This window comes from Pecten maximus, chromosome 10 (genome assembly GCF_902652985.1).
Source record: "Pecten maximus chromosome 10, xPecMax1.1, whole genome shotgun sequence".
NCBI classification, from domain to species: Eukaryota; Metazoa; Mollusca; class Bivalvia; order Pectinida; family Pectinidae; genus Pecten; species Pecten maximus.
The window spans coordinates 11,334,696-11,449,695 of record NC_047024.1 but is presented as its reverse complement, the minus strand read 5'-3'; the positions used below and the strand labels follow the sequence as shown (position 1 = coordinate 11,449,695).

Below are 115,000 nucleotides of genomic sequence, written 5' to 3'. Positions count from 1 at the left end.
CATCATAATGATATACATGACATTTGTTTTTATCTTTGATCTTATATGTTATTATTTATCGATTAGAATACCGCGAGTACATCTGTTACTAAGATGAACTTAGGGTTGATTGTTTGGTTGTTTTATCACCACGTGTATATATTGCAATCAGGATCGTTTTGAGGCTGGGTCTCCTTATAGTAGTGGGTGACTACCTCACTGAACAACAACACACGAGAGACCCTAACGTATGCTTGCATAGATGCCAATTGATGTCTCATAATCAATTAATGTGTCATATTCCAGAAAACTGAAGAACTATGAAAATTATTACAGTGGTAGCCCTCAAACCTTCAATTTCCTCGCGCCACTATTAATATTCAAACGTATTTGAGAGTTTTAAATGTCGCGCGAATAAATTAAGTGCAAGTGAGAAAATTAAGTGAAAGTGAGGAAATTAAGAGCAAGTGAAGGTATTTATGCTAAAGGAAAGAAAATAAAGGTTTTTGGGGTTACCAGTGTTATAAGATAACCAATAATCTATTTAGTGCCCAACTTAAAAAAAAATTGACACAAATGTTCTTCAATGTCATGGGGTTTGCAACTGATCTTTTATTTTCCGATCGGTCAGCCAAGATGGGCCGCTACAGACTTATTTGCCTCTGACTGGTGAAAATTTAGATATTGTTTGATTTCGATTACCTTTGGTATATGGTATATATTGGTATTAGGGGACTGCGAATTCCATTGCATGGGTATCATTGCCGTATCAAGGCTTCTGATTTGTCGAAGTTTAGACAATGGATTTGGATGCAAAATGGTACATTTTTGTAAATAGTGGAATTCGAATTCAACCACATTGGATTCATTGCCATAGCAACCACATTGAGGAATTCAATCGGTCAAATTTTAGATGCAAATTGAACCTCACAGATTTTCTTGCCATATAACCACGCTGATGCTTCTTATTGGTCGAAATATTGACATTGAACGATTTTGATGTAAACCAGGACTCGTGAATGGAACCTCTGAACTCAAGACGGACATTTCTGTATCACCCTCAGCATTTATTTTTTTCTGTCTTTCGTGCTCATCCAGAGTTATCTTCCCTAACTACACTTCATTCTTTCTGTGACACTCCTTTAGGTGTCACCCCACTAGTAGGTAATTCAAATGTCACATATAGGTAATTCAAGTATCTGTTGATACAGTTGACTACAGCATACAGTATCTAAACAATGACCATAGTATGAAAAGGGATTAATTATGTTCTATGAGATGATGCAAGACAGTGGAGAAACATTTTCCACAAAACTGAAAGCTAAGAAATAATTTTGTTTATATTTTTTATAAAAGAAAAAATGCAAATTAATTTATTCATCAAACTAATACTAGTGTAACAGAAGTACAAAAGTATGTATCTTAACAATGACCAATGTATGCAAACGTGACACTCGTATTCTATTCTGCTTATATGTATGTTTGCAGTGGATACTTTACCTGGAAAACCTATATAAATAATAGTAGCATCAACATTTCAGAGTGTCAATATTCACTAGTGTCAATGTAACATTTACTTCTTGCTTGTACCATCATCTTCAGGTGGAGGTTGAGGAGTTCCCAGATGGGTCACAGTAGATGGTGGCCAGGTGGTTATCCCTGCAGTGGTCATGGCTGTGCTCACTAAGTCACTCAGGTTCAGGGAGTCTGTGGTCTTGTCAGTAGCAGCAGCAGTATAATGTTGGGAGCTGGTAGCTGTTAGTGAAGGTGATGACCTTGCTAGGAGTGTCATGACTCTAGTTGCCCCCCGTGTCCAGGTCCAGGATGTTGGTGGAGCTCATTGATGGTTGTGATGATGGTTGTGGGTACAGGGCCGGGTATTGGCTGCTCATGTAATGAGAGTCTTGGGAGCCCCAGACACTGGTGGGCTGTTGACCTGGCATCCGCAGGGTCGACCACTGTGATGGTGGAGGCTGCCATTGGTGACTCTGGGACACCATTCTTGGGGGGGCACTGCCTACTGGTGGAGCTTGGTATGTACGACTGAAGTTGTGGCTGGATTGGCTCGACCTGTTGCTGGTGCTGCTGTGGAAAGGTGGGCATCTGCTGGAACATCTCCTGACGCTCTTCAGCCTGCCTTTGTCCCTCGTGTAGCACTTCCATGAGCTTGATCTGTGTGGCCCGTTTGTGGCAAAGGTGGAGGGACCACCTTCTTACCAGACATAAAGTCCATCAGACTTCGCTTCAAGTCAACACTCTCTGTGGAGAGTCTCCGAGAGGGGGGCTCTGTAGACTGGAACTCTGACCCAGAGTCTGACTGGATGATGACTGCTGTTGGTGGGGGTACTGCTGGCCCAGTAGCTGTGGCTGTTGCTGGTGTTTCCATCCCTCTAATTCCACCACGGATGCTCACCACGTTTCTGCGTTCCACAGTTTCGATGTGGTCTTTGAGAAAGGAGAACTTCTCCCACACCCAGTTGTCCGTGGCAGACAGGTCCTCGACTGTCTCAGCACCCTCACCCGACTTCCCAAGAGTCCTCTTTAGGCGGCTCATCTGGGTACGGTTGGACTTGTAAAAAAGTTTTGAGGGCTGCCACCTCAACACCCATGTCAGCAGCTTTGTCCTCCCATAGCTTCTCTTTGTTCTGTGGGTCTTTATAATCTGTCATTCTCTTTGAGTAGATGGAGGGATTGTCTTTAAGCCAGTCAATGACCTCTTCTTTTTGCGCCTCTGTTAGTGTTGCATAGTAGTAGGGTTTGTTCGTACGTTTTTTGCGGGCGTCTGCTGCTGGCACTGGTGTGATGGTTGGGAGATCATCCCCTGCAGGGTGAGGCTGTGGCTGCTCTGGCTCTGAAACCAGCATGGCTTCATATTCTGCCGGCGGTGGTGTTGGAGACCTCGGCCTTTCAGCAACCTGGCCTCTGCCTGTCCCTCTCTTGCTCTTCTTTACTGCACTTCTACCTCTCTTGGGTCCCATCTTTGTGTTTTTAGTAGTTTTTCAGGTTCAGGATACTTCTTCTTCCTTTGGAAACAATGCAATGAGTGGTACTCAAGTCGCAGCGCTATTTAGAGGGATGGAGACAGAGCGGGGGTATCGTAGGAGAGCGTGAAAGAGCGTGAGGAAGCTTGCCAAGCGTAACAAAGCCTAACACAACGTGTCAATTCTTGGTCAAAGCGTCTCAATTCGTGGGAAAGCGTGAGAGTCCTTCATGAAAACGTAACAAAGCGTAACAAAGCGTGTCTGATCTTCATGCCAGATCGTAGCAAATCTTGAGAAATCTTAACGAAGCGTGTTAAGTGGTGACAGACCGTGAAGACTGGGGTCCCCGCTTTGAACCAAGCTCTGTTAAGCTTTCCTACGCTTTGAGTCAAGCTTTGCTGACCTTTGTTATGCTTTGTTAAGCTTTGATACGCTCTCGGCGCTTTAATCAATTCGTGACAGAGCGCGCAAAATTTTTAAACAGTTTAAATTTTTTTGGCGCTCTAGCCGAATGTCCAACTTTACTCCAAGCTTTCCCACGATCTATTACGACCCTGACGCTTTAATCAAGCTTTGTTACGCTTTGGTGCCGCTTTACACGCCGCTTTAAAGCGCCATCAAAGCGCCGTTGGTGTGAACTATGTATTACTGACAATTAGATTTGGTCATCAAGGTCGGCGTGTATTATAATAGGAAGAACATATGTTGTAGTATCAAATATGGTACAGTCCTAAGACAAGTTCTCTTCTTTGTTATGTGGTTATACTGTTTGTCAGCTTGGTCATTCTATAATAAAAAAGAGCTCTTTGTCCGTTTGATAAATAATGTAATAAAACGATAGTTATTTAATAAATACTATATTTAATATATGTTGTGCGATTAAAGGGCTTGGGTATTACGTCATTATATGAGGTCATTAACATCAATACCTCTACACATGTTCAAAGACGTCAACAATTCTAAATTCAATATGTATTAAATTTATTATTTCTTTTTCCATTTTCTTTTATATATTGATCCAATTTTATATTACTTAATATATCACATGTGGATAAGATGTAGTAAGATTATGTTTTGTATTGGTATCAAGTTAAAACCAATCGATCCCCCTTATAAATATATATGTCACGACATTCTATAGGAATTGATGGGTCAGATATCCAGTATATAGTATCTATGTATGTAATACATTGTGGGTTAGACGAAAGGTCGCGTAACAATATATAACCCTCTCCTCCAGACATAACGGCCACGACATCACATTATAGCTTTTCACACGTTTATCGTATAGGAACGTCTTATCAGCTGGTGCTATTTTTACCTAATTTAAATATTTGAATAAGTTTTAAATCCCTGTATAAATGTAATAGGCAGGTGAGTTAAGGTAGAGACGTGTGTTACCTGTGATAGTGTTACCTGTGATAGTGTTACCTGTATCAGGGTATATCTACGGTGTGGGCCGGTATGGAGAAAGCAGAGGAGGTAGTCACACATACTGCTCAAGTATACCGCTCTCATAGGGAAGTACCACAGACTTCAAACTCGTCTCTTGGGAATCACTTTAATTGAAGGAGATAACATTTTCATAGTACCTAGTTGGATATATAACCCTGATCAAGAACAGGTGAGTTCGGTTCCATTCTGTCATATATAATACATATATAATCGACTTGGTTGTCAAATACAAATACTTATTGATTTCGTAAAGACTGTTATGTCAATTGGCTTGTTGACTTTGGTTTAAACATTAAACGACATTCTCGTGTGGTTAAGACAATGTGATTTATATAATATATAGATATACATAAAACAAAAACAGATTTTAATAAACATTAGTTTTGAGTTACTATCTAATACTAAAGTTAAATCTGTGGGATGCCTTCCCGTTGTAATCATTTACCGCCCGTAATTCTCTGGTAACGTTCACTTGATTCACGTAAATTTATGGAACATTTTGCCATTTCAAAGATATTTGTTTTATAAAACTGACTGATAGATTTATAAAGCTAAGACAATTCAATAATTAGAAATTAGAATATCACAGATGTTATTTCTTGGATTCCGGTGGCTTGTCCGGTTATGACGAAATCCTCCGAGCTATATGCAGTAATGACGTATTGGAAATGTTATCTTACAAAAAGTACTCGTATGTATCGTTTCTTCTAACAAAAATGTCGGTTAAAGTAAAAGAGTATTATATACCGTAAATAATTCACTCAAATTCAAGCAAAACATTGACATACTTTCTTTTCAATTCGGAGTCGAACGTTTAAATTCCGCTCAATCTGAAATCGATTGAGTTATTATTTATTTACTTTGGTTTAGTGTATACGTATCACGGAGGAATTTCAATCGTGAATGCCGAGACAACTTAATTGAAGAAGTATTATAAATCATATGATATAGTGAGTACACCTCGTTACCCACGCCTGCTCCTCCCTCACTCCGGTAAACACGGTGTTAAGTCGAGCGGGAAACGGTTTTTTGGTAATTGGTGAGCTATGAAAACTTAGCTGTGAAAATTGATCTTAATAGTCGGCCAGATTTAGGCACAAGTGTCAATAACATCACTTCCTAAACAGTTAATACCCTTCTTGTATTGACTTTTAATGAGTAGTGTTATGATGTGTACACTAAAAAGTCTGTGTGACTTGTCCAACAATTTAAGTGATGGGAAAAGTGTCTACTGGTTCTATGTTGCTTGCTCTAGAGAAACTTATTTTTGCATGTTTAGGGAAGGAAATGCCTGTTTAATATAGCCCATGTCATGATCACACGAGGGGACTTAAGAGATGCTGCTTATAAGGTGACATAAAAGAAAAACCATAAATAGATTTCTTGTAATAATTGTAAGATCTTGATCAATTATCCACGTAATGTGTACTGATGATATATTAAAGCAAATGACGCCGGGCCTATCAAGATTAGAAGGAAACTAAAAGTTGTTCGTTTATGCTAAATGTTCAATGTTGGTTGACTACATCATGCAATAAGCAATCCTTGATATGTGCAAATCAACTTAAGATGGACAGAATTAATTTGATTACCTTACATATACGGTAGATTTACAACATGTAGTAAATAACTATAGAAAAGGTAACAGATGCCATGACAACAATTCTGAGCGGCAATATCGACTGAATCCTCAATAAGAATAAATTGATAAATGAGTGTTTATGTAGTGACAGCATTTTATTATAAAGGTCAGATATGAGATGGAAATATATATTGAATTCATTTCATTGTATACTTAATCAATTGCTTGAATTACGATAAGACCATTCTAAGGAATAACTTGGTTCGTATATCCATTGTTCCATGAAGTAACTAATTGGATAGAAGTCTCCGATTTCTCCATTTTCGTCAATCTAAACATTGAATAAGTGTATCCACCTACCAAATTGTATGACTTTGTTTTGTTGACGGGACGCTTAATGGCCATATCATCTATCATAAAAGTGAAGTGTATGTTACGTAATAGGTGTGTGCGACGATATCGATAGTCAGCGATATGTTAAGGATGCCTATAATATGACCAGGGTTCGGAATTCTTAGTCGTTACATCCCCACGATGCGCCATGCGGCGTCGAGGAAATACCGGGTTAAACGTCAAAGCGACCTTGATTAAAGAACGTAGAAGAGGTTAATATGCCAAGATCGGGAAGACGCTTTGAGACACGACTGATCAATGATATCGTTTATCGGAGTATGTATAACCCCTCCTTATGGTGCAAAATTAACATCGAAAAAAGGGGAAAAATCTTCACTTAGGTATCTAGTTACAACTAGTGTCTAAATCATTTTTGATGTTATTGATCTATCATAAGATAAATTTTACATGTTAAACTGGGGACTTGTCATTTTTGACATCAAGGGAATTGTCAGTTTTTTGGACAATTAATTCATGATAATTAACACTGTGTAGAGTGAATTATACAGTAATTGACACTGAGTTCGTGAATATGACTTAGTTCAACTCCTAGTCAGTGCCATATCTAGTATAGCCAAGTCTCTTTTTATTGTTTCGGCTCGGTCATCTCAAGAGTGCATAATGTTGAAATTACTTTACACAATTATTTAACTAGTAAATAAAGATATTTAACTAGTAAATAAAGACATTCGTAATATCATTTACCTATAACTCGGTCGATGTCGTCTGTTTTATCCGGGGTATTTAGTTATAAACATGTTATATAATTACACCAGGAATAGTACTGCTTGGTCATTGTGTAGAACGTCTTTCGAGTTGACGTAGTTGGCAGCAATATCTAGAACACTTACGTATCTTATATCACCAATGTTGACGTTGTGGCGACCAAAACTTCAAAATACACCTTGTTAATTAATTTGTCTAAATCTGTGGGTATGACGAATTTAGATTTAGTTACTGATTCAATTATACTTGTATGTGATTTACAGGGAAAACAAACCAATTACACAAGGACACTTTGAACATCATGTCACAACTGAATAGTCACGTCAATAAACTGTATACCTTTAAGGTAGTCTTGACTGCTCTTTGTCACGCCGAGCTGTCGAACACACCATCCTATGACACAGATTCGATGTATTTCCGATAACGTCAGGAACCTGGATTTTGGTTATGTCATATTTGATTGCCTTTTAGGATATATCAACGTAACGGGCATGTATTTTTATAATATGATGTCGGTGTTGGACATTGATTAGATAATTAACAACTGTTCTGTTATTATACGGGTATGACGTCATGGTATATATTTTCTGCTAATAACGCTGTTTACGATTGAACTTTATAAATAGCTAATTACCCAGATTGGATTTGATTACCTTTAGCAGTAAATGACGTGGATGTCTGATAAAGTGCATAAACTATGTTTGTTTATTATCGTAGATTTTCCACTTTATAATACCCGAGAAGTTTGCTGATCCCACCACGAAACGTTGATCGTTTTACAATTAGGTCGGATGTCGGTTCGTCAAGCGTATGGGCCCCGAGACTGATCGATCCCTAATAGGAAATCATTGAATTATTTCGCATGAAGCGAATGTGCTCAGTCAATTACGATAGGCAACGAGCTGTTTATTTTGATAGCTATTTGATAGAGACGTCATTCATCACGACCAGGCCAGAGGTATCGCCCTGTCCACGAAAACACGTAATTCGTACATAAATCACACTGACCAAAACGGAATGCCTACTGATGGGCGTGAGATGGTACTAATGGCTTTCGGTGGTCATTGTGAGACTAACAAGGTAATTGTTCCACGTACCAGGTGCGCGTTAGACCACCTTGACCGGGACGGCCCTACGATCCCTCCCTCTTGTCCCTCCCCCATCTTCGTATTGTCACTTGTATTCCGGTATGTCGTTTACAGTATCTAAATATCTTATTAACTTACGTTTGTGTATGTTCACCAGTCCGTGTCAAGTTTTGTAACATTTTTTTTATATTCGACCTTCTAAGGACATTACTGATCGTCCAATAACACAATAGATATAAGAGATGCGTCCTCAGTATAACAAACGATCGGCTGACGTACTGAACTCTTAGAACAGCCACACAAGGATTTAACACCTTTCAATACAAAATGAGAATAAGATGGAGTGGAACCAAAAATCAATTACACCGCATCCTACATCTGTTTCTTCCCCCAGAGATGCCTAGCTCCCAAAAGTGGTGGCTAAAAATGTGTCTGGCGCACACAAAATTTCTGTCTTGCTTTCAACGTCGTTATATGTAAGCAGATATACGATCAGCATTTATCCCTGTATGGCAGTTTCTGGACAGTCTTTCACCTAAGCAGAATAACAATCTGGGTCAGTATTATATTCCGAGTATAAAGCGATGTGGCATTCTCAGACATAAATAGAAGTGTCATTTTTACCCGGGAAAGTGAAGCCATCTTCGTTATGAAATAAGTAATTGATACATTCATGCCAAATAAAAAAAAAATCAACACACACCATCCAGGTGTTCCTAGAACTAATGATGTTTGGGACAAAAACGAAAGGAAAATCTAGAAGGCAAGGAACAACAAAATGGGTCTAAAGAACTCTCAAAAAGCAGAATGGAAGGTGAATTGTAAATTTGAAATATAGGAATTATTTTCAAACAACACGCATTTTCGTTATAAAAATTAAGAGGTTGAGTAAAGATGTCTGTTCTAAAGTTTGTTGAGGGAGAGCCTAAATGGACTACCAAATCAGTGCATTACTAATATTTTGACCTATATTCGTAAACATGAAGGTCAAATTGTGTTTACTACCGTAAATACACATCTATGAAACCAACATACCGACTTCAGATGGCTTTTTAATTAGAGCATTTCCTAAACTAACCTAAGGTTTGTTGGTGGTCTAGGTTAAATATAACACACGTAACGATATACGCAAGACTAAGACATCGAATGGAAATTATTATGTGTCAACAGACTGGGCATAATTCTATGTTCACTTGCCTCCCGCGTTTGTTTTCCAAGCAGCGCACTTCTAAAAGAATCAAAAGTGGTTATATCAATTTATTTAATAATGACATTACAATTTTACAGATAAGATATGGAATTAGACGCTATGCTATCTTATATTTCTGATTAGGAGATGTGTTTACCACTTACGATAATAAATACCGTCCTCTAAATTATTTCAAAACAAAAACATGTTATAGGTAGATCGACTTGGGATTTCCATTCCGGACGTGAAATATGATCGGCATGAATAAGGCATTAGCTGTGATATTTGAGTGGACACCTGAAGTTTTAATGTAAATACATGCACACCCACGGCCCAATTAACATAGACTATTAGATCGGCCCTTCATCATGTGTACACACACGATACCCCTCAAAAGGCTGTAACTTAACCTGCCGCTTATGTAATCTACACTTACTCCAGGAGCTCGCTACCTCGATTTTTAGTCAACATAGTTTGAATGTTATCCTTGAGCGCAGATATTTTGTTTCTGTAGAATTATATAAGTTAAGAGAAGATCAGGATTATTTGAAAATCAAGACAATTCAAAATAGTTTAAGTAACAGTTGTACGCGATGACTGAAGCAGAAAAGTATTAGTACTACATATTAGTTTTAGAAACATGTTCAATACATATCGTAGCAATAGACTGTATGTCTGTCTCTCTGTCCCTCTCTGTCTCTCTGTCCCTCTCTGTCTCTCTGGCCCTCTCTGTCTCTCTGTCCCTCTCTGTCTCCTGTCCCTCTCTGTCTCCTGTCCCTCTCTGTCTCTCTGTCCCTCTCTGTCTCTCTCCCTGTCTCCCTCGGTCTCTCTCTCCCTGTCTCCCTCTGTCTCTCTCTCTTTGTCTCTCTCCTTGTCTCCCTCTGTCTCTCTCTCCCTGTCTCCCTTTGTCTCTCTCTCCCTGTCTCCCTCTGTCTCTCTCTCTCTGTCTCTCTCCCTGTCTCCCTCTGGTTCTCTCTCCCTGTCTCCCTCTGTCTCTCTCTCTTTGTCTCTCTCCTTGTCTCCCTCTGTCTCTCTCTCCCTGTCTCCCTCTATCTCTCTCTCTCTCTCCGGTTCTCTCTCCCTGTCTCCCTCTGTCTCTCTCTCCCTGTCTCTGTATCTAAAGTCTCTCTCCGTAAGACTCATCTTACCGTTAAAAAGTTGAATGCTTGCTTTTTATTTGTAGCTCATTTCAAATGTCCAGTTTAACCACTTTTTTCCTTGGGATTCATATCACATTTCACGCCGATGAAAATAGAACATAAATTCAACAGATTTGGCAGTATTATTTAATCCGCACGATTAAAAAAAACCTCATGTTTTACGTTGCAAACCTGTTTTCTGTCTCCTGTCAGCGGAGTTTGATATTAAATGAGGACAGTGTCCAGTTACATGTTTTGACGTTTTGTCGACGATCAGCTAAGTCAAGATTTTAATAGTTTTGCTCTTGATAGAATATATCACATGACAGATGTAAGCAGACACAGTTCATTTAAAGGTTGATTATGTCGCAGAATTAAGCTACGCACATCACCTGACTGCAGAAGTTACCAATAATGATCACCATCCGAAACCAATTGGCCCTCATTTCAATGGCTATAAAGATTGAGATCATAGTGAAAATATAATGTGCATACAAGTATATTGCTTTGGCAATGATTGTTAGTATTTACAAAACCATACAATATCTACGTGTTTGGTCGTCAACAACCCTTTTCATCTGTATACAACAATACAATATATATGTGTTTGGTCGTCAACAGCCCATTTCATTTGTATACAACGATGCAAAAACCACGAAATATCTGGATATGTGTATGGCCATCATTCGTTAGGTAGATCTCTATGAAAATGTAGTGCAATCTTGACATGTTCCTGGAGCATCAGTATTTCACTGATATGTAGACATGTTTACATTCCTCATTCACTGGTATATAGACATGTTAACATCCTCATTCAATGTATATATACATGTTTATATCCTCATTCAATGTATATAGACATGGCAACATCCTCATTCACTGTATATAGACATGGCAACATCCACATTCACTGTATATAGACATGGTAACATCCTCATTTATTCGAATAGACATGTTTAAATACGTATAGTTTATATGTGTGCGCGCTTTTATTACATAAATATATATGCATTAATATCAAACCAATGGTACTTAATTGGTAAGGCGAATGTCATTGGTCCTATGATTTGTCACGGTATTTCTGTTCCCGAAAAGCTTGTTTCAGAAGTGAACTACGCTATGTATTATAACGGTCTGCATATTAAGTTATTGTCTTTGGTCTGCTTAAAGCATAATTATCAGTCCCCGATTCATTTCAGACCAGTGCTTTGTTCGCTTCGATGCTTTGACGTCAATTGATATCCCTACCGAATAGCAAGCCGATTTATTGCAGAAATGAGAATGCTGTATATTTTTAGTTTGCTGTGTATTAAAGCATTGTGATAACTGGGTCAAAATATGTATTCCTGCATTATTATAGTCTGTACAAAGTTACAAAATCCTGTTAGGCCGTGACAACCTTACACTGGATCGTTCGGTGTGTCTCTTTTCTTGGTCCAACGCTCGTTTGCACGAAGGTCGTGTAGTCTTTAAGACCTCTTTTTACTTTATGTCCAAACATGATGAATGGCGATATTACAGGTGCTACGTGTTCTCACGACACAGCCATAGTAAAGCACGTAAACGTGCTGGAAACGGCGTCTTTGTCCTCCCCCAGGAAGATTTATTCTTGTCTATACCTTTGCACATTCAAATTGTGTCTATTGTGAAGACTATGTGGCCACGTTTGTATCGCCGGGTATAGCCACAAAGCGTCACTGTAATAATAAATTAAATACGTAAAAGTATGTTTATGGAAATGTAACAGTTTTTAAAGATAGGAATGATTATATTGACGTGATGGTAGCTGGGGCAGTGTAGTGCTGGACGGCGATTATATCAAACATCATGAATCACCAGGGCCTTGTGAGCTGGCTATTTAACAAACAATTAGCCTTTTCTAGATAGCAAATCGTGTAACATCACACTAACTAGCCTAGGCTAATGACCGTTAATAATCTCTGATCTTATCTTAGCATTTATAAACCTCCAGAAAACAAAAATGATTGTCAGCCAATCAGTGTGCTTTACTTCAAATTTCAAATTTAACGGTTAACTATAAAATCGCTTAAAGTTTTGATGATGTTTATTATTGTTGCCGAGAGAATTGCTATTTAAACATTTTCGTGACAATCCATGTGGTGTGATTCTATAGTGTTTACAATTCACAGTCACCTTTGTTTCAGTCCTTTATGTAAATTTATTAACACTGCTGTAAGTCATGCCTATCCTCATGGAAGTAAAGTCAAACGACAGCTAGCTTCATCCGTCGACACAGTTACGTATTCACTTGTAAAGGTTTATGGTAATTTTGGGTTCGTACTTTGCATTGTTAGGACACCCGTATGCATATGTATGCAAATCTTTACTCATCTATGTCACTTCGCTACAGATATAACGTCAAAAGTAGAAACAGTCAATCACAGCAGACCACTCTAGCTCAAACTTATTAAGCTGTTGTACTTTTCATTTCATCTCACGTCGTATCGTTGGCAGATTTTACGTATATAATCACGTTACATCTCAATTATTATCATGATTTCTAATCTGTACGTCGGACGTCACAAAAGGACCACCGGGCTTATTGCCGAAGTCTATACAACACTTCTCATGATAGGATCTTGTGAAATAGAATTAGAGCGATATTCAGACCAACTGGGACGATAAATCATATACAGTTATAAAGGTGATTTGTGTAAATATTATCAGGCAGAAACTTGATTCAATTTACGACTCCAGACGGCTAATATAAATACGTAGTATTTTACAGCGGTTGTATCAGTTGTAGGCAAATCTAAAGCAGATGGATAGAGTTAAATAAAAATCTGAAACATGTGTCATTGATACTAATTAATCAGACCACATACATTTCTTGTCACAATTCTTAGGGTTGTTACTTCGTGGAATGAAATTCATCATTTCACGTTCATGGTGACAAGCGTTTGAATGAAAGTGTGTTTGTAGGTAATGTTCAAATATGCATTGCCTTGTGTTAATGTTAATATACACAGACGCAATTTGTTTTCTTTTTCTTTTTAAATGTTTTGAGAAATATTTTGCAAGGAAATATTACAGGAACAATGTCGTGGTTTCCATAGTTACTTCTTTCGTAATCAGAAAAATGTTAATCGGAATCCATTCGGGAAAGTCCGTAAAAATTGCATCGTATATTACCAGTACATGTACATGTATACTGAAAGTATTCACGTGTAAAAGTTAGAGGTACATTATCAAAGTGCTGTGCAGTGGAATATTACTTGATACATTTTCAACTTTGCTAGTACGTTTTTACTGTCAAAGTGACCAGGTGATCTTTTAAAAGATACAGTACGTAAATAAAACGCACACAGTCCCTTAAAATTTGGGACTAATATACTATAGTAGAAACATTTGCTCGAACCACTTTTTATATAATTGTCCTGGATCCTTTCAATATACTTCGTTAACTTGGTTTTTCTTTTTACATTGCAGTGTTGGACATCTACTAGGCACACTACTATTGGTTTAGTTTTCACACACGGCGTCTGACCTCTACGACCTTATCATGTCACAAGGAGTTTTGGTATGTATCCTGCTGGTTTGGGAAAGAAGTGGGGTTCTTCACTTACAGTTATACGATAGAAATGTGTGGGAGATATCACACAGGTAAAACCCCATACAGGGTTTACATTGGAACTGTGATTGTAGTTTAATGTCCCTCATAAATCGCCGTATGTATCTGGTAGGATTCGTAAAACAGCGTGATATCGACATGACAAAGCCAGAAAAATATGTCGGACTCTGTCCATTACGATAAGAAATCATACACGTTTTGTCAAAAAATTATCATTATAATTCCATGGTCTCATAGCGGCATTATCCAGGGTATAAAACTATCTGCATGCATGCCATTTTCACGACTTTTCGAACGATATTTAAGAATTACATGTTAGTTAATATTCTGATCTATTGTTCTGCCAACAATATGTTGACTTTGGTGATGGACGTCTGTGGTTACATTTTCCTGGTGTAATAACTATTGCACAGTAATCACAATACAGTGCCCGATATTAAGTTGTTTCTACTAGGGCATAAATCAAGAGAGGTACCGGTACTGGAGTCAGATGTAGGATTGACACAAGCGTTAGTTTCATTTTACTCATTTTCCCCATTTCCATATGGAAATTTCATTACTTAAACAAATTGCTTGATACACTGAAATTATGTCACGTTATTCCTGCTGTGTTTGTTATGACTACCTTTTCGTACCAAGGTTTTATTTCGAACCAAATTAAGCCGTATCCTTAGACTGGCCACCAGACCCGAAGTTATTTTAACTTAAGAATTGCCAAGCTAAATTATAATACTAGATTACCTGCCCCTAGTTTGAAACTCTAGAATCACACATATCCTAGGGATCAAAATCATAAAGCACAGTTTTATTTATAACTTTGATAAAAATCTAGACACAGGGGGCCAGTCTACCGTATCTTCTGTGTTTATAACTAGCTGTTCGTAGTAAGGGCTATGGGACCAGATTTAGCCGCATCCTCTGTGTTTGTAGTGACTAGTTGTACGTAATAAGGTTTTATACAGGACCAAATTTAGCCGTATCCTCTGTTTTTGTTATGATTTTCTGTTTGTACTAAGGGTTCTGGGACCAAATTTAGCCGTATCCTCTGCGTTGGTTATGACTAGTTGTACGTACTAAGGTTTTATACGGGACCAAATTTGTGTTTGTAATGACTAGCGGTTCGAACTAAGGTTTTATACGGGACCAAATTTGTGTTTGTAATGACTAGCGGTTCGAACTAAGGTTTTATACGGGACCAAATTTGTGTTTGTAATGACTAGCGGTTCGAACTAAGGTTTTATACGGGACCAAATTTGTGTTTGTAATGACTAGCGGTTCGAACTAAGGTTTTATAAGGGACCAAATTTGTGTTTGTAATGACTAGCGGTTCGAACTTAGGTTTTATACGGGACCAAATTTGTGTTTGTAATGACTAGCGGTTCGAACTAAGGTTTTATACGGGACCAAATTTGTGTTTGTAATGACTAGCGGTTCGAACTAAGGTTTTATACGGGACCAAATTTAGCCGTATCATCTGTGTGTGTTATGACTAGCTGTTCGGACCAATAACCTAGCCATGTCCTGCTGTGTTCGTTGTGATTTGACACTCGTACTACGGTACCGAATTAAGAATTCCAACATGGCTACCGATATACTTCTAACCATAACATTTGTTCAGCTTATATGTCAACGTCTTTCAAGTGGCCGAATGACCACACCTATTTAACACAAGATTTGGCCACCCTACGAATGGCCATTCATGAGCTAATGACTGCCATAAAGTGGAAGTTGAGAGGACATTAGTCAATATTGACCGGAGTTAAGTAGAGCTAAGCGTTATATTATTTTCAGCGAGTCACCTTTGGTGTTGGACAGCCCTCGGACTGGAGTTGGGAATAACGGCCAGATATGGGTCTATCATGACACGATTACGTGTTCTTATTTTCCTATTAAATATCACTGACCGTTTCTCTGTTTACATATTTCCAGATGTGTGTAATATTTAGTTGTTAATTCAACACTCCTGGTGAGATATGTACACAATGCGCTGCTCTTGAAACTCCAAACTTTACATAACTCAAAGTATTTATAACGGAAGTTATTTCTGAACTACTCACTTCAGAGGCTACCTATAGTCTGAATATGTGATAAACTAAGTGAAAATCGGTGTGGTGTACACACTCGACTTTTACGTTACATATAGCGGATATAGTGCTCTTCTTGTCTCCATTCCAGACACCTAGCCATTTCTATCAACTCACCATGATTAAATCAGGGTTGACAACTTGATTACTCTAGTAAAATGACCCTGTCTCACGAAAATTGCTATTGTGACAAAACCGTTCATGATAACTCGCTGGAAACGATTTGCGTCGACAGGTAAATATTTATATTTAATTTAAAATATTATTCTAATTCAATTAAATCAATTAACTATTGTTTCCCCTAAGTGCTATCATGTTTAGTTAAAACTGAGCGGCGTGATATATAGTTAAATCCTACACCAAATAAAAAAGAAAATACCTGTTGATCCAGTTCATTCTCAGCGAGATAACATTTACCGTTGTATACACAATGTATATCGAAAGTAATCGAGTTAGCGACTTTGATTAAATTATGGGTCTATTCGAGCATCTACACCTGACATTTTCTGCAGCATTAATTCAAACCACGTCACATTACCAGACATTGAACCCCAGCACCCTGGACTAGTCATTGTAGTCCGTGGTCCTTATAGAAGTATTCAACGAAGTTTCTGATGTATTGATTGATTTAGCATGATAAAAACATTGGATAAGCTCACTACCTCTTTTATAGGTCCACTTGGTATATTCGCGTTGATATAGAATGGTTTTATTAATGTCTTAATGAAGTAACGTGACCGTCCATTTTCTCTTTCTAAAGGTTTTTGATCTAAACATATGTTATTGCCTTTTCTTAGCAAGAGGATTGGGCAAAAGATATACAACTTATTCAAAGCCCTTTCCCTACAACATAACATTGGTATATACACAAAACGCAAGATGGCATAGAATACATTGTCTCACACTCTCATATAACCACACTTACAAATCACTAATAGTGTCACACGTCCCCAAAGTTTGTTAGTAAGGTAGAACATAACGATATTCTTGTGACATATATAAGTCGTTATCTAAATGAGACTAATGTTCCTTTGATAGGTTAGTTGGGACTGGAATTCCTGTAGACCACTCACACATCCATTTCCTTGACAAAATTGATAAAATGCCATTCAGTCAAGGAAAATGAAATCCATTTTTTTCCGTGTCACAGAACGGTTTCCTTAATTAAACTTTTCCCCCGTAATCCTCGTGAGATGCCCAGTTCATAGTGTCCCGGATTCGACTGTAGAGAGTATATTTATAAATCCAGCCATTTCTTTACTATTAAATGTTTCCTCCCGTCGAACTAGTCCATAAGACGATGTTCCTGTTCCTTTGTTTTATTGCTTTGATGGTGTATTATACAACGTCAGTTTGTGTCTTCGCTAGAAAATCAATAAACCTCAGTATTGATGTATTTATTGGTTCATAAGTACAGTGCAATGGCCTCATTTCCCGGCCGAGTTTGTGACGTAACCTAATGTAAACACGTGATCGGCTGTCGGTAATAATCTATTACATACATTTTATGTATCTTTTAGGACACATAAACTACAAATCAAGAGAGGGTCGTGTCACGTGATGGCATCAGGAGTCGTTAATGCCGATCACTTTCAATGGGCGGTAAGTGTTTGTTACAGCATTGTTCTATCACCATCTATTTATACTGGACTCAGTCGTGTGCCATTCAAATACATATTTTGCAAGTCCAAAAATGTTACTAAGTTTATCATATAATTAATTTACCAAGCTTATTAATTACTTTATTTAGAGACCATGCTACCTATATATATAATGGTCACGACTTTAGATCATCAATCATATTAACTGATTTACTTTACTAAGTTATTGGATTACTGTACTTTGGTTTATCAAGCTCATGGCATTACTTTACGGTGACCTATAGAGGTTTCTGTTTTAGTTCATCTAACTCGTTGAATTAACTTGGTCCGGTTTCTTTACCTTAATGTTCTATCCAATCATCACTCGATATTTATATTCCCCTTTACAAAGCATGACTTTACTGATCATACGACTGACATGTGCCGTTTTCATTGGTTAACAGATAAGTTTTGATTGTAACCTTAGATCTCTAGTCAGTCACAATAAATATAAGTTATTGTAGATACTATATATCTTGTTCGACATAGAGAACGTGTCTCTTACCTCTGTTTTCATTTCGTTATCGTTCACGGACGTCTCCTCAACAGTGAATCTGTTCGTACGTGCTTTAATCTATTGTGAAAGGTCAGTAATAGTAAAGTCCGATACCGGACCTATGAATCTGCTTGACAGAGGCTAATTATATTTTCTTGTGGGCTATTTTAGGAATGTGACAATAAATAGGCCATTTCCATCCATTTATTTACTGTTCGCAACTTAATCTTTAAAAAAAATCGAAATTGAAACCGACGGATCGTTATAGCTAAACCGTTTGATAAGAAAATATTGTTTAAGTGAATGTGCTTACACTAAAAGATAATTGTAACAAAAACAGCTTACTATATGGAATTTTCACTTTGTCATTGTTTTATAGACAACTGATAGTATCAGTCACGTCTTACACAGTTACCTCTCTTGTTTCGACCTTTTCCTCACTTCAGCATGATAAACAAAGGAAACTCCTAAATATAAATGGAAACAACAACTCGATCCTCATATTTTGACGGGAATTCCAAAATTACGACGATGGTGGATTATACAAGAGGCCACGAGGGTCTGTATTGCTCACCTGGTTGTATTTGACCAAATAAATTTTGTATCAAATTAATGTTCATGTTGGTGTCGAACAATGTTATATATGGTTATGGTGTGGGGATGGCAACTGCTTTAAAGACATCGCCGAGAAACGAAGTCCAGACTCCCTAGGGGTGTGAAAAGACCCAAGAGACTGCTTTTACAACATGATCATGTTTATCTCCTGATGCCCAACAATGCTATATATGGTTATGAGGTGGGGCTATCAGCAATTTCAAAAATGCAAGTAGCCATTCTATTTCCCCTATTTGGCCCCACCCCTCTCGCCCCTGGGTGTCAGAGTTACCATTTATGCAAATTCTGTTTCCCTTCCCGAAGGAGGCTTCTGACCAAATTTGGTTCAAATATACAAGTTGCGATATTAAGGATTTGCTTCTAATTCCACTACTCTGGTCACAGGGGAGTTAGGGTAATCATTTATGCAAAATCTGTATCCCTTCCTCTAAAGATGTTTCTGACCAAATTTAATTAAAATCGATTCAGGACTTCTTGACAAGTAGCGATTTAAAGCAAATGTTAACGGACTTACGGATGGACGACAGACGTTGCACCATGGCATAAGCTTTTTGGGAGTTAAATTACTTGTAATAAACAATATCTATTTTTTAATTGTTTGTTCAGTAAAGTGTGAGAACTGGAGAGTGATTGTTGTGGGCGATTTGTTATCATGTCGATTGTTTGTAATGTTGTTACCATTAACAGATGAAAACACAGTGATACTATCTATTTATGGTAAATAATGTCCATTTGTTTATATCAACACAATAACCGTTATAGCTACACCTGTAGTATGTAGGAGTACAACATCCACGTGACTTGCTTTGATGGAGCCGACGCGTGTTCACAGACATTATCAGAACTCTTAATGTTCGGAGTGGTGGCAATCATATCCACATAAACACAACAGAAGAGCACAACCTGCTCAGACCGACAATGTCCGATCTAGATATTGTAGGACAATGGATTTATACTACATAATCTCAGAGTATGGAAATTAATACTTTAGTATTATAACCAGAACGTTCCATCAATTCCCTTCAGTGTACTGAGTAAAGTGATCAAGCCTTGATAGAGACAAACGAATCAGAAGGTTTTGTATTACATGTACCAATGTCTCGGAATCTGAAGTTAATGACATGTGTAATTCAGGATTTGCCACCGCGAACATCAAAGATAATAAAAGTTTAGGTTTGATAGACCCAACGTCATGCATGACATTAACTAGGTTTGATAGAATCAAGGTCATGCATGACAGTAACTAGGTTTGATAGAACCAACGTCATGAACGACAGTAACTAGGTTTGATATAACCAACGTCATGTATGACAGTAACTAGGTTTGATATAACCAACGTCATGTATGACAGTAACCAGGTTTGATAGAACTAACGTCATGTATAACAGTAACTAGGTTTGATAGAACTAACGTCATGTATGACAGTAACTAGGTTTGATAGAACTAACGTCATGTATGACAGTAACTAGGTTTGATATAACCAACGTCATGTATGACAGTAACTAGGTTTGATAGAACCAACGTCATGTATGACAGTAACTAGGTTTGATAGAACCAACGTCATGTATGACAGTAACTAGGTTTGATAGAACCAACGTCATGTATGACAGTAACACGGTTTGATAGAACCAACGTCGTGTATCACAGTAACTAGGTTTGATATAACCAACGTCATGTATGACAGTAACTAGGTTTGATAGAACCAACGTCATGTATAACAGTAACTAGGTTTGATAGAACCAACGTCATGTATGACAGTAACTAGGTTTGATAGAACCAACGTCATGTATCACAGTAACTAGGTTTGATAGAACTAACGTCATGTATCACAGTAACTAGGTTTGATAGAACTAACGTTATGTATGACAATTACTAGGTTTGATAGAACCAACGTCATGTATGACAGTAGCTAGGTTTGATAGAACCAACGTCATGTATGACCGTAACTAGGTTTGATATAACCAACGTCATGTATGACAGTAACTAGGTTTGATAGAACCAACGTCATGTATCACAGTAACTAGGTTTGATAGAACTAACGTCATGTATGACAGTAACTAGGTTTGATAGAACTAACGTCATGTATGACAGTAACTAGGTTTGATATAACCAACGTCATGTATGACAGTAACTAGGTTTGATAGAACCAACGTCATGTATGACAGTAACTAGGTTTGATATAACCAACGTCATGTATGACAATTACTAGGTTTAATAGAACCAAAGCCATGAACGACAGTAACTAGGTTTGATAGAACCAACGTCATGCATGACAGTAACTAGGTTTGATAGAACCAACGTCATGCATGACAGTAACTTGGTTTGATAGAACCAACGTCATGTATGACAGTTACTAGGTTTGATAGAACCAACGTCATGTATGACAGTTACTAGGTTTGATAGAACCAACGTCATGTATGACAGTAACTAGGTTTGATAGAACCAACGTCATGTATGACAGTAACTTGGTTTGATAGAACCAACGTCATGTATGACAGTAACTAGGTTTGATAGAACCAACGCCATGTATGACAGTAACTAGGTTTGATAACCAACGTCATGTACGACAGTAACTAGGTTTGATAGAACCAACGTCATGTATGACAGTAACTAGGTTTGATATAACCAACGTCATGAATGACAGTAACAAGGTTTGATAGAAACAACGTCATGTATGACAGTAACTTGGTTTGATAACCAACGTCATGTATGACAGTAACAAGGTTTGATAGAACTAACGTCATGTATCACAGTAACTAGGTTTGATAGAACCAACGTCATGTATGACAGTAACTTGGTTTGATAGAACTAACGTCATGCATGACAGTAACTAGGTTTGAGAGAACCAACGTCATGTATGACAGTAACTAGGTTTGATAGAACCAACGTCATGTACGACAGTAACTAGGTTTGATAGAACCAACGTCATGTATGACAGTAACTAGGTTTGATAACCAACGTCATGAATGACAGTAACTAGGTTTGATAACCAACGTCATGAATGACAGTAACAAGGTTTGATAGAAACAATGTTATGTATAATAGAATCAATGTTATGTGTGATATACATGTATATATATGTATATATATAGTGACAAGATTTTATAGAAAATGGAGTGCAAACAACCATAGTTGTTCGGCGATGCGTGTTATGTAATACACTATGAACCCTAGCTATATCCTAGATAGTAAAGAAAGGAAAATATCTCGTTCCGATAGTACCAACTGGTGTTATGTAAAATATTACAAAAAAAGTCGAGTATTTGGGTGGTAACACCGACTTCGCTGTGACATGGTGTCAGACGAGGTTGTTTACGGCTAATAGTTTACCTGTTAAGTCAATCACCATCGGTCGGATAAGCAACAAGATAAGTATATGTCATTACCCTACAGACATTACCGATGTCCCCTATCAATTATAGCTACATCGAAAGCATGTCGGTAGCCTTGGGCAAAGAAAAGGTCCACTGCAAATCCTTGTCTCTGAAGAAGCAAGTAAAGGCATGGGATGATGCTATCAAACCCTCCCCGTACTGTAATGTATTCAACATTAAGAGGATATCGAATGTCTGACAGGTCTCGGGATTTAGAGGTGTTTATAACAATAGTAGACGGGACGAAATCAACAGAACAATAGAGGGTGTTACCTGGGGGTGTTACCTTTATCTGATAACAATGGCCAAACGGAGGACTGTGGTCAGAAAGTCACAAAACACAAAAGATAAGGACATGCCGACAAAGATATCGAAATAATTGCCTTGAGTGTTTTTCTTCTTAAGTACTATAAGCATTACTTATCAATTGTCGGATCAAAGACGATTCGCTCCATAACTTTTATTTAGGCCACGATAATGATAACTAACCCATGTCGAATTCCATTAGTACACAACTCATCTCATTCTAACACGAAACGCGTGATCGTGTATTCAGACAGAAGCTATATATAAAGTACCGATCAGTAAAACTACAATGTACATTGATGGAATTCATTCTGAACAAACCTGGCCAATATAATCATATGCTTTTAATTTCCAAATACCGTATGTTAATTTCAGAAAAGAAAAAAAGTATGTTTCGTTGCGTGTTAAATCAAGTCCCCGTACGTCAATGTACAGTTGGTCTCATAAGGCTTTGTCTAGTTCCCTTCCATTCCGTTATCTATAAACATGCGATACCCAGCCACCCGACTTTTATTGGTTTTTAAAATAAATTACTAACCATGCGAATCCAACGATAATATTTCTGATTGATAAAAATATGGAGTTGTGTACATACGTTAATATTATGTAAATATATCGTGACATTTAGCGTATAATCACATTGATTGATATTCGTACATGATAGGACTGCATACTAGATGGGGATCCATTTGTAAAGTGTGAGAGGAGTGAATGTGATATGGTTCTCTGTGTCTGTCTGTGTAATACTGACAGTGTAGGAGTGAATGTGATATGGTTCTCTGTGTCTGTGTAATACTGACAGTGTAGGAGTGAATGTGATATGGTTCTCTGTGTCTGTCTGTGTAATACTGACAGTATAGAACATCCATTTGTAAAGTGTGAGAGAAGTGAATGTGATATGGTTCTCTGTGTCTGTCTGTGTAATACTGACAGTATAGAACATCCATTTGTAAAGTGTGAGAGGAGTGAATGTGATATGGTTCTCTGTGTCTGTCTGTGTAGTACTGACAGTGTAGGAGTGAATGTGATATGGTTCTCTGTGTCTGCCTGTGTAATACTGACAGTGTAGAACACCCATTTCTGTCCTCCACGAGTGACATGTCTTGGCCTATCAAATCACCCTTTTAAACACTATTTTATAGAGATGATAATACAATACAGCAAACATACGTGGGATGACAGGGAATGGGGGGTCGAAAGCATCACATCGACATGTTTGATAAGAGCACTCAGGGAAACAGACATTATTCTCTCTCTCTCTCTTTATAAATGTACAAAACTTCTAGAAGAAATTACATTTTTTTTTAGATATTTATAGAAATGTACGCCGTGTCGTGTAGTAAACACACGAGGTAGTATAGATCTAAAGCCGAACATCTGTCTCTTCATATTCTTTGACAAATAACCTTTTTCCCTTGGTTTGTCCTCCATTTTGTTTTTATTTCAGCGAGTAAAACAATGCTCAATGTTCTAAATATACAGGGAATCGAAGCGTGATCTTAAACTTTGTAGATGATTTTAAGGTAATTTTTAAAAACGACTTCATCATTAAAATTTTGCTTGGACTGATAAGATGATAGTGTGACACTATGGGATACGTAAGTTTGGTTATCATTGTCATTACTGCCTACTTAGGACATAGCCACTGTTCTTCGCATGTTCATGTAGCCTGCTTCATATTCATTGAGTAAACCTAAATCCAACTCTGAAAGGAAATACCCGAATCTCTCTTCAGTCGTTAAATAATAATAGATAAAAATGCAAAAATGTTTTAGCATCGAACAACAGTGGAATGAATCTGTTCCCTTGACTAGCCTTGATATCAGTTTTTTTGTTATTTTTAATGACGCCTGTTTGTTTACGGATGTTTGTCTTAAGTTCCTTGGACTAATTAATTTAGGAGATGACCCTGACAGGTAAATTAATATGAAGTAGATAAAACCTTCCGGACGTTTGTACAGCCCTGTGCTGTCGCTGACCACCGTCCGCAATGAAATGACCACCAGTCTGTAACTTGTGACATAACGATGTCCAATAGATCATGTACCTGTCGTAAAATGGATTCGGACATTGTGATTAATTTTGTAACCTGACCTGCCAGAGGGCTGGCTAGTTTGGTCTCGGGTAATTAATTACGTGTGGTCGACTTTGAAGATTTGTCTGGAATCTAAAAGTTGATGATTTAAATCTATTAACGAGATTAGCGAAACAATAGGAGACATTAACGTGGTAATCCCACCTTGTCCCCCAGTTAAGTAACCGGTAAAATAGCGTATAAGGGAACCAATTATTTTTTTCTGGACAGAAGTGACCACTAATTGGAGCTACACACATTTGTATATCAATTCAATTTATTTCCAAATGCTACATAGCATATATATATATATATACATATCGTTTTGTCAAAATAGGTGATAATTACAACACAAATTTGGTCTGGTCAGAAAACTGATCTTACTGGAAATCAGGTTTAACTAGAGACAAAGTACTTATTGTTATAATAATGCAATTAGTTTACTTCGTACACGTTTATAAACCGGCTTTCATACCGGCGAGTTTTATTAGGACAAGAGAGTTTTTTCCTGACCGTAAAACATGAATTAAAGGATTTCTCAAGAACATATTTCTAATATACCTCCTAATTTTTTGTAATAGTAAAAAATGATGACTCCATCGAAAAAAAACCCATCTTTAATGAAGAAATCTAAATGACATAACTCGGGTAAATGGCATTGTGAATGAGGTCGTAAATAAACGTGTGCCAAATAAGGTGCAATCCGGAAGGCGACATTTCGTCGTCCTGGCGGTGGTGACATGGAGCGAGCCACCACACCCCAATAAATCTGCCTCAGTGACACGTTGATGGTTTTCTGTATGAGTACAGGTAACTGAAACACGTGTACCTGTCCACACCCTCGGATGTTCGGGGATGACGACTACATCAGCAAGCGTCCGGGGATGATGACGGCAACATCATCAGGCGTCCGGCGACGACCGTCCTTTGTAACGAACTGACCACCAGTCGCCCAAGTTTGACGGTTACACCATATATACAACTGTCAGAATCAGGCATTTGAGGGTTACGATCAACCCATCAGGCATTTTGGATGATACTTAGGGAGGGGGCGGTCGGTCATGCACGCTGCCCAGGTCATTCCCACTTCGCCAATAACTGAAATGTCCATAACACTTACACTACCAATACCTTTAGGTGGACGTGCTATAATCATTGTATTGTAATACTGTTTTAATTGAAGTGAACATTGATTTGGTTCTATACATTCCTGATCGAGTATTGTGATTACTAGCGTATTCACAGTTGTTTCCGTGTTGATCACTCTCTTTCCATTCGTATACCAAATGTATTACAACCAATTACTGTACCAGCTCATTACTACAGTATTACCATGGCCTTCTACTCTACTTAATCAAGATTTATCGATATCAAAACGAACGATTCTGTATATTTCTCTATAGATGTACGTTATTTATACCAAATGAACCCTTCTAATCTATTGACAAAGGATTCTGACGACTTCTGCTGGTAATTGGAGTTCTCGAGCCAACTTCTCGAGCCAACCATATGTATTTGTTACGAGGCTGGCAATTCTCAAATCTTATCACAAAATAATGTACCTCATCAGAATTTCCCTGCAACACGGAAATTCAAGTTAAGATAACAATTTTATATTCCAAATCCACAATAGCCCAGTACTTCGAAGGTCCGATAGCGTTGTTGTCTGGAACTCCGAAATTCTGTACTGTATGTAATATTGGAGACGAATCATTCTATTTAACTGTAGTAAGTGACAAAACTTATTGAACAGGGCGAATTATTATCCAAATACTATTGAAAGAGGTTTGGTACTCTTAATTGTGTAATCTCCTCAAATTCACCAAGCTTACAAGTATATGTAACAGACTCAACTGTGTCAATTAGTATAGCGTATACAAATGTATATTTTCTACCCTGTATGAGTTTACAAGAATAAGATCATTGTCATTTATATTGTCAGGGTTTCAGGGTCTATCACCCATTCAGTATTATAGCTGTTAGAGAATCAAGATAAAGTTACTAATTCCGCCACGAGCAAAAAACTGACGATGTAAGTTGTAACCGGTTTCATAAAAACATCTTCATTAATGATACTGAGTTTGCGGAGAAATATCGCCATCAATATCCTGTCTGCAGGGACTGCACCCGTTGATCTGGAACACAATAACACCGACACAGCGTGACGCCCATTACTAATTACATGTTTAATATCCACAAGAAACTTAAGATTTTTGTACTTTATACAATAAAACATCAATATTGGTAGTTTTCAAACAAACCCCAGTGTGAAATGAGACCGCCATTGTTTCTTACAGTGGTGAGTATTAAGAGATCTGATCACCATACAATGTTTACCAATACGCCTTCCGACATACAGTAGCAGTTTACAATGTCGGGTTCACGGACTACGAAACACTTGAATCCCATTCGTTGTATATAGTCTATCTTACAATCATATGTTGTTGGCGGCTTGTACATGGTGAGAGATGGTTCCTTGTACAATTGTTATGTCGCCAGATCGACCAGTAAAACGATAACTCCACTCGAGATTAAGACGGTATCGCATATTCTGGGGAGATATCCTGATCACATTTGTATATATTTTTTATCGATAAATGGGGACAGAAAAAAAAATGTTCAAAGGACAAACAACGATTGGCATTTTTTTTACACAGTTCAAAGTGTATCAAAATTGTTTGATGACAAATTATCGGTTTAAATTACCATCATATTATCAGTGTTTGTCAATACAATGTATCAAGGTGTACAGATATGTTTGCATGGACCCATTTCCATGATTATATATAGAACATATTGTATGTAAAGACAATACAGAAATGATTATTATTAATTTGAATGCATATAGACACTGGAGTTATTGTGTATTTCAAAGAAAATGCTTGTTCTATGTAGACAGAAAATTAGATAAATCATACAAGATTTTCGCATTTTCTAACTTTTCAACCTGAACATTTTCGTTGGCATTTTTGCTGTTTAGACCACGATTCAATCCAATTCAATATAAGCCATGTTCGTAAACGTGTCATAATTTATTGCTGGTATTGATACACTAGACAATGTATTAAATGTAAATATCTACAGAAGATGCTGACATCAGCTGTATAATGAAGTATAAAACGAGTCTCATTAATCACCGACACGTGATCAGCGTTTTATATAGGTACTCTTTAAACGACATATACATCAGTACCCCGTATCACTTTGTCCAGAATGCCAATTTATTTATGACCATTTGACGAGATCTTGTGTAAACTCACAGCTCCTTCAACAGGAAGTGAAAACGGTCTTGTTTAAGGATCAACGTTTTAAAGACCTATTCGAGATTTGTCGGCAGATACAAAGAGACTTGATGAATTCACGCGGTCTGAATCACAGGTACAGAAAGGTATATCACAGTAGTGTACAGGTACAATCACAGGTAAGTAAGTATTAATGGGTGTAGATAGAGATCGTACACCTGTCCAGCCCCCAACCTATCAGTAATGGATCAAGTTAGCCTGTCCCCCGGGGCCAGGGCGCTGGGCCCGGGACTATACTAGGCCGGCTCGTTATCAATCGTTATTAGACGTTGAGTGTGGTGTGTCGAACGGACGTGGATTTAAGGGTCCGATTGTATCACCTAAAACTCGGAAATCTATATAGTGTGTACGTACCGAACGCACCTACAAACTGCCAAGGTAAGAACAGAAGGTTATTTTGTTTTGTTTACAAATTTTGACGGTTATCTTTTCATTGATTGACTCATAAGTACATATTCGATTTCCAATTTCCCGTTATCGATCTGATTTTAAAGATTTAACGGTCTAATTAGACCAAACTAAACGCGTTTGTGAGAACCAGGTTTAACTACTACATACCTGGGTATACTTGGAATCATTCGATTTCCCATGGAGTATTATCGTTCACGCCCCGTTAATTTTACACAAGTCAGTAACTATAAGGCAGATAGGATATTTCTTAACATTTCTGTCGATAGAAGTTATAGGAACAGACGAAAGGACATGTCGTGTATACGTATATTGTATCAAACTTCCGATGATCTATTTGTCCATCCTTCAGCGGATTTTCCACTTCGTCAAACACAGAACTCAGATACTGGAAACTGATAAAGGTCATGTTTAATTTTTTGTCTGTGTGACTTTGCAACTCTTTATGACTTTTTCAAGCTTACCATCCAAGACTTTCCAGTTTCTCCGGGGGTATTTGTTTTATAACGATAACTTTAACTTTAGCATTTCCGGAGAAATTCAATTCATCAGAATCCCGCAACAAATAAATATCTGTAAAACTAGTTAGTTAAACATATCATCATTTCCCTCGGAGTTTGAACTTTCATTGTACAATAACATGTTTTCGTGCCCCGAGCCGTGTTTTGTATACTGCCTATAGAAAGAGTGTAAACCTGTTTTAACATTAACACCATGTGTAGTGATTTGGTGGAACTGGTATTAATCACTATCACCGCTAACCTTTATATTTACTCCAGTCATTGACTGGTATTAATCACTATCACCGCTAACCTTTATATTTACTCCAGTCATTGACTGGTATTAATCACTATCACCGCTAACCTTTATATTTACTCCAGTCATTGACTGGTATTAATCACTATCACCGCTAACCTTTATATTTACTCCAGTCATTGACTGGTATTAATCACTATCACCGCTAACCTTTATATTTACTCCAGTCATTGACTGGTATTAATCACTATCACCGCTAACCTTTATATTTACTCCAGTCATTGACTGGTATTAATCACTATCACCGCTAACCTTTATATTTACTCCAGTCATTGACTGGTATTAATCACTATCACCGCTAACCTTTATATTTACTCCAGTCATTGACTGGTATTAATCACTATCACCGCTAACCTTTATATTTACTCCAGTCATTGACTGGTATTAATCACTATCACCGCTAACCTTTATATTTACTCCAGTCATTGACTGGTATTAATCACTATCACCGCTAACCTTTATATTTACTCCAGTCATTGGCTGGTATTAATCACTATCACCGCTAACCTTTATATTTACTCCAGTCATTGGCTGGTATTAATCACTATCACCGCTAACCTTTATATTTATTCCAGTCATTGGCTGGTATTAATCACTATCACCGCTAACCTTTATATTTACTCCAGTCATTGACTGGTATTAATCACTATCACCGCTAACCTTTATATTTACTCCAGTCATTGACTGGTATTAATCACTATCACCGCTAACCTTTATATTTACTCCAGTCATTGACTGGTATTAATCACTATCACCGTTTACCTTTATATTTACTCCAGTCATTGACTGTTTTAATCACTATCACCACTAACCTTTATATTTACTCCAGTCATTGACTGGTATTAATCACTATCACCACTAACCTTTATATTTACTCCAGTCATTGGCTGGTATTAATCACTATCACCGCTAACCTTTATATTTACTCCAGTCATTGGCTGGTATTAATCACTATCACCACTAACCTTTATATTTATTCCAGTCATTGGCGTAATCATGCATAATCGTGTGAAATACAAGACAGATTTCGGAGTTTTATGTGTAAATACATTTGATTGTTTAATTATGTAAATTTCTTTTAAATGACGAGAAGTTCCTTGTACCTGGGACGTTCATGTGTTGGAGTTCTAGTTATATAAATACACCTGGTGAATATATCCTACGACTAATCTACAGCTAATTCACATCGGCTCGATAAGTGTGTAAACTCTTTAAATTGCTCTGGGAAAAGGACTTTACGACCTTGTTTGTGAATAAGTTAAGGTTATCAGCATAGTTTAAAATGGCCCCTATCTCGAAAAGGTTTGATTCATCGATAAACGTTATCCAAAAACATGTTAAACCACACAACGTTCTTTAAAGGGTTTCTTAATTGGTAATGCAATAAGCAATTAGCAATATTTAATGGACATCTGTTTCCTCGTCTTCAATGCAGATGCCATTTCATTCTCGCAATGTTGGAAACAGTTTGCAATATGTCGCACAGCTCTAGAAGACATCAAAGAGTCGTTCCTGATAATGTCCGTAAAAATCGATAGCCGGAACAATGCTTGTTACGGAGGGAGTCTGGCAGGATGAAAGGCCTGTGCTCACCTCGGCAAACTCCCGTGGATTCCTCTCCGGCGTCCAGATATTTCCAATCCTTCATTAGTGTAATCGCGGATCTCCGAGAGAGGCACCACTTGGTATGTCCGAATAGGTTGTTATCTGTACACACTCGGGGGACCTTAGCGACATTATACCATATCGATATTTGGGTAATTATGTCTCGGTACTAATAAGTCTCAAAGGTAGTTTTCCAGTGCGAAAGTATGATGAACAAATACAACCACTATGACTAATATAATAACCGAACAAGCCGATGACACTCTGGTTGCCATTTTCTAATTGAGATTTCATAGACATGTTCTATTGCATGGTTTTCTTGATTTTTACTAAAAACTTGACATATGCAGTCTTATTTTCATAACAAAATGTTCAATATTGGTATATTTGTTGTAAGACATTCACAATAAACAATTGAATTTTGTGTAACAGGTATACATAATATCTATATGAGAATATGCTATTACTATCGTAGTTAATGCAGACTTACTATGAGCTATGATGGCTGGAAAAGACACAAACATATTATTGCGTGCGAACGCAAAAGTATAACATGTACATGCAATAATAATTTGTTGTCGATGGAATTTCTCACCCAAGGTAACGAATCCCAAAATCACGCGACTTTCTTAAATTAGTTTATCTCCTTGTACTAGCTTATCTCCTTCCAAAATTACAAGTCTCATTTGATCTATAATGTGAATATTATAGAGACAAGGGTCAATCTATTTGAGGAGGCGTGGACGCCGTCATGGCTGTCTAATGGTGTACTAATTTGCAGTTCTACTTCAATGTATAGATACCCAGGTTAAACCCTGACATGTACAGGTCTTGCGACGGCGACATTGATTGGGAATTTATGATCTATTACACTACACACCAAGTACCCGTAACCTTTATAATCTGTATCGACGACATCAAAACAAATATTTAGGTCCAATATTTTTGACATACATTTTGTACCGTCACTTCTGTCTATAGTTAAGACCCGTGTGTAAAAATGGGCGATACAAGGTCAGTCTGAACACAGGAAGTATCTCGACAGGCGTGTCTGGTCTGAAGACTTGACGACAGAGGACCTGGGACTACTTCTGTACGCCTATATCGGCTTTATACTAGCATTGATATTACACTATTGGAACCTAACATGCCTTCACACCGGTAACCGTTACAAAAACAGTATTCAGTTCGCTAGCAGCATGTTATATTGAATACCACCAGGTTTATATTTGCGTTTGGATTAAAGGTTTAAAATCGAATTTGGTTTGTTTGTTCGGTAAATGTGATAGATTAGATTCAAGAATCCTAAACCATTCCAGCTGTATACGATAGTGTAATCACGGTATTACTATATACATATCGGTAACACATCTCAATAGATTCATAAATATAATCACAAACGATTACTTTAGAAGGACGACTGTTCATCTTGAAGCTATAAAGAACTATATGTTAATGAAAATCAATACTTTATTTTCAAATGGTCGTAATTGTAAAACAAAATGTTTCGGGATTAATATCACATTTGTCACGAACATAACGAGATGGCCAGCAGATGTGCGCGTCACGTGCTCGTGGTGTTATTACAAGAAAAGTTATGCAATGATGTTTGTTCATTTAACAGGATAATGTCCCGACAGCTCTCGATTGCTTTGTGACCGGAAGTAGATGAGAAACCCCTGGGAGAGCCACAATGCTATGTTTAGAGAAATCACAATGATATGTTTGTGTCGATGCGGGAGTAATGCTATCTATGTTGATGTTTTTGAGAGCGAGTTAGGTGACTGTCGCCCCTGTAAGTCAGCCCTAACGTGTTAATCGACGCAATAATTGGTCAATCACAGGTAATTATAGGGGTGTCATGTGGTCGCGGCGGGATGACCGGAACTACAATGGCCACTTTGACGTTACCCAGCAGTGGGCGTGACCGGACCTCAGGGGCGTAACACGTAGGGGTGTTAATAATTAGTATTTTACACGAAGCTTATCTGTATCGGATTGCCTCTCCATGTATCCCATCACTCTCCTCCACATCGCCTGATTTAGAGGACAGTGTGTCGTTTAAATTCTAACATTGTAAACTCAAATACTGTACAAAGTGAAGTGAGCGTTATCCTTGTCCGGAGTATCCACATTAACGGACACTGTTTATATATCTGAGAGGTAGGTACTAATATAACATGGGCTCCCTGAGTTTCCGAGTCTGGTGATTACACCATGTGAGGGGAACTATGCGACATGTGATGTAAAAGGTGCCAGGAGTTTACTGCAGTATAACTTAAAGTGTGTATTATAGACAACATTAGTACGTAATCTCAATTATTTCGGAGTCAGGTTGCACGTTTATTTCATAAAAATTAACTCGAATGTTCAAAACAATTTGCCATGTCACCGTTGACGTGCAGAGGAACATTTAACAGTTTCGTCCTGGATCTGTACTATTTGAAATGATGTACGAGATGTAATTCCGTTAAAAGTAACAAAACATACAGAAGAGTTGAGTTACGGCAGGTGTCGTGAAATGTACACCTTCTGCATACCTGTCAATGTCACCTTCATATATGACCTCGGCCTAAAATACCTGTCTGTCACAATTTTATTTCAAATTAAAAAAAAAAGAATTTGAATTTTCAACGGTTGTGTAAACAAGCCATTATTAGAAATCTGAGGACTTATATAAATTGGACAGTGTGATTAAGTTGGGCGTCATTTCTGGTCCATTTTCCTACCGATTTGTATGAGTACTTGGCTGAGATTCCGTACAATGTAAGTAAAACTGGAACATGCGTGCATAAAGAATCTTGACGCCTTAACATCTGTGATTGGAGTTCTATATCAACACCTGATCTATCTTTGAAATGTTGTTCCTAACTCTATTCATAAAGTTAATATAATCAAAACTTATACTAATTTAAGACTCGTTAAAGAAACCATCTTCATGGAAATCTTGGTTTTCTTAATTTTATACATAGTGTATACAATATTATTTTTAGGAAATTGTAGATATTAACAGAATCGTCTTTTGAACTATGTTGATACCTTTAAAATGTGAAAACAGATATTATCGGACGAAGCCAAGCCTAGAGTAGAAATTCTTGTTAAAATTTTAAGGTGGGTTCATATATACTGCTACTACTGAATGATTAACATAGCGGAAAATTACTACCCGAGTAGGAGAGAAATGCTGATAACAAAGCCGGAAACAATACCAATCCTTCGTGTGTATGAATTGGCATAATTAACAACACATTAGCTTTGTTTCAGCCATAAAAAAACACAGGTATATTAACTAATCAGCCAGACCGCAATAACATGTTTTTGCAAACCTTGCTGATTGAACCCATAGAAATCCTCAGATGTTTTTGGTCAACTTATAAACCCTAAACAATGGATTTCCTCTGACGTAACACCTTGACCTAAGTCTTAGTATACTATGTAGGTAAGGTGGGTACTTAGCATTTGGCAGGTGATCAAGGCAAGTGTTGGGGATCGATTATCGCCCCTTTTGCGGCGTACTTAGGATATGCATTGAGTACGGATTAACGGATAATCCCCTACTCACACAGTGTAGGTAAAACATGGAGGATTTAGGTGTTCATTCATTGGTTGGTAGATTAAATATAGTATTAATAAACATGTTCTAAATCTGACCAATTTACCATACATTGTGTTTATACGCCTTGTTGGTGACGTAATTTGGTCATACATAAGGACCACACACTGTGTCCTCTCTGCTGGATCTATACTGTTGTCTGATGAATAGTGTGGATGTTTAAATGTTTGGAGTATTTATAATTAATTGGATTAAACTCTAAAGAGGAGAACCGCGGATTTGTTTTGAGGTACGTATGCCGTTGATATGAACTGGGTTCTTGTTGGGAAGACTGCCTGTGACTTTCGTGTTCTTTTCCGCGTTTAAAGTCTTCCATACAAATGTAACACAGCTTTCAAAATTGATGCATACATATTTGGGCATTCAAAATTGTGTAGAGGTACACCTTTGTATTTGGTAGGTTTTTATTAACTAATCCAAAGTCTGCGATATACTTGTCCAGTCCCACCGAATATGCAACAGCCAAACCGATACTCGAACCCGGAACCTCCGAACTCAAGACGTTAGCTTTATAACAATTTGAGCTACCTGACCAGCGTTCAGCCCAATCCACTTCCGCTAAATAAGTATATCTATAAAGGAAGAATATACAGAATATTGTGGTTCGAGAACTGAATCTATACGTATGCTAGGGAGATGGTCGGGAATGGTAGACGTTTAGTGTTGTGATAAAGTGAGTAACTGTGGATTTGTACCCGTTTCCCGTGTTATCAGGTAAATTCTACCTGTAATTAAAGTTCCTGCAATAAGTAACTCCACAGGTGTCCGCTGTGTTTATCTTACCTACACTGTGTACAGTTATCTGTGATAATCTACACCAAATAGCCAAGGTTTGTTTTGAGTTGGAATAGCATGACCATGTCTGTATACACCTCCGGGTCACACTAACCTTCCCAATATCCTGACCTCTCCTGTAGTATGTAATAACAGTACTACTACTCAGCTAGCCTGACCCGGGACTCTAATGGTAACCAGATTAAAGTAGGAGTGACAAAAGCAAGTTCACTGTCACGCGACATGTATTATGATACCATGGTGTACAGTTCTACACCTATATATAGTAAAAGTGCAACCCAAGGTCAAAGGCACAAGCTTTATATATTTTCAATTTTCAAATTTCAAAATTTCAAATTCTTGAGTATAGTGGTTAGTTGACACACGGGAACCGTTGACGGACTCTTGTGTCTCATTCTAGTCTCGTAGATGTGTGGTTGTTGTGGTATGAATGTGATGCAGACCCGGCCGTGGTGGAGTGCGAGTGATTGTATAAATTGGAATTATATGATAAAGGTTACCAGCTGGAGTTAGGAGGCCCCGGGTTCGAACCCCGGTCTGACCATTCATTGAATTTACTAATGCAATATAGTACGCAATACTGTTGTGGTTCAGCTGAAGTAAGCTGTGCGTTTTTGTATCAACCTAAGTTTATTGAATCTCGAAAACCTACAATACCATATTGCGTGACTACGTTTTCTTCTAGAGTTGTCTTTGGCATTGTAACTGTAAAAGTTTTATGTTGTTCCAACAATGCACGTGTGAGTCGGGGTTCGTGAGATACGAGTCGCCCTTTGATTCTGGTGTTGAGGTTCTGTGCAAAGCAATACCCGCCATGGTTTTAGCCTGGTCATGCGACTAACGATTTTCCCCACAAAGATTACGATGAGACGCCCAATGAACGCGCTGTACCGTGCTTTCCGCTCATTACATCGCATGGATACACATATCAATAATAAACAATACAGTTTTAGGAGCTGTATACATTTTAAATGATAACTGATACCTAATGCTTTAAATCGGAACTCCTGATCTCATCAGACAGAGAGAAGACATGGTGATCTATGGGAACAACGGTCGGTGTATCGGAGGATCATTCGCTGGTGTGGGGGACCATTGACAGTCAAGATTTGGTGGGGTCACATAACACAATACCCAATAAAGTATCAATAATAAAACCAACTAAACTTAGTCATCCAATCACCTCAATAAACAATTAAAACCGCGTCTGTTTCCATTTAACAGTTAGCACAATAGAAAATACCCGGCCGATAAAGTTTTATGACAATAACGGCCCTTTAGTATTGTCTCTCATGCTCAAATTCAGCTCTGAGTGTCCCATGGTCTGGTCGAGTACCTAATATAGCGGCCGTGTCTATGTATAGCGTCAGTAAGGATCGGACCGCGTAGTATTACACACGGGCTGATAATGTAGCGTTCACATTGAGTCGGGATGTAGTCCAACATCGGATGCTATGCTGGAAACATCATTGTGTACTGGTTGTCTACATCGGATACTTCACGTTCGATTTTAAGAGGAAACTGAATTTGAACAGATTGGATTATATAAACAATATTTAACTAAAATGTAATCACGAGAGGACATTTACCTGAATAATTCTGCACAGGTAAGCATTGTATGAAATGTCTGGATGAACGTGCATGTGTAATCACATGACCACCGTCCTTCCACGGATACAGTAAACATAGTTGAGCATGTACTTCGGAAAACCTTTGAGTTTGAAGTGTCTCTGCATAATTGATTCTCGTCGTTTACAAATTATGCAGGTCTTTTACAGATAATAAATGGTTTGGTGGTAAGAGGGTTCCTTAACACTCCACTGGTACCCCACGATAAACACGGACCCTAATAAAACAACTTATATTAGATGAATTATTTGAGATTCATGCTAATATATAAAGGTGTTACCGATCTAAATTTTGTTTTGCATTGATTTGTGCAGCTGAACAGTTCATTGTCATATCACGCTCCGTACATAGAAGAGTGTCATTTCGGTACATGTTTTCAGTGAATACGTGGCTCTGATTTGTGCTGCCAAAGTCGTGGATATTTCTACCAGTATTTACGGAACAGAGACCTTCGCTGATACAATTATCGTGAAATATTAATGCGCTAGATTCTATATCTGTGTGATCGTTCTCCGCGGCAATAGTTACTAATTATATTATCTCAGTACGACACAGCTAACTCCCCAGCGTCCAAGTCGAGTGTTTCATTGTCGAGTGAATCACACCAATATTTCATGTGCATTTTGTATCATTTATTAGAAAATTATTGTTTTGGTGAGGTCAACACGATTTTGCGACCTTTTGAAAACCAAATGATATTGTAATTGTTGAACAATAAGAACAGTGTGCATTTCTTTGTGTGAAACGGGACATTGCTTCCCTATTGTTACTGACGTGTATTAGTGTCGCTTAGACGGGTATGTAGTGTTACTGACGTGTATGTTGTATTACTGACGTGTTTGTTGTATTACTGAGTTGTATGTAGTATTACTGACGTGTATGTTGTATTACTGAGTTGTATGTAGTATTACTGACGTGTATGTTGTATGACTGACGTGTATGTAGTGTTACTGACGTGTATTAATTTTAGTGTTACTAAGTTGTATGTAGTATTACTGACGTGTATTTAGTGTTACTGAGTTGTATGTAGTATTACTGAGTTGTATGTAGTATTACTGAGTTGTATGTAGTATTAATAAGTTGTATGTAGTATTACTAACGTGTATGCAGTATTACCAATGTGTATGTAATGTTACCAACTTGACGTATGTATAAATGCATGTAGGCTGTTAGAGTTTGAGGGAGATGGTAGTTGACCTATGTCAGGTTCCAGATTACAGATGTGATTGATTCTTTGGAACAAGGCCAGGTTATGTGTGATTGTACACAGATTCCAGTCCCGGTCCGATTCAGGCCTGATCAATCTGTCGGATACCCGGAGTTTAGATCCCCCTCGAGTAATAACGAACAAATTCGACAGTACTCCATGTCAGGGGCCACAAGCAGCCCCGAAACACGTATGGATATATGAAGGGCTGGTATTTGTTGTTGTGTGAAGGGATTTGTTCATCAATCTCGATAAATCACAAATTAATCTGCGGTGTGAGGTTCTGTGGGATTCTTTGTGACTTGCAGCATACTCGTCATACGGAGTCGCTGACTCATGGCCACAAGTTTGATCAATTCTGGATTTGTCACAGATATTTAGCCGTACAACGCTGACCATGTATTGTTAGAGATATCTAACCGTGGGTGTCTAATCTTTGGATATGTTAAAGATGTGGTCAGATTTCGATCAAACTATAAATAACGCTTGTTCATTCACGTATCTAAGCCTCATTTCAAACCAATTTCATGGTTTTAAGTTATTTCCTGTATCCCCGGTCCCCCGTTATATATATATATATAATTGTGTGTATGTAGAAGTCTGTAGACCGAACAAAGCGTGTCACACGTGTAACTAATGATAAAATTGGATTTGACGCTTTAAGCACGTTTATGGGTAGAGTTAAAACATTAATGACCTCGGACACCTTAACAGTGCCGTTGTCTGGGTTACCCATTCACAATTTATCTTAAGTCTTGCTGTGATTAATAGTTTGTAGGAGTCTGAATTCACGTTTTATGATAAGATGACCTCGAAAGTCCGGATTTGAGCAGCTTTCTCGATATGACAGGCATTGTATGGTCGTGAACATGTCCACATATATAGAGACTATTAATATAGTTCTAAAGCCTCACCTCGCCCCCTCCCCCCGCCCTTCCCCCTCACTTAACCTCACCTCGCCCTCTCCCCCTCACTTAACCTCCCCCGCCCCTCACCCTCACTTAACCTCAGCTCGACTCTCCCCTCCCCACTCAACCTCACCTCACCTTCTCTCAGTTTACCTCGCCTCGACGCCCCCCCCCCCCCCCCCCCCCCCCAATCTCAACATCACCTCGCAAGTATCTACATTAAGTATACAAACATATATATAAACCAAGGTATCGTGACTTAAAGTTGTGTTAACAAAATATTTGGACTGAAGTGATACTATTCCAAACAATCTCGCATGCCCATTTTGGTAAGGATCTTACAAAAAAATTATTTTGTTGTTGTACGGAGTGTAATTTAATACGAATGACATCTCTTGAAATGAATTCCACAGATAAAGTCCGGGAATACTGGTTGTGATATGTTTGAGAGGTCTTGACATACCTGAATATAAACCTGTCCCTCTCAGCCTAAATAGATGTAATCTTATACCAAACTAAGCCCGCGTTTATTCATAAATATTTAAAACTCTGAAAGTCATTTTAGCTGGTGTTAATTATATCTATATATCGTTCTGACGGTGACCTATTTGACTACGTGGTCGTGTTGTGACGGTTGTAGTGGTGGGCCCAGTGTGCTAATATTACAGTGAATGTAAATTGTAGTCTGTATACAATAAGTTACACCATATATACATACGTCATACACAGAAAGTAACTTAAGGTGGCAGTGAAGCAGTGACGTCTCCTCTGACGGAACAATTTAGGATAAAATCAAATTATAATGATTTGTATTAAATCACAGACTTCACAGTAAATTTTGTACTAACTGATTTTGCTCTGACAATCTAGTTTTTATTCTATGTTTATGATACTGGCCAATGATTTGAAGAAGAAATACTTTCTTCTTAGTTTTGGTTACAATTCTCATCAAGTTTATTGTATACTTCACTACACGATTTTTTTACACATATTTAATGCATATTTGTTTATTTGTATATTTCAGATGGAAGTACAAGAAGCGATTGAGATTCCTGTGTGGGTGGAAGGAACGCAGAAATGGGTCACGGGACTGACGAAGAGGACAACTTGTGATGACGTCATATACGCACTTCTGTATCAGGAGGGAAAACAAGACCATGATTCCACAGACAATTATACCATGTACGAACGATGGAGGGACGTGGAGCGCCCCCTACAGGGGAGAACAAAAATAATTAAAATCTGGCGCGCATGGGGAGCGGAGCAGTACAATGTACAATTGACAATGAAGCACAACAAGGAGTCAGATGACTATGCAGAGTTTTTACATCATCGTCGCCGTAATCATCGCCGTTCACGTCATAAAACGAGAACAGAACGTAGTTCACGATCTAGATCGGACAATGATGACAAATACCAGTCAACAAACGACCGACTGAAAACCATGGAGAACCTAGCTAAACTGGTCATTACTCAGGAACGGAAACTCTATGACATTCATCACTGCATAAAAGACACTGACAAGAGGATCGACGGAATAGAAACGGACATGCATTACACGCGCATGGCCGAAAATGGCCAAGATTACCTCCAAAACGCGTACTTAGAAAATGGTCTTGAGGACAGTATGGACGAGTTCATGAGGAATGTAGATCCGGATAATTTAGAAATGTACATCCAGTTTTGTGAGCGTGTGATTAACTTGGAAAGTCGTATTCAGAGGGAAACTTCCAAAATTGAAGATTTGTCACTACAAATCCAGGAAAGTTCACATAATGAAGCTTTCTATGAAAATATTGAGGCAGCTAAAAACGGAGGGAATTTAGAAGTAGAATTGGCTAATCTTCAGGCCGATCTCAATCGCATGGTGTCTGCAAATATGATGCAGAAATATCAGGCCGCGCAAATCTCGAAGGAAATTGAGCAATGTGATCATTCACTAACCACCAAATTAGATACTATTTCACAACTTCAGAAAGAGCTTGAGGCTTTGGACAACTCTTACGTTACACATAAAGATGACGTCAGCAATAATGTATACAGTGTAGAAGACGCTGCGTCAAACTATCTGAGTGTTGTGCCGGAGAATCACAGTACTCCGTTGAGGAATCAGTACTACGAAGAAGCTGAATATGTGAATCTAGACTCTATCATCGGCATGTCACATTCGTGTGACCCGGACACGTCAGCAGACACGCGCGATACTGGAAAGGGTGACAGTTTTGACTCCGGCTGCGAGTCCAACCGGAAACAGCCGAACACGAGTGACCTTGACGACTCCTTCTCGGGTGATACCGACAATACGTCCAGTGACTCTCACTTTGGACAAGGCTCACAAACTCCCAGCAATTCAGTAGCTAAATATTCTTGCCGAAATTATTCACGGCTTCCAGAACGTTCTTGCCGCGAATACAGCCGAGTTCCGACAGGTCACGCAACTTATCAATGTGACGAACTGATCAGTGAGAGAATTAAGTCCGAGATTTACGTGTACAAATCCGCGAGGACATGTTATATGGACAAACACATGGCGTTTTCCGGTTATCGTTCAGAGGAGAGACAGAGCTACCGGAAGTCTGAGGAACACGACTCGAACTCCGACACGGGACTTAGTTCTCTACACAGTGACGAGTCGCCGACGTCATACCTGGAGACATTAGTTTGATCACAGTATTTATCATCTCACGTGCTACTCAGTGCTAAATCGTTATTTATGAAAACATATGAGTTCATTATATAGGACTCGGGACTACGTACTACTCAGAGATGTAAAATCACCACGAACCTCCGTGACGGACTACTTACTTGGTAAAAAATCCAACACATGACTTTAAGTGAATAGTCTGTGTACTCATAAACACCTCTACAGTGCCATGTGTGTTCATACTTTTGCGTAAGACTCGTTTGGACGGACATCCATAATGGTGTCCTGTTGTTACAGTATAAACCTATAAATAAGACATATGGAGACTGCCTTTTTGTATAGCGTATATCAATATTTATGTTCCGTCCAATTTATAAAATGAAATTAAAATAAGAAATATACAAATTTATGATTGTATTTATCCTTGCATGTTTAATGTGGTTTGATAACCGGTAAGAGCGTTATACAAGGTGTGTCCGTAAACTAATCGACCTGACGATCCTAAACTATTTAGAATAATTTTCAGCGATGTAACGACGTTTTCCATTGCTCAATAATACCAAACCTTTTCATAACCTAGTATTTAGTAATATTTACAAAGAAACAAAATATGTCAATGTAATCAAAGACCATATTATATAACCATATTTTCACAACCAAAAAGTTGAAGTAGCTGAAGACCACATAGCCATATTACCATTGGCTGTCTGTGTTTGATGCTATTTTTGCAAGCCAATGACATTGAAGCCGAATCACGTTACACTTGATTAACACTTGTACTGATAATGTTTATTTTTATATAGCGGGCTTATTGATAGATCAATTACCACCCTTTTAACAAGAAGCAGCACGGCTTAATATACCTACCAAAAATATTTTTGTTCTAATCTCCCCCCCCCCCCCCCCCCCCCCCCCGAGAAACTTAAGTGGGGTTGATTTTTTTCGACATCACGAACGTTCCTCTCTTTTCCATATAATAATGTGGAGAGACGAGTGTTATTTTAAAGGGTGTCCACTGAAGCAAACTGAATGACATCGTGTGCCTAAACAGTTGGCGCATAGGACAAATAAAAAAAAGGTATCTGTTTATTGATGATTATCTCAAATCTAGGCTAAATAATTATCATATCTATAAAAATAATTCAGCTGGCAATATATAACATCTTGTTAATTTCTAATATGTTCAAATAAATCTCAACACCAAATAATGTTTGGGTGAAAAGTACATCCTCTTTCATTATAATCATATGTCACCAGCTTACGTAATGCTGCAGATTTGGTTTGGCTTTGAAATATGCCTTCGGCTCAGTGGAGCAACACGTCTTAACATTATCAAATCTAAAACGGAAAAGATTGAGAGAGATTACACACAAGACCAGGGGACGGGTATTGAATCCCTTTGAGACCTGCCGTGGGAAACAGGCGCTATTTGTATGTCGTATCAACATCCCTTTCTTAAAATATAAAGCTACCCTGCCAATAATGTTGACTTTCTGGCAGAAAATGACAAAGTTTACCGAGGGCTTAGTCAGTAATATTGTGTGTTCAGCTACACAAACCAGCCTATATTGTAATGCTGGTCGGACTGGGACAGTAGTTCGGTATATAGCTGCACGGAGTTATATAGAGAAGCTCTATAGTGATATAACATAGTGCTTAATGATCACAGCTTGGTTGACGTCTGTAACGCTCAGTAAAACCAGGGTTCACCGAGAACACACACACGTCGTTAGCCCGTATTTAAAAGTCAGTTTAATATTGTATCATATACCCATGGACATTTATACACCCTTTAAGATTTTACCCATACCTATGTAATCTAAAAGTAAACACAGTAGATTGAACATCAAATTTCGATTTTATAATTGTATACATCAGACATATTTAAGAGTATTTAACCTTGATTATTACGGTACACGAGAAAAAAAAACCGATTTTTGTAAGACGAAGTCTGAAGGTTACTGTTATCAGTACGATGATAATGTGTTGGCAGAAAACAAACGTCAATATCTCATTAATTACGATTATGACAATAAAAACAATGCAAAGTAATTTCTTATAATATGTTTATTCAATTTGAAAGACGTTTCCGTGAGAACTGGATAAAACAGTTGTAAATTTCGTGAATAATCGTAGGCTATAATATTATGACTTTGCGGACGTGTACACTACAGGCGATTGTACACAATAAACCATCAACAACTAGCATTATTAGGAGTGGATTTCATATCTAATTCGTTTAACGTGGAGCAAATAGGAGGCGACGAGAGAAAAAGAGAGAGAATTTGAGATAGTGAGGGAGAAAAGGAAAAAACACTGGAGGTAGCGAGGGAGAAAAGGGAAAAACTGGAGGTAGTGAGGGGAGGAGAGGGGAAAATTGGAGGTAACGAGAGGAGAAGAGGGAAAAACTGGAGGAAGCGAGGGGGGGGGGGGGGGGGGGAAGGGAAAACTGGAGGTAGTGAGGGAAGGAAAGGGAAACACTGGAGGTAGTGAGGGGAGAAGAGGGAAAACTGAAAAGGGAAAGTACCGAGAGAATGAACATGTCTCGGCCAGGGGACATATAAAGCCTTCCTCAAAGGGGTGACCACTCAACTAAGGACCAAAATGAGGTTGTGTCAAGAGAGACATTGTAAATACGGCCTAAATAAAGAGGGGGAAAGATAAAAAAAAATCCCTAATTTTTCATTACGAAATGAGGGCGACGTGTACAATTCTTCCATACTTCCTGCAGCTCTGGGTCGAAGCGAATTATACTGAGTCGTGAATCATTACATGGTTTAAGTACGTAATACAAATAAACTGTTTCCCGCGGCAACCTTTGGCAATCTAAAACGTAATCCACTGAAGCTATATCTGTAATCACAGATTAAAAATTTACAATTGAATTTAAATTTGTTTCTTATGCAATAAGTTAAATCTTCTACAGAATTTAAATGTTTATTTTAAACCACAAATAGGATTTTAAGTTTTTTAATCCGATTTCTTTTCGTTTTAAATGCTTTGTTGAGACGAAGAAGCAAGAATACCACTTATGATGATCTCATTTGTAGAGCAGAGAACAGTCATTCGTGTAAAGGGGGATAACTCGAGCTTGAACTGTGACAAGAAGTAATTTATTTAAAACTCTTGACTTCACATCAACAACTGTAGATAACTGTAAACAGACGCACTAGTACCGATAAACATGATCTGGACTTCCTCTTGCACCGAGACCAGTAACTTTAAAGACCGAGCCAGGTGGGGTTTCTTCGCAGGCCTCCTGCCCGAACATTTTCACAAATGCACTCGTCACGTACAGCTCGTCCATATTTTGTCCACCAAAACAGCAGGACGTCGTACCTTTTACCGGAAACTGAATTGTCGTCAGCAACTCTCCTGGCAAAGAAAACCATAACTGTCTGTATGAGTATACCCTACAACTCCAGTATCGATCATATCAAAACTTGCTTTATGAAGACATGAAAATAACAAGCATTCGAAAATAATAATGTTACCATGGTACAGAATGCTCACAAATATTGAAAAATAGCCTGAATACGTAACAACCAGTCCAGGATAATAAATCATATGAATTCTAAACTGTATTAGTGTCAGCTGTAAAGCATAGAATATAGTGACTCGGCTGTAAATTATGAATTTAGTAAAACAGCAGTAAAGTAATGATTTCAATGACTTATCTGTGTAGTAATGGACTTAGTGACTCAGTTGTATAGTAATAGACTCAATGACTCTGTTGGAAGGAAATGGACTTGGTGACTCAGTTGTATAGTAATAGACTCAATGACTCTGTTGGAAGGAAATGGACTTAGTGACTCGGTTGTATAGTAATAGACTCAATGACTCTGTTGGAAGGAAATGGACTTGGTGACTCAGTTGTATAGTAATAGACTCAATGACTCTTTTGGAAGGAAATGGACTTAGTGACTCGGTTGTATAGTAATAGACTCAATGACTCTGTTGGAAGGAAATGGACTTGGTGACTCGGTTGTATAGTAATAGACTCAATGACTCTGTTGGGAGGAAATGGACTTGGTGACTCGGTTGTATAGTAATAGACTCAATGACTCTGTTGGAAGGAAATGGACTTAGTGACTCAGTTGTATAGTAATAGACTCAATGACTCTGTTGGAAGGAAATGGACTTAGTGACTCAGTTGTATAGTAATAGACTCAATGACTCTGTTGGGAGGAAATGGACTTGGTGACTCGGTTGTATAGTAATAGACTCAATGACTCTGTTGGAAGGAAATGGACTTAGTGACTCAGTTGTATAGTAATAGACTCAATGATTCTGTTGGAAGGAAATGGACTTAGTGACTCAGTTGTATAGTAATAGACTCAATGACTCTGTTGGGAGGAAATGGACTTGGTGACTCGGTTGTATAGTAATAGACTCAATGACTCTGTTGGAAGGAAATGGACTTAGTGACTCAGTTGTATAGTAATAGACTCAATGATTCTGTTGGAAGGAAATGGACTTAGTGACTCAGTTGTATAGTAATAGACTCAATGACTCTGTTGGAAGGAAATGGACTTGGTGACTCGGTTGTATAGTAATAGACTCAATGACTCTGTTGGGAGGAAATGGACTTGGTGACTCGGTTGTAAAGTAAGAAGTTAAGTGACTCAAGTGAAATTAGTGAATCATCTGTAAATAATGATTTTTTAGTGACTCGATCGTCTGTATAGTGATGAAGTCAGTGACTCAGTTTTACAGTTAACTTATAAACACATGTGTAATGTAATTAATGACGTGACTAGCTCTATAATAAATAACTTATTAACACATATGTAATGTAATTAATGACGTGACTAGCTCTATAATAAATAACTTATTAACACATATGTAATGTAATTAATGACGTGACTCAGCTCTATAGTAAATAACTTATTAACACATGTGTAATGTAATTAATGACGTGACTAGCTCTATAATAAATAACTTATTAACACATATGTAATGTAATTAATGACGTGACTCAGCTCTATAGTAAATAACTTATTAACACATGTGTAATGTAATTAATGACGTGACTCAGCTCTATAGTAAATAACTTATTGACACATATGTAATGTAATAAACTAACTGTGAAACTGTGAAATATTGAACTTAGTGACTCAGGTGTGTATATACTAAGTGACTCAGGCGTAACGTACTGAAGTTAGTGACTCATCTGTATAGTGTCAAATTCAGTGATGCGTCTGTAAAGTAATGAACGTTATGACTCAGACGTACAATAACTCAGACGTACAGTAACACAAACGTACAGAAACACAGACGTACAGTAACACAGACATACAGAAACACAGACGTACAGTAACTTAGACGTACAGTAACACAGACGTACTGTAACACAGACGTACAGTAACACAGACGTACAGTAACTCAGACGTACAGTAACAGACGTACAGTAACACAGACGTACAGTAACACAGACGTACATTAACTCAGACGTAAAGTAACACAGACGTACAGTAACTCAGACGTACAGTAACACAGACGTAAGTAACTCAGACGTACTGTAACACAGACGTACAATAACTCAGACGTACAGTAACACAGACGTAAGTAACTCAGACGAACTGTAACACAGACGTACAGTAACACAGACGTACATTAACACAGACGTAAGTAACTCAGACGTACTGTAACACAGACGTAAGTAACTCAGACGTACTGTAACACAAACGTACAGAAACACAGACGTACAGTAACACAGACATACAGAAACACAGACGTACAGTAACACAGACGTACAGTAACACAGACGTACAGTAACACAGACGTACAGTAACTCAGACGTACTGTAACACAGACGTACAGTTACTCAGACGTACAGTAACACAGACATACAGTAACACAGACGTACAGTAACACAGACGTACAGTAACTCAGACGTACAGTAACACAGACGTACATTAACTCAGACGTACAGTAACTCAGACGTACAGTAACACAGACGTACAGTAACACACGTACAGTAACTCAGACGTACAGTAACTCAGACGTACAGTAACACAGACGTACAGTAACACAGACGTACAGTAACTCAGACGTACAGTAACACAGACGTACAGTAACTCAGACGTACAGTAACACAAACGTACAATAACAGACGTACAGTTACTCTGACGTACAGTTACTCTGACGTACAGTTACTCTGACGTACAGTTACTCTGACGTACAGTAACAGACGTACAGTAATACAGACGTACAGTAACAGAGAAGTACAGTAACACAGACGTACAGAAACATAGACGTACAGTAACATAGACGTACAGTAACACCGACGTACAGTAACACAGGCGTACAGTAACACAGGCGTACAGTAACACAGACGTACAGTAACTCAGACGTACAGTAACAGACGTACAGTAACTCAGACGTACAGTAACTCAGACGTACAGTAACAGACGTACAGTAACACAGACGTACAGTAACTCAGACGTATAGTAACACAGACGTAAGTAACTCAGACGTACAGTAACACAGACGTAAGTAACACAGACGTACAGTAACACAGACGTACAGTAACACAGACGTACAGTAACACAGACGTACAGTAACACACACGTACAGTAACTCAGACGTACAGTAACACAGACGTACAGTAACTCAGACGTACAGTAACTCAGACGTACAGTAACACAGACGTACAGTTACACACGTACAGTAACTCAGACGTACAGTTACTCAGACGTACAGTAACACAGACGTACAGTAACTCAGACGTACAGTAACACAGACGTACAGTAACTCAGACGTAGAGTAACACAAACGTACAATAACAGACGTACAGTTACTCTGACGTACAGTTACTCTGACGTACAGTTACTCAGACGTACTGTAACAGACGTACAGTAACAGAGACGTACAGTAACAGAGACGTACAGTAACACAGACGTACAGAAACATAGACGTACAGTAACACCGACGTACAGTAACACAGGCGTACAGTAACACAGGCGTACAGTAACACAGGCGTACAGTAACTCAGACGTACAGTAACAGACGTACAGTAACTCAGACGTACAGTAACTCAGACGTACAGTAACAGACGTACAGTAACACAGACGTACAGTAACTCAGACGTATAGTAACACAGACGTAAGTAACTCAGACGTACAGTAACACAGACGTAAGTAACACAGACGTACAGTAACACAGACGTACAGTAACACAGACGTACAGTAACACACACGTACAGTAACTCAGACGTACAGTAACACAGACGTACAGTAACTCAGACGTACAGTAACTCAGACGTACAGTAACACAGACGTACAGTTACACACGTACAGTAACTCAGACGTACAGTTACTCAGACGTACAGTAACACAGACGTACAGTAACTCAGACGTACAGTAACACAGACGTACAGTAACTCAGACGTAGAGTAACACAAACGTACAATAACAGACGTACAGTTACTCTGACGTACAGTTACTCTGACGTACAGTAACAGACGTACAGTAACAGAGACGTACAGTAACAGAGACGTACAGTAACACAGACGTACAGAAACATAGACGTACAGTAACATAGACGTACAGTAACACCGACGTACAGTAACACAGGCGTACAGTAACACAGACGTACAGTAACTCAGACGTACAGTAACAGACGTACAGTAACTCAGACGTACAGTAACTCAGACGTACAGTAACAGACGTACAGTAACACAGACGTACAGTAACTCAGACGTATAGTAACACAGACGTACAGTAACTCAGACGTACAGTAACACAGACGTAAGTAACTCAGACGTAAGTTACTCAGACGTAAGTAACTCAGACGTACTGTAACACAGACGTACAGTAACACAGACGTACAGTAACACAGACGTAAGTAACTCAGACGTACAGTAACACAGACGTAAGTAACTCAGACGTACTGTAACACAGACGTACAGTAACTCAGACGTACAGTAACAGACGTACAGTAACACAGACGTACAGTAACACAGACGTACAGTAACTCAGACGTATAGTAACACAGACGTACAGTAACTCAGACGTACAGTAACACAGACGTACAGTAACTCAGACGTACAGTAACACACGTACAGTAACTCAGACGTACAGTAACACAGACGTACAATAACTCAGACGTACAGTAACACAGACTTACAGTAACACAGACATACAGTAACTCAGACGTACAGTAACACAGACGTACAGTAACTCAGACGTACAGAAACACAGACTTACAGTAACTCAGACGTACAGTAACACAGACGTAGAGTAACTCAGACGTACAGTAACACAGACGTAAGTAACTCAGACGTACTGTAACACGGACGTACAGTAACACAGACGTACAGTAACACAGACGTAAGTAACTCAGACGTACTGTAACACAGACGTACAGTAACTCAGACGTACAGTAACAGACGTACAGTAACACAGACGTACAGTAACTCAGACGTATAGTAACACAGACGTACAGTAACTCAGACGTACAGTAACACAGACGTACAGTAACTCAGACGTACAGTAACACAGACGTACAGTAACTCAGACGTACAGTAACACAGACGTACAGTAACACACGTACAGTAACTCAGACGTATAGTAACACGGACGTAAGTAACTCAGACGTACTGTAACACAGACGTACAGTAACTCAGACGTACAGTAACAGACGTACAGTAACACAGACGTACAATAACTCAGACGTACAGTAACACAGACGTAAGTAACTCAGACGTACTGTAACACAGACGTAAGTAACTCAGACGTACTGTAACACAGACGTACAGTAACACAGACGTACAGTAACACAGACGTAAGTAACTCAGACGTACTGTAACACAGACGTACAGTAACACAGACGTACAGTAACACAGACGTACAATAACTCAGACGTACTGTAACACAGACGTAAGTAACTCAGACGTACTGTAACACAGACGTACAGTAACACAGACGTACAGTAACACAGACGTAAGTAACTCAGACGTACTGTAACACAGACGTACAGTAACACAGACGTACAGTAACACAGACGTAAGTAACTCAGACGTACTGTAACACAGACGTATAGTAACACAGACGTACAGTAACACAGACGTACAGTAACACAGACGTAAGTAACTCAGACGTACTGTAACACAGACGTACAGTAACACAGACGTATAGTGACTCACCTGTCTGTGGGTCGAAACAAGCCACCTTCCCCGCCCCCACACACGCCACCCACAGTTTGCCTTCTGTGTCGATGGTCAGACCATCCGGCATGCCTAGCGCTTGTTTGTCGGATGGGAACTTCAAAGCTACTCGTCGATTGGCTGAAATATGATAGGTATACTCCGATGGAAGACACGTTTGAATTTTTCACTCACGCTCATATTTGACAACTATACATATATAATAACAATGCTGATCAATGTTATTTTCACATTTTGCTGTTTCATGTAGTTTCCTATTTAAACTAAATAGCACGATGTTTAGTTAGAACAGCCATTTTGACGCGGTACCTTCTCCATTGTATAGCTACGGCGTTACATGATTATCTATTTAACTCTGTTTTAAGCATCAAATTGTTACCAGATACAATTAAAGTGACAGATAGATAACGGACGACATGACATTCATTGTCATCAAAACTATGTTAATGAAACTGTACACTAGTATCTGGTGACAGTTCAGTGCTTATAACCTCAAACAAGGCCGCTTAAAAAAAGAACAACAACAGCTATTTCCGACAATTTTTTTTTTTTTTAGGATTTCACGAATATTTCTTAAAAGCAATTGTGAAACATCATACATAATTTGGTTTTCTTAGGACAGAAAAACAATTACCACATCAAATTACAAGAATACTATGAACTCGCGTTTAGACGACAGGGAATTGACACTTTATTAAATTTCCATAGCCTTGTTCCAGACAAAAGGGCATGAAAAGGTCTCTGTTGCGGGAAAAGGAGCACGCAGACAACTTTCCCGCCAAAGCAACATTCCAAGGGATCTTTGGGGTATATTTCATTGTATTTTTCTGGCGTCATTATTTTTTTTAGGTTACAGTAAGTTCGGAATATAGATATAGGTATTAAACTACATTCCGATTCGGGTTATAGTCAATACAACTAGTTCATTACGAAAAATAGCATGAAGGATCAGGTAATGTTTTATATTCCTGTAATGCAGTGGGTGTTCATATCATCTATAACCAGCACCGCAATGCAGCTTTATTCTTGAAGTCTTTGAATCGCACTTCGCCCTTGTAGGTTTGTATAGTGGCATAGGCATGGAATTTTATAAATCAAGGCACACGTATGTTAAATGGTAGTTGGACCATCCGATGTATCGAGTGTTCTTCAATAAATACTTACATGTACACCAAGCTTTACATGTCGGAAATACAGTTGTGAATTCAGTTTGAAAAAAGAAGAAGAAATTTTGAATCTTTAACCCTCTTTACACTTTGTTTTGTCTTTAGAAGATAACCCGATCCTCCGTGAATTTAGAAAAAAAAATCAAAATTTTGTACAAATGTGTATCAAAATTTAAAAACGTGTAGCTACTATATAAAGGGAGGCCACTCCTACATGTACGTACATAATTGTCCAGTTGTGACGTCAAAATCAAAGGCCAGTATTTCTCCAGGAATTGTGTCGACGAAATAGAGAATGCGTTCGTCAGCTGTCCACGCCATACCGTTAGATAAGGTTATCTTATCCGCCTGTTTCCGGATCGTATCTTTAGTTACACTTGTCAGGAAGCCTTCATTAGGACTGATCTGCGATATATCCAAGATGTCGGCGGGCATGGTACCTAAAAACGACAGGACAGCGGTCATTCAAAAGTATTACCGTTATAAAAACATCTCCAGGAAAATTGTATAAATACTAAAAATTCAGGATCGTAACCTGGTAGGTAACGTGGTGTTAATTCGGTGTTTGTTTCAGTTTGTTTACGGCATGATAGGACTATTTCTCTCCAATATGGCAATGCATTATGTGTGGTAATATTTTGTTGTGTATGAGTTTTTTTTGCCAAAAAATATGTAAATATTATAGATCCGTTTGTTACTTTATTAAAATGTGAATAATTCTATCTCCATTTTTGTTTTTACTATTAGCTAATCAATAATACACTCCATCCATTATTACACAGTTAAATAATTACTAAACATGACATTATTGTTTTGTTGGCCATCATTTTCTTGAAAATAAAAGTAAAAAATGAAAGCTTTATGTAATAAAATGAATCCATAAGTAAACTACAGATTCGATATCTAGTGTATGCAAAGAAAAACAGATTACAGGAAGTGCTTGGAATGACACTCCTGATGGGGGTCCCGTAGCTGGGGAGTCGTCTGGTGTTATTTTCATATCCATTTGACGGGATTAGTGCTTTCGATAAAACAATAGTTAAAGGTATATCTCATACTAAAACACACACCTGCCCAGAGACGCCCTGTGCTATCACATTTCCCGTCATTTAATATCACTTTGACGTCACTCTCTATTCCTTCGATGCTTTCCAGAGCTGTCAGGGAGCCGCTTGACCATTCCAGATGGCTGATCGTCGTGCCATGAGTGACCACGTAACCGCCGCTCTGTCTGGGTACAATTAAACTTGGACGGTGTTCTGTAAAACAACCACAGCTATAGGGTTCGAACGAACACAAAGTGTTAGATCAGAATGGTCGGGAAGGACAAATAGGGACAATTAAAATGATCCGAAAGGATACAAAGTGTCATAAAAATGGTCCGAAAGGATACAAAATGTCATAAAAATGGTCCGAAAGGATACAAAGTGTCATAAAAATGGTCCGAAAGGATACAAAGTGTCATAAAAATGGTCCGAAAGGATACAAAATGTCAGATCAAAATGGTCCGAAAGGACACAGGGTGTCAATTAAAATGATCCGAAAGGATACAAAGTGTCAATTAATATGGTCCGAAATGATACAAAGTGTCAATTAATATGGTCCGAAATGATACAAAGTGTCAATTAATATGGTCCGAAATGATACAAAGTGTCAATTAATATGGTCCGAAATGATACAAAGTGTCAATTAATATGGTCCGAAAGGATACAAAGTGTCAATTAATATGGTCCGAAAGGATACAAAATAGTCCGAAAGACCACAGACACCAAACTCACAAAATTATCATCCAAACGAGTCAAAGGAGATTGTAAATGACATTCACAACGAGGAGGCGTACACCTATTTGTGGAGTAATTATGGAAGGATGTGGGAATACAGCACCATGGCCAAGGGAACTTAATAACGATCGTCCAACAACAATCCAGGACGATTCTGGGAAGTAATCTATCTATTGTTAGAACTGCAAATCTTTGGAACACTCTCCAAGACGATGCCACATTCACCAAAGGCAACCACAACACGAAAGGAACTATATTTAGATTACCAAACGAGTCTGGTGTTGAGGAACCGATCGCTCCTATACAGGAAATCAGCTATGACAATAATCTCAGAATGGTATATCAACGTTTTCAGAAACAGCGATGTATTTGTTTGACAAAATAACTTAAGGTAATTTCCTTGTTAAGGAAACTTCCATTGTAATGTGTCGTTCTCGGAGTTCTTGTAATGCGATTCGCCGAGAAAGCTAGGAAACCTGGATACCTATAGCTGGGCAGTCTGATATTTATCGGTTCTTAGCACCACCAGACATGTCCTAAAGTCCTCACCTATGTCCAGCTTGACCACTTCGTCAGTGTTCGTGGCTGCGTTCCAGCGGTGTGCCGCCTTTCCCGTCATATCCACATATAGAAGTGATTGAGTGGACACCTCCCAGTGTGGTCCCTCCAGAAACAAGGAGGCGCCTGACTGGGGCTTCGTTAACACTGTCACAGACATCCTGGTATCTAACACAAAACAGTGCATTTCTTTTGTTATTTAATATCAGTTTATCACGATCTCATCTAGGTGTCACAGGTATGTAACTGGGGTCACTTATAAAATATATTTATTTCGAAGCCTCCGTTACACAGGCGCTTGCATAGAACATGTGATTTTCAGTTTTTTTTTATTGATATGACAGTGGTATGTGTAATCTGTTAAGTACAAGGTTGGCAACTCCGCCACGAGCGAAACGGCACACCACCACACTTCAATCGACTAAAAAACACATTTATTCAAACTCACACGGCGCATACTAAATACTACCGCCATCTAGAAACATTTATCTTTAGCCTACCGTGTCACTCAATACGAATTGTTACATCCAAAACACAATAATCCACGAAAACATCGTCGAATTCCTCCAACAAAACACCATTTTTCAAACTGCTCCCTCAGCCTGTCCAGATTCTTCATTTGCATACGAGGTTGAAAGGTCATGCGCTTATATAATCGACTGTCACCGGGTGCACTTTTTGGGGTCATCTACAGGACGTCGTTTGTGAGATCACGGTTTTCTAAGATAGCAAGAGTGAGTTATCTGCCCTTGATGGCGTGTGGTTGTGTTTTCTGAGGCTCCGAATATTTTTCTATTTTCTGGTATTTTTATCAATTATTCGACCTCATTATCGTCATATACAGTATCCTAAGAGGATGAGAGACGATATCCTTCACTAGACTTTCAACATACTTGATGCTGAAGTGACTTTTAGAGCCTGGAACAGGGATTTTCTATCCAGGTGAAAAGTACTCACGATCGCCAAGGATGTCAAACCAACTAACTAGATCCATGTCGGTTCACTTTAACCACAAATTTCACAAGGGAATAAAACATGAAGATGTATTGAAAGGACTTGAGAATGTTATTGACAAAAAAGACTTACGATCAGTGCAAATTACAGAAAGCATGTGCGTTATAACTGTGAGTGACGCTGCTGCAAAAAACAAACTGTTAATACATGGAATAGACCTAAGTGGTAAATCTGTGAACCTCCTAGAGGTTGAGAAAAACATTACAAATGTGACTATTAAAGACATCCCTTACGAGATGACCGACACTGCAGTCACTACTTTTATGGTCCAATTTGGGGAGGTAATACACGGAAGCTTAAAAAGGGGCACCATTAGGGGGACAGACATTGAGAACGGGACAAGATATGTGCAACTTGCCAACTGTCGTCAAATTCTCCCAATCACAACTTCCTTCGGAAGATTTCAAGTAAGGTTATTTGCAAACAATAACAAGACCCCGTGTTTTAGGTGCAACCAAACAGATCATCCGTCATTTAGGTGCCCACTGAAAGATCTGCAGAGTGTAAGGAAATGTTATAAGTGCAACGCGACAGATCACTTAATTCGAGATTGTCCCGAAAACAATGAAAGGACCTGTCATTTCTGTGGTCAAATTGGACACATACAGAGAGACTGTCAAAACAGATTGGAACACGATGCTAGGCAGAAATATGGACAATATGCCAACGAAATTATGGAAGGCGAGGCAGCAAAAAATGGTACAACGGAAAATGACTCACAAAATATACACGAAAACAGTGAAACCATACCTAAAGGTACTGTCCCACTGTAACGTCTAGCGATTCCGTCTGAGAAACGGACGCGGACGTTTATCGGACGTTGTTATGCGTTTCTCAGCTGGTTTTCAGCTGGTTTACAGACGTATATAGACGTTCATAGACGTTGACAGACGGAGCTGGCCGTTTTAGACTTTGGACATGTTCAAAGTTTCCAACGTCCAGCTAACGATCGCGATGGACGGTTCTCAAACGTTACTCACACGTTTGTTGGCCGTTTTCACCGTTATTCAGACGGAACATTACCGGTGTTTAGACTGTACACGGCCGTTAGGCAGACGGACAGTTCGTCTACCTACAGCCAAGGAACGCATTAAACGTCCATGGAACGGTTAAACCGACAAGAAAACAGCCGAATAACGTCAAAGAAACGTCCACTCAACGAACACTCGACCGCCCGAAGACCGTTTAAGTAACGGTAGAAACGGATGGATACGGATTGAGGAACGTCTATTAACGTCTAATAAAGTCTAAATAACGGTCGAAACGAACGTAAAACGTTTGAGAAACGACTTGACAACGATTAAGATTGGCGGGTTCTAGCTGACAAAGTTTTGGGCCTGCATACTCTTCATTTACTCATCCGCTTTCAATCGGAATGGATGACTATTCAGATGAGGTGGCACTTATGCAGGCACAGCTTGATGTGCAAGTTGCCAGAATAAATCTTTATACATATGCTGTTCAAAGACAAAGGGCAAGGCTCAGAGAGCAGAAGAAGCGAAGGCGCAGATTCTGGTTTCGCCCATGGCTTGGCATCGAGAGGCGGAGGAGTTTTGGTCTTTACGACCAGTTGATGGTCGAGCTGCGAGCTGAAGATCACAATTCCTTCTGCAATTTCATGCGGATGCCACCGGATATGTTCAGTGAGATCCTTCGCAGAGTCGGACCAAGAATCACCAAGAAGCATACATGGTTCAGGGCCCCTATTGAGCCTGGAATGAAGTTAGCTATAACACCTCGACATTTGGCATCAGGGGCCAAGTATATGGACATGCGCTACGGATGGAGGGTTCCGCATAACACAATCTCAAAAATTGTGAGAGAGGTAATTATGAAAACAATTGTGCTGATTTTGATCTTGCTTTTCCATGTTCTAATATAATGTACTTACCATGCCTTGCATTCTTGTACTTAAAGGTTTGTGGGGCGATCGTGGATGAGTACATGAACGAAGTGATGGCAGTGCCAACATCACCTGAAGAGTGGAGGGTCATCGCAGATGGCTTTCGCACAAAATGGAACTTCCCTCACACGCTTGGTGCATTGGATGGTAAACATGTTGCAGTTAGGTGTCCACCAAAGTCTGGTTCAACGTACTTCAATTACAAGAAGTTTTTTTCCATAGTGTTGCTAGCTCTGGTAGATGCGGATTACAAGATCGTCTGGGCCGACATTGGAGGTCGTGGGGCAGCATCAGATGCCCAGATCTGGAACGATTCCGATTTGAAAGAGGCAACAGAGTCTGGAGAAATCAACCATCCACCGCCAGATCCTCTCCCAAATGACACTCAGTCCGTCGATTGGTTCTATATAGGTGTGTATTGTTATAAGCATTTGTGTCGTATTGGAATACAATTGTACAAGTTTCCCTTGATTGTTAATTGTATACAGAACAGTTATGTGATCATTATGTTCAATTTCCGTCTTTTTAAGGTGATGATGCGTTCGGTTTACGCAACTTCATGCAGAAACCGTTTTCCCCAAAGAAGTCTCACCAGAGAAGAACGTATCTTCAACTACCGGCTGTCGAGGGCTCGCAGGGTGTCAGAAAATGCGTTTGGGATCCTTGCAAACAGATTTCAGGTTATGCTGACCACAATGCAGCATGACCCTGCGACTGTGCGTCTGATCACTACTACTTGTATCGTGCTTCACAACCTCATGAGGACAAGATACCCGACAATGCAAAACCAGCTTGTTGACCGAGAGGATGCCAACCACCAGCTCATCCCCGGAGCATGGAGACAGGACCGCCATATGGAAGACTGTGTCACTGTCCAGGGGCCAAACACAGACAACAAGGAGGGCAAGCGGCTGCGCAATCTCATCAAACACTGGGTAAACTCTGATGCAGGAGAAGTGTCATGGCAGGACAACATGATTTAAAGGACATATTTCCCATTATATTGCTAATTGTGAAAAGTAGTATTATTGAAATAAAAAATACAAAGCCTGCCAAAATAAGAAAGTAGTTTTTTCTTTATCTACACTCCACCCCATACACAAACAACATCAAAGATACAAGCAAATAATTGTAATTTTAATGCAAATTATTTAACTGTTATTTACAGATATTTCAACAAAGTCCAGAATGTAATATGTTCTTGCTTATAATCACACATTAATAAATGTCTGTATCATTTGACTGTCTTTACTTGCTGCTACATTCATCTGACTCTTTCTCTGAGTCTGATCATTGGGCGCCGTTAGCGGAAGCCTTATGGGTCAAGCCTGATGTTAGACGTGTCTCTGTCACCACGCTCAATATTCGATAGCCCAGAGATAGTCAGGTCTTCCTTAAAAAGAGAAAGAAATCAAACTCATAACTGAATCTTAAATATACTTTATAGAATTATTATAAAGTTGAAGGATTACTGCCAGAATTTTCTAAAAATATAAAAGCTTTCGAAATTCATGTACAAAAGATATTAATAAAATATACTGTTGTGACAATTACAAAAAGATATTTTATGAAGTTTACGTTCAACAAATATTTTAGTCTTACCTGTGAGGATCGGGTTGAAGATGGCGTGCGGATCATGTACATACTGTCAAGAGCTGCGACGAGTGGTGACGAACAATTGGTTGATATCGGTGCAGTCATATCCGTTAGTGTTGTGGTCGTGGACGCAGGTCTAGCCAAGTGTTGCAGCGTGTGTGGAACTAACGAGGTAGATCCAGACTGAGAGGGACCACCAGCTGCAGCAGAAGAGTATGAGTTAGGCATGAAGTCCATCGATTGACTTCCCCATACTGAAGTGGCTTGCATCTGTGGTGTAGGCTGTCTCCACTGGTGGGGTTGAGGCTGCCACTGGGCGGACTCTGACGACCCTGGGTACCAATGATGCTGCGCGGTGTGAGGCTGGCTCCTCTGCTGATGCTGTCTCTTGACCTTCCATCTGGCCTGCCAGTCCATAAAGACCGTCTGAAAGTCGTCAAAGGCATCCTCAGTACTCTTGCAGACTACTTTGCTAACCTTGAAAACAAGAAAATGGAAATACAATTTTTACAATAATATGATAAAAATGAATGTCTCCAAAGCCACAGCATGTTTGATACTAGAATTGAATGAATTCCGTTAACAGTTATATTTCTAAATATTTCCGAATCAATAAAAATACCAATTTATATTCTCACATATTTCATGTAGGCAGTCCGCTCGTCGTCCGGCTCCCTCTGTTGCAGGGCAGTAAGTCGCGTCTGGGACTCAACAAGTTCCTTGCGTAAGACTTCAAGGTACTGGTCGTCAGCCTCCTCCTGAGACCCTCGCTGACGCTTACTGCTCCTGCTACTGTTGCTGCTAGTCGAGTCCTGGTCAATGTCCTTGAGGGACCTCCTTCGTTCAGTTGCAAGTCGCTCAGCCTCTTCGAGGTTCCCAGACTCGATAGCATCCTTTGCCGCAGCTGAGGACTGCACCTGGGATGAGATAAAATGTAAACATCCTAAGTATTTCACTTTTCACAACATTCAGACAATAATTTCAATATAATCAATTCATGTCCAAAAATATATTTTTACAAAAAATGTACTCACACTATGCAACGGATGTCGCCGATGACGGATCCTTTCCTTCAGGAACTGAAACTGTCCCATAACCCACTGTTCCCTGTCAGTGAACGTTCGTGCTCCGTCCCCCGATTGCACACGTAGGAGCTTGGTATTGAAATCACGCAGGTCCGTATACCATGTCTTGAGAAACTGGACTGAACATAGAAAAAATAGTAAAAATAAATTCATTCAGCAATTCAAACAAAACGCGTTTTCAAATAAAAATGAACAACCGTATTACATTATGCACAGTGTCAAAATGTTCACAAAATTCACAAAATTACCTTCATAACCAAGCTCCTCGGCTTTCTCGGACCACAGTCGATCTTTCTTGCTCTTGTTTTTGAAGTCGTGGTCCTTTTGGTCCCAGAGGAGGCGATTTTCTTGGACCCACTCAATCACGAGGACCTCATTATCCTGTGTTTTAAGCTTGAAGGCCCCCCTTGGTTTCTTCTCTGTTGCCAGGGCTCCTTGTGCTCGTTGTAGTTCGGGGGGACTCTTCATCTGGTGTTGGGACCTCCTCTGGTGTTGGGACCTCCTCTGGTGTTACCTCTAGGACCCCTGGGGCATTCGACTCTGCTGATTCATCCCTGGGAGGAGGACTGAGAGTTTTCTGTCCTCGCTTGGGTGGGGCTTTCGATTGGGCCTTTGCTTTACCTCCTCTCCTAGCCGGCATGATGGAATGAAGATGTTGACTGTCCAGTTGCCACGACTGTTGTGATAATGACTTGGTGGAGTTAGCCTTTTATAATACGCACTCAGGGCGTTTGTTAGGCGTTTGTTAGACGTTTGTTAGACGTTGTTCGGTCGTTTCGGTCGTAAGTCATACTGAAGCAGACGTTACTCGGGCGTTCGATAATCCTAATACAGACGTTATTCATACGTAAGCAAACGGTTCTCAGACGTTACTCAGACGTTCCTCAGACGTTACTCATGCTTTTCTCTAAAACGTTCATGGCCAAAAATGTGAATTTGTCACCGTCTGAGTACCGCATGCCGTATTTTTTAGACGTTGGCAGACGGAATCGTTAGACGTTAGTGTGGGACAGGGGCTTAAGGAGAATGTGTCCGACATCAACGCGACAGCTGGAAACTCTACAGATTCGAGCTCGTGTTTTAGTAGGCCTAAATGTGTGTTGCTTGGTGCATCTAATTGTACTAGACTAAAAAACGACTCAAAAAACATTGTCAACGCAGCAATATCGGGAACGACGTTCACCAGAATAGACGACACGATAAACAAAGCCATAGACACACTAAACGAGACTGACGAAGTGAACAAAGTAGTAGTTTGTCTAGGTACGAATGACATTTCTGGAAATAAACAGGAAGCTACGAACGTAAACATCAGTGTCACTGAGGCGCTTGCCAAGGTCAAGGACTCATTTCCGGAAGTAAACAATATTGGTTTGTGTACAATAATCCCTCGTAAAGGTAAGAGTGCAAACGTTAACATGCTCAACGAAACAACTGTCGAAGTCAATACTTTTATAACAAAACTGTGCGAAAGAGACGAAAAGCTCAAACTCATTGACTTGTATGGAGCTTTTGTGCAAAACGGTTCACCTATAAAAGCAAATTTTGACTCAAATGATCATAGTGGTGTCCATGTTAACAAAGCTGGCGCGGAGAAAATCATGAATATGATAGACTCTTTTGCTGATTTTGATATCACTCCGTCGGCCAGATTGTCTTTTAACACCCCAAATGTTAGAAAACGCTTTCGCAGTAGCATGACAAAACCACCAGAAGACAGACAATTGTCTAAATCTTCTAGAAATGACGAATAGATCTAGATCTGATCACAATAAGCTATAGTCAAAAAGAGGTAGACCACTGACCCGTCATGTATATATTGTATATATATATCTATTGGAATGAACCCATATTTTTCTATCATGTTTAGCATAACGATGATGGTGTATTATGGTATAGAGAGGTTAAATTATTATCTAACTAAGTTTGCTGATTGTTTGAAGGTGATAATGCAGCTTTATTCAAATAAGTGTATAATATATAAATATAATGCATGTATAAAGTATAATAACAACACTTTAAAATGTTTTAAGTATGAGAAAAAAGTAATAAGAGAGCAAGATGAGAAGTAAAAACATGATATTATTTGAATACAAGGAATATACTGTATGGATTGGATATGGTAAAATGGAAATTGTCGAAAAAGAATCCAGAATGTATAATATGTAAATATAAGACATGTATAAAATATAATGTGCTACAATGAAGTCTAATAATACTTTAAAATGTGCGAGCTTAAATGTAAATGGTATGAGAAATAGTAGCAAGAGAGCAAGATTAATGCACTGGATGAAAAGTAGAAAAATTGATATTATTTGTATACAAGAAACACACTGTGTAGATTCGGATGTTGTAAAATGGAAAAATGAATGGAAGGATATAACAGGTGGAGAAAGTATTTGGAATAATGGAACAACCGAATCGAGAGGTGTTGCCATTCTATTAAAATATCCGAAAATTTGAGAGATAACCATGGGAGAATTTTATCCTGTAAAATGTCAACAGAAAATAAAACCTTTCAGATAATTAACATTTACACACCAAATAAAGGGAATGAAAGGAAGCATTTTTTTAACACACTGGGTAGGCTCATCATAACTGATAATAACACTGAAAATATTTTAATTGGTGATTTTAATTGTGTTCTGGATAAGTCAAAAGATAGGAATTCAAACCAAAATATGGATGACATAGGTTGTAATGAATTAAACACATTGATTGCTACCTACAGCTTACAGGACATATGGCGAATACACAACCCAGTTACAGTTCAGTATACTTTTCAACGTGGACTATCAAAGTCACGAATTGACATGATTCTAACACATGAAAATATATCATCGTTATTGAGTAATATAAAAATTAAACATTGTCCTTATAGTGACCATAAGTCTATTTCAATGAAATTACTTTTATATGAGTCTGTTAGAGGGCCGGGTTCATGGAAATTAAGTGAAAAGGTTATTAAAAGTGATATTTTTCAAAATTCATTAGAAGCTTGCTGGAAACATTGGATAAAAGAAATAGACATGTATGAAACTATTCTTGAATGGTGGGATATTACTAAAATAAAGATAAAAGAACTGGCAATGGAAGTTGGAAAGCAGATTAATATTAAAGTAAAGGAAATAACAAAAATTGAAGATCAACTAGATACACTTGTTAAGGCCAATTTTAATGATCCAGTAACCCTTAATACAATAGAAAAGTTGCAAACTAAAATCAAACAATACCATAATAATAGAGCAGATGCTGCAAAAGTCCGATCAAGAGTCCAAGATTACGAAGAAGGAGAAAAATCAACAAGGTATTTCTTTGGATTAGAAAAGAAAAATGCAGAAAATACACAATGGTTCAGAATAAAAAATGAGGAAGGACACTATGTAACTGGGATTGATAATATACTTTATGAACAAACAAAATTCTATAAAAAACTCTTCAGCTCAGAGGGATGGGATAATGACAAAGCGGAACAGTTAACAGAACGTATAGAAAATAAACTAACAGAAGAAGAAAGCACTTTTATAGAAAGACCCAGTGATTTTTTCATCCCTTTTTTACAGGGGCCTGTACCTTTTCAACTGGGAAAATACAGCGGCATTTTTCCCCAATTGGGAAAATTTGCTGTTGGTTTTAAATGAAAAAAAAAAAGTCAATAACACATCCAAATATTTATTTATCTGTTAAACTTTCAACATTCATCTGGCCTAATGATTCTTACTAGCTATCTAAAGGGCCATTTTCCTTGTTTTTTGCCCTTTGAACATGTCCACCAAAGAGTCTAGGCCAGTGGTCATGTTTTTTCAATTTTCTTGAAGAAAGTTTTACACCCTTTGTAACAAATGGCTAACAACTCGAATGTGCACCAAAAAATAAACAATTCTCAAACAATTCACAGTACTTGCACATGTAGCCACATGTCACACTACTGTGATAAAGCCAAGAGAAGGCAGATCCATAGTTGGCAGCATTAAATGTTCGTCTATCGACGCTGCTTCTCTTTTTTCCCGATAAAGTTAATACCAGATTTTCGTCGCGGGTTACATGTACATTGACGTTTGCTACGGGTAAACATTCCGTCTGGACAGTTGATAAAACAGATTCAATGTTGGATGATGATTTATTAGTTGACGGGTTGTTTGGTATATCGCCGCCGGAAGACTTTTTGAAGAAGTCACTCACTTTCGTAAGGCCTTTCCTATCTTTTTTTGTCAGTCTTTTGACATAATACTTCGAGTTGTGCGACTCTTGTTTACATGATCTTAAACTTTCAAGCGCTTGTCATAGCATATGCGAGACAAGTGTGCAATTAAAACGGTGGTAGAGAATTTGTGTATCCCGAGCCGAGCCCGAGCCGAAGACCCGAGCCCGAGCTTTGGATATTTCCGTTTTTCTCCTTCATTACTGAATGGATTAAAGTGATTTTTCTACAAAGATTTGACTTCAGGTTTTAAATCAATCCGTGTAAGTGGATTTTCTTAAAATGTATTTTAACGTCCTAAATCGACGATTTTCATTTTTTAGGGGGAGAATTTGTGTAGCCCGCAATCAAGCGTGACTTTTCATGTTTTTTGCTAATTATTTCCGATACATGCTATTATTGAGAAATATTACTAGATACAAACAACAAGTAAATATAGCTGATTCTAAAAATATAAATTTCAACATATATCTAATGTGACTTGATGTCAAATTTTGACATTTTTGTAACCGCGCCGACGATCAATGAACTCGCCGTGTTTACCGAGCTTTCACCGAGCCCGTGCTAAGGGCAGATAACTCTACCGATCCCGAGCTTTGTGACTGTACATTAGTAAAGTGTGTTGTAGGTATTCAGGAGTTATTGAATGAGTTTAATTTAGTGCTTCAAATAGAGTCTGACGAGAAGTTGTACATGTCTTACGACACAACATTTCAAGTAGGGGATTTTTATGTTTCTGCTTTAGTATTTAGGCATGTCTTATTTCAGGGTAATAAAACCATCCCAGTAGCTTTTTTCATTCACGATAAGAAATCAACTAAGATTCACGAATTTTTTTGGCGGTCTATTAAATCACTAATTCCAAACTTATCGAAGGGTAATCATGTTATGGTAGTAGACAGAGAATTAGCCATTAAAAATTCTTTAGAGGAAGTTTTTCCAAATATCAAGTTGGTTTTTTGTTGGAATCATATTCATAGAGATATCAGGTTTTGGTTGAATCAACATAAGGGGAGTAGCGATATATCTATTTACATGGAAGATATTCTTCAACTTTTGAGATGTGATAGTGAAAGTGATTTTTTGACTATGCTAGATAAGGTCTCTGAGAAATGGAGCGAACCTTTTGTAGACCATTTCAATTCTAGTGTTAAGGGAGATATAGTGAAATATTCAGGTTGGTGGGTACTATCGGAGCTAGGTGTAAGTAACAAGTATATATATAAAGAAGGTTTGTAATCCCGATGGTATATTAGATTTAATTCAGAGTAATATCAATGATATAGAGCCAGATGTACACGACGAGATAACCGACGAAGAGGTAAGTGATGACAATGTTAACGCCACAACAGACTCTAATATTCCGCAAGCAGGTAAGTATAATTCCCAAAAGTCGTTAGCAGTAGCCGCATTAAGGGATAATAAGGTAACTCATGTTCCATCTGCCACGACATTTTTAGTTGAAGGTTCGCAGGGAGATAAGTATGCAGTTCAGTTACATCCCAAAGAGAAATGTCAGTGTCCGTCTATAGGTACTTGTTATCACATTATAGCTGCTAAGTTAAGTATAGGAATAGATGATTCAGTAGGTAAGAGAAAACTTCATATGGCCCAACTTAAACGTAATTCCAGGAAACGTGTAGACAAGAAAGCAGGTAGGAAACGACCACGACCTTGTGATAGAGATGAAACTGATATAGTTCCCGCGCCAGACAGTAAGTTAACTAAGTTAGGTGATTCTGTACTATGTTCAACGCCAAGCACAACAATAGTTTCTCCAGTGAAATCTGATCAAATAAACGACTTTCGTTGCCAAAAAGACACAAACCAAAGGTAAGTGATATATTAGAAGATCTTTCAGATGATAGACCGTCAATTTGTAAGCCAGTAGAAACAAAACGTATTTGGATGGATAACGGTAAGAGTACAATAAGTTTTAAAGAAAAAGATGATATTTTAAAGGATAGAAAATTATGCGGAAATACTATGTGTTATGTTCAGGACATTTTAAAGAAACAATTTCCTAATATAAACGGTATGCAAGATACAGGCTACGCTCCAGTTTTGAGAAACGGTAAGTTGGATTATGCTTTACGAGAAAAAACTTAGTAAATACAGAAAAAAGAAAGTTTCTCAAGCCTTAACTTATGATATTTTTATCGATTGTGAGTCAGATGGTGTCATATTTCTAATGTTTTTGATGATATGGTAAGTTGTGACGCTGGTTGCGATAGGTGGTTTCACAATAGATGTGTTTGTGATCAGTCAGATTTTCATTTTTCAAGAGACAGTTTCGTTTGGCATTGTACTAAATGTTCGAAAATTCAAACTAGAATACAATAGGAAAATAGTACTGTAGTTGTATTAAAATCATGCATTGATGAAAACATGTTTTTACTAAAAGAAATAGCTTTAGTAACAGATAAAAAGTAAACGAGTGAATTGGTTTATAACACAAATGAAAACTTTATTTTCTACGTAAAAAAATACAAAAGTACATATGGTGATAAAAATATTTTAATGTGATAAACAATAATGAAAAGATGGGTAAATATATATAAAATCATTAAAATAAAATGATATGGGCTCTTTGTAGAACTGCGTCCTCGTCGCAGAGCCCGGAAACATTCTTATACCAGAATGGCTAAAAGTTCTACAAAGCTCGGGATCGGTAGAGTTATCTGCCCTTAGCACGGGCTCGGTGAAAGCTCGGTAAACACGGCGAGTTCATTGATCGTCGGCGCGGTTACAAAAATGTCAAAATTTGACATCAAGTCACATTAGATATATGTTGAAATTTATATTTTTAGAATCAGCTATATTTATTTGTTGTTTGTATCTAGTAATATTTCTCAATAATAGCATGTATCGGAAATAATTAGCAAAAAACATGAAAAGTCACGCTTGATTGCGGGCTACACAAATTCTCCCCCTAAAAAATGAAAATCGTCGATTTAGGACGTTAAAATACATTTTAAGAAAATCCACTTACACGGATTGATTTAAAACCTGAAATCAAATCTTTGTAGAAAAAATCACTTTAATCCATTGAGCAATGAAGGAGAAAAACGGAAATATCCAAAGCTCGGGCTCGGGTCTTCGGCTCGGGCTCGGCTCGGGATACACAAATTCTCTACCACCAATTAAAACACTCGATTGACACAGACTTTCGCGGTGCGCTCGATTTGAAACATTGAGGAAAATGACATCGATTCAGACACGGAAACAGAAAGCACGGGAATTTGCGATATCGAACGCGACCAACATAGAACGAGAACACCGGCGTTGAAAATATCTTGTGAAACACATTTTGATCGGCATTTCTTTATACCAATTAATATGAAGGGATATTTTCTGAATGGGAAAATATGAGCAAGAAATTGGGAAAATACAACAAAATTTCTCTAGGGGAAGGGGCCGAAATTCGGCCCCAAATCGACCCTAAAAAAAACACTGAGACCTATAGAACAGAAAGAAATCACTACAGCAATAAATGACTTAAAATTAAATAAATCTCCTGGAGAAGATGGTATAACAGCTGAATTTTACAAAACATACTGGTACTTCATAAAAGATGAAATTATAAAATTGTTTATGGAAATTTTCAGTAAAAATAAGTTAACAAACTCACAACATAATGGTATTATAAAACTACTTTATAAGAAAGGTGAGCGAGAAGATATTAAGAATTGGCGACCATTGACACTGTTGAATACTGATTATAAAATAATTGCAAAAATTTTAAGTAATAGATTGAAAACAGTACTACCAAAAATAATTCATACAGATCAAAAAGGATTTGTAGCAGGCCGAAACATTATGGATGCTAACAGACTTTTGCAAGATATAATTGATTATTGTGACATTGAAAACCAAGAAGGATCCATGATATTTTTAGACCAACAAAAAGCCTTTGACAGAATTGAATGGGGATGGGTAATGAAATGCTTACATGATTTTAAATTTGGCAATATTTTTTGTAATTGGATAAATATGCTGTTAGTTAACTCAAAAACATGTATACAAACAAATGGTTTTACCTCCTCTTACTTTGAAATTACAAGATCAGCCCGTCAAGGCTGCCCGATTTCACCGTTACTATATATACTACAGGCTGAACCACTTGCCTGTGCAATTAGATCAGATACAGAAATAAAGGGAATAAAACTACCAGGGAATATTGAATCTAAATTAAACATGTTCGCCGATGACACACAACTCATGAACAAAACAGAAAAATCTATTGAGCAAACATTTAAATGGTTAAAACTATATGAACAAGCATCTGGGTCAAAAATAAATTACACTAAAACAGAAGGAATATACTTGGGGCCATGGAAAAACAAAGAACCAATATTCACAAAAATAAAATGGACAAAAACTGCTGTTAAAACATTAGGCATTTTCCATGGGCATGTGATCGACAATGATAAAATATGGAAAGACAAAATACAGAAGATAAAAAACTGTCTCCAAGTGTGGAAAACTAGGAATCTCACTCTTAAGGGGAAAACACTTATAATAAAATCTTTCATAATATCCTTGATAGGGTTTGAAATAGAAGCCAGAGGCATTCCTGAGAAATACGTGCAAGAAATAAACAAATTAATATGGGATTATATATGGGATGGGAAAGTAAATCTAGTAGAGAGGAAAGTCTGCTGTAACAGTAGAATAGATGGAGGTATAGGAATGATAAATTTAATGCAATTTATAGAAAATAAACAAGTAAAAACAATATACAAAATCCTACACACAAAGACTGAGGCTTGGAATGCTATTGGAAAATCCTATTTGAAAATATTGGACAATAAATATATGCAAAGTAACTTCTTAGCAAGCTGCTCAGACTTGAAAGGATTAAACATTATCAATAAAATTCCTAAGTTTTATTACAATAATTTAAAAGCATGGGCAAATATGAAATCAAAAATAGTTCCAGAAGGAATCTCACAAATTTCATCACAGCCACTGTTTGGAAACAAAAACATACAGCTAAACAGACAACCATTATTTATACCATCCTTTTCAAAAAGTGGCATTAAAAAAATATCAGACTTATGGGATTGGGATAGGAATCAATTTATAAATAACCAACATTTATTAAGAAAACTTGTTGTTAGAACAAACTGGATTGCAGAAATAACAAAAATAAAGAAAGCTATACCTAAACAATATATTGAGATTATGCAAGGACAAGAACCTGACAGAACAGCTGGTGCTAAAAAACAAAAAATATATGTTAACAATAAGTTAGAGATATGTGTCTTGAAAATAAATCATTTTAAAATTTTAAAACCACATGAACTAAAATTTTCAATTCTCCACAATATTTCAGATCCAATTGTAAGACCTAAATCAGAAATGAAATGGAATACTCATTTTCATAAGGAAATACCATGGGAGAAAGTATGGGAAAACTTCAAAAATACTGACATTGCAATAACTAGCAAGATAGAACTTCATTGGAAAAGTATTCATAAAATTATATACACTGAAAGCAAATTAAATTTAATGAACAGATCTAATGGCTTATGTCACATGTGTAACACTGAAACTGAAACTCTAACTCACTTGTTTTTTCATTGTACATTTTCAAATCAGCTATTAGATATAATTCATGTTAACTTGTACAATAACCCTGTTCATGTCACAGCTAATCAAATATGGAATATTGACGAAGAGAAGATGATACTAGGAGATACAACTGATAACATCACAGCCACCATAGCTAACACAATTATCTTGACAACTAAATGGGTCATATGGAAGGCTAGAAACATTAAAAAATTTCAAAACAAAACAACGTCTCCACAATCGGCTTATATAATACTGAAGAAATTATTGAAAGAAAACATATCACTTTACATTAAAATTACACCCGACGCTAAAAAGAGATGTTTGATATCAAAATATCGAACACTATTACAAGAAATTTGATCTGGTTACTTACAAACAACGTGCTACGACAAACCGGAAGTAAATATTGAGTATTGTATAAAGGCCAAAATAGTCGAATACCAAAATTTGGGCTAACCACTGGATAGTTTTTTTTATAATATACCGATTATAGTAGACCAAAGTAGTAGAAGAAAAAATGTGTGTTAGTATAGATTTTAAGTGATATTGTGTGTATATAATTTAGATTGAACGAAAATGTTCAGAGTGTACAGTACATGTATGTAAAATATGAAAAGAATGTGTGAGGATAGGATGTCTGATGAGTGAGAGATAGGATGTCTGATGAGTGAAAGCCCTCCTGCGTGAGGACATTTGTTTATATATATATACATGCTTGTTGAATAAAATTGATTTTGACAAAAAAAAAAAAAAAACAGATAGCAAGTTTTAATGACAGTGATGAGATCGTCCTTTCCTTTTCTTCAACTGCATCATTTCGGTAGTTGTTGAAACTTCGTTTTGAAATCGAAAGATGGCATGTAACGCAGGCGCGGATCCAGGATTTTCGAAAGGGGGTGTCCAGTAATTTAGTGATAATGCGAGCGCCGTAGCCGCGAGCCGAATTTTTCTCTCCATTTTTAAGGCTATACAAAAATTTCTTCCTCCGAAAAAAGCTAGTGTAACGCTGCTCAATAACTTGTTCAAGACAGGGCCGGGCATTATACGTTTACCATGAACTAGCAGTATCGGTTGGAAATTTGAAGAATAAGAGGTTTAATTTTCTAGGCCTTGTTGAATATTGACTTTATCAATAACTTACATATTGTATAATGCGATGTAAAGTGGAATTACATGTACATAGATAATCAGTATTACGAAGAATACTTTACAATGCGTTAAACTCTTTGACATTGTTGACACTAAGCGGCAAAATGATATCAAGTTTATGAAAATCGAAATCAAGTAAGCAAATAATACGGTTTCAAAAACTTGAATAAAAATGGGTTCAAAATTAAATGAAACTCATCCTCAATATTTCGACAATCACACAGTGATAAATCTATATGCAAGTCCCGAGTCTTATATATATGTACTCATAAAATTTTGATGGAACTCGAATAATTTCTGGGAAATATTAAATCTAACATTGTGGGACTCATGAAAATAAATTGATGATGGATCACTGATCACATAACGTACAAATCGTTTGGCAGGTCTGAAGTATGATCTTCGTATTTGATAACATGAACAGGTCTGAAGTAAGCAATGTTGGTATACGTTCCAGTAATCCGATGACAGTCTTATTCGTGATACACTTTCTTTTTGTTCGTCCTTATTTCAGTAAACTGACAAAAGTTAATAAATAAATAAGCATTTTGTTCTACCTTTGTGACAAACGTATGCTAATCTATTTCCCTTTTACCTTTTTAATTTTAAAGTATGAACTGTGAATGTGATTGCAGAATATAGGCATTCTTGACTTCGTTTGCTTTTCCTGTGTACTGTCATATTTGGTGCACGGTATTCTCACATTCAAAATAATAAATAATTTATGATTATAAATCATCGCTTATTCGACGAAACTCTTCAGATTATCGTAAATTAGACGAAACTTATCAACGAGCCGAAGCGTTTTCCGGACAAAATGCATTCGGAGATGACCCCAAAAAGTGCACCTGACGACAGACGATTATATAAGCGCCTGACCTTTCAACCCCGTATGCAAATGAAGAATCTGGACAGGCTGAGGGAGAAGTTTGAAAAATGATGTTTTGTTGGAGGAATTCGGCGATGTTTTCGCGGATTATTGTGTTTTGGATGTAACAATTCGTATTGAGTGACACGGTAGGTTAAAGATAAGTGTTTCTAGATGGCGGTAGTATTTAGTATGCGCCGTGTCAGTTTGAATAAATGTGTTTTTTAGTCGATTGAAGTGTGGTGGTGTGCCGTTTCGCTCGTGGCGGAGTTGCCAACCTTGTATTTAACAGATTACACATACCACTGTCATATATATATATATAAAAAAAATGAAAATCACATTTTCTATGCAAGCGCCTGTGCTCCGTTAGGAACCCGATTAACTACATTCTGTATACCATGACTATCTACTATAGTAAGCGAACATGTATATCTCCCTATTGTTTTTTACCTCAACATTAGCCCAGACTCCTGTTACCTGCCAGTGGTGTTTCTTATACTTACTGAAGTTATCTTCAGGTTGGTAGCCGAACTCCCGATTCTATCTGGGACTGTAGTTGTTGTTAATACCAGCGAGGAGATAAACACACGGGGATAACGACCATACCTGTGTAAAGTGTACAATATCTAGGACGCTACCCATGTAGGATACCAGTGAAGGGCTGTATACAAGTGTCAACAGATATATTTTGAATCATGCTTGCCGTACTATTTTTTTGTGAATCGTGCGTATAATGTTGCGTAATCGAGAGACGTGGCTTTAAATAAAGATATCAGTATATCTTAGTCGGACCTATTATCGAATGGCATGTAAATATATGTACAAATTGAAATATCTCCTTTCAAACATGTAAAAATCGTGATATTAATCCGACAGCTAAGTGGTCAGAGAATTCACACAGCTAAGACGTGTGGTGAATCCATCGACCTGAACATCTTAAAGCCAAATCTGCATACATATAAAACCATACACTTATATGAACTTATACATTCTTATTGAAAAACCCACCAAATCAGGAAATCTGCACAGTTTATGCAACTGAAAATAAATGAAAATATCTCAAAAACTGGAATTCACATCAAAACGAGTTATCTCCCTTCGGACATGGATTTAGGATTTGGTGCCCTATCAAAACCGAAGAATCGTCCAAAAGGTGATATGGTCAACTTTAATTTCTACCCGGTTAATATTCAAGATTTAAAAAACCTTATCAAACATAATGGTATAATAATCTTTAGTTTTCAAGAACACATTGATTCAGTAATAGATGCAGAACACGTCAATAATAAAAATAAAACAAGATGAGGCCCATGTCTCCATTTACATTGACACTATTTCAAATTACTACATATTTTCCTTCTGTGTCTCCTGCTAAGGTGGTATCATATCGACCAAATACGCACGCTTTTTTTGTCTTTCCCTTTTTTCCCCGATTATCATTTCTTTTAGAACTTCGTTTTCCTCTCTTGGTGTGTACTTGGCATCCGTCTTGATATGACGTGGCCCCTGATGTCTGACCAGTGACAGATAAAAAATTATTTCTGAAAACCTCAGCAGCAATGGGAAAATGCATTCTAATTCATAGGAAAAATAGCACACGGTACCCTTTTGCTAAAATTGTAATGCTTATGTTGTATATTATCAATGTAATTGTATCAATAGTATAATTATACACGTTCAGAAAAAAAAATTCCAGAAATATTTATCGCTGCAGTTGATGATTAGTTAAATGACTCCACAAGAGGTCAGGAAGAACATATTATTGTATCTTAATGAAGGGTGGGGGGCCCTGGAAGGGTACTCTGCATTGTTGTGTGTTACGAAAGGGTGAGGGGCCCTGGAAGGGTACTCTGCATTGTTGTGTGTTACGAAAGGTGAGGGGCCCTGGAAGGGTACTCTGCATTGTTGTGTGTTACGGAAGGGTGAGGGGCCCTGGAAGGGTATTCTGCATTGTTGTGTGTTACGAAAGGGTGAGGGGCCCTGGAAGGGTACTCTGCATTGTTGTGTGTTACGGATTGTATATTTGGTATACCATCGCTGTTAATTGTATATTTGGTATACCATCGCTGTTTATTGCATGTAATTGTTGTTTGTATCAAGGTACCTTTCTTGGTAAAATTCTTCTTTTAGGTTTCATTCAAGAGAAGATATATCGAGAGCACTTGTAAATCAGAATTCAGAAGAAAATTGGCCATTTCTCAGGAATTTTCATTTGTTATACATGTATCTTTTGTTTTAGTTCCTACAGAGCAATGAAGAAGGTATACATCATTGACAAAGGGGATTATCATCAAACATGTTTCTTAGTACAGTTGAAGTATCTCTGGAAGATCCTAAACACACATTGTGCCAACTCAACGGATACTCAGGAAATGACTTGATAGTACTGGCGTGTTAAAAGATATCATTCATAAAAGGACAAGGATGTGATAAAAAGTAACATTCAGGGAATGACTAAATAGGACTAGCATGTTAAAATAACATTCGGGGAATGACTAAATAAGACTAGCATGTTAAAATAGTAACATTCAGGGAATGACTAAATAGGACTAGCATGTTAAAATAGTAACATTCAGGGAATGACTAAATAGGACTAGGCTGTTCAAATAGTAACATTCAGGGAATGACTAGATTGGACTAGTCTGTTAAAATAATAACATTCAGGGAATGACTAAAGACTAGCATGTTAAAATAGTAACATTCATAGAATGACTTAATAGGACTAGCATGTTAAAATAGTAACATTCATAGAATGACTTAATAGGACTAGCATGTTAAAATAGTAACATTCATAGAATGACTAAATAAGACTAGCATGTTAAAATAGTAACATTCATAGAATGACTAAATAAGACTAGCATGTTAAAATAGTAACATTCAGGGAATGATTAAATTGGACTATCATGTTCAAATAGTAACATTCAGGGAATGACTAAATTGGACTAGTCTGTTAAAATAATAACATTCAGGGAATGACTAAAGACTAGCATGTTAAAATAGTAACATTCAGGGAATGACTAAATAGGACTAACATGTTAAAATAGTAACATTCAGGGAATGACTAGATAGGACTAGCATGTTAAAATAGTAACATTCAGGGAATGGCTAAATCGAAATAGCATGTTCAAATAATAACATTCAGGGAATGACTAAATAAGACTAGCATATTAAAATAGTAACATTCAGGGAATGACTAAATTGGACTAGGCTGTTAAAATAGTAACATTCAGGGAATGACTAAATAGGACTAGCGTAATAAAATAGTAACATTCAGGGAATGACTAAATAGGACTAGCATGTTCAAATAGTAACATTCAGGGAATGACTAAATAAGACTAGCGTATTAAAATAGTAACATTCAGGGAATGACTAAATAGGACTAGCATGTTAAAATAGTAACATTCAGGGAATGACTAAATAGAACTAGCATGTTAAAATAATAACATTCAGGGAATGACTAAATAGGACTAGCATGTTAAAATAATAACATTCAGGGAATGACTGAATAAGAGTAGCGTATTAAAATAGTAACATTCAGGGAATGACTAAATTGGACTAGGCTGTTCAAATAGTAACATTCAGGGAATGACTGAATAAGACTAGCGTATTAAAATAGTAACATTCAGGGAATGACTAAATAAGACTAGCGTATTAAAATAGTAACATTCAGGGAATGACTAAATTGGACTAGGCTGTTCAAATAGTAACATTCAGGGAATGACTGAATAAGACTAGCGTATTAAAATAGTAACATTCAGGGAATGACTAAATAAGACTAGCGTATTAAAATAGTAACATTCAGGGAATGACTAAATTGGACTAGGGTGTTAAAATAGTAACATTCAGGGAATGACTGAATAAGACTAGCATATTAAAATAGTAACATTCAGGGAATGACTAAATTGGACTAGCATGTTAAAATAGTAACATTCAGGGAATGACTAAATAAGACTAGTATATTAAAATAGTTACATTCAGGGAATGACTGAATAAGACTAGCATGTTCAAATAATAACATTCAGGGAATGACTAAATAAGACTAGCGTATTAAAATAGTAACATTCGGGGAATGACTAAATAGGACTAGGCTGTTAAAATAATAACATTCAGGGAATGACTAAATAGGACTAGCGTATTAAAATAGTAACATTCAGGGAATGGCTAAATAGGACTAGCGTATTAAAATAGTAACATTCAGGGAATGGCTAAATCGGAATAGCATGTTAAAATAGTAACATTCAGGGAATGAGTTAATAAGACTAGCATATTAAAATAGTAACATTCAGGGAATGACTAAATAGGACTAGCATATTAAAATAGTAACATTCAGGGAATGGCTAAATCGGAATAGCATGTTAAAATAGTAACATTCAGGGAATGACTAAATAGGACTAGCATGTTAAAATAATAACATTCAGGGAATGACTAAATAAGACTAGCATGTTCAAATAGTAACATTCAGGGAATGACTAAATTGGACTAGGCTGTTAAAATAATAACATTCAGGGAATGACTAAATTGGACTGGGCTTTTAAAATAATAACATTCAGGGAATGATTAAATAAGACTAGCATGTTAAAATAGTAACATTCAAGGAATGACTGAATAAGACTAGCGTATTAAAATAGTAACATTCAGGGAATGACTAAATAAGACTAGCGTATTAAAATAGTAACATTCAGGGAATGACTAAATTGGACTAGCATGTTCAAATAGTAACATTCAGGGAATGACTAAATAGGACTAGCATGTTAAAATAGTAACATTCAGGGAATGACTGAATAAGACTAGCATATTAAAATAGTAACATTCAGGGAATGACTAAATAGGACTAGCATGTTAAAATAGTAACATTCAGGGAATGACTAAATAGAACTAGCATGTTAAAATAATAACATTCAGGGAATGACTAAATAGGACTAGCATGTTAAAATAATAACATTCAGGGAATGACAATAAGAGTAGCGTATTAAAATAGTAACATTCAGGGAATGACTAAATTGGACTAGGCTGTTCAAATAGTAACATTCAGGGAATGACTGAATAAGACTAGCGTATTAAAATAGTAACATTCAGGGAATGACTAAATAAGACTAGCGTATTAAAATAGTAACATTCAGGGAATGACTAAATTGGACTAGGCTGTTCAAATAGTAACATTCAGGGAATGACTGAATAAGACTAGCGTATTAAAATAGTAACATTCAGGGAATGACTAAATAAGACTAGCGTATTAAAATAGTAACATTCAGGGAATGACTAAATTGGACTAGGGTGTTAAAATAGTAACATTCAGGGAATGACTGAATAAGTCTAGCATATTAAAATAGTAACATTCAGGGAATGACTAAATTGGACTAGCATGTTAAAATAGTAACATTCAGGGAATGACTAAATAAGACTAGCGTATTAAAATAGTATTATTCAGGGAATGACTAAATAGGACTAGGCTGTTAAAATAATAACATTCAGGGAATGACTAAATAGGACTAGCGTATTAAAATAGTAACATTCAGGGAATGGCTAAATAGGACTAGCGTATTAAAATAGTAACATTCAGGGAATGGCTAAATCGGAATAGCATGTTAAAATAGTAACATTCAGGGAATGAGTTAATAAGACTAGCATATTAAAATAGTAACATTCAGGGAATGACTAAATAGGACTAGCATATTAAAATAGTAACATTCAGGGAATGGCTAAATCGGAATAGCATGTTAAAATAGTAACATTCAGGGAATGACTAAATAGGACTAGCATGTTCAAATAATAACATTCAGGGAATGACTAAATAAGACTAGCATGTTCAAATAGTAACATTCAGGGAATGACTAAATTGGACTAGGCTGTTAAAATAATAACATTCAGGGAATGACTAAATTGGACTGGGCTTTTAAAATAATAACATTCAGGGAATGATTAAATAAGACTAGCATGTTAAAATAGTAACATTCAAGGAATGACTGAATAAGACTAGCGTATTAAAATAGTAACATTCAGGGAATGACTAAATAAGACTAGCGTATTAAAATAGTAACATTCAGGGAATGACTAAATTGGACTAGCATGTTCAAATAGTAACATTCAGGGAATGACTAAATAGGACTAGCATGTTCAAATAGTAACATTCAGGGAATGACTGAATAAGACTAGCATATTAAAATAGTAACATTCAGGGAATGACTAAATAGGACTAGCATGTTAAAATAGTAACATTCAGGGAATGACTAAATTGGACTAGCGTATTAAAATAGTAACATTTAGGGAATGACTAAATTGGACTAGGCTGTTAAAATAATAACATTCAGGGAATGATTAAATAAGACTAGCATGTTCAAATAGTAACATTCAGGGAATGACTAAATAAGACTAGCATGTTCAAATAGTAACATTCAGGGAATGACTAAATAAGACAAGCGTATTAAAATAGTAACATTCAGGGAATGACTAAATAGGACTAGCATGTTCAAATAATAACATTCAGGGAATGACTAAATGAGACTAGCATGTTAAAATAGTAACATTCAGGGAATGACTAAATGAGACTAGCATGTTAAAATAGTAACATTCAAGGAATGACTAAATTGGACTCGGCTGTTAAAATAATAACATTCAGGGAATGACTGAATAAGACTAGCATGTTCAAATAATAACATTCAGGGAATGACTAAATGAGACTAGCATGTTAAAATAGTAACATTCAGGGAATGACTAAATGAGACTAGCATGTTAAAATAGTAACATTCAAGGAATGACTAAATTGGACTCGGCTGTTAAAATAATAACATTCAGGGAATGACTAAATAGGACTAGGCTGTTAAAATAATAACATTCTGGGAATGGTTGAATAGAACAATAACTTTAAAATACTTACATGCACGGAATGACTGAATTGGACTAGGATGTTAAAATAGTAACATTTACGTGCAATTGGTATACACTATAAGGTTCTTGTTTATGACCTAATAGTGGCCAAATATTGAATTAGCAGTTTAAAATATTTCTTGATTGACGAAACATACCAAAATAATCATAAAAAAAGACTGATCAGCTTTGAAATGATTGCATTGTTAGGTTTTAAAGCTTAGGTTCTATAAGCTCGATATAAAGTGATGAAGCAGGTGACAGTTCTCAGATTGTATATTCTTCCTTATAAATGACAATAGTTCAGATATAGGGAGTATATTAGGAATACGTATATAGATAATTTTCTGCGTTTTATAGTCGACTGTGTGAGCGTGTATGTGTATTTACGGAGGAGTTGAACTCAACATGATAATTAGAGACACTGAACAATTCGATGATTGGAAGCTATTGTTTGAGGGTCAGATACCGTGCTATGGGGATGCTGTCATTTGCCTATAATGTGCCACACGATTTGTTTATTAATGATTCAGGGTTTCGCGCACTCTTTCATGTAATATCACATCATTTCATTAAAGTGCGAGCGACCTTTCTGTATATATTTTCTGTCATTATTAATGTCCATCTTTTTGTGATTATAAGTGTTTTTACCTTTGTATACTTATTGGTGTCTTTAACTTTGTTTAATACTTATCGGTGTCTATACTTTACCTTTGTTTAATAATTATTGGTGTGTTTAACTTTGTATAATTATTGGCGTGTTTAACTTTGTATAATTATTGGTGTCCTTACCTTTGTATAATTTTGGTGTGTTTAACTTTATATAATTATTGGTGTCTTTACCTCTGTATAATTATTGGTGTGTTTAACTTTGTATAATTATTGGTGTGTTTAACTTTATATAATTATTGGTGTGTTTAACTTTATATAATTATTGGTGTGTTTAACTTTGTATAATTATTGGTGTGTTTGCCTCTGTATAATTATTGGTGTCCTTACCTTTGTATAATTATTGGTGTCCTTACCTTTGTATAATTATTGGTGTGTTTAACTTTGTATAATTATTGGTGTGTTTACCTCTGTATAATTATTGGTGTCCTTACCTTTGTATAATTATTGGTGTGTTTACCTTTGTATAATTATTGGTGTGTTTAACTTTGTATAATTATTGGTGTGTTTAACTTTGTATAATTATTGGTGTGTTTAACTTTGTATAATTATTGGCGTGTTAACCTCTGTATAATTATTGGTGTGTTTAACTTTGTATAATTATTGGTGTGTTTACCTTTAAATAATTATTGGTGTGTTTCCCTTTGTATAATTATCGGTGTGTTTAACTTTGTATAATTATTGGTGTGTTTAACTTTAAATAATTATTGGTGTGTTTCCCTTAGTATAATTTTTGGTGTGTTTAACTTTGTATAATTATTGGTGTGTTTAACTTTGAATAATTATTGGTGTCTTTACCTCTGTATAATTATTGGTGTGTTTCCCTTTGTATAATTATTGGTGTGTTTACCTCTGTATAATTATTGGTGTGTTAAACTTGATATAATTATTGGTGTGTTTAACTTTGTATACTTATTGGTGTGTTTAACTTTGAGTAATTATTGGTGTGTTTAACTTTGTATAATTATTGGTGTGTTTCCCTTTGTATAATTATCGGTTTCTTTAACTTGATTTGATAATTATTGGTATCTTTATCTTTGTATTATTTTTGGTGTATTCATCTTTGTGTAATTATTGGTGCTTTTCCATTTCCCAACATTAAGGTAAAAACAACAATACAAAGGTAAAGAGAGCAATAATCACAGAAAGAGCGATCGCACTTTTAGTTTAATGAAATGATATGATATTACATGTAAGAGTGCGCTATGCCCTGAATCTTAGATAATGAAATCGTGTAACATTGTATGTGTACATGACAACGTCCCCATAACACGGTATCTGACTCTTAATTAAGCAATAGCTTCAAATTATCGAATAGTTCATTGTCTGTAATTATGATGTGGAGTTCATGCAATGCAGGACTATAAACTCACATGACCTAACTCGCGTTTCCATGACAGTACGCCTTTGTATAATCTTCAACACAATGAAGGATACATAGTATACTGTAAATGTTGATAGAAGCTTTATAAATATATGTAAATGTATAAAACACGTCCCGATGCAACGTATCTGTTGGTGGTTGATAGCCTGAATACATCAATATTGGTTATTCGAAGTCTCCACATACTGTATATGTATACATTATTTGTGCCCGGACCTTTTTATGTAGTTATCGTTGCCTTCACCTCTGTATAATTATTCGTGTATGCCTTTCAATAATAATACCTATTTACCATTCTGTACCTAAATCTTGACTTTACTAATTAAACGATAAGATTTTCTGTATGTATTTCCTTATCAAACATTTCTGCATGTTATGTTATACTTTCTATCATTATTTCGTCACTTTACTTTTCCATAAATATTGTGTAGTGATTTTTTTGTTAGATTCGTTCTGTAGGAAGTGTGTATACAATTTGTAAGGTATTGTCCAAAACAATATAATCCTTAGAATGAAACAACTGGCTTCGAGCTTCGAGCAATCAATACTGATGCATTCAGGATATCAACCACCAACCGATACGTTGCATCGGGACGTGATCATTGTGCCGAAGATTATACATAGGAATATACCGTCGAGGAAACGTGCGTCACATGATGTGCGTTTATAGCCCTGCTTGCACGATGTTAGGTCAGGGCCGGGTGTGATTTATAATTTTCATAAATGTGGTCAAAGACCAGTATGCTATTGTTAATAGGTTTGCATGGCTCCGTTATCCAGCCTCGGTTTGGAATTTGAGAACTTGATATTTTCCGTTATCTAAACTATATCCACATGAGAGATGTTGTCGATGAACTGAAGACGCTAACTCCCCTGGATCATCTTGTCTTATTAACTCTGTGTTAATGTATGCTTTGTTCATATTTTACCTTCCTTTGATTAATTTGAGTTTGGGGTAGAGTTCGTTTGATTGATTTGAGTTTGAGCTAGAGTTCGTTTAATTGGTTTGAGTTTGAGGTAGATTTTGTTTTATTAATTGATTTCGAGCAAGACTTTACTTGATGAATTTGAGTTTTAGATAGAATTCATTTGATTGATTTGAGTTCGAGCTAGAGTTTTTTTGATTGATTTGAGTTTGAACGATTTGAGTTTGAGCGATTTGAGTTTGAGCTAGAGTTCATTTGATTAATTTGAGTTTGAGCTAGACTTCGTTTGATTGATTAGAGTTATAGCTAGAGTTCGTTTGATTAATTTGAGTTTGAGCTAGGGTTCGTTTGATTGATTTGATTTTCAACTATAGTTCGTTTGATTAATTTCTGTTTGAGCTAGAGTTAAATCTCCAACTATCTGTTTTTGTACATATATCACATGGTATCAGAGAGACATGTGATTACCAAGACGTTTTCAATGCCTCGTCATGGCAATATTGCACCAAGCAGTAAAAGTATTTTTGTAATTGTGTAATGTAAAAATGTCAATGCTAAATCATAATTAAGAGAAGAAATGTAATCCAATTATCATTTCCATATTTCACGGAAAATGATGACTTTCATGTGATTTAATTTCTATAACTACAGTATCTGACACAAGATAGTGTGGTTGTCAGCGATCACAGGCAGCAATAGTCCTCGATAGATTGTAGTTTTAAACAAGATTGTGTTGTTGTCAACATTCGCAGGCAGCAATGCCCATCAATTTAATATTTTCAACAAGATAGTATTGCAATGCCCCTCAATAACTGTTTTAAAAAGATAGTGTTGTTACCAGCAATCACAGACAGTAATGCCCTCAATAACTATTTTAAACAAGATAGTGTTGTTACCAGCAATCACAGACAGCAATGCCCTCAATAACTATTTTAAACAAGATAGTGTGGTTGTCAGCAGTCATAGACATCAATTCCCCTCCATCACTATTTAAAAAAAATAGTGATGATGTCAACAATCACCGTTAGCAATGCCCCTCAATCACTATTTTAAACAAGATAGTGTGGTTGTCAGCAGTCATAGACAGCATTGCCAAGTCCTGAAATATATTTTATGTAAGTAAGCAACAATAGCAATGGGGAACGCTAGTAGTATAGGTTTACAGAGTGGTGATCCTATTACAGTTCAATTTCAACAAATTTTATTTTATTGACATAGAAAGAAAGTCAATGTAATTAAATAGCCTATCTACAATGTAAGTCTTCTCCTGGGTAACAACAAGTGGTAAGAAATACAGACAAATATATATATGACAAATTGATTTAAGGCGAAGTGATTCATTGAAGTCGTTAGACTTGTTCAATGTTGTTTAAGAGAGTAACCCTTTGGCTAAGGGTACTTAATTTTAAATACCAGATTATTATGTTACTAGTGAATAATACAAAGCAATAAAACTATTGATACTATTGAATATAAATATTTGGTGATATTTAATTTATCCCCCTCAACAGATACAGGCCACACAGTCCATATGCATACCACACTGGTCATCCACTGATGAGAATCAAAAGCCAGTTTCAGCAAATATATATATATTTAAAGTAAGGTTACACCAACTCTTACAAATAATATGATAATTTCTTAATACATTTGAAAGGAGTTATTTCATATTGATGATTACAGTTTTGCCCAGATAGACAACACAACGATGGGAAATAAATGTGATAGAGATTGCGAGATATATTTAAATACTCACTCCACTAACTTTAAGGTGAACATGTATTTGTTCACAAATTTCATATGTGTAAACTGTTATTCATGGTATAGAGATATATCTAATTAACATCAACAAATGTTACACACGGTATAGATATATATCTAATTAACACCAACAAATGGTACCCACGGTATAGAGATATATCTAATTAACACCAACAAATGGTACCCACGGTATAGATATATATCTAATTAACACCAACAAATGATACCCACGGTATAAAGATATATTTAATTAACACCAACAAATGGTACCCACGGTATAGAGATATATCTAAATACACCAACAAATGGTACCCACGGTATAGATATATATCTAACACCAACAAATGGTACCCACGGTATAGAGATATATCTAATTAACACCAACAAATGGTACCCACGGTATAGAGATATACCTAATTAACACCAACAAATGGTACTCACGGTATAGAGATATATCTAACACCAACAAATGGTACCCACGGTATAGAGATATATCTAACACCAACAAATGGTACCCACGGTATAGAGATATATCTAATTAACACCAACAAATGGTACCCACGGTATAGAGATATATCTAATTAACACCAACAAATGATACCCACGGTATAGATATATATCTAATTAACACAAACAAATTGTACCCACGCTATAGATATATATCTAATTAACACCAACAAATTACAACCTCGGTATAGATATATATCTAATTAACACCAACAAATGGTACCCACGGTATAGAGATATACCTAATTAACACCAACAAATGGTACCCACGGTATAGAGATATATCTAACACCAACAAATGGTACCCACGGTATAGAGATATATCTAACACCAACAAATGGTAACCACGGTATGGTATAGAGATATATCTAATTAACACCAACAAATGGTACCCACGGTATAGAGACATATCTAATTAACACCAACAAATGATACCCACGGTATAGATATATATCTAATTAACACCAACAAATGGTACCCACGGTATAGAGATATATCTAATTAACACCAACAAATGATACCCACGGTATAGATATATATCTAATTAACACCAACAAATGGTACCCACGCTATAGATATATATCTAATTAACACCAACAAATTACAACCTCGGTATAGATATATATCTAATTAACACCAACAAATGGTACCCACGGTATAGAGATATACCTAATTAACACCAACAAATGGTACCCACGGTATAGAGATATACCTAATTAACACCAACAAATGATACCCACGGTATAGAGATATACCTAATTAACACCAACAAATGATACCCACGGTATAGAGATATATCTAATTAACACCAACAAATGGTACCCGCGGTATAAAGATATATTTAATTAACACCAACAAATGGTACCCAGCGTATAGAGATATATCTAACACCAACAAATGGTACCCACGGTATAAAGATATATCTAACACCAACAAATGGTACCCAGCGTATAGAGATATATCTAACACCAACAAATGGTACCCATGGTATAAAGATATATCTAACACCAACAAATGGTACCCACGGTATAAAGATATATCTAACACCAACAAATAGTACCCACGGTATAGAGATATATCTAATTAACACCAACAAATGGTACCCACGGTATAGAGATATATCTAACACCAACAAATGGTACTCACGGTATAGAGATATATCTAACACCAACAAATGGTACCCACGGTATAGAGATATATCTAATTAACACCAACAAATGATACCCACGGTATAGATATATATCTAATTAACACCAACAAATGGTACCCACGGTATAGAGATATATTTAATTAACACCAACAAATGGTACCCACGCTATAGATATATATCTAATTAACACCAACAAATTACAACCTCGGTATAAAGATATATCTAATTAACACCAACAAATGGTACCCACGCTATAGATATATATCTAATTAACACCAACAAATTACAACCTCGGTATAGAGATATACCTAATTAACACCAACAAATGGTACCCACGGTATAGAGATATATCTAATTACACCAACAAATGGTACCCACGGTATAGAGATATATCTAATTAACACCAACAAATGGTACCCACGGTATAGAGATATATCTAACAGCAACAAATGGTACCCGCGGTATAAAGATATATTTAATTAACACCAACAAATGGTACCCAGCGTATAGAGATATATCTAACACCAACAAATGGTACCCACGGTATAAAGATATATCTAACACCAACAAATGGTACCCATGGTATAGATATATATCTAATTAACACCAACAAATGGTACCCACGGTATAAAGATATATCTAACACCAACACATAGTACCCACGGTATAGAGATATATCTAATTAACACCAACAAATGGTACCCACGGTATAGAGATATATCTAACACCAACAAATGGTACCCACGGTATAGATATATATCTAATTAACACCAACAAATGGTACCCACGGTATAAAGATATATCTAACACCAACAAATGGTACCCACGGTATAAAGATATATCTAACACCAACACATAGTACCCACGGTATAGAGATATATCTAATTAACACCAACAAATGGTACCCACGGTATAGAGATATATCTAACACCAACAAATGGTACCCACGGTATAGAGATATATCTAATTAACACCAACAAATGATACCCATGGTATAGATATATATCTTATTAACACCAACAAATGGTACCCACGGTATAGAGATATATTTAATTAACACCAACAAATGGTACCCACGGTATAGATATATATCTAATTAACACCAACAAATTACAACCTCGTTATAGAGATATATCTCATTAACACCAACAAATGGTACCCACGGTATAGATATATATCTAATTAACACCAACAAATGGTACCCACGGTATAGAGATATATCTAATTAACATCAACAAATGGTACCCATGGTATAGATATATATCTAATTAACACCAACAAATGGTACCCACGGTATAGAGATATACCTAATTAACACCAACAAATTACAACCTCGGTATAGAGATATACCTAATTAACACCAACAAATGGTACCCTTGGTATAGAGATATATCTAATTAACACCAACAAATGGTACCCACGGTATAGAGATATATCTAACACCAACAAATGGTACCCACGGTATAGAGATATATCTAATTAACACCAACAAATAATACCCATGGTATAGATATATATCTAATTAACACCAACAAATGGTACCCACGGTATAGATATATATCTAATTAACACCAACAAATTACAACCTCGTTATAGAGATATATCTAATTAACACCAACAAATGGTACCCACGGTATAGAGATATATCTAATTAACACCAACAAATGGTACCCACGGTATAGATATATATCTAATTAACACCAACAAATGGTACCCACGGTATAGAGATATATCTAATTAACACCAACAAATGGTACCCACGGTATAGATATATATCTAATTAACACCAACAAATGGTACCCACGGTATAGAGATATATCTAATTAACATCAACAAATGGTACCCACGGTATAGATATATATCTAATTAACACCAACAAATGGTACCCACGGTATAGAGATATATCTAATTAACATCAACAAATGGTACCCATGGTATAGATATATATCTAATTAACACCAACAAATGGTACCCACGGTATAGATATATATCTAACACCAACAAATGGTACCCACGGTATAGAGATATATCTCGTTAACACTAACAAATGGTACCCAGCGTATAGAGATATATCTAACACCAACAAATGGTACCCACGGTATAAAGATATATCTAACACCAACAAATGGTACCCATGGTATAGATATATATCTAATTAACACCAACAAATGGTACCCACGGTATAAAGATATATCTAACACCAACACATAGTACCCACGGTATAGAGATATATCTAATTAACACCAACAAATGGTACCCACGGTATAGAGATATATCTAACACCAACAAATGGTACCCACGGTATAGATATATATCTAATTAACACCAACAAATGGTACCCACGGTATAAAGATATATCTAACACCAACAAATGGTACCCACGGTATAAAGATATATCTAACACCAACACATAGTACCCACGGTATAGAGATATATCTAATTAACACCAACAAATGGTACCCACGGTATAGAGATATATCTAACACCAACAAATGGTACCCACGGTATAGAGATATATCTAATTAACACCAACAAATGATACCCATGGTATAGATATATATCTAATTAACACCAACAAATGGTACCCACGGTATAGAGATATATTTAATTAACACCAACAAATGGTACCCACGGTATAGATATATATCTAATTAACACCAACAAATTACAACCTCGTTATAGAGATATATCTCATTAACACCAACAAATGGTACCCACGGTATAGATATATATCTAATTAACACCAACAAATGGTACCCACGGTATAGATATATATCTAATTAACACCAACAAATGGTACCCACGGTATAGAGATATATCTAATTAACACCAACAAATGGTACCCACGGTATAGATATATATCTAATTAACACCAACAAATGGTACCCACGGTATAGAGATATATCTAATTAACATCAACAAATGGTACCCATGGTATAGATATATATCTAATTAACACCAACAAATGGTACCCACGGTATAGATATATATCTAACACCAACAAATGGTACCCACGGTATAGAGATATACCTAATTAACACCAACAAATTACAACCTCGGTATAGAGATATACCTAATTAACACCAACAAATGGTACCCACGGTATAGAGATATATCTAATTAACACCAACAAATGGTACCCACGGTATAGAGATATATCTAACACCAACAAATGGTACCCACGGTATAGAGATATATCTAATTAACACCAACAAATAATACCCATGGTATAGATATATATCTAATTAACACCAACAAATGGTACCCACGGTATAGATATATATCTAATTAACACCAACAAATTACAACCTCGTTATAGAGATATATCTAATTAACACCAACAAATGGTACCCACGGTATAGAGATATGTCTAATTAACACCAACAAATGGTACCCACGGTATAGATATATATCTAATTAACACCAACAAATGGTACCCACGGTATAGAGATATATCTAATTAACACCAACAAATGGTACCCACGGTATAGATATATATCTAATTAACACCAACAAATGGTACCCACGGTATAGAGATATATCTAATTAACATCAACAAATGGTACCCATGGTATAGATATATATCTAATTAACACCAACAAATGGTACCCACGGTATAGATATATATCTAACACCAACAAATGGTACCCACGGTATAGAGATATATCTCGTTAACACTAACAAATGGTACCCACGGTATAGAGATATATCTAACACCAACAAATGGTACCCAGGGTATAGAGAGATATCTAATTAACACCAACAAACGGTACCCACGGTATAGAGATATATTTAATTAACACCAACAAATGGTACCCACGGTATAGAGATATATTTAATTAACACCAACAAATGGTACCCACGGTATAGAGATATATTTAATTAACACCAACAAATGATACCCACGGTATAGAGATATATCTTATTAACACCAACAAATGGTACCCACGGTATAGAGATATATTTAATTAACACCAACAAATGGTACCCACGGTATAGAGATATATTTAATTAACACCAACAAATGATACCCACGGTATAGAGATATATCTTATTAACATCAACAAATGGTACCCACGGTATAGAGATATATTTAATTAACACCAACAAATGGTACCCAGGGTAAAGAAGATCAATGACATTAACAATATTAAAAGATATAATTCAAAAAGGCATAATAGGAAGATCTTGGCCACAGTTTGATAAACAATAATGCAAATGTACACCGCGGTGGCGTACCACAAAATACAATATAAAGAATCAAGAGGATCCTGGGTACATACATCCTCTGATCTCAATAAATTCAATGCAATATTGGTTGGCTATCATCAACCAAGGAAACTTCACTCAAATAATTGTTTCCAATCATCAGTCATGGAAACTTCATCAATAATAGTACTGGTGTCCTGAGATGTAGCGACATCCGCCATGTGGACATGGATATCAAAAATATCCAGTCTTCATCCTCAGTTCCATTTCACAGAATTTTCCTTTAACGTCCTAAGTTTGGTGACTGACTCCCACATCAGACATCCTTTTCCGTTGCCCAATAAAGGAAACTGTGACCGATGATAATGCTGCAAATACAATAGAAAACCGGCAGCAAACAACAGCGCAATACAAGGACAAAATATATAATAATCCAATAAATAGGGTGTGGCGGGCGGGTGCATGATTTTTTCAACATTAATTTATATGAATGCTGTAGATTACCTGACTGCTGTCTGTTACTTCCAATCGTAACTGCAACATCTCAACAAGGGCGATTCTCAACAAGGGAGATACCTCTAAAGTAAAAAATGTCAGGACAGAACAGGGGAGGCAGGCATCTCTTTGAACACCAGGATAAATTGCACACCACCAGAATGCCATATGCCTCTGATAATATGATTTATGCATCAGACATAAATCTAATTAACACCAACAAATGGTAACACGGTATAGAGTAAATATTAAAATCAGCAAATGAAAAATATTAACAGCGTCCTAATAACGATCGCCTACAAGACCAACAGCAAAACACAAAAGACGATATACTTTCTTTGGGATTCAAGTAGGCCTACTGTACAGCAAGGGTACGTGAATTCGCACACCTGACGATTTTTTTTTTGCGTTTTCCCTTCAAGTGGTCAAGGACTGTGCTTTTTGTTTAAATGGTGACGGACGCAAGACTTTCGTTGAACTTTTGCCGATTTAATTATATTCTCAGATTAAGTCCGCGTTGAAAACAAAATTTAACTGATCCGACTCTCTACCGATAAAACAATCCCAGTTGTTGATTGGGATGTGCATTTGCAAATATTTAGGGAAATATCATTTGATCATATCATAATTAAAAACCGGCATACACATCCACAAACTATAACTAATAACAGCGTTGACCTGCCGACAACCCGTTGCTTTTGCCGCCTTATTTACATTATCTCCGTAGGGAGCGGTCATTATTTAAAGCAAAAATGGCGGTGAATTGACACTTTTCAGTTTTTACATTTTTTGTCGTTTAGGATGTTGTTTGTCTACAAAATGGTTGAAAACTATTTTTACGAACAAAATTAAAGAAGTTTTATGGGTGTGCGAAATTACGTTCCCGATCGTCTTCAAACCCAGAAATAAACACAAGTTAACAACGGCTCCCATGCGCAATGATACGTGTGCGCATATCAGGTTTCATACTTGTATGGTACGAAGCATTTGCACATCTAACAATGTGGGGTATTCTTTCTTGATGTGAAATTAATTTGATGGAAATGTATTAAGATATATACCGAAAGTGTGCGAAATTACGCATCCTCACTCTAGTGAATCATTCCGTCGCTTTAAAAATTAAAAACATCATTAGAAGCTTGGGGTGGCATTAACGTAAAGTATGTGGCTTTTGGTATAAAAAAAACACAACAGCTTTTTATGTTTTCTTTCTATTATAATTGCTCTTTGTCGAAGATGTAGAATTTCCAAAAATTGTAATATCTAACCAAAATTGAAATCGAATAAATAGTGGAAACAACACCGAAATAAAACCTACAAATAACGTTATGATCATTCTGAGAGAGGAGAGAGACACAGTCATTCTGAGAGAGGAGAGAGACACGGTCATTCTGAGAGAGGAGAGAGAGACACGGTCAGACTGAGAGAGGAGAGAGACACGGTCAGACTGAGAGAGGAGAGAGACACGGTCATTCTGAGAGAGGAGAGAGAGACACGGTCAGACTTAGAGAGGAGAGAGACACGGTCAGACTGAGAGAGGAGAGAGACACGGTCATTCTGAGAGAGGAGAGAGACACGGTCAGACTGAGAGAGGAGAGAGACACGGTCAGACTGAGAGAGGAGAGAGACACGGTCAGACTGAGAGAGGAGAGAGACACGGTCATTCTGAGAGAGGAGAGAGACACGGTCATTCTAACATACTTCACAGGGTTATTCCGCGGTTGCTAGAGAAAGTATTAATATAATCATCTCAACCCGATTGTAAGAGTTTGGCCAGTCAGCACGAGGCTTGCCGAGTAAGGTTTTCATCGCACCATCCTCAATGCTTCTTGGAATGTGCGTCAACATTATGACGTCATATTTTACGCCTTGGTTACTCAACGTAAAATGATGACGTTACGTTATTATGAGCAGCGTCATATAGCGCGTACTGGCTGTATTTACCCCCCCCCCCCCCCCCCTGCCCCTGCGATTTATGTTTTCTCTAGCAACCGCCGGATAACCCTGTGAAGTATGTGATTGATGGATATGGAATTTATTTCACACGAGTAAGTTAATTTTTAAAGTTACAAAAGACACGAGCTTTAGCGAGTGTCTTTTGCAACATTTAAAAAAATAACTCACGAGTGTGAAATAAATTCCGTATCCAACAATCAATCACGAGTCGTATGACCTGTTTCTACCACAATAGTATCGGCTTGAATCACAGGGAAACGTGGTCACGTATAATTTTGCGTATGCAAATAAAGTTTACCGGTGACGTCCGGGACCCGGTGATGTGACGTCATTCGATTATTGATGACGTCAATAACAATTGCAGCTTGGGTCAAAGTTCGAATTCTTGACTAATCAAAAGACCGGAAGGTCATTTACCACTAGTGGTATATAACATATATTTATCCAACAGTCGGTACATTTATTCAATGGCTTGAGAGTGGAATAACAAAGCGAATTGTGGTAGAAAATAGAATCTAACATTGGTCTGTTCCGTGGACAGGGATATCTCAAACCGAGTGGAAGAGTTTTGCCAGTCAGCACGAGACTTGCCGAGCTTGGCGTGTTTTACGCCTTGGATACTCAACATAAAATGATGACGTTACGTTATTGTGAGCAGCGTCATATAGCGCGTGTCAGCTGTCTTTACCCCCCTGTGTGAGATCGATTTTTCTCTTACCCTGGACAGGGAAAAATACAAGCCACACGTGCTCTTTTCACGTTCTCAACAATTGTATTTCGTCACGTCAACAATACCATGACGAAATATCATACGGCATACGGTGTATGTATGTATGTATGTATGTATGTATGTATGTATGTATGTATGTATGTATGCATGTGCGAAATCAATGTGCGAGATGCAATCAAGTGAGTGACGTAATAATTAAATATGTATATATGTTGAGTGAAATTATTTAGGAAGTAATGAATCCAGTGTATGAATGTGTGTAATACATTGAAAGAAAATAAAGGAATGAAATGTGTAAATGAATGTAAGGTAATGAATGAGAGCCCTCTTGTATGAGGATATATTTGCCAGGATACTGAAGCCAGGGCCTCAACCCTGGCAGCAGTCCAAATTGTTAAATGTTCTGGGGCATTAAAATTTCTTGTACCTTAAATGGTCACATCAAAAAAAAAAAAAAAAAAAAAAAAACAATACCATGACGTCACGGCAACAGTACAATGATGTCACGTCGACAATTCAATCATGTCACGTCAACATTTCATTGCATTGATGTAACATCAATATTAGATACATAAGAGGGTAAACAGGGTAAGAGAAAAATAATCATTCATCCCCATGGACGTAAGACAGAGGAATCTCAACCCTCGGGGTAAGATGCTTAAGCTGCCAAACACTCGGCAAGCCTCGTGTTTGACAACTTAAGACTTTGAGATTCCCCTCTCTCACCCTTGAGACAGGAGAAAGTCAGGGTGAGACTGAGAGAGGATTACAGCCGGAACACGGATACAGATGGAGAAAGGCAGCTTTTAGGAGGAGACAAGCTGGAATAGAGTGAAGCTCAGAATTAGTTGTGCATGCATCGTTCATGTTTTACATTTGAAAAAAAAAAGTGAAGGTATAGGAAATGGAAACAGGACCTTGTGGACCTATCTTTTCAACAAGGCAGGTAAAGTCACGAACTGGAGAACTAGACCTGAAACAACGTCTGAACAGCTTGCTCTACGTCATCAGGCTATTGTAATCAGGTGATAGATATCTTACCACAGCTCTACACAGACCCAATGCTTTTATTTTGGTGAAAGTTGTATTGCTAATGGCAACAGAAGATACCTAAGAATTAAAATTAGGCGTAGTAATATTAAGATAATTGACGCCCCCTGGTAGGGGTATTATTTATATTTCAGTCTTTGTACCGGTAATATCCAGACATACCGTCTATTATACCATTAGACCATCAGATTGATTTGATATTTGATGCCTACTTGGAAAGCTTCACTTATCAACGCCGTGAAAAAGTCAATTGTATGTGTTCCAGTGCCTCATGAATAGTGCAACAAGTTCAAGGCAGCTTCATTTGATTTTTTTAGTCCATTCTTGTAACAATGTTCAAATTAAGAAAAAACAAAGGCATACTGTTCGGGTATCACACGTCTATATAGGACGTTTTGAGGCGTTCGGAATCACGATTTATGTCTATATTTGCTGTATCGACTCCATCACACTGGTTACACTCTCATCAACCGGGAGTAACGAGGGCTAAGTGACAGATTCTTCTTTCTGTATTTTTCATAATGCCAGGCCAGTCGAACACAGACGAGCTAACATTTCCCTGTTCTATACATGTTCAAGGTGACTTCCTTGACCTTGGCTGGGTCGATACCCCAGTCACGACCATAGAAGAGACATGGCAGCTCAGCGATTGATCTGTAGCAATCTGTAAGATATCTTCATTTGTCATGCAAATTTGAATCACAGGCTACATACATATTCCATGAAGGGCGATATACGTTACATTACTGACTCGTGATTAGAAGTAAATTATTTAGTTTAATATTGTTGAATCTGCCGTAAACCACACTCCCCTTTTCTAAAGGAATGGCTCATATGGAATCTATGGAGAATATTGTCATTTGTTTTATGTCTAACGATGCTGAAGTTCCTTTGTGTCCCTAGACTTACGTCGAAACTCTGTAAAGATTCTTATCATTCGACCGTAAGACCATTATGACACTTAACCCAAATCTTTATTGTGTTCAAATGATAGTTTGTTGATGATTCTATGAAATGTTTTATTCTTCCTGTTTGATTTGGTAACTGACACATATGCGAACATGATAAACTACCTAATGTTTCCTTTTGTCGGCGATTTGAATGTTTGCTTCATATCAAGGATGTTAAATACTCTAAAGATAGTGGTTTCTCTTTTTGTTTTGTCTCGTTTTTCTTCTTCTCTGTATAAGTGATATCCTTTTGTTATTATTTCCCGTTTAACTTAAGGTCCCTTCTGTACTGATAGCTCTAGGCTTGTCGTATTGTTCTTTTTAAGCTGCTGTGATCTTTCCGTTTGTTTTTGTGACGTTGCTGTCGTTCTGTTTTTTAAAGGAATTTTCTATTGTTGTAACCGTTCCATTTTTTGAGTGTGACTTTTCAATTGTTGTTTTCTTTCTGTTTGTTTTTGCGACAACTCAGTTCTTATTTTCTTTCCGGTCCGTTCTTGCGACAGCTCAATTCCTGTTTCCTTCCACTTTGTTTTGATGTTTCCGTTGTTATCTTTCCGGTGGTTAGTAGTTAAGTGTCTGATATTTATTTGTTTATGCACTTCCTCGTTTTATCTTTAGAGTAACCCAATGTCTTATTACTGACATTATAAGCATGCGCTACTACACGAAAATAGCTTATCGAAGTGTATCTAGAAAATTGCACAATGCAATCTTGAAAGCAGCGGCGACCAAAACCATACAATAATGCTCCTTCGTGTTCTATTCAATGTCAACTTCCTGAAGTGAAGCAGTCTTGGAGGACTTAGATGTGAAAGTATAATAGATGCATGTTCAGTCATTAGAACTTCCAGACTCGTTTGACGGACTCAGACGTTCCGCCTTATATCTTCATCATACTGAAAGCTTTGATTTACTGAAGGTCAAGACTCCCAAGACTTGTTTGGCTTAAAACCCAGCTGACATATCAGAAGAAGATTGATTTATAGGCATGGAAATACCGCTGACGTCATGATTACAGGGATCACGCGATCCTGGTTTAGTCCAGTATTGTTTTACAGGTGGCACTGCAGTAATTAAATATACATGTCGGGAAAAGATATAAACAACTCGTATTTCATTAACTAAATTGTTAGCTATCATGAACGTGAGAAATGTACAGTAAGGAGCTTTTCATGACTTAAAATTTCCTCCTCCGAAATAGGGGGGGGGGGGGGGGGGGGGGGGGGGGGGGGGGTTACATGGTCAGTGTGATGACTATTTTGTAATTGGTGGTTGTCTACATGGTCTGTGTGATGACTATTTTGTGATGGTTTATCTACATGGGCTGTGTGACGACTGTTTTGAAATGGTTTATCTACATGGTCTGTGTGACGACTGTTTTGTGATGGGTTATCTACATAGTCTTTGTGACGACTGTTTTGTGATGGCTTATCTACATGGTCTGTGTGACGACTATTTTGTAATTGGTGGTTGTCTACATGGTCTGTGTGACGACTATTTTGTGATGGGTTATCTACATGGGCTGAGTGACGACTATTTTGTGATGGGTTATCTACATGGTCTGTGTGACGACTATTTTGTGATGGGTTATCTACATGGTCTGTGTGACGACTATTTTGTGATGGGTTATCTACATGGTCTGTGTGACGACTATTTTGTGATGGGTTATCTACATTGTCTGTGTGACGACTGTTTTGAAATGGTTTATCTACATGGGCTGTGTGACGACTGTTTTGTGATGGGTTATCTACATGGTCTGTGTGACGACTGTTTTGAAATGGGTTATCTACATGGGCTGTGTGACGACTGTTTTGTGATGGTTATCTACATAGTCTGTGTGACGACTGTTTTGAAATGGTTTATCTACATGGTCTGTGTGACGACTGTTTTGTGATGGGTTATCTACATGGTCTGTGTGACGACTATTTTGTAATTGGTGGTTATCTACATGGTCTGTGTGACGACTGTTTTGTGATGGTTATCTACATGGTCTGTGTGACGACTGTTTTGTGATGGTTTATCTACATGGTCTGTGTGACGACTGTTTTGTGATGGGTTATCTACATGGTCTGTGTGACGACTGTTTTGTGATGGGTTATCTACATGGTCTGTGTGACGACTATTTTGTGATGGGTTATCTACATGGTCTGTGTGACGACTATTTTGTGATGGGTTATCTACATGGTCTGTGTGACGACTATATTGTGATGGGTTATCTACATGGTCTGTGTGACGACTGTTTTGTGATGGTTATCTACATAGTCTGTGTGACGACTATTTTGTGATGGGTTATCTACATGGTCTGTGTGACGACTGTTTTGTGATGGGTTATCTACATGGTCTGTGTGACGACTATTTTGTAATTGGTGGTTGTCTACATGGTCTGTGTGACGACTGTTTTGTGATGGGTTATCTACATAGTCTGTGTGACGACTGTTTTGAAATGGTTTATCTACATGGGCTGTGTGACGACTGTTTTGTGATGGGTTATCTACATGGTCTGTGTGACGACTGTTTTGTGATGGGTTATCTACATGGGCTGTGTGACGACTGTTTTGTAATTGGTGGTTGTCTACATGGTCTGTGTGACGACTGTTTTGTGATGGTTGTCTACATAGTCTGTGTGACGACTGTTTTGAAATGGTTTATCTACATGGGCTGTGTGACGACTGTTTTGTGATGGGTTATCTACATGGGCTGTGTGACGACTGTTTTGTGATGGGTTATCTACATGGGCTGTGTGACGACTGTTTTGTGATGGGTTATCTACATGGTCTGTGTGACGACTGTTTTGTGATGGGTTATCTACATGGTCTGTGTGACGACTGTTTTGTGATGGGTTATCTACATGGTCTGTGTGACGACTGTTTTGTGATGGGTTATCTACATGGTCTGTGTGACGACTGTTTTGTGATGGGTTATCTACATGGTCTGTGTGACGACTGTTTTGTGATGGTTTATCTACATGGTCTGTGTGACGACTGTTTTGTGATGGGTTATCTACATGGTCTGTGTGACGACTGTTTTGTGATGGGTTATCTACATGGTCTGTGTGACGACTGTTTTGTGATGGGTTATCTACATGGTCTGTGTGACGACTGTTTTGTGATGGGTTATCTACATGGTCTGTGTGACGACTGTTTTGTGATGGGTTATCTACATAGTCTGTGTGACGACTGTTTTGTGATGGGTTATCTACATGGTCTGTGTGACGACTGTTTTGTGATGGGTTATCTACATGGGCTGTGTGACGACTGTTTTGCGATGGGTTATCTACATGGTCTGTGTGACGACTATTTTGTAATTGGTGGTTGTCTACATGGTCTGTGTGACGACTGTTTTGTGATGGGTTATCTACATGGTCTGTGTGACGACTATTTTGAAATGGGTTGATGGTAGATCCAGTGTTTATTCGAATAAGCCAGTGTCATCTTTGAAGTTCGTAAATATTACATCATTCTAGTCTGTTCACGGTAATTGCTCATTTCATAGAAACATCTGTCTCTCATATTAATGAATGTAATTATCTCCTTAAACTCGGTATGTTAGAGTATTGTGTGTCTTACCGCCAGGTTATTGTGGGACGCAATCAACGCTGAATGGTTAGCTAAATGTTAGAGGTTGGATAATGATAAAGTTCCAGGTCAGTCAGTGTTTAAGGTCAGTTAATTAGTAAGTTAGGGTTTTACGCCCCGGAAACAAACAATGTCAATGTGTGTGTTGTGAGTAGAAGACAGCAGAGCGTAAATAGAATATACAGTAAAAATCTCCGACTGAAGAGTATCGACTTCTAATGTCCTTCAACGATCAGTCCCAGGTCTTATTGTATGGCCCACCAAAGTGCCATCTAAGAGAGGACATTTGAAAAAGCACCCCTGATCACACAGGGAGGTAATTCGTGTAATGCTATAGACTAACTGGCAGAGGGTGATACCGTTGAACGGTATTCCATCGCTCGTGAGCTAGAATTTCCAGTTTAATATCAAAGATATATGTTGAGCCATGTAAGAGCTGCTTGGTGTTTTCTGTAATAAAAATTTAAAACAAATAGTAACCATGTAAGGAACAATGACCATTATTCAAAGATCAAACTGACAAACTGATGTAGCGAACCTGTCAACATATGATGAGAAGTACGCGCTTGTTGGTTTTGTTACTTATGTTTCCGGAAAGTCGAAAATATCTTGATTGTATCTATTAAGTGTTCTCCAATATTTATATGTAGAAACTTGAACCATATTAGTGCACATGCTCCTGATTTATACCTTCACGTATAACGTACGACTTCTGGGAAACGCCAGCTTTATTTAGAACAAACTTTCATTGGAAATAAAGGAAGAAACGTAAGAAGCCCTGTAAGAGGGCGATCGTTGTCTTCCAGGGGGCGTAACGACATTGTTTAGCATCTCGTTCTCATTGTCTGTCTGTGACTTCGTGTCGATTTAATCTCCTGTCCTCTCATCTTGCACTTCCTGCCTCAGTCACTCGTGTCCAGCAAACATTGGCTATTTGTCGGTCAATTACGTCACAGAACAATGTTACCAACAGTAACCAGTTTTGGAGTACGTAAAACTGCTTTCTAGGAACTATTTTGTATACATTATATATATATATCTATGATAGGTGCGCCAGGTACGAGTAGAGTTTACACAAGTAATATAATCAATTAACAATAATGATCACGAAAGTAGTGTGTGTGTTTCTCGTGAAATTATATACAGAGTAGTACAAGTAATAAGTAATTATTTGAAGAATACCATTAATTGTTTTGAAATATGATTGACTGATGCCCGACAAAATTCTGTTAACTCTGATATACATTCTGTCTATACGTTATTTTTCCACCAATCAGTAGGTAGAATAATTTAAAGTTTGAATGTGAGTGTAAATATACACTAGATATTCTAATTTCACATCTTTTTATTATTAAACACTTTAACTGATCTCGCACCGTACAATCACCTTGTAAAACTACTTATGCATATATCGTCATAAATTTTCCAACACTTATGGCATAAATACATTCTGTCTGAGTGTTTTATAGATACAATCAATTTCATATACTATGTATGGCTTCTCTGTATTTTGGAAAGTTTATTAACATTTTCCACAACATGTGAGGAGCGTACACCAACAGGTGTTATATCCTTACTCCTGTAAGAAGACGCTCATTTCGCTTCTTAGAGAATCACAATTTTACTCTTAACTGCAGAAAACCACAGGCGCTTGCATAGAAAATGAGAATTAAAAAAAAATTATATCAGTGGTATGTGTACTATGTAATACGGAGTACACATACCACTGTCATATAAAAAAAGCAAGCGCCTGTGCAGAAAACGAGAAACGCCACCTTTTACTGTATGTTTCGCATATCTCAAGCATTTCTCGTAAGCTTTTTACGCTGTGTACTAACTAAACATATATTATCAGCTTGTGTTGGTATATATAATCTTAAATGGCAATGAGTGTTTTCTTCTCTCATTTTCGAATACTATCTAATAAACTGTTGATGATTTCTAGGTAAATCTTGGCAGACTACGCATTCCACTGTAAAATCATCCTCTCCATACAAAGTTATACCGATATCAATTAGATTGTATAATAAATCATCAAGTGCCTTGTTTCTATCTAAAAAGGCCACGTTTATATCTTCTTCTATTTTTGAAGTATACATTTCCACAGATTAAATGAATTTAACAAATTACATAGTCCCTTCTGATATGTGGAAAGTTATTATAATTAAGAACTGGTTCTAACCTTCTTGCTAAAATCACTTCATGGTAACAGAGTAATTTCCCTGAGGTTATCTTTAGGTTTTCTTTTGTATGTTACAACATAATTATTGTTCCATAATTAGGTGCCTTCAAAAGCTTGTCATTTTCAGAGATTTTGGGATTGATAAATATTTTACTCGAAATATCATGTTTGAATTTTTCATCCAATAAACTATTGCAGTTATTATTGAAAATGTTTTCGAAGTGACATGTCGATTTGTTTATAATATTTGTTTAGGTCTTTAAACATTTGTCTGTCACATGGTAAATTCTGTCTGAGAATGTCGCTTTGACTGATTTCTAAATAGATACCAACCCATTAAACAAAATTCGCCTAATTGATTAATCTCTGACAACTGGTCAGACTTATAAATATCGAATGTCTAATATTTCTGCTGAACTCTTTTTTCATCAATTTGAACTCTTTACAACTTTCCGACTTCACCCTTTTTGCTTAAATTCCACTGATCTATTTCATCTGTTTAATCTCATATTACAATGATAACTGGCCACAGTAGTTATAAATTCTATAGAGGTTTACATATTATAGAGACATTTTCCATGCATTCCTTGCTTCGACCCAATACATGTGCACTATTCTCAGCCTCTGTAATAATAATAATAATAATAATAATAATATCTTTTATTTAACCAGGGTAACATATTTAGACAATGTCTAGTTTACAACATGGCCCTGCATCAAATATATTTACACAAGCATGGCATAATTTAAAATAACGATATAATATAACAATGTAATAAATATATAATTATCATCACAGCTTAAATATGATTTATAAATGAACGCTTGTATATCACACAAGTGTTGCTGAAGGACATTATTAAAGCACAAGGAGTCGAATATACATACAATGCTAATATAGCAAAAGGTAAAAATTGACAGAATATACACTAATATAGTGTGAATTAAAATGGTACAATGAAGTAGGTGATCTAAAATTAAATTTAGAAGATTGAATATTACTATACTAAAATATCAGTGTAAGGGATGAATCACAGATATAACTATATATTCTATTAATAATCACAAAAGAAATATTTAGAAATTAAAACTAGACTAGTTGAAGTAATTTATAAAATATTGCAGTATATATATATATATATATATAGCTAAGATTTTGAGAAGTAAAGCTGCAGGTATCTAGTTTTAAAAATCCCAATACTAACTGAGTCTCTAATAGTATCATTAGCTTCGTTCCATAAAATTGAACATGTATATACAAATGAACGTTTGAAATAGTTTGTTCTGGCTGTTGGAACATACAATTTGTTTGATATAGAAGATCTAGTGTTTCTGCCATTCACATTTTTTACATAAGAAAACATGTTTGTTAAAATACCTGGTGATTCACAATGTAAAATTTTGTAACACAAAACCATTTTTCTAAAATCGTAAAAGTCTGCAATTGGCATCCATTTTAATTTTTCAAAGAGGGATTTGGAGGGAGTAAGAATATCTCTAACATTTAATAATATCCTGGCTGCTCTTTTCTGTAATTTTAAGACCATATCTATGTACATTTTGTTGCTAGGTTTACTCCAGACAGTTGAACAGTACATAAAATGGGGGAAAACAATACTGTTATATACGTTGGTAATGACATCATCTGACATAAATGACCTTAGTCTTCTCAACACACCTATTTTCTTGGATATTTTCTTTGTCATAAATTTAATATGCTCTTTCCATGAGAGACAACTATCAATAAATAATCTGTAACATTAATATGATACAAATTCGTATACAAAGCAACTCTGTAACCACAAGGGTATGCTTTCTTCCTGTTAAACCGTGTTTGTTTATTCGTACTTTATAATCCAGTGTTAGATTGGTCGGAATCTGTATCGAACTTATCACCTGGCCATTGGCTGGCAAATTCAAATCACTCTCATCTAAAGTAGCCACACTTTCTACTGCATCAAACATGTTCGATTCAATAATCATGTGGTCATTAAGTGTTGATTATTCAGTCTGAGGGTAAAAAGTACCATCAACTCCACTTCATATATCCTCTCACTGACATTAAACTACATCGGTTTGACAACTAGGAAATGTTCGATCTTTCATTTTAGATGATGTTACACAAGGTCTTGGACCCTGGATTTTAATGTTTATGTCTCTCATGAACATCACCTCCCTCTTTTCGGAGTAAGCGGGATACACCACTCTAAAATTTTCGAAGAAGCAGTCTCTTTGACTCTGAAGGAGGATTCTTTATATAGCAGAGCAACTCCTTATCAAAATAATGCTGCCCCTGTACTCAAAAGAGTCTAATTAAAAAACAGGTTTAGCTATAATTCCGTACCCAATAAATTTTAATGTGTCCATAAATGTATTAAATTCGCGTAACTTAATATGATATTTTGAAGGCAGTCTATAAGATATGGTGTGACATGATGCCTTCAATGTTTCAACACAGTGCGTTAACATTTTCAACCATATTTATGTCCATTCAAGTAAACTTCGCGTGGCGGACAACCTCAGAATCCGAATAACCTCAGGCCAGATCGCCTTGTCGCTAATATTGTCTGCCTCTACCTATATTGCGCCGATGTCGTGTTTTCCACCGTTTCTCGAAATACCTTATCAAAGTTACACGCGCACTTGCTTCCTCAAGATAGCTTCGCATGGCAGCTTCTGAAGGTACTTGATGCAATGTATGTAGAATCGCTTTATCTTCTTTCATTGTTGCTGTTCAAACCCCACAAATCTATGTGTCATTATATTGCTCACAGACGATATGAAATGGGCTGATCACGTTTCAACTGAGGCACCGGATGGATTTTCAGTATCTACAGCACGATTCTCATTCAGAGACCTCCAAAGTAACGTGTCCAAGTGCTTTGCCACGTGTCATTTTCCTGGTAAAGCACAGACTCATTCCGATCTGTTTTAGGATGTGGTGTATGTGTAGATATATTCGCGGTTGATATGTTTTCAAAGTTATTCACCTTGTTTTCCGGATTGTTGAACGCTACACTCAACACACTGAATCTGTTAAAGCATCATGCTCCCAAAGAAATATATATATATGAATGTTTACATTTTGACCTCTTTACACTTTTCAGACTTAATATATACCTAACACATTTTCTCGAATCAAAAACTAGAGGAAAATGTGTATTTATGAAAAACATACGAGAAATTCATAAAAAAAAACTGGATCCGACGGACCAACATTCTATGCAAATTAGCCCCACAATGCAACGGATGGGTTATCACTCGACACAAACTGGCGTAATGCCGAAAGCGTTGGCCTGACAAAATGCAGACAGATTTTGTCAAAAAGAAACGTAAAAGGGACTTGAATCGGCCAAACCGCAGGATTTTCTTTGGAAAACAATTGATCCGTTGGACCTTAGTAAGAGAAGGAAAAGGAATCCGATTTTGCCGGACGTCTATTGGATTGCTGTTTAGCTTTCTCCGTATTCCTCGAACATTGTCAACTTCACCGATATGGATTTTATTGATGTTTTGTTGTATGCATATTGCTATATTTCAAAATTAAGTATTTAGTTGTGTTTTTCTTTATATTGATCAGTTATTACGAGAATATTTTGCTAATATGTTCAAATGATATTCAATATGTAAACCAAGGCCATGTGTGTAGTTTATGTTTTGTGTACGTTGTTGTAGCCTCGTTCTCAGCTCCATGAGAAATCGCTCGATAAAAATAAATGCAGCGAGTTATTCTTATACCCTGATGTCGCAAGGATTCCCCCGGTCAAGCGTCCAATCCAATGATCACTTTAATGATAGGAGACCGTGAATGAGCATCTTTGATTGCAATACATACATGTGTGCAACTAGAATTTTAGGTTGTTTGGGAGTATGCGACTTTAAAAGTTTTTTTTTATTGCTGGTTCTGTCCTATTCTTCTCGGTAACATACAAACTCCTTTTATGATATTTCTTTTGTTTACTCTTTCACCGTAAGACTTTCCGTAGTTTGCCTACTTGTTTCTCAAGTTCGACTACCGACGCTGCAAGTTTTTGATTTTGGTTGTTACTTCCCTTATCTCCGCACTATCCTCAGTCTGATTTAGTTTTATAGTTTCTTGCAATGCCCAATAGTATTGCTGTACTTTTTCACAAACAATCTTACTCTGCTACTTCAGTTTGTAGCTGTTTTAAGTTTTCTCTATACTTTGATGTCGTTTTATTTAGCGTTTTCTTTCTCTTTAATTTACCCATCACTTATCGATATAAACGCTCCTATTCTGTCGCCGGGTATCCATAAAATCCTGTATCAATAGTATCCGTCTAGTTTACATTAATATTATCTGTCTAGAGTGTATCAATATTATCCGTCTAGAGTGTATCAATATTATCAGTCTAGAGTGTATCAATATTATCCGTCTAGAGTGTATCAATATTATCTGTCTAGAGTGTATCAATATTATCTGTCTAGAGTGTATCAATATTATCTGTCTAGAGTGTATCAATATTATCAGTCTAGAGTGTATCAATATTATCTGTCTAGAGTGTATCAATATTATCCGTCTAGTGTACATCAATATTATCAGTCTAGAGTGTATCAATATTATCAGTCTAGAGTGTATCAATATTATCTGTCTAGAGTGTATCAATATTATCGGGCGTTATATGTCGTTTTGTGTTCTATCCAAGAACAATAAAGGAATCGATCATCTTTTCCTTGATACATTTGGAAGACTTCTGTTAAAACTCATTAACTATACCTCCTGACATACGAGCATACATGTTTGTAACGTCAATTCAAGTGATGCTCTGTGAATTAAAAATGTTGATAAACGCCATTCGCGCCAACACGTCCTCTTTCGACATCATGAGAACACAGTTGATTGTGTGCCAGTTAGCGGGATCAACATAGTGAATACTTGAAAAAAGCCGGACAGTTTGAAATATTATCATTGTCTTTGCTAATTGAGAAATTAGTTTCGCCGGATTTAAAGAGGAATTAGGATTTTTGTTATGCGATTTAATCACAATGGATGTTTAAATTATTAGTAGTTTTTGCTTTTTAAGCGATAAATCTACTACCAGATGGCGCATCATTCATGTTCATTTTGTTTTAGTATTGTGCGTTTTACGTAAAAATTGTTTGAAAATCACAGACTTTGTCACAAAAATGACATACTAATCTGTAAAATGCATCATATGTACACTGTATTTGTTATCTATATCATGTACAAGATGAAAAAGTGTATTTCGCCAAAAATCAATTTCCAAAAAAGAAATACCTGCAGTGAGATGTCATATGATTGATGGGTATTTAGTTTAAAAAGAATCATATTTTGAATGTGCCTCATAACAAATTCTTGGAGCACTTCCTGAATATTTTCGGCATGCTCAGTCACACTGAATGAAGACTAATTTGAAGCTCCTACAGCATGACAGAGTAATGCTCCGTATCCTCTGCTACAACCGAGAAACCTAATCAGCTAGTTAACATGTCGCTGGGATGACAGGATAGAATGTGATGCTACAGTTTAACGTTTACATGTGACGCAGTGATCACAATATCAGCAGACTTCACCTGGTCAATGATACATCACGTGTTCTAGGTTTTCACATGTGGTGCCATAGAGGAGGAAAAGATGCTTACTCTTTCTGGACACATGGTCTTGAAACGAGTTTGTTTTAGTCGTTCGTATGTTATCCTTTGTCTTTTGAAAGTTCCCCGTGTAAAACTGTATTTTGTTCATATACACATGTATTTCGTTATATTGACTAGCAAGTTGTTTTCACGTTTTCTTTGTCAGTATCCTCATATTGTTGACATGAAATCTCAGTTATAGAACAATACGAATTAAACAGAACATATAACCGACATGGCATACGACACCTGCGTCAGTCCTACAGCAGCTATCACTGTGATAATATGACGCCGGTATCTTGGTAACAAACGATATCCGGCAGCAAACAAATATGCATTGCATTATCGATAACTGCAGTGCATCTAAAATTGTCAACTACCCGAATTAACAATATCAAATGTTCCTTCATACGAAGCTCATAGCTACAGCGATGACATTAATAGGTTGTCTTTATTAGCCGTTTGAATACCTTTCCGGTTCGCCGGAGTTTGTTTCATAATATTCGAGTGTAAGTGACGTTCTTCTGAAACAAAATACTGAGGGATGATTGATATGTTATGAGTCTAATATTGAAGGATTTGAATCTTGCCGGACATATTGTATTATTTTTCAACATAATCGCCTTCAGTATCTATGCACTTTTGCCAGCGGTGTTTAAGGGCCTCAATGCCACTTTTATAGAACTCCTTTTCTTGGCTGTTCAGAAAGTCATCCACTGCATGTATGACGTCATCATCGGACTGAAAGTGGGTGCCTGAAATAGCTGTTTTCAGTTTTGGAAATAGAAGAAAGTCTGATGGAGCTAGATCAGGTGAATAAGGCGGATGCTCAATCAATTTAAAGCCGCAATCGTGAATGGCAGCCATAGCAATGTCAGATTTGTGAACAAGAGCATTGTCCTGGTGGAATAACACACCTTTAGTGAGCTTTCCGCGGCGCTTAATTTTAATATTTTCCCGTAACTGCCTTATAAGTGAAGCATAATATGTACCATCGATTGTTTGTCCCTTTTGGAGATAATCTATCAGAAACCAGAAACCCGAGGCCATAACCTTCCCAGCTGATGGAACAGTCTTTACCTTGTTTGGTGGGGCAGAGCCAGGGTGCTTCCATTGTTTCGATCGTTGTTTGACCTCTGGAGTAAAATGATGGACCCATATTTCATCCATAGTGACAAAATATCTGAAGAAGTCATAACAATATCATCAACTTTATTGACCATTTCTGGGGTTTCAATATTGATAGGCCTTCCAGGACGGGGGTCATCCTCAAGGTTCTGTCGGCTGATTTTAAATTCCGCCACCCACCTTTTCACGGTAGCATATGAAAGGGCATCTTTTCCTAGTGTTGCTACCGTACCATTATGGATATCTTTAGTTGTAAAATATTTTTATGGAAAAATTGGATCACTGCTCTTTAACCGATTTTGTCCATTTTGCAAAAGCCGCTTGTCTTCTTTACTTTAGAGTGCTGCCTCGTCGATATGGGCCAATCCTTGGGCACACGGCGCTATATAGTCAGAGAATAGTAGGACTTAGAAAGAACATTCTTGAGTATCTCCTTCAATACGAGGCTCACAACATATCAATCATCCCTCGTATATTTAATCTAGTGGCTATTTCAACTCCCTATCTATATTTTGAGTCATCAAAATGTTCGGCCCTTAGCATCTATGACGAGGGGCCGTGTTGGCCGAGTGGTTAAGGTGTCCTTACACTTTATCACTAGCCCTTCACCTCTGGGTTACGAATTCGTAACTTACGTAGGGCAGTTGCCAGGCACTGACCGTAAATCGGTGGTTTTTCTCCGGGTACTCTGGTTTTCCTCCACCTCCAAAACCTGGCACGTCCTTAAATGACCCTTGCTGTCAATAGGACGTTAAACAAAAACAAGCCAAACCAAGCATCACTGACATATAATGGAAGACAAAACATCTATATATTACCTATGTACCTATGCTTTCTCCGCCAATTAATGAGTGTAGTACACCTACTGTAAATGTCTGGTATTATAAACAAAGGGTACGGAGAACGGAATGGTTATATAATTACTACGACGTACCGAGTAATTAAATAACAAGTAAACAGGTGTTTTAAAAAGTCAATCCCTCACGTGTGGGATGTTTTAAACATTCAATCACTCACGTGTAGTATGTTTAAAACAGTCAATCACTTACGTGAGGGGTGTTTTAAACAGAATCACTCACGTGTGGGATGTTTTAAACAGCCGATCACTCACGTGTGGGATGTTTTAAACAGTCATTCCCTCACGTGTGGGGTGTTTTAAACAGTCAATCACTTACGTGAGGGGTGTTTTAAACAGTCAATCACTCACGTGTGGGGTGTTTTAAACAGTCAATCACTTACGTGAGGGGTGTTTTAAACAGTCAATCATTCACGTGTGGGGTGTTTTAAACAGTCAATCACTTACGTGAGGGGTGTTTTAAACAGTCAATCACTCACGTGTTGGGTGTTTTAAACAGTCAATCACTCACGTGTGGGGTGTTTTAAACAGTCAATCACTCACGTATGGGGTGTTTAAAACAGTCAATCACTCACGTGTGGGGTGTCTTTATAGAAATATTGTACGATAGATAGGAGTATCTAGCACCTTTAGATAAGTTATGTATACACTATAAGTGTATGCGTCGAAAACTCCTAATATTAGGCTTGTAGGTTGTTTGCAAATCAATTTGAACGTTTCTGATGTCGATCCTCATTCCATGCCACGAGAATATTTATTCGCTATTACGAAAAAAACAAAACAAAAAAAACAACAAATGTTTGAAATGCTTACATCAATGTAAACATCAGCATAGCAAATAAATCATCTAAATTTATTTCTAAAATGCAAAAATGGCTTTTCTTTCTTTAAGATTATTAATAAAAACAGACCCTTTTATACAACGTTAAATTTTGATTCCACGACACGTGCCGTTTTTTATTAGAAGGAGCGCAATACAAATAACTGCAAAAGCATTCGCTAGAAGCGTTTACACTACTTCAGATTGCTGAGATAAACAGAAAACACTACTTTTTGTTAATCTGAAATGTATTAACAGGGAACTGTAGAAGAGTAAAGACTTCACAAAATTCTTTATAGAATGTGCAACAATTATCAATAAAGCAATGTCTCCATGGTAAATATCGAGGCCTATGACAAAAATCTGGTTACAATTAAATAATACATCCTATTTGTTATCTGCCTTAACATAGTCTGTAATCTATGTTTCCTACTGTGCCCGGACTTTATTTTGGTTTCCTTTTTAGATACTTTTCAATATTTGTTACGTTTATACCACCGGAACTACACAGAAGACGTATGTCGCACTTTTTACGCGAAAGGTCGTTTAAAGAATGTGTGACATGTGTGTTGTACGTCAAACAATTTCGTCTTATTAACACGGAAATCCATTTAAAGAATTCGTGTCGTATGTAATATATATAAATCACGACGAGCGTGTGTTTAATGCGTAAATTGTTAATCACTGGCCGAGTTTAACTGAATGTTACGTCATTTTTGTCATTTAGAGGTTGATGTCTCTACAAGATAAGACGAGTGTACGTGACTTTCTTCTGGAACAAATACTGAAAGTCATATATATACGAGGGCTGATTGATATGTTGAGAGCCTCATATTGAAGGATTTAAATTTTGCAGGACATATTGTATTATTTTTCAACATAACCCCTTCAGTTTCTATGCACTTTTGTCAGCGGTATTTAAGGGCTTCAATGCAACTTTTATAGAACTCCTTTTCTTGGCTGTTCAGAAAGTCATCCACTGCATGTATGACGTCATCATATGACTGAAAGTGGGTGCCTGAAATAGCTGTTTTCAGTTTTGGAAATAGAAGAAAGTCTGATGGAGCGAGATCAGGTGAATAAGGCGGATGCTTAATCAATTTAAAGCCGCAATCGTGAATGGCAGCCATAGCAATGACAGATTTGTGAACAAGAGCATTGTCCTGGTGGAATAACACACCTTTAGTGGGCTTTCCGCGGCGCTTAATTTTAATATTTTCCCGTAACTGCCTTAGAAGTGAAGCATAATATGTACCATCGATTGTTTGTCCCTTTTGGAGATAATCTATCAGAAACCAGAAACCCGAGGCCATAACCTTCCCAGCTGATGGAACAGTCTTTACCTTCTTTGGTGGGGGAGAGCCAGGGTGCTTCCATTGTTTCGATTGTTGTTTGGCCTCTGGGGTAAAATCGACCCATATTTCATCCATAGTGACACAATATCTGAAGAAAGCTGGCAGGATCTTCCTGAAAAAGGTTAAGATTAGCACGCGATAATGTGCGTCAGGTGTGCTTTTGATCAACTGTCAGAAGTCTTGGTACCCATCGGAACGAAATATTTCTCATTGCAAGATCCTCGGGATCAGAATGGAATGTACTCTTTCCTGTGAAATGCCAACTCTACTGGCTATATACCTTTCTGCGACTCGTCTGTCAGTCATACCAATGTCAGCAACTTTATTGACCGTTTCTGGGGTTTCAATATTGATAGGCCTTCCAGGACGGGGGTCATCCTCAAGGCTTTGTCGGCTGATTTTAAATTCCGCCACCCACCTTTTCACGGTAGCATATGAAAGGGCATCTTTCCCTAGTGTTGCTACCGTACCATTATGGATATCTTTAGTTGTAAAATATTTTTATGCAAAAGTTGGATCACTGCTCTTTCACCGATTTTGTCCATTTTGCAAAAGCCGCTTGTCTTGTTTACTTAAGAGTGCTACCTCGTCCTTGAGTACAGGGCGCTATATAGTCAGAGAATAAAAGGACTTAAAAGAAGATCCTTGAGTACCTCCTTCAATGCGAGGCTCACAACATATCAATCATCCCTCGTATATTTAATCTAGTGGCTATTTCACCTCCCTATCTATATTTTGAGTCATCAAAATGCTCGGCCCTTAGCATCTATGACGAGGGGCCGTGTTGGCCGAGTTGTTAAGGTGTCCTTACACTTTATCACTAGCCCTTCAGCTCTGGGTTACGAATTCGTAACTTACGTAGGGCAGTTGCCAGGTACTAACCGTAAATCGGTGGTTTTTCTCCGGGTACTCTGGTTTTCCTCCACCTCCAAAACCTGTCACGTCCTTAAATGACCCTGGCTGTCAATAGGACGTTAAACAAAAACAAGCCAAACCAAGCATCACTGACGTATAATGGAGGACAAAACATCTAAAGATTACCTATGTACCTATGCTTTCTCCGCCAATTAATGAGTGTAGTACACCTACTGTAAATGCCTAGTATTATAAACAAAAGTACGGAGAACGGAATGGGTATATAATTACTACGACATACCGAGTAATTCAATAACAAGTATACTGGTGTTTTAAACAGTCAATCTTTCACGTGTGGGGTGTTTTAAACAGTCAATCACTCACGTGTGGGATGTTTTAAACAGTCAATCACTCACGTGTGGGGTGTTTTAAACAGTCAATCACTCACGTGTGGGGTGTTTTAAACAGTCAATCACTCACGTGTGGGGTGTTATAAACAGTCAATCATTGACGTGTGGGGTGTTTTAAACAGTCAATCACTGACGTGTGGGATGTTTTAAACAGTCAATCATTGACGTGTGGGGTGTTTTAAACAGTCCATCACTCACGTGTGGGGTGTTTTAAACAGTCAATCACTGACGTGTGGGATGTTTTAAACAGTCAATCATTGACGTGTGGGGTGTTTTAAACAGTCAATCATTGACGTGTGGGATGTTTTAAACAGTCAATCACTCACATGTGGGGTGTTTTAAACAGTCAATCACTCACGTGTGGGATGTTTTAAACAGTCAATCTTTGACGTGTGGGGTGTTTTAAACAGTCAATCACTCACGTGTGGGATGTTTAAACAGTCAATCATTGACGTGTGGGGTGTTTTAAACAGTCAATCACTCATGTGTGGGATGTTTTAAACAGTCAATCATTGACGTGTGGAATGTTTTAAACAGTCAATTATTGACGTTTGGGGTGTTTTAAACAGTCAATCACTCACGTGTGGGATGTTTAAACAGTCAATCATTGACGTGTGGGATGTTTTAAACAGTCAATCACTCACGTGTGGGGTGTTTTAAACAGTCAATCACTCACGTGTGGGGTGTTATAAACAGTCAATCATTGACGTGTGGGGTGCTTTAAACAGTCAATCACTGACGTGTGGGATGTTTTAAACAGTCAATCATTGACGTGTGGGGTGTTTTAAACAGTCAATCACTGACGTTTGGGATGTTTTAAACAGTCAATCATTGAAGTGTGGGGTGTTTTAAACAGTCAATCACTTACGTGTGTGGTGTTTTAAACAGCCAATCACTCACGTGTGGGATGTTTTAAACAGTCAATCATTGACGTGTGGGGTGTTTTAAACAGTCAATCACTCACGTGCGGGGTGTTATAAACAGTCACTCACTCACGTGTGGGGTGTTTTAAACAGTCAATCACTCACGTGTGGGGTGTTTTAAACAGTCAATCACTGACGTGTGGGATGTTTAAACAGTCAATCACCCACGTGTGGGGTGTTTTAAACAGTCAATCACTCACGTGTGGGATGTTTTAAACAGTCAATCATTGACGTGTGGGGTGTTTAAAACAGTCAATCACTCACGTGTGGGATGTTTTTAAACAGTCAATCATTGACGTGTGGGGTGTTTTAAACAGTCAATCACTCACGTGTGGGGTGTTTTAAACAGTCAATCACTCACGTGTGGGATGTTTTAAACAGTCAATCATTGACGTGTGGGGTGTTTTAAACAGTCAATCACTTACGTGTGTGGTGTTTTAAACAGTCAACCACTCACGTGTGGGATGTTTTAAACAGTCAATCACTTACGTGTGGGGTGTTTTAAACAGTCAATCATTGACGTGTGGGGTGTTTTAAACAGTCAATCACTTACGTGTGTGGTGTTTTAAACAGTCAATCACTCACGTGTTGGATGTTTTAAACAGTCAATCACTCACGTGTGGGGTGTTTTAAACAGTCAATCACTCACGTGTGGGATGTTTTAAACAGTCAATCACTGACGTGTGGGATGTTTTAAACAATCAATCATTGACGTGTGGGGTGTTTTAAACAGTCAATCACTTACGTGTGTGGTGTTTTAAACAGTCAACCACTCACGTTTGGGATGTTTTAAACAGTCAATCACTTACGTGTGGGGTGTTTTAAACAGTCAATCACTGACGTGTGGGGTGTTTTAAACAGTCAATCATTGACGTGTGGGATGTTTTAAACAGTCAATCATTGACGTGTGTGGTGTTTTAAACAGTCAATCACTCACGTGTGGGGTGTTTTAAACAGTCAATCACTCACGTGTTGGATGTTTTAAACAGTCAATCATTGACGTGTGGGGTGTTTAAAACAGTCAATCACTTACGTGTGTGGTGTTTTAAACAGTCAATCACTGACGTGTGGGGTGTTTTAAACAGTCAATCATTGACGTGTGGGATGTTTTAAACAGTCAATCACTGACGTGTGGGGTGTTTTAAACAGTCAATCATTGACGTGTGGGATGTTTTAAACAGTCAATCATTGAAGTGTGGGATGTTTTAAACAGTCAATCACTGACGTGTGGGATGTTTTAAACAGTCAATCATTGACGTGTGGGATGTTTTAAACAGTCACTCACTGACGTGTGGGGTGTTTTAAACAGTCAATCATTGACATGTGGGGTGTTTTAAACAGTCAACCACTGACGTGTGGGGTGTTTTAAACAGTCAATCATTGACATGTGGGGTGTTTTAAACAGTCAATCATTGACGTGTGGGGTGTTTTAAACAGTCAATCACTTACGTGTGGGGTGTTTTAAACAGTCAACCACTCACGTGTGGGATGTTTTAAACAGTCAATCATTGACGTGTGGGGTGATTTAAACAGTCAACTCACGTGTGGGGTGTTTTAAACAGTCAATCATTGACGTGTGGGGTGTTTTAAACAGTCAATCATTGACGTGTGGGGTGTTTTAAACAGTCAATCACTCACGTGTGGGGTGTTTAAAACAGTCAATCACTCACGTGTGGGGTGTCTTTATAGAAATATTGTACGATAGATACGAGTATCTAGCACCTTTAGATAAGTTATGTATACACTATAAGTGTATGCGTCGAAAACTCCTAATATTAGGCTTGTAGATTGTTTGCAAATCAATTTGAACGTTTCTGATGTCGATCCTCATTCCATGCCACGAGAATATTTATTCGCTATTGCGAAAAAAAACCCAAACAACAAAAAAAAAAAAAAAAATATGTTTGAAATGCTTACATCAATGTAAACATCAGCATAGCAAATAAATCATCTAAATTTATTTCTAAAATGCAAAAATTGCTTTTCTTTCTTTAAGATTATTAATAAAAATAGACCCTTTTATACAACGTTAAATTTTGATTCCACGACACGTGCCGTTTTTGATTAGAAGGAGCGCAATACAAATAACTGCAAAAGCATTCGCTAGAAGCGTTTACACTACTTCAGATTGCTGAGATAAACAGAAAACAATACTTTTTGTTAATCTGAAATGTATTAACAGGGAACTGTAGAAGAGTAAAGACTTCACAAAATTCTTTATAGAATGTGCAACAATTTCACGTTCAAAGCGAAGAAACAATTTTTCCATGGCAAATATCGAGGCCTATGACAAAAATCTGGTTACAATTAAATAATACATCCTGTTTGGTATCTGCCTTACCATAGTCTCTAATCTATGTTTCCTACTGTGTCCAGATTTTATTTTGGTTTCCCTTTTAGATACTTTTCAATATTTGTTACGTTTATACCACCGGAACTACACAGACGTATGTCGCACTTTTTACGCGAAAGGTCGTTTACAGAATGTGTGACATGTGTGTTGTACGTCATACATGTTCGTCTAATTAACACGGAAGTCCATTTAAAGAATTTATGTCGTATTTTATATACATGAATCACGACGAGCTTGTGTTTAATGCGTAAATTGTTAACCGAGTTTAACTGAATGTTATATCATTTTTGTCATTTAGAGGTTGATGTCTCTACAAGATAAGGCTCATTTGGGTCGCATTGGGTGTAAATATTTACTACAAAGTTGTCTATTCCGTTTGTACCAATGTTTATGGCCATGGTGACGGTGGCTATGTCTTACCGCTCGGCTATGTCTTACCGCCCGGCTATGTCTTACCGCTCGGCTATGTCTTACCACTGGGCTATGTCTTACCGCTCGGCTATGTCTTACCGCCCGGCTATATCTTACCGCTCGACTATGTCTTACCGCTCGGCTATGTCTTT

At 37.3% G+C, this 115,000-nt stretch overlaps 3 protein-coding genes across 10 annotated transcripts; 1 reads left to right on the top strand and 2 right to left on the bottom strand.

The window, feature by feature from the left end:
• Nucleotides 1–4,377: 4,377 nt before the first annotated feature.
• Nucleotides 4,378–42,049, top strand: LOC117336064 (ras association domain-containing protein 10-like). Of its 7 annotated transcripts, XM_033896422.1 has the most exons (4): nt 4,378–4,584; nt 13,983–14,073; nt 17,729–17,810; nt 40,021–42,049. In XM_033896422.1, exons 3-4 carry the CDS (start codon nt 17,769–17,771, stop codon nt 41,659–41,661), a joined length of 1,683 nt encoding a protein of 560 aa, XP_033752313.1. In that variant the 5' UTR covers nt 4,378–4,584; nt 13,983–14,073; nt 17,729–17,768; the 3' UTR covers nt 41,662–42,049. The 7 variants fall into 7 exon arrangements, with proteins under 7 accessions (XP_033752313.1, XP_033752310.1, XP_033752315.1 ...); XM_033896419.1 differs by lacking the exons at nt 4,378–4,584; nt 13,983–14,073 and adding an exon at nt 16,333–16,443; XM_033896424.1 differs by lacking the exons at nt 4,378–4,584; nt 13,983–14,073; nt 17,729–17,810 and adding an exon at nt 28,272–28,393.
• A 2,685-nt stretch (nt 42,050–44,734) lies between these two features.
• Nucleotides 44,735–72,347, bottom strand: LOC117335834 (regucalcin-like). 2 transcript variants are annotated; one of them, XM_033896068.1, is made up of 6 exons: nt 72,217–72,347; nt 54,306–54,482; nt 53,046–53,234; nt 52,200–52,415; nt 50,789–50,929; nt 44,735–45,015 (listed from the first exon to the last, which is right to left on the bottom strand). In XM_033896068.1, the coding sequence occupies exons 2-6, from the start codon at nt 54,472–54,474 to the stop codon at nt 44,810–44,812; spliced, it is 921 nt and encodes a 306-aa protein (XP_033751959.1). In that variant the 5' UTR covers nt 54,475–54,482; nt 72,217–72,347; the 3' UTR covers nt 44,735–44,809. The 2 variants fall into 2 exon arrangements, with proteins under 2 accessions (XP_033751959.1, XP_033751960.1); XM_033896069.1 differs by lacking the exon at nt 72,217–72,347 and adding an exon at nt 70,067–70,083.
• On the bottom strand, nt 58,408–60,552 carry LOC117336521. Its single transcript, XM_033897133.1, has 6 exons — nt 60,427–60,552; nt 60,161–60,380; nt 59,862–60,031; nt 59,466–59,744; nt 58,834–59,304; nt 58,408–58,624 (listed from the first exon to the last, which is right to left on the bottom strand). The coding sequence occupies exons 1-6, from the start codon at nt 60,550–60,552 to the stop codon at nt 58,547–58,549; spliced, it is 1,344 nt and encodes a 447-aa protein (XP_033753024.1). The 3' UTR covers nt 58,408–58,546.
• Nucleotides 72,348–115,000: the final 42,653 nt, after the last annotated feature.

Bases quoted from the DNA above. Each gene is read 5' to 3' on its own strand.
- LOC117335834 (XM_033896068.1), bottom strand. From the start codon at position 54,474: ATGTCTGTGACAGTGTTAACGAAGCCCCAGTCAGGCGCCTCCTTGTTT. The intron at 52,416-53,045 runs GTGTGTGTTTTA...TGTCGTTTTTAG, and splicing joins CACAGGGCGTCTCTGGGCAG to GTACCATGCCCGCCGACATC. The intron at 50,930-52,199 runs GTACGTACATGT...ATCATATTTCAG, and splicing joins CGTCACAACTGGACAATTAT to CCAATCGACGAGTAGCTTTG.
- LOC117336521 (XM_033897133.1), bottom strand. From the start codon at position 60,552: ATGCCGGCTAGGAGAGGAGGTAAAGCAAAGGCCCAATCGAAAGCCCCA. The intron at 60,381-60,426 runs GTAACACCAGAG...TCCCAACACCAG, and splicing joins ATGCCCCAGGGGTCCTAGAG to ATGAAGAGTCCCCCCGAACT. The intron at 59,745-59,861 runs GTGAGTACATTT...ATCTCATCCCAG, and splicing joins GGCGACATCCGTTGCATAGT to GTGCAGTCCTCAGCTGCGGC.
- LOC117336064 (XM_033896419.1), top strand. From the start codon at position 16,367: ATGACCCTGTCTCACGAAAATTGCTATTGTGACAAAACCGTTCATGAT. The intron at 16,444-17,728 runs GTAAATATTTAT...TGTATCTTTTAG, and splicing joins GAAACGATTTGCGTCGACAG to GACACATAAACTACAAATCA. The intron at 17,811-40,020 runs GTAAGTGTTTGT...TGTATATTTCAG, and splicing joins CCGATCACTTTCAATGGGCG to ATGGAAGTACAAGAAGCGAT.